This window comes from Desmodus rotundus, chromosome 1 (assembly GCF_022682495.2).
Source record: "Desmodus rotundus isolate HL8 chromosome 1, HLdesRot8A.1, whole genome shotgun sequence".
Lineage (NCBI taxonomy): Eukaryota > Metazoa > Chordata > Mammalia > Chiroptera > Phyllostomidae > Desmodus > Desmodus rotundus.
The window spans coordinates 170506023-170650201 of record NC_071387.1 but is presented as its reverse complement, the minus strand read 5'-3'; the positions used below and the strand labels follow the sequence as shown (position 1 = coordinate 170650201).

At 41.0% G+C, this 144179-nt stretch overlaps 1 protein-coding gene across 4 annotated transcripts; it reads left to right on the top strand.

Annotated features, from left to right (window-relative positions):
* The first annotated feature begins 58749 nt into the window (after positions 1-58749).
* PIK3R1 (phosphoinositide-3-kinase regulatory subunit 1) lies at positions 58750-141860 on the top strand. 4 transcript variants are annotated; one of them, XM_024578447.4, is made up of 16 exons: positions 58750-58973; positions 68162-68875; positions 113546-113638; positions 114052-114126; positions 119432-119563; positions 120573-120774; positions 120961-121040; positions 133671-133773; positions 134519-134617; positions 134720-134900; positions 135156-135281; positions 136049-136191; positions 136384-136560; positions 136659-136727; positions 137396-137566; positions 138695-141860. In XM_024578447.4, the coding sequence occupies exons 2-16, from the start codon at positions 68542-68544 to the stop codon at positions 138882-138884; spliced, it is 2175 nt and encodes a 724-aa protein (XP_024434215.1). In that variant the 5' UTR covers positions 58750-58973; positions 68162-68541; the 3' UTR covers positions 138885-141860. The 4 variants fall into 4 exon arrangements, with proteins under 4 accessions (XP_024434215.1, XP_024434216.1, XP_045042299.1 ...); XM_024578448.4 differs by lacking the exon at positions 58750-58973 and adding an exon at positions 59539-59899; XM_045186364.3 differs by lacking the exons at positions 58750-58973; positions 68162-68875; positions 113546-113638; ... (2 more) ...; positions 120573-120774; positions 120961-121040 and adding an exon at positions 129609-130059.
* The last annotated feature ends 2319 nt before the right edge of the window (positions 141861-144179 follow it).

Genomic DNA, 144179 nt, shown 5'->3' with positions numbered 1-144179 from the left:
AACAAGAGTCTTATTACAAAGGATTTACAGAAGAAGCTGGATCAAAACTGATATATGAAGGGCAGAGACACGAAAAGTACTGGGTCCCCTCCCACCGGTGGCGGCTGAGATTCTGGAGATTCTCAGTGGCAAAGGTTCCCCCTGAGGTGTGAGGGGTCCAACCCCACCACAGGCTCCCCAGCCTGGAGTACCAGAGCTAGGAAAATGTGCCCATGTAACATCTGGCTGTGAAAATCAGTGGGGATTCCGTCCTCCAGGGAGAGACAAAGTCTGCTGGAGACACAGGTAACCTCTAAAATGACCAATGCACAACATTTCATTTATAGCCACTCACCCAGGGCTCCAGCGGAGGGAGGGTGGAGCAGACTAGAGTCATGTGAGGAGTTACTAGGATTTGCGATCCTGAGAGTAGAGCTAAAGGGACAACCAACAGGATTCCTGTGCTATGTCACTTTCACACGGCAGACGCCATCTTTCTGGGGTGGAGCATTCCCCTCCTTAGGGCATCAGCTTGGTGGAATACAACAGCCCCACCCTCCATAGTTCCTGTTGCCTCACCCTGTAGAACTCATGCCCTGTGAAGAAGGCAACTGCCCAGACCTAAGTGTAGAGGTTCAGACAGACCCAGGGGGCATCAGTGACTGAGTTGTGTGTCTCTAGGGTGGGAACCATTCCTCCCACCATCCCATGAGCCTATCCATGGCCTCCTCCTCACAGGAGATCCACTAGCCCAGTGGTGTCAAACTCATTTTCACCTGGATCCACATCAGCCTCGCAGTTGCCTTCAAAGGCCAAATGTAATTTTAGGACTGTATATATGTAACTACTCCTTAACTAGGAGCAAGGAGCTCTATATTTAGTCCTTTGAAGGCAACCAGGAGGTTGATGTGGTTCCAGGTGAAAATGAGTTTGACACCTCTGCACTAGCCCCTCCCACTGGGCTCTAGCGACACTACACTCCCATCTCCTGGTGGCCCCACCCTGCTGAGCATTGGCTCTCTAGGAGATCCAGGCAGAATTCAGGACAGACTGTGTTGTGTGGCTCTGGGATGGGTGCTACTCCCCCCACTTTCCCCTAAACCTGACCTGTGCCTCCCCTTCATGGGTGATCAACTACCCCCAACCCCTTAACTTCTGGCAGCCCCACCCTGCTGAACTCAGGAGGTCCCAGCAGAATCTAGGGCAGACTGAGTTGTGTGGCTCTAGAATAGGGGCCATTTTTTCCTTACACACCTGACTGGTATACAGCCCTCCCTTCACATGGCCAAATCTTGGTCTGTTTGGGAGTAATAAACTCTGCTAGCTTCACCCTGATGACTCCCTGAAACCCTGCCCCATCACAAAGACCTGAGGGCACGTGGTAGGTGCCAGCCAAACTTGGTATATCCTGGGACCTTTTCTGAGTGACCACAGACCCAGACTTGCACTGAATCTGAACCAGTATCAATCTGGTGGACACCACTCACCCTTACCTGGTGACTCACTGAGAACCTACCTTAGGCAACTCAAATACCACCAAAGGCTCTTTCAGTGACTAAGCCTAAAAGGTGGAACATGAGGTGCCTTGGGCCTTTTGCTGACCTGCCTCCAGGCTTGGTGCTGGTGGAAGCCAGCCTTGGTGTGCAGTTTGGTCCTTCCCACACACACCCAGGCCCAGCAGAGGCAGCCATAAACTGTGGATCACTTTCTAGCAACAAACAGGTTGCCTGCGGACAGTCACAGGCAGCATCTGATGTTGACCTACAGTAGAGTCCCTCCCAAGAAGTCCTCAGAACCAACATACCCAGTTGCTAACTTCAGACAACATCCGAGTGGGATCCAATTAGCTTCATAAGTGACATATCCAAAGAAAGATCTCAGCAGGCACCAGAACCTGCTGAGGTGAATTCTGCTTTGCGTGGTCAGCACCTGCATAGCAGCTTGTACACTGTGGTTGGGGTTGATAGTCAGCCAGCCTGAGGCTTGACCCCAAACACAAATGGGCCAATAGCAATCAGGACTCAATTACAACAGGTGTGCTCACGAAACCCACACAAGGGACATTCCTGAAGAACCCAGCTGAAGTGATCGAGGAGACATGCCACAGGGTCCCACAGGACACCTACAACATAAGGTCACCCTACCAAGACTGGGAGACATAGCAGATCTACCTAATAGATAGAAATAAACACAAAGAGACAGCCAAATCTACGAGACAAGGAAACACGCCCCAAATGAAAAGATAGGAGAAATCTCCAGGAAAAGAACTAAATGAAATGGAGGTTAGCAATTTACTAGATATGGAGTTCAAAAAAATGGTTCTAAGGGTGTTCAAGGAATTTAGTGAGAACTTCAACAGCATGAGAAAAGGACATATCAATAGAAACTATAAAAAAGAACAAGTCAGAAATAGAATATCTGAAATGAAGAAAGTACTAGAAGGAATCAACAGTAGGTTAGATAAAGCATAGGACTGAATCACCAATTTGGAAGATAAGGTAGCAGAAAATACCCAGTCAGAGCAGCAAAAAGAAAAAAGAATTTTAAAAAATTAATATAGTTTAAGGGACCTTTAGGACAACATTAAGTGTAACAACATCCACATCATAACAGTACCAGAAAGTGAGAGGAGAGAGAATAAGGGACTGAGAAACTATTTGAAGAAATAACAACTGAAAACTTCCCTAACCCAATGAAGGAAAAGGACACACAAGTCCAGAAAGCTCAGAGAATCCCAAACAAAATGAATCAAATGAGGCTCACATAATTAAAATGGCAAACATTAAAGACAAAGAGGGAATCTCTTTGTCAGCTGATTTCTAAACAGAAATGTGTCAGGCCATAAGGGATGGCATGCGATATTTAAGGTGATGAATAACCAAGACCTACAACCAAGACTACTTTATACTGCAAGGCTATAATTTAAAATTGAAGAAGAAATAAAGAGTTTCCCAAAGAAGAACAAGCTAAAGGAGTTTATTACCACCAAACCAGCATTACAAGAAATGTTAACAGCTCTTCTTTGAGAAGAAAAACAATGGGGAAAAGGCAGAAAACTATACTTGAACAACAATAAAATTCAACAGTATTTAATAAAAAATAAAAATAAAAAGATACAAACATCAAAAAAATTAAATATAGGGATAAGTACTCAAAACTCATCATTTTTATAATAATTTTACTAAAATTTACTCAACTGTGCTCTGGAAGTTATTTACATCTCTTGTATCTGTGTGGTAAAAACAGGTATATATGATGGTGTTTTGTGTTCAGTAACATTGTGGTGGTAGTTTGTAAAGCAATGTGATCGGGATATTTTCACCAAAGACATTAGCAGTCTATGAATCAGGAGTGTGTGTTTTTTGTTTTGGGTTTTTTTTGTGTGTGATTGTGTAGAGTTAGGAAAGTGCTAAAGAAAATGTTAATAAGGCAGATTAAATTTAAAATTGTAAAAAAAAAAAAGAAGAAGAAGAAGAAAAAGGGGGAAAAAAAAGAGGACCATAGTTATAAAGAATAAAATGGCATCCTGACTGGTGTGGCTCAGTGAGTGGAACAGCATCTGGAACACACTGAAACGTCTCAAGTTCTACCCAGCTCAGGGCAAGTGCCTGGGTTGTGGGCCAGTCCCCAACAGGGGGTGTGGGAGAGGCAATGGACAGATGTTTCTTTCCCTCTCTTTTTCCATCCCTTCCCCTCTCTCTAAAAAGTTAAAAAAAAAAATTCAAGAATAAAATAGCAATAAATAGATACCTATTAATAATGAGTTAAAAAGTAAATGGTGTCAATGCACCTATCAAGAGACATAGGGCAGCTGAATGAATAAGAAAACAAGACCCCTATATATACCGTCTATAAGAGACCCACCACAGAACAAAAGATACCCAGACTTTAAAAGTAAAAAAATGGACAATGCAAATGTAAATGAACAAAAAGGTGGGGTAGCAATACTTATATTGCACAAAGTAGATGTTAAAATAAAGGGTAATGAAAGACAAAAAAGGACACTATATATGATAAAGGGATCGATCCAACAAGAGGATATAATCCTTGTAAATATTTATGCACCTAAATATATAAAGAAAATCTTGATGAGCATGACAGACACAAAGGCAGAGCTTGATACTAATACATTCATTATAGGAGATTCCCACCCCCCGAGACCCCAGCCCTTGCCATCGTTTTCCCGCAACCGACACTGGGTTCAAGAATCACAGCCTCCGCAGCTTTGGATGGAACAGTATAATTACCAAGGCTCCAGAGCCCCAGAAACCCTCCCCCGTAGGAGCCAAGACCCTCTGAGGATCCTCGCAGGGAAGTTGGGCAGGCCCTACTCCGTCCTGTAGCCAAGATATTGGTCCCCTCCCCCAGCCAGGTATACTCACGATGGCACGGTAGTAGCAGCCCACCGCTTTGAGTTCCTCGCAGCCCAGGAAAAGCTGATTGCCTTCCTTCTTGAGCTCCTCTGGCTCTTGCTCGTCTCCCAGGCCTCTGTCCACAGCACTAAGCACAGCGCTGCCCTCCTACTTCTTAACCCTCAGGGCGCCACTCCCAGACTTCACACCCTGCCTGCACTGCACTCCTAGCCCAAGCCTGCTTGCTGAGCCGAGATCTGTTCGCCAGGTCCAGCCATTCGCCTCAGGAACAAGTGGCCACGTGGAGCAAAGTAAACAGGTTGCAGGACTGGCAGGAAGAACTAGCGGAATGGATGGGCGGGCCGTGCTTGCACTCTGCTCTGCGGGGCAGGGCTTACTGATGTGGGCTGGGGCAATCAAGCAGGGAATTTTAAGCGCCATTTGACTTTAATGAATGGATTTTCAAGATAGGAAATAGCAGTCTTGTATGACACACTAGATCCGATGGATTTCAACACAAAGCAGCAGAATAGACCTTCTTTTTAAGTGCACATGGAACATTTTCTATTATAGACCACATGTTAGAAGACAAAACAGGTCTCAATAAATTTAAGACTAAAATCGTATCAAATGTCTTCTCTTACCATAATGGTTGACCATAATGGTAAGAAACCAGAACAATCACAAGAAAAAGAAAAAGAAAAACACAAACACATGGAGGCCAAATAACATGTTACTAAACAATAAATGGGTTAACAAAGAGATCAAGGAAGAAATCAAAAGATACCTTGAAACAAGTACAAATGAAAACACAACAACCCCAAATCTATGGGACACAGTGAAGCAGTCCTAAGAGGGAAATTCATAGCATCACAGGCCTACCTCCAAAACAAAACAAAAAAATCTTAAATAAACAAACTAACTCTACACTTAAAGGAACTGGAAAAAAAACAACAAAGCCCAAAGTGAATAGAAGAAAGAAAATAACAAAGATGAGAGCAGAAATAAATGACATAGAGTCTAAGGAAACAATCCAAAAGATAAGTGAAACCAAGAGCTGGTTCTTTGCAAAGATAAATAAGATCGACAAACCAGACTCATCAGGAAAAAAAGAGAGCTGACCCAAATAAATAAAATCAAAATTAGAACAGGAGAAGTAACAACTAGCACCACAGAAATACAAAGGATTGTAAGAAAATATTGCAAACAATTATATGCCAACAAATTAGACAATGTGGAAGAAATAAATAAATTTCCAGAAACATATAATTTTCCAAGACAATCAGGACAAATCAGAATATTTGAATAGAGTAATTACAACTAATGAAATTGAAGCAAAAATCAAAAAACTCCCAACAAACCAAAGTCCTAGACTGGATGGCTCCACAGATGAATTTTACCGACCATTCAAATTAAAACTAACACCTCCCCTTCTCAAACTATCTCAAAAAATTCAAGAGGCCAGAAGACTCACAAGCTCATTTTAGGAGGCCAGCATTATCCTAATTCCATAACCAGATAAAGACACTACAAAGAAAGAAAATTATAGGCTAGTAACCCTGATGACCATACATCCTAAAACCCTCAACAAAATATTAGCAAACTGGATAGAGCAATATATCGAAAACATCATAAACCATGATCAAGTGGGATTTATTCCTGGGATGCAAGGTTGGCACAATACACACAACTCAATAAACGTGGTACACCACATAAACAAAATGAAGGATAAAAATCACATGATCAAAGCAATAGATGTACAAAAAAGCATTTGATAATATTAGCACCTATTTATCTTAAAAACCCTCAGCAAAGTCAAGATAGAGGGACTATATCTAAACATAAAGAAGGCCACAAATGACAATCCCACAGCCAACCTCATGCTCAACAGGCAAAAACTAAAAGTGCTTCCCAAAAGATCAGGAATAAGGCAGGGAGGCCCACTTTTACCACTTTTAGTCAACACAGTACTGGAAATCCTAACCACAGCAATCAGACTAGAAGAAGAGATAAAAGGCATTCAAACTGGAAAAGGAAGAAGTAAAACTGTCATTATTTGCAGATGACATGATACTCTGTATAGAGAACCCTAAAGATTCCACTGAAAAAACTACTAGAACTGATAAATGAATTCACTAAAGTAGCAGGAAGCAAAAATAACCCAGAAATCAGTTGCATTTTTATACCCCAATAATGAACTACCAGAAAGAGAAACTAAGAAAATCCCATTTACAATTGCATCAAAAAAATAAAATAAATAGGAATAAATTTAAGTGAACCAAGGATGTAAAAGACCTGTACTTGGAAAATTATTAGACACCGAAGAAACTGAAGAAGATATAAATAATTGGAAGCATATACTGTGTTAATGGATAGGAAAAACTTAATATCATTAAATGTGCATACTACCCAAAACAATCTATAGGTTCAATGCAATTCCTATGAAGATACCAATGGCATATTTCAGAGAACTAGGACAAATATTCCAAAAATGTATATGGAACCGCAAAAGACCCCAAATAGCCACAGCAATTGCAAGAAAGAAGGACAAAGTTGGAGGAATCACACTACCTGATATCAAACTATACTACAAACTATACTACATTAATCAAAATAGCATGGTACTGACTTAAAAACAGACATATAGATCAATGAATCAGAATAGAGAGCCAGTAAATCCACGACTGTATGGGCAATTAATATTTGACAAAGAAGACAATAACGTATAATGGGATTAAGACAGACTATTCAGTAAATGGTAAAATTGGGAAAATTGCACAGATACATGCAAAAAAATGAAACTAGGCCACCTTTTAATATCACACACAAGAATAAACTCAAAAAAGGATTAAAGACTGAAATGTAAGACTTGAAACCAGAAAAATCCTAGAAGAAAACATAGTAAGTCTCAATCATTTCCTGTAGCAATACTTATTCTGATATATCTCACAGGGCAAGGGAAACAAAAGAAAAAATAAGCAAATGGGAATACATCACACTAAAAATTTTTTGCACAGCAAAAGAAACCATCAACAAAATGAAAAGACAACCCACTGAATGGGAGAACATATTCACCAATGATATATCTGATAAGGGGCTAATGGCCAAAATATATTAAGAACTTACACAACTCAACACGAAAAAAATCAAATAATCCAATTTAATAATGGGCAGAGGACCTGAATAGACACTTCTCCAAAGAGGATATGCATATGGACAGGTGACTTATGAAAGGATGCTCAAGTTCACTAATCATCAGAGAAATGCATATTAAAACCTCAGTGAGATATCACCTCACACCTGTCAGAATGGCTATTATCAGTAAATCAACAAGAAAGTGTTGACGATGATGTGGAGAAAAGGGAACCCACGTGCACTGTTGGTGGGAATGCAGACTGGTGCAGCCACTGTGAAAAAAACAGTATGGAGTTTCCTCAAAAAATTAAAAATGAAACTGCCTGATAACCCAGCAATTTTACTTTGGGGAATATATTCCAAGATCCCCAAATCACTAATTTGAAAGAATATACACATCCTTATGTTCACTGCAGCATTATAATAGTCAAGATTTGGAAATGCTCATAAGTGGATGAGTAGATTCAAAATCTGTGGTACATTTACACAATGGAATACTACTTGGTTGTCAAAAAAGAAGGAAATCTTACCTTTTGTAACAGCATGGATGGACCTGGAGAGTATTATGTTAAATGAAATAAGCCAGTCAGAGAAAGGCAAATACCATATGATTTAACTTATATGTGGAATCCAATGAACAAAATAAACAAACAAAATAGAAATAGACTCTTAAATACAGAAAACAAACTGTCAGCTGTACCAAACCAATTTCAAATAGACTAAAAATTTGAATGAAAGAAATGATATCATAACAGCAATAGATGAAAATACAACTGAACAGTGCTATAATCTTGACATGGGAAAGGACATCAAGTATGACACAAATAAAGAAGCTATGAAGAAGTTAATTAGCTACATAAAAATTAAAACCTTCAAAATTTCCCTCAATGTAAATAACAACAAAAATTACACACATACACACAGAAAAAATAATCTACAAGGTTGGGCATCCTAATGTAAAGAGTACTTTGTTTTTGTGGTAGTATTATACAGGTGATTATAATTTTCTTTTTTTCTTATTTATCAGGATTTGGGGCAAATTAACATGTATTACTTAGTAATAAACTTATTTTAGATTACATTAAAAATAATGTATGATATGTTGTAACAGTGAAGGCTCCCTATTGAATCACTATTTTCCAGTAAAACATAGACTAAATATGTTTACTCAGGCAAAGAAAATGTTTTCCTGGCAGGTAGTTTATCCAAGTGGTCCTATTCCTAGACTTGCTTTTCCTCACCATGAAAAGGGCTGAAACTTGAATCCTTCATTGCGCTTACATACGTGGAGTTGATGTTCGCCAAACACTGTTCACAATGACATTTGAGACAGGTTCTATTGATGAACATGAAATTGGAAGCTTGACATAAGCAGCTTCCAACAGAATGCTATTGTAGAGTGTGTAGGCGTTCTAATTGATTCATTCTTTCACTCTCAGGTTAAGTTTCTCTAATTCCTGCTTTAGAGAAGAGGGCAAGGAGATATTTTTAGCTAGAAAATTCAGAGAAGAAGCAGTTATGGTTCCTGTACTTCAAAAATTCAACATTTTTAATGTTCAGAAGTTGTAAGAAATATAGTCTACAACAGAAAAGCACACTGTGATAAAGTGCTAGTAAGGGCTGCAAAAAGTACGTGAAGGTATTACATTAATAGTAGTAATAGTGACATTTATTGAGTGCCTACTGTATACCAAGCACTGTGCTGTACATTTACAGGGGTGTCCAAACTTTTGGCATCTCTGGGACACACTGGAAGAACAAGAGTTGTCCTGGGCCACACATTAAATACACAAACACTAATGAAAACTGATGACCAAAAAAAAAAAGATTTTAAGTAAATTGACAATTTGTGTTGGTCTGCATTCATAGCGGTCTCCATTCATAGCGATCCTGGGCTGCATGCAGCCCACGGGTGGCGGGTCAGACACCCCTGCTAGCCAGAAACAACTTCTTTAAAACCAACTTCTTTATTGATTACTTTTCAAAAAGATAATTCTATAAAAGTTAGTTGTTTTTAAACTTCTTTATCCTGAAGTTCAGGATAACACGTTATCCTGAAAATTATTGCTGTGGAGTACAGACATAAATAATAATTAATAAAAATCCTAATACCCATTACAGTTTTCCTAAGGAAGTTTTGGAATATAAATGAAGGTCTTTAAATTATTTTATTTTCCACAGTGAAAAGCTAGCATTTATAGTAGGGTCAGACAGTTAGATTTCCACAAGAGACTGGGAGGTGACAGTGACAATGATGATGATAGGTAATACTTAATGAGCCCCTACTATATGTCAAACACTATTTTCTGTGCTTTATGTGTATGAATTAATTTAAATCTACCCAACAACTCTTTGAGGAGTTGCAAGTGTTCTCTGTTTTAAGCATAAAGAAACTTAAAAACTTCTCCAAGATCACATAGCTAATGAGTAAGATGCTGATAATTAAACCCAAATGGCCTGATTCTAGAGCTTTTACACAATATGCTGTGCCTTGGGGCCTGGCCTTTCTACAGCAGATCCCTTTGGGGTGAAATGGGTTATGAGATCAACTTATCAGACTATAGAAATTGGTCTGCATCCTTTTTCTAGCACATCAAAATGAAAAACTGAAGTTATTTGGACAAAATCAGCCCCACACTCTGATATGAAATTAAACAAAAATGGGGGCAAGGGGTGCCTTAGTTACTGAGCTCGCTGACTTGGGATTTTATCCTCTACTGGAGGACACCACAGTCCCTTGGACACCAGCTTCCTCTGTGATTATAAAGGACCAGATTTTTACTTTGCGTCATTGCTCTTCCCCAAGAAAGCCATTTTGTCTTTTATTTAAATCAGTGAGGCATGGACTGGAATTACAGCATTGTAAAATGTAGAATATACATATTATTATATACAGTAGAAGTATGAATTTCTGCTCCATACCCCACCGTGGTATCTCCAGAAACACAGTTGAGTTCATGTAACATACAAATTTTGCAAGTTAGAACTGGATTCAAATGCCGCTTCCCCCCGCAACTTATTAGCTCTGGACCTTGGGAAAGTAACGTAGCCTCCCTAAGCCTCAGTTTTCTCATCTTCAAGATGGAGGTAACACATACGTACTTTATAGAGTACTTAAGAGGACTAAATGAGATACCGTGTCTGGTACAGTGACTGGTGCATAGTAAGCCACCCCATAAACATTCCTTGTGATTGTTTTCATCACTGCCTTCAGAATCCTCATAATCAGCCAGTGCCAGCTCTTGTTGTCATCATTCTTGAGCATTAAAAGTGACTTTCAATGTGGCTATCATCCTTGCCTTTAATTTTTAACTATAGACGATGGGATGTAGAGAGGCAAAACAAAGTATCCAGTTAGGCTATTGAATTTTCCATCTAAAACATCTTATAAATTTGAACCAACAGGAAGGAAGGACAAGACAAGATGATAATGAGGAAAGCCCACCCCACAGAGCATCCGTGTGGCCAAAGCTCTTGCAATAAATGCAAAGCACATAAGACGGAATGTCCCCTTATGTCACAGCTGAAAACTGTAACATAAATATTTTTGTCAGTTGGCTTAACTCTACAGATGTTTTTGAGGATTTGTTATTGAAACAGCCAATCCACTCCTGAATTAAAAAAAAAATTGGCAGTATTTAAAGTGTCAACTAATTAGATCCAAATTGCAGATGAACATTTTGAAATGTATGCATCGCCCATTGAATACTGAGTGAATTTATTATAAATAGAATTCCAATTGCTGTGAAAGAAGGACATGCAATGGCATGGAAGTAAACTAATTTGTGAGCTTTTATTAAACACCTTATTAAGATCTCCCCTCACAAAGGACCTTATACAATGGGTTAAAATAATGGGTATTCCAACAGTGTGCTAAAGGAAGGCACTCTGCATGGGAATCAGAAAAAAACACCCCAAGCTTTGTCATCATGAACTAATCCCACTTTTACCACTAACTATGGAAGGTAGAAAAGTCCATCCTTTTTGTGTAAATGAAGCCCCTACCCTGTGGGCCTAATTTCCCCTGCAAACTTCAAAAACTGAATTGGAACAACCTGCCATGATGCCACCCATTCTCATCTGCAGGACCCACAACTCCCTAAGAGCTCAGTGGGCAACATCACACATTCGTGCTGCTGCCTACTCTGGATGATGGGTAGACAGGGGTCTTGATTTAGCCTTTCTGCCTTTGGATGAGATATAGTCTCAGTAACCCATTTGCCAAAGTCAATCATGATATGTATTACAGATGACAGAATTCTAAACTGGTGATTCATAAAAATAAAACAATTCAAGCAACCAAGTGGGAAAATCCGTCTGCATGTTATGTAAAGATAAACATTCTAGCTTTTGAACCATCCAGTGAGGACCTACCTGTTCTGTTAGGTAGTGAGTGCCCATCACTTTGGTATAGATTGGTAGGTGTATTAGTTTCCTTAGGCTGCTGTAACACCAACTGGGTGGCTTAAAACAACAGAACCTCATTGTCTCATAGTTCTTGAGGTTGGAAATCAAGGTGTCAATGGGCCTTTGAAGGCTCTGGGGAAAAATCATTCCTTGCCTCTTTCCAGTCTCTGGTGGTTGCCAGAAATTCTTAGTGCTTCTTGGCTTGTAGCTACATCACTCCAGTCTCTGCTTCTGTCTTCATTTGAACTTCTCTCTTCCTTCTGTGTGTCTTTCCAAACCTCTCTCCTCTTATAAGGACACCAGTCATTGGGTATGGGGCCCACCCTAAGCCAGTATGACCTCATCTTAACTTGATTACATCTACAAAGACCCTATTTCCAACTAAGGTCACACTCACCAAGTACAGAGGGTTAGGACTTTAATCCAGGCTTAGGGAGGTGGGGAGAGCACAAGTTCAACCCAAAAGAGTAGGTATGACGAGTTGACTGAAAGGATGATTCTACCCAATGAGATTCTAGGAGTTTATAATTACTTTCTACCAAAATTATTCATTAGTTGGCCCAACAATCATTAACTAGCTCCCTTAGTTACTAAACAGATATAGTAAATACTACTCTATTTGGGGTGTTTTTTTTAAATTGTGATGTTTTGTTAATTCTTTAACTCTCCTATTTTAAGAGTGATTGGGGAAACTAAGGATGTTGCCTGGAGTCAGAGCAAAAGTTGTTAATTTCTGTGTCTTTTTAATTCACATTCAGGCTTACGGGCTTCCCATTTGCTATGTATTCAGAAATACAGATGCAGATATATATTACTAGACTTATATGTTAAACATGAGATAAAATAAACTTTTAAAAATTTATTAGAGTTTTAATGATACACCAGAACACAAACCTTAGCCTCTTATTTGCCTGTAGAAAATGACAGACTGGTCTCACTGGTAAATCAAGAAATAGCCTTATGGCTTTAAACCTACTCTCCTATGCTGATCGTTATTAATATTGATGGGAAATGTGGTGTTTGGGATTCTTACTCTAAAGTGATTTACCTTCACTGTTTTGTTTTGATAGGCAGTTTTTATATAAACCTAGTATTCTCCAGGGTTTCTCAGCCTCAAAGCTACTGACATTTTTTGCTGGGTAATTCCTTTTGGGGGGACTGTCCTGTGCATTGTAAGATATTGAGCACCCTCCCTGGCCTCTGCCCACTTAACGCCAATAACACCTCTGCCCCTCCACCCCTGCCCACACAGTGGGACAGCCCACAATGTTTAGAGACATTTCAAGTGTCCCTGGAGGGGATGGTTGTCAATATTACTCCAAGAAGAGAATCATTGCTTTGCCAATTTTACTTAATGACATTCTTAGTCGTTGCTCTCCAATTTGTCTCCTCAATCTACCCAAATCCATGACTCAATTTAAGACTGAGCCATAGAAATATCAGTTAAGGTTTAATTCTCATACTTTTGGGTCCCATCACCCATTACCACTCTTAAAAATTATTGAGAACCTCAAAGCACTTTTGTTTATGTTGGGTATAATTTATCAATGTTTACTTCAAGAGAAAAATTGATATTTATGTATTTATTTAAAAGCAACAATAATAAACTCATCACGTGTCTATATAAATAGTATATTTTATGAAAATTTACTACATTTTTCCAAAAAATTTAGTGAGAGGAATAGCACTGTTACAAATATCTTTAATACTCAGCTTAACTGAACACAGTTGGATATGATATCTACTTCTTTCATCCTTTTGATATGTGTTATTTTGGTTGAAGTATATAAAGAAAATTCTCAGAGGTGTAAAGTTGGGAAGTGGAGGGCTACTTTAATATTCTTTCAAGTAGTTATGGATACTTTTCTTTAATACTTCCCCAAACTCACCAGCTAGTAATTTCTTAAAGGTTATTTTCTCACATTAAAATTATTTTGTCTACCTTTCACTTAAACTGGATCTTTTACCTCTGCATTGGTCATTTGTAAAATATCGGTTCACTGAATTATGTGGTTCTTCAAAATTTTGACACATTTATTATCAATTGTATTGTTTTAACACAAAAAATTACAATCATTAACACCACCACCAATCTCACAGGCTACATCTTTAAGTATAAGGATGTTGTCAAGTTCACAGTGATAAATATGAGTTTTCCAAAGTTCTAATCTTTCTTGAAAGCTTGAATTTTATTATTGGTAACAAATACTGCCAGTTGCTTTTGTTGAAGTGACAGACTCACTTTATTAATTCTTGAAAAAATGTCTGACAAATGTTCAAGTATGAATAACTAATTTTCAGTCATTTTTTTCAAATAAATATGTTCTGTGAAAAATGGCTTTTTGCTTGCAGACAATACAACTCACTCAATGTGTGCTTCTCAAGACCACCATCCTTCTTCAGCAATATTTTATGTGCACTTCCCATTGTGCATCCTTCTTGCAGAAATATTTTATGTGCACTTCCCATTTAGCCACACCGAATATTTTTAAAGTGTACTTAATAGTTCAGACTTAATACAATTAACCATTTTTATACTTTATCGAAGAAATTCTCAAGTGAAGAATACAATGTCTGCTATCGTAGTTTGGTGTCACTGTCTTGGTCTGCACTAAAGCACCAGCATGAATTACAGCATTGCTGCAAATATCCAGATAGTGTAAAAACAAATATTTTAGAATTATAAATTTATTTTGACTGTGGACACCCCCAGAGGTCCTCAAACCAACTTTGAGAACTGATGGTCTGTGAAGATCATTCTGTGCTATACTTGATTGGAATAATGTAGAAAATATCTTCTGGTAGGCATACACAATGGTAGATACACTTCTTCAAACTAGAACTTTGTAGATGCCAAGAGCTACATGGCATTCTAGGAACATGCCTTCCCCTACCACCAAAATTTGGAGAAAATATGGTGTTCTTCTTGACAAGAGTCTCAGAAGTTAGAAATGTTTCTGAAACATTTTAGTTTCTCTTTATGGAGTTGACATTCGTGAATTTACCTATATCTATTTTGAAATTATTTCCACATTTAGCCTTAGATCCTCTTGAAGTAATAAGTTTCAAAAATTTTTGTGTCATAACTGGTTTCCGATTCTTTTTTACTTAAAGAGTTGTTTCCAGTTCCAAGGAATTTGGTAAAGAAGGACGCATTCACTCAGTTTCCAACAATGCTTTGCTAAAATTAGGCAGTCAATAAATATTTGTTGACTATGAAATTTAATTTACTTAACCTTTATAATATTGATATTTTTATGGTCAGATGATATGACATTCAACCTTCATCCATCTGGACAGGAAAGGGCTAATTTTTAAGACTCCTGGAATGTGTGAAGGCAAAATTAAGGCTCTATATTGAAACAATCAGGCAATAGAATAATTCTGTTGCTCAAAGGTAACTGGTTCTTGGTTTCCCCAAAGAACCAGATGGGCCTTGTGTATAGAGGGATCTACCATTTGACAAGCCCCGCCCTATGAATACAGGACAAAAAGGAATAAGGTATCCAACAGAAGAAAGAGGCAATACAAATTTCTAGGATGTTATTGATTAAAGTCCTGTGATAACAACTCTTAGTAAGACAGATTTGGACAAGAAGATGGAATATTCTAGGGGAAATGTCTCCAAGGGGGAAAAACTGAGAGCATGGAAATTACCCATTGAATTTGACTGTGTTCAGGGAATTCCAGAGACCTGAATGGACTGTTTGGGTATAAATTGTTGATAGGCAAGTAGAAAACTATTCAAATATAAGAGAGAAAGTTAGCTCCTGGAAAATTTAAAAGCGATACAAGAAAAAAAGTGTGTTCACAGTGTGCCACATGGTTCAGCTGAGACTAATGTGCACATGGTCATAATAATGTAAACACTGTACATTGATTTAGTCAACAATTGGGAAGGATTTATGTTGGGACAATAAAGATGTGAAAGTGTTTGTGCTAGAGTCTTCAGGTGGTAGTTATTGTATAAAAGAGCCAAATTCATGTCTAAATCAAGAATTAGCATTATAGGTATGTTACTTCAAAAAATGGAAGTTAAAACCAAGAGAAAGAGCCTTTTAAAAAGTCAAAAGTAATTCTTCTAGGTAGTGCAACTTAGGAATGGGCAGGGTTAAAAGAAAGTAACTATTATTTTTTATTATAAGCCTCAAATCATCAATTTATTACCTCAATTTATATTGACAAAAATAAAAAAATGAAAGTAAGTCAAAGACGTCTGACCACATAACAAGACTTTTGCCTAAGAGTCTCGGGCAAACGATATTGTAAATATTTTCCAAGTAGAGACAGCTAGCAGCCACGTGCCTGACTTACCTTGACCTTCTCCCATCAAAATGTATCTGTATTGTGTCCTAGTGCCTCAAAATTCTGACTTTGTATACTTAATTGAATTGAAAATTTGTTCTAACTTCGCTTTCCATCCAGCTGTACCTGCTCTATCCCACGTAAACAATTCCCTCCAGACAGATCTACTTCTTATCACTTGATTGCGTAATTCCATCAAGGTTAAAATATCTCCTTCCCCAAGTCTTTGTCCATCAAACTTTCAGTAATTATTCACATTTTAATTCCTTATGGTATCTACTCTTGATCACTTCAGTAAAAAGTGCTTTGCTCCTCTCATATACTATCTGATTTTAACTTTTAACTTTTTTTTGCAAAATCTACCTCAGGCACAAAAAGTATACATTTTGTTTCTATATGACTTAGAACAAAATAAGTACCCAATAAGTCACCCCTGTTTAAGAAATAGAACATTATGCTCTATGATTGCATCTCCCCACCACCACCCCACAGAGGAAACTGCTATCTCTATTACCAGGTTATTCATTTTCTTGGTTTTCTTTATGGTTTTGTTATTATTAGATGTATTCCCACACAATGTCTTAATTTTTTTTTGCTTTGAACTTTATGGAAATGAAATCCTACTTTATGTGTATTTCTTTTATTTTCTTCTTTTGCTCAGCATTTTTGAGATTTAGTTTCATTGTTGCATGTAGCATGTAGTTTATTCTGTCATCAATGTATAGTATTCATTTTTTATTGTTATTTTATTTTTTTACAGTACAGATATTTTTTATTTAATCTTTATTGTATTTTTCCCCTTACAATTTTGACCCCTTATGTCCTCATCCTCCCAGCATTCATCACACTGTAGTCCATGTCCATGAGTCCTTTACTATATAGCATTCTATTGTCTGAATATACTACAAATTACCTATAGTTTCTGTTGTTCATTGACATAATATGTTATTGTCAATATTTTTCTTTTTACATATTTATTTTTTAATTATATTTTATTGATTATGCTATTACAATTGTTTCATTTTTCCCCTTTGCCCCACTCCAGCTAGCACCCCCCACTGTCTCAGGCAATCCCCACGCCATTGTTCATGTCCATGGGTCATGTGTATAGGTTCTTTGGCTACTCCATTCCCATACTGTATTTTGCATCCCCATGGCTATTCTGTAACTACATATTTGTCCTTCTTAATGATTCTGAATTCTGATGCACACTCAAGGTCAAGAACCACAGATCTAATATGAAAATGGATTTGGCAGTTTCTCCTTGTAGTTCTGTTCATATTTAGTTTATATATTTGGAAGCCACAGTATTGAAATACATGAATTAGAGCTGCTATATCTTCCTGATGAATTGAAACATTTGAAAAAAAGAGTAATTCACTTTATTTCTGGTAATGCTTTCAGCCTTAAAGTCTGTTTTATCTCAGAATAGTTTTACTTTGATTTTTTTTTTGCTAATTATTGTCTAGTTTTCCATCCTTTGACTTTTAATCTGTTTTTTAAAGATTTCATTTATTTATTTTTAGAGAGAGGGGAAGGAAGGGAGAAGAGAGGGAGAGAAACATTGATCTGTGAGAGAAACATCAATTGGTTGCCTCTCGCATATGCCCCAATCTGCAACTGGCCCACAACCTAGGCATGTGCCCTGACCAGGAATCAAACGTGCAGCCTTTTGCTTTGTGACATGATGCTCAACTAGCTGAGTCACACCGGTCAGGGTGACTATTAATCTTTAGGTTTTAGTTGAATATGAACCTTGTAAACTAGCATATTACATTTTTAAAAATTCAATCTGATAGCTTATAATTGAGTTTATTCCACCTTCATTGATTACTGGTTTATTGTAATACATTTCTACCATCTTATTTTTACATTCTATTTGCTCTAATTTTTCCATTTTGTTTTGATTTTGCTCTTTTTGCTTTTTTGGGTTGTTTGAGATTTATTTTTTTCCCTTGGTCCATTTTTTCTATGCTTGTTTTGTACTTTCAGTGTTTTTCCTAGAAATAATTTTCATATGCATGTTTAATTTTTAAAAGTCTAAGTTTAATTAGCATTTCTGCTCTGAATAGAAAGTGTATGATGTTTTAATGTGAAATGGCACTCCTCCTGCTCTATCTTAATTGAGGATTTTAATTTATTTTTAACTCCATAAATTGGACATTGTTGTTTTATTCCATTTTTCATGTTTAGATATCAACACATTACTATTTTGATGATTGTTAATTTTCCTTGTAATTCAAGTCTTCTGAGATCATTTTCTTTGTTTTTATGAAACATCTCATGTAGGAGGGAGTTTTTTAGTGACGATCTGGTTGTGGCAAATTTTCTGTTTTTGTATGAAAAGTTCTCTTTTTCATCTTATTTTTAAGTGATAGTTTTACTGGATAAACAATTCTATCATGACAGTTATTTCATCTTCAGCAGTTTAAAAATAGTATTCAAATGTCTTCTTGTTTCATGTTGCTGTTGAGAAGTCAGCTGTCTAATTGTTCTTTTGCAGTAAACCTGCCTTTCTCTCAAACTGATATTCTTTGTTTTAGTTCTGCAGTTTCTCTACAGTGTGTCTCAACGAAGGTTTCTATTTAACTGGCCTGGGATGTGTTGAGATGCCTGAATCTAAGAACTGGTGTTTTTATAGAGAAAGCACTACAATTTTCATGTAACTTGAAATCTGTTAAATTTTTCTGTCATCTTTTCTGTCAGTCTGATTACATTGGATCATCTCACCCCATGCTCAATATCTTTAGACTTCACTTTTATATTTCCATTCTTTTTCAAATCCTTCTAGTTTTCTTTAATTTTATGTCTGGTAATTCCAACATCTCTCATGTCTGTGGTTCTGTTTCTATAGTTTATTGTTATGCTGACTCTTACTCATGCTGGCCTGTTTCTCCATGTTCCTGTCACTGGGGAGGGGGGAGGGGCAGGAGTTAGGGAATATGACGGCTGATGTTCTTTGGAACTTGACACATAGGAATTCATTTGAAGCCTGGGTTTAAAGAGGATTTGTGTTTGTTTCTGCCAGGCATCTGGGGACAATACCAATTTGAGATCTCTTAAACACTGTATAGATACTGACAATTGTGTCCTTAAATCCATATGGTTAGAAATTCTGGAAGGAGACATTTAAAAATACTTTCATCTTTATTTTTATTTGTATTTCACTACATTAGTTTATAGTGTCTTTTACTGCAAGCCATATTATATCCTTTTGGAGAATATTTTAAAATTACGACTATAAAATGAAAGGAATACATTGAAGAACATCTAAAGGCTAGTTAATTATAACCCTGGATTATTTTTAAATGAAACTTTGCTAGGATCTCAGGCAATACAATCCAATGTGTTTTGCTTTTAAAGTAGGTTTCAGCGGCTTGCCTAAGGCAGTGATAGCAGAATGAATTGATTTTAAAGAGTGCTTAGGAAGGCTCAAAATGTGAATGAAAAAAACATGGAAGAAGTTCCAAGTCAATGTTACATATTCACACAGAAGTTAAAATTCAGAAACTTAGAAAAATCCGTCCTGGGTTTGGTTCCCAGTGTGAATGGGCAGGATGGAGTAGCATGGGCTTTGTGTAAAATAAAAAAATAAAGCTCCAACATCTAAGAGAAAATCTATAAGTATAGAACAATGTGTACAGAATGCTGCCTTTCATGTAAATAAGCGGGGAAAGACATGCGTTTGCTTGCATGTGCATATAATACCTATGGAAGGATACCCAGGAAACCAAAAATGTTGGTTGCCTCTGGAGATGGGAACTGGATGGTAGGAAACAGAGGTGATAGAGATTTTTACATGTGTATCATTTTGAACCTGTTGAGTTTTGAGTCATGAATGTATATTAAAATAAGTAGACATATGGATAGACAGAGATTGATATATATATAAAGATAGGTAAAAAGAAAAGTCAGTGAGTAAATGAATGACAGAGTGAGTGAATATATCCCCTAACTAGATGTGTCACTTACTGGGTGTTGTCTAACTCCTATGTGCCTTCACATCCCCATCTGTAAAATGGGGATAGTGGCACCAACCTCATTGGGTTATTATGAAAATTCAGTGAGATACAAAAAGTAGTTAGAGCAAAGTTTGCCACATAGTAAGAATATAAAACATGTTAGCTATCATGATTTTTATTACCATAAACCTTGTGACCTTGTTACTGAGCTATAGCTATAGGATTCTCTCTCCATTGTTAAATGGGCTTTGTGTTCATCTCTACTTGAACCTAGAAGTAGGTTCTCCTATTTGTCTCTGTGAGACACTGCCCCACTGACTTGATATTTGTTGATTTTAGGAAATTTTGTTAATATTTTAGGTGTCAAAATGATGTTGCATTCCTTTTTAAGGAGTTGGTGTTTTTATACTAAAGTATTCGTGGATAAAATTATCTGAGATTTTCTCCAAAATGATAGAGGGAGCAATGGGTGAGGACGTGGGTAAAACGAAAGTGGCCATGAATTGATGATGGCCATATGGGTCCATGGGGCTCATCAGACTATTCTTTACTCTTTTGTATATGTTTAAATTCTTTCCTAATAAAGAGGTGTGTTGTTGTTTTTTAAGAGACTTATCATTAACTGAGAAAATACACCACGCAGTAGCCCGCATGCAGAATGACGCGGGAAAGGGCTGCTGGCAGCCAGCTGTAGAGCTAGTGGTTGGGGCTATAGTTATTGTAGTGTCCGATTTATTTTTATCAGCTCAGTTAAGTGGTCAGGAACAAAAGCCTACAGCAAGGGAATGGATTAACTGGTACTTGTAGGGAAAACTATCACTTTTTCTTTTCTTTTTTTTTTTTTGAGTTCTCTTGATGAAGATCTTGGCTTTCTGATATTTGGGGGCACACCAACCAACCCTCCCAGCCCCATTGCAGAAGTGTGCAGGTTCTGACATTTAACGTTTACAGGTCTTAGCCAAAACTAGACCCTGAAATACAGTCGATAGGATTCTCTCTCCATTGTTAAATGTCAGTAGCCATCTTACACTCATTTTGAGCTTCAGTTCTGAGCTCCAGTTAAACAGTACCAACATGGAAGGTATCTTTTATTTATGCAAATATACCTTTACGATCAAATACCTTATTTTCAGTCGTTTAACCATGAACTGAAAGTGAATTTCAGTTACTAACATGTGGCCAGTCTTAACTAGGACAGCCATTAGCATTAGAGGAGTGGGGATTTGGAAATGCTAACTTCAAAAAAAGTATCCCCCTTTACTTATTTTTACCCCTTTCCACCTCGGTTCCCATGGAAATGGGGTCAGAGGCTATGGGGAGCTCAAAGAGAGCAAGCAGCTGAGAATGAGAATTCTCAGAGATTTCAGCTGAAAGCTACAAACTCCTTTACAAAGACCAGCTGAGTCTTTTGGCCCCTACTGTCTCTGGTTTTTAACACTGATAAGTAAGGTGGCTTTTTTTCCTACATGGAAGAGGAAGGGATGATATTAGTAAAAAAGCATTTTTGCATTTGTACTTCTACTATGCAATAAATCCAGTATAGAGGTATTCCCTAAGAAATTATTTTAAACTTAAAATTTTTAAATGAGACTGTACATTTGTAATTAAGAAATTATCACTAGTTCAATCTCTGTCCTTTCACATTATGACATTACTGGATATTTGAATAAAAACGTGAACTTATTTATTGCATCCTATCAGTTATAATGATTCTGTGTGAAATGTTACCATAGCACAATTCAAAAATCACTTGAATAAAAATTAAAAATCTCAAGATTATGAACAGTCAGTATCAGTTAACAAAATGTTTTATGAATTGAAGTATAACTTACTTTACTCCTAATTTTCCTGAACTGTTAACCCTATTTCATATATTTTCCACTTTGAGTGTTCAGTTTACTTTCTTACAAACCCTTTGAAAACATCTGAGAAGGCTGGATACTCAACTATGCCAAAAATTTTAAGTTATTTTTATGTATTATACATTATTATTTTCTCTATTAGCAGCTGAGTAATTATTGAAACAATATAAAATGTAAATTTAGGTTCAAAAAAGCCATTGAAGGTTCTTATTAAATTTGGAGCTAAAAATGCCTGTGTTTTATGTGATTCTTTTTGTTGTTGTTGTTCTTTTTCTCTTCATACCACACATCTTTGTGGTTCAAAGTTTATAATCTCAGTATTAGTTCCAATTACTTTTGCAAAATTTCATCAGTACTCTTACATAAAACACTTAGTTATTACTTTTAATCATCAATCACACAACTGCTCTGAATTTTCCAGAATTTAGTTTCAGTAAACATCAGAACTACAGCACGTCTCTCAGGGGCTTTAATAGTTTATTTGGTTCCCCCCCACCTGCACCCCCACCCCTCTCTGCTAATTTTGTGTTCAGCAGCCTAACCATGTTGCCTTTATTCCTTAACATTTCCTTGTCTCTTGGCCCTTGTCTCTTGCATGTCTGAGCGCTCTGTGCTGAGCACTCTCTCTGCCCTGGGTTGAGCCCTTCTTCCGCTCTCCTTTGCTCTCAGAGGGAACCAGAACATCATGTTCTGAAGCTGCCCCAGCACACATGCTTCATGAGGCTGCCAAATTTGCAGCTGACCAATTGGCCTCCTTTAGAGGGCTTGAATTTATAAAATTTACAACCCTTTATTTCCACCACCCCTTCACCCCCTCCCCCTAAAAAGAGTGTGCCAAATGTACTGGTAAACCAAGGGTCTTTGGTTTTGTTATAACGAAGTGGGCAGTCCTTTCTTTTCCCTTCATTGGCCCTCAGCCTTGCCATTCCCTCCTGAATAGCAGTTGATATGTTGAGGACATCTGATAGTGGCTGCCTCTTTAGTAATAACTAATATTCAAAGAAATGTACTAATGAAATGATACGCTCATCAATTTCTGGAACTCTGTACTTCCAAAGTACTTCCTTTCCAAAAAGCAATCCAGGCTAATTTGTCTTCTTCCAAATTAGGAAGACAGAGTTGGGTTCTGCTTTTTTTCGGTGACATGAGGTCAGGCAGGTCGTTTGTATTTAGATATTTTGAACACTCCTTATTGACATTAGAATCTTGTCAGCTTTTTTTAATAGATTCAAGACCAAGCATGAAAGGGTGAGGATTTAATGGAGTAAAGAAAAGCTATAGGAATTGGTTCCTCATGATTTTAGTGATTTACTACATTTTTTCTTCTGCCTGCTCCTTCAGGAAAAGGTGCTCTCTCAGGATAGATACAGGTTTTTACCAGGCCTGAAGCTTATGAAATATGGAGCTCTCTTTATGAAGGCAACTAGGAAATTAGGTTCAAGAGTGTATATCTATTTCCAGTGGAAAATAAAAAGAAAGCATAACAAATTGCAGGTCTTAAAAAGCACCCAGAAAACTACCATTATCATCATTAGTATTAATTAACAATTATTATTACTGTTACAACTTAACTGCTTGCCCCATCTATATAATACATTTTTCCCTACTTCTTTGACTTTATACTGTTCAACCCTTCTTCACATGATAAAGTTTTTATAATACCATTTTCTGTAGAAAGAATAGGAAGATAATTTTGTCTTCTGGTATAGTACATAGAAACATGCTTTTTTATTATTGATGGCTTAGGAAAGGTTCTTTCAGCTTCAGAACTTGTTGGTTATGCCACAGCTGAAACAACTTCTTGTTCTAGGGGTGCCTTCTATCCAAGGAAAAGCCCTCAGTGCCCCAGACATACAGTGGCACTGGAAAGGGTTCTGGCTGGCTGTTTGGCCATTGCCTCCGGGCTGGCCCAGCGCAGCCAAGTCCAGCAGCCTATTAGTGGTCTTGAGCAGGGGGAGAGGAATAGCAGATCACAAGGCGCTCACAGTAGAGCCTTAGTGGAGGGGCCTGTAAGCAGGGAGTGGAGTGACATCTCATTCAACTTTCTCCTCGGTGCCAAAGTTGGGCTCTACATACTCAGGGAGACCCCCCCCCATTGCTGCAGGGTATCAAGGGGAGGGGGGCAGCAAAAATGGAGGAGATACTGGCAAACAACTGACATCACCCACAGACCCAGGATGGAGGGTCACACCCTGGTGGGGGCAGCATTCCATACATCCAAATGAACTCCAAATCTGTGAGGAAGATACACAGAACCTTAGAAGGGGCGCATGAAGTTAAGCAGCCATGAACCTCCAGATTCATTAGCTTTACGGAGAAACTACCTCGGCACTTTGTGTTGTCACAGACCGGACATTCGCGGAATTGAATGGAGCTGAACTTGCTGGCTAAAGTGACTCCTGCTTAATATATTTAAAGTTGTAGGCTCCACAGGCAGGTTCATGGCTGTATTCGTATCACTTAAAAAAGAACCTAGCACATGCTCCGAGCTCAGTAATTATTTGCTAAGTGAATGAGAAGTCTCCTTCTCTGAATATTTTTTTGTTTGTAGAGGGGAACAAAATTAGTTACAAATGTCTTTTATTTTCCCTGGGTTAAAAAATGCCGGCCAACTGGAAGCTGCTGGATATTGCTCACTTTTAATGTCTCCAACCACCCTTGAAAAACTCGTTCTTACATCATCCAAGCTCCTCCCTGCCCCCACAAAAAAATTGGGGGCAGCCTTTAAAACATAGTTTAAACATTATGTCATTTTCTTTTCACTTTGAGTGCATGCTCTATTGTTGCCCAGATAGTCAAATGTCAAGCCTTTTAGGCTGGGAGTCTTCCAGTTATCTTATAATGCCTGAGCTTTTTCAGAGTCAAAAATCTGTTTATCATTTTTTTAAACATGTAGGCCAAGATATTGGGAGATTATTCTGAAAATATGAACATGTTTTCTTCTTGCTTCTTGAGGATTCTGAGATGCTCCTCCTGAGCTGTGGGGAGAAAATAATGCAGCCAGTGTGTTCCATGTGTGGATTTGCATTGCGGCCTTTTCCTTTCCTGTGCCTGAAAGCCACACTGTGGCCGTCTCATTACACAGATAATGAGTAAGGATGGAAAGAACACATGGAACTCACAGATTACATAGAATCTCATGGCTAGGAGTAATATAGTGTATTCTACCTGTTTATTAGGGAATCAACTGATGCTCAGAGAGATTCAATGAATTGCCCAAAGTTATAATCACAAGTGGCATTCATCAGAATTTCTGGAATATGGGCAGCATAATAAAGCTATTCCTCAAAATAAGTTTTGGAACTTTTCCTACCTCTAATTTTCATTTCCCCGTCAGTTTTTATCTCTAACCATGATAACCGTGATTAACTATGCCTGTGCCGGTAATCTTTGAAAACTCAGCACTTGATGGTAAGACATTGAGAGACGGGGAGAATCTGAGATGTTCCCTTGGAGGAACCTGTCGGTGACGGGGCGCTGAGTCCCGAGTGGGCTTTTGAAGAACACTTGCCGAAATAAAGTGAGTGCGTGGCATCTTTGTCTCTGATTTCCTAAGCAGCGCTGCAAACTGCAGCGCTTCCAATTAATACATTAATTTATTCAACAAACACTTATTAGACTACTGCTCCAAGTCTGCCACTTTGCTCAGAGGGGACTATATTGATCATAAGAACATGAGTCCTGCCTTTCAGGAGATCACAGTTCAGTGGAGAAGACAGATGCAAAATGTATTAGTTTCTGTTGCTGGGCAACAAATCGCAAATTTACAGCCATTTATTAGCTCATTTATTAGTTCTGTAGGTGAGATACCTGGGTGTAGCACAAGTGCATTCTCTGCTAAGGCCTCCCAGGGTTAAAATGAAGGTGTCAGGTGGGCAGCATTCTTCTCTGGAGCTGGGATCCTACCCTAAGCTCCTGTGCTTGTGACAGAATTTAATGCCTGGATGATATAGGACTGAAGTTCTTTGCTGGCTGTCAGCCAGGAGCTGTTCTCAAATCCTAGAAGTGGACTGTATCACTTACCGTGTGGCCCCTCCACCTCCAAGCATGCAACGGGTTATCTCCTTTGCATCAAATCATTCTCACATGTCAAGTCTCTTTTGAAAAGCCTCATCCCTTTTCAAAGGTGACCTGACCAGGTTGGTCAGACCCGTCCAGGGTAATCTTACTATTTTAAGGTCAACTTCTTTGACAGCTTAATCTCATCTGTAAATCCCTTTTGCCACATATACTGTTATATAGTCATAGTAATAACATGTCCTCACATTTATAAATCCTGCTCACATGCAATGAGAGGGAATTATACAAGGGGATCATTGGAGGTCACCTTAGAATTCTGCCTACTGCATGTAACAAAAAGTTACATCTGCCAGAGTAAATGACAGATCGAAGATAGCTACACATTGCTATGACAACTCACAGAAGAGAACAAGTAACTCTGCCTAGTGGAATGTAGAGAGTTAGAGAAAAAGAAGAGGTCAAGTTTGAGCTGATTGGGAAAAATGGGGTAGGTGGGTACAATAGACAGAGAAAGGACAGGCTCTTATACAAGTGTCTGTTTTATTTCATCCTTGAGTTCATGGAGAATGGCACCTCTTGGGGACTCCCTCCCCTTACCACCAACATACCTACCCTCATTATTAATTCATAGGTAATGTTTAAGAAATATTTTTGTTGAATTGAATATCTACCTAATTTATGAGCATCATATTATATAATGTTGAACTTCTTACCTACCTTATTCTTACCTATCAGAGATTTTAAAAATATAAAATTTAAAGTCATTTATTAGACAACTAAAGAAATTTGCTATTGAATGATATCTACAAATTACTAATTTTTAAGTGTGATGATGGTATTGTGGATTTTTAACTCTTTGTGTCTTAGAAATACATACAGACATTTATAAGTACAGTGATATGATGTCTTGAAAAACAAAAATAGTAAAATTTTATTTTGGAAGAGCTTTTGAGATCTTTGGAGGTAATCACGCACAAAGGCACAAACGTACACAAATATACAGTTGACTTTTGGTCACAGACTTCTGTTAGTTTCTTCCACTTTTTTTCTCTTATTCTACCCTTTATTATGAGGGATGTTCTCAGGGACATACTAATTAAAGAGATGTTGGTTTTAAGCAAGCTAATCTGACTTGGTTTAATTCAAGAGAACAAAGAAGGAAATTAATGAAGGATTCTGGTTGTCAAATTGCAGTAGCTAATCTCCAAAGATGGCCCACGTAAACTACCCCTCCTAGTATGCGTGACCTCATGTAGGTCCACATTGAATCCCGGCTGGCCCTGTGACTCTTCTTTTGTTGTTGTTTCTTCTTTTCTAGCTTCATGGAGATATAACAGATGTATAACATTGTCTAAGCTGAAGGTGTAAAACATACTTATTTGACATATGTATAATATTGCAAGATCATTACCACAGTGTGTTTAGTCAACATTAGTCACCTGACATACAACTACGTTCTCTCCTGATAAAAAAAACTTTTCAGATTTACTCTCCTAACAGTATTCAAATATGCAAAACAATATTGTTAAAAAGTCACTATGCTACACAATACACTCCCCAGAAGTCATTTATGTTTTAACTGGAAGTTTATATGTTTTGACCACTTTTACTTAATGCCCCAACTCACTATTTTTTAAGTATATTTTATTGATTATGCTATTACAGTTGTCCCATTTTTTCTCCCCTTTATCCCCCTCTGCCTGGCACCCCAATTCCCTCCAGCATCCCCCATGCTTAGTTCATGTCCAGGGGTCGTACACATAATTTCTTTGACTTCTCCATTTCCTATACCATTCTCAACCTCCCTCTGTCTATTTTGTACATACCAATTCTGCTTCTTATTCCCTGTACCTTTTCCCTCATTCCCCCTGTTCACCTCCCCCTCCTGATGATAACCCTCCAAGTGATCTCCATTTCTGTGATTCTGTTCCTGTTCTAGTTGGCTTAGTTTGTTTTTGTTTTCTTTTAGGTTCAGTTGTTGATAGTTGTGAGTTTGTTGTCATTTTACTGTTCATAGTTTTGATTTTCTTCTATTTCTCAGATAAGTCCCTTTAACATTTCATATAATGAGGGCTTGGTGATGATGAACTCCCTGAAGTTGACCTTATCTGGGAAGCACTTATGTGCCCTTCCATTCTAAATGAAAGCTTTGCTGGATAGAGTAATCTTGGATGTAGGTCCTTGCCTTTCATGACTTGGAATACTTCTTTTCAGCCCCTTCTTGCCTGTAAGGTCTCTTTTGAGAAATCAGCTGACAGTCTTATGGGAACTCCTTTGTAGGTAACTGTGTCCTTTCCTCTTGCTGCTTCTCTCTTTATCTTTAATCTTGGATACCTTAATGATGATGTGCCTTGGTGTGTTCCTCTTTGGGTCCAACTTCTTTGGGACTCTCTGGGCTTCCTGGACTTCCTGGAGGACTATTTCCTTCACCAGACTGGGGAATTTTTCCTTCATTATTTTTTCAAATAAGTTTTCAATGTCTTGCTGTTGTTCTTCTGGCACCCCTATAATTCGGATATTGGAATGTTCAAAGTTGTCCCAGAGGTTCCTAAGCTTGTCTTCATTTTTTTAAATTCTTCTTTCTTCATTCTGTTCCAGTTGGATGTATTTTTCTTCCTTTTGTTCCAAATCATTGATTTGAGCCCTGTTTTCCTTCCTGTCACTGTTGGTTCCCTGAATATTTTGCTTTATTTCACTTTGGGTAACCTTCACTTGTTCTTTCATTTTTTTGACCAAGCTCAACCAGTTCTGTGAGCATTTTGATTACCAAGGCTTTGAATTCTCCATCAGATAGGTTGGCTATCTCCTCATCGCTTAGCTCTCTTTCTGGAGTTGTTCTCTGTCCTTTCACTTGTGCCATATTTCTTTGTCTTGGCGCACCTGTTCAGTTGTAAGCGGGCAGGGCCTTAGGTATTCACCAGGGTGGGGCAACCCTCTTTGCTGCATTGTGGCACTGTCTGTGGGGGAGGGGTCAGAGAGGGAACAATGCAGCGTGCTTGCTCAGCTCTAGCCCCACTTTCCAACGAACTCTCGTGTGAGACTGGGTGTTTCTCCCACTGTGGCAAACCCTCTATAGTCCACAGTCAGCCCTGAGTCTCAGTTTCCCATTCAGTCAGCCCCACCCCCACAGTCCACCACCTTACAGCAGGTTACCTCTGTCCGCCCATCTTACTGGTTTGGTTGGTCTGGTTGACTGTTTCTTTAATTCCTTGGTTGTTGGAGTTTCATGCACTTTCATTTTCTGGCACTTCTGGTTGTTTATTGATTTTAGATTAGTTGTTATCCTCTTTTTGGTTGTTCGAGGAAGCCAAGGGTTTCTACCTACACCTTTATCTTGGTCCGAACTTCATGTCTTCATTATTGTAAATAATGCTTCAATGAACATGGGGGTACAGATATCTTTTCAAGTTGGTGTTTTCCTTTTCTTAGGATAAATACCTGGAAATGGAATTGCTGGGTCATATGTTCTGTTTTTTTAATTTTTGAGGAAACTCCATATGTTTTCCATAGTGGATGCACCAATTTACATTTCCATCAAGAGTGCATGAGGGTTCCCTTTACTCCACATCCTTACCAATACTTGTTACTTCCTGTCTTTTTGATGATAGCCATTCTAACATGTGGGAGGTGATAACCTCATTGTGGTTTTGATTTGCATTGCCCTGATGATTAGTGATGTTGAACATCTTTTCATGGACTTGCTAGCTATCTGTATGTCTTCCTTGAGGGGAGAAAAACTCTATTGAGATCCTCTGCCTATTTTTTAATTGGGTTGTTTATTTAGTTATTTATTTTGCTACTGAGTTGGATGAGTTCATTATATATTTTGGATATTAACCCCTTATCAGATATGTGATTTGAAAATATTTTCTACCACTCCATTTTCATTTTGTTGATCATTTCCTTTGCGGTACAGAAACTTTTTAGTTTGATGTTGTCATACTTGTTTATTTTTGTTTTTCCTTTTGTTATCAAATGAAAAAATTCACCAAGACCTATGTCAAGACACCTATCTTGTCTTCTAGGAGTTTAATGCTTTCAGGTCTTATAGTCAAATCTTTAAACCACTTTGAGTTGATTTTTGTATATGGTGTAAGATAGTGGTCGAGTTTCATTCTTTTCCATGCGGCTGTCCAGTTTTTCCAGCACCATTCATTTAAAGAGACTGTCCTTTCTCCATTTAATATTCTTGGCTCTTTTGTCATAAATTAATTGACCACATATGCATGAGTTTATTTCTGGGTTCTCTATTCTGTTCCATTTATCTATGTGTCTTTTTTTATGTTGATACCATACTGTTTATATTACTATAGTTTTGTAATGTGATTTGACCTCAGGAAGTGTGATGCCTTGGTTTTTTTCTTCTTTCCCAAAATAGTCTTGGCTATTCAGGGTCTTTGGTGGTTTCATACAAATTTTATGATTGTTTGTTTCAATTTCATGAAAAATGCCTTTGAAATTTTGATAGTGATTATTGATTTGGGTAGTACAGACATTTTAACAATATTAATTCTTTTAATCTATGACCATGGGATATCTTTCCATTTACTTGTATCTTCTTCAGTTTCTTTCATTAATGTCTTACAGTTTTCAATATGCAGGTTTTTCCCCTTCTTTGTTAAATTTATTCCTAGGTATTTTATTCTTTTTGATGCAATTGTAAATAGGATTGTTTTCTTAGTTTCTTTTTCTGATAGTTCATTCTTAGTTTATGGAAATGCAACTGATTTTTGTGTGTTGATTTTGCATCTTGAAACTTTGTTGAATTCATTTTTATTGGCTCTAATAGTTTTTGTTCATACCCTTAGGGTATTCTGTGCATAACTTCATGTCATCTACAAATAATGATAGTTTTACATCTTTCTTTTTTATTTGGATACCTTTTGTTTCTTTTATCTTTCTTTCTTTCTATTTTATTTATTTATTTATTTATTTATTTATTTATTTATTTATTTATTTTATTTTTTGCCTAATTGCTCTGATGAGGACTCCCAGGATTATGTTGGAAAAATGGTGAGATTGAGCACATTTGTCTTGCTTCCTGATCTTGGAGAAAAAGCTTTCAGCTTTTCAGTGTTGATTGTGATGTTAGGTGATGGCTTGGCATGGATAACCTTTACTACGTTGAGATAAGATTCCTTCTATACCCAGTCTTAATCACACATGGATGTTGAATTTTGTCAAATTATTTTTCTTTATCTATTGAGATAATCATATGACTTTTATCTTTCCCACTTGATCATGACGTATGACCTTTTACTGTCTTGTTGAATTTGGTTTGATAATATTTTGTTGAGGATTTTTGCATCTATGTTTATCAGGGATATTGGCCTATGATTTTTTTTCTTCTGGTGTTCTTGTCTGGTGTTGGTATACAGGTAATGCTGGACTTGTAGAATAAATTTGGAAGTGTTTCCTCCTCTTCTACTTTTTCTTTCTTTCTTTTTTTTAAATATATTTTATTGATTATGCTATTACAGTTGTTCCATTTCCCCCCTCTATTTCCCTCCACCCTGCACACCACCCCTCTCACACCCACATTCCCCTCCTTTAGCTCATGTCCATGGGTCATACATAAAAGTTCTTTAGCTTCTACATTTCCTATACTATTCTTACCCTCCCCCTGTCTATCTTCTACCTACCATTTATGCTACTTATTCACTGTACCTTTTCCCCCTTCATCCCCCTCTCACTCCCCCGCTGATAACCCTCCACATGATCTCCATTTCTGTGGTTCTGTTCCTGTTCTAGTTGTTTGCTTAGTTTGTTTTCGTTTGTGTTTTTAGGTTCAGTTGTTAATAACTGTGAGTTTGTCGTCATTTTACTGTTCATATTTTTTATCTTCTTTTTCTTAGATAAGTCCCTTGAACATTTCATATAATAAGGGCTTGGTGATGATGAACTTCTTTAACTTGATCTTATCTGGGAAGCACTTTATCTGCCCTTCCATTCTAAATGATAGCTTTGCTGGATAGAGCAATCTTAGATGTAGGTCCTTGCCTTTCATGACTTCCAATACTTCTTTCCAGCACCTTCTTGCCTGTAAGGTCTCTTTTGAAAAATTAGCTGATAGTCTTATGGGAACTCCTTTGTAGGTAACTGTCTTCTTTTCTCTTGATGCTTTTAAGATTCTCTCCTTATCTTTAATCCTGGCTAATGTAATTATGATGTGCCTTCGTGTGTTCCTCCTTGGGTCCAACTTCTTTGGGACGCTTTGAGCTTCCTGGACTTCCTGGAAGACTATTTCCTTTGCTAGATTAGGGAAGTTCTCTTTCATTATTTTTTCAAATAAGTTTTCAATTTGTTGCTCTTCCTCTTCTCCTTCTGGTACCCCTATGATTCAGATGTTAGAACATTTAAAGATGTCCTGGAGGTTCCTAAGCCTCTCCTCACTTTTTTGAATTCGTGTTTCTTCATTCTGTTCTGGTTGAATGTTTCTTTCAGCCAAACCATTGACTTGAGTCCCGGTTTCCTTCCCATCACTGTTGGTTTCCGGTACAGTTTCCTTTATTTCACTTAGCATAGCCTTCATTTTTTCCTCTAACTTGTGACCATATTCGACCAATTCTGTGAGCATCCTGATTGCCAGTGTTTTGAACTGTGCATCTGATAGGTTGGCTATCTCTTCATCGCTTAGTTCTATCTTTTCTGGAGCTTTGATTTGTTCTTTCATTTGGGCCTTTTTTTTTTTTTTTGGTTTCGGCACACCTGGTATGTAGTAAGGGGTGAAGCCTTAAGTGTTCACCAGGGTGGGATAACCCCCATCTCTGCCTTGTGATGCTGTATGTTGGGGAGGGATCCAAGAAGGAACAATGCTGTTTTCTACGCTCTCTGCCGGCTTTCAGACACTTCCCCTGCTACCCACAATCAAATTGGGCCCTTCTGGTACACAGTCCCATGTGGGTGGGTTTGTGTATGTTCTAGGACCCTGTAGGTCTCTCCAACAAACTCTCCTGTGATGCTGGGAATTCCTCCTGCTGCTGCCTCAATCCCCACAGGTGTTTTCAGTCAGAGGGTTTGAGGCTTTATTTCCTGGCACTGGAACCCTGGGTTGCACAGTCTGTCTCACTCCCTAGTTGTCCTCCCGGTTTATCTGCATGCAATGTGGTACCGCCCTGTCTGCAATCCGCCACCTCGCCCACCCTGGTCTTCCAGCCACTGCCTTGCCTTGAGTCCTCTCAGCCTGGCTGCCCATCTCCACCCCTCCTACTGGTCTGGATGAATGTTTCTTCTTTATCTCTTTGGTTGTCGACTTCCATACAGTTTGATTTTCTGTCAGTTCTGGTTGTTTTTTGTTTTTAAATTTGTTGTTGTCCTTCTTTTGGTTGTGCGAGGAGGCACAGTGTGTCTACCTATGCCTCCATCTTGGCCGGAAGTCTCCTCTTCTACTTTTTTGAAGAGTTTGAGAAGTATTGTTGTTAGTTCTTTAAATGCTTTGGTAGAATTCACAAGTGAAACCATCTGGTCCTGAACTTTGGTTTGTTGACAAGTTTTTGTTTACTGATTCAATCTCCTTATTAGTTGTTTATCTTCTTACATTTTCTACTTATTCATGATTTGATCCTGGTAGGTTGTATGTTTCTAGGAATTTATCCATTTCTTCTAAGTCGTCCAGTTTTTTTGGTTTATAATTGTAGTTTCTTATGATCCTCTGCATTTCTGTGGTATCAGGTGTAATGTTTTCTCTTTCATCTCTGATTTTATTTGAGTCATCTCTCTTTTATTTTGGTGAATCTAATGATTTATCTATTTTGTTTCTAACCCCAAAAAACACAACTCTTAGTTTTCTTGATTTTTTTCCTATTATCTTTTTGGTCTCAATTTTATTTATTTCTACTCTGAAATGTTATTGCCTTCCTTCTAGTAACTTCAAGCTTAGTTTGTTCTTTTTCTAGTTCCTTGAAGTTTAAAGTTAGGCTGTTTATTTGAGATCTCTCTTATTTCTTAATGTAGGTGTTTATCATGAACTTCCCTCTTAGGACTGCTTTGGCTTCACCTGATAAGATTTGACATCCTTTATTTTTATTTTCATTTGTCTCAAGATATTTTTATTATTTCTATTTTGGTTTCTTCTTTGGCCCATTGTTGTTTAGTTGCATGTTTTATCTCCATATACATGTGGATTTTTCAGTTTTTCCCTTGCTCTTCTTGATTTCTAGTTTCACACTATTGTGGTCAGAAAAGATATTTGATATAATTCAATCTTTTTATATTTATTAAGAATTATTTTGCAATGTAACATATGATCTGCCCTGGAATATGTTTCATGAGTGCTTGCAAAGAATGTATATTCTGTTGTTTTTGGATAGAATATTCTGTACATGTCTGTTAAGTTAATCTAGTCTGACATGTCATTTGAGGCCAATGTTTCCTTATTGATTTTGCATCTGGATGATCTATTTATTTGACAAAAGTAAAACATTAAAGTCCCCTACGATTATTGTATTGCTGTCTATTCTCCTTTTTGGTCTGTTAATATTTGCTTTATATATTTTGGTGCTACTATGTTAGGTACATAAATATTTACAAGTATTATATTCTCTTGTTAAATTGACCCCTTTATCATTATATAATGACCTCCTTTGTCACTTGTTCCAGTCTTTGTCTTACAGTCTATTTTTTCATCTAATATAAATTAGCTTTACCAGCTTTTGGGGTTTTTTGTTTGTTTGTTTCCATTTTCATGGAATATCTTTTTTCATTACTTCTCTTTCAGTTTCTGTGTGTTCTTACATCTAAAGTGGATACCTTATAGGTAACAGAGAGATGAGTCTGTTTTATTTATTTATTTATTTATTTTTATTTAATCCATTCAGCCACTCTATTGTTTTGTTAGAGGAACTTATTTTGCATTTAAAGTAATTGCTGATAGGTATGGACTTATTGCCATTTTGGTCATTGTTTTCTAGCTGTTTTGTAATGCCTTTGTTTCTTCTTTTGCCCTCTTGTGATTTGATGATTTTTCTGTAGGTTCTTTTTTTCTGTGACTTTCTTTTTAAATTAAAGAAATGCTGCAGAAATGCTATTGTAACTGTTTGGATCCTAAACTTTAAGGAAGAATTTTCACTGAGGAGCCCTGAGACCCCATCTATTCAGTACTATCACTCAGCTACTGGAATAATCCTCGCCTGAGGCTTACACTCTATTAGACAAAACAGACTTAGCAGACATATATGCACAGTAAATTTCCTTTATTACTTAAATCCTTTTAAGTTGTGTTTTCTGTTACTTGCATCTGAATTCATCTATGTATCAGGGCCATTCTCAAAGAAGAGAGAATTGTTATGAGCCAGGTAAATACCACAAGAGGTGTCTACAAAAGGGGAAGTAACTCCCTTCTACCTGGGACAGTAGAAGGGGATATGATGTCACATGGCATCCTAGTGTCCTTACAACTCTGGTTTCTGCTTGTCACCTGTTAGCAAGGAAGAATTATAGAAAAAATAACTGGAACTAAACCTTAATGAGCACTTGAAGCGGACTCTGTGTGTTGTGGCTGCAACAAACAAATTCACATGGACTGCAGAAGTCCTGCGGGGGAAAAGGGACAGCATGGCTGCTCTCTAAGTGAGAGAGGGCCCCAACCCCTGCCTGGACAGGCTTTTATTGCTTTTCTGGGTACATTACATTGAGGATGGTCCTCATTTACTATGCACAGGTTTGCATAGTAAACCTGTTGGTGGCCTAAGTAAACTTTAGGTGATTACCTTTTACAGATAACAAAGGAAAGAATGTTGCCAATTACTTCAAAGAAAAGAAGGTTTGCAAATCAAGGGGAAAAGTGGTTGAACTGGTTACACTCCATACTTGAGAGGTTTAGCACAGATGTTAAGAAGTTACTTTAAAGATATGCAGTAAACATTTGCTGCCTCAATTCAGAGTGAGAAAGTTTTAGGAAAAAGCGAGCTTCAAAGCAGCCTAGGTACAATGCAGGCTTGATTCCCCACAGGAAAACCAATCTGTGGGCTCGGTTCCTGTGTGCCAACTAGTTCCCCGCTGGTTTTCTGAATCAGGGGCTGGGCTACCTTCACCATGCCACACAGACAGGTTCCCTATAAGCACTTACTATGTGTCAGGTGCTGGCCCTGGTTGTTCAATATCTTATGGAATTTCCACAGAAAACTCTTTAAGTAGTTACTATTACCACTGCAGATGGAGAAGCCGAGACTCAGAGAAGATAACTAACTTGGCCCATGTCATTGTTAAACACAAGCAAGTTTTCCCTCTGTTCAATGCTCCTCCTCCCTCCTCTCCTTTAACAGATCCAAAGCACCTCTCATATCATTTCTCTTATCATCACCATCAAGCATAATTAACAGTGAGGATAAGGAAAGGAAGGTAAAAAAACAACTCTGAGCATGTAAATCTCTGGAGGGAGGGGACTGGAGGGGACAAGATTTACTCTCAAACTCTATTAGTTGCACAGGCTATCAAGTCCCATGGCCCTATGTGTTCAACGTACAATCACTGAATGTTGGAGCAGTGAGAGGACCCCGTGTCATTTACTCTGATATTTCCCTTTGACATTTGATGGAAATGAAGCCAAAGAGCTGAAATGACCTGCCCTAAAGTCACACAACAAGAGGCAGTGCTTGAGCCAGAACCTGAGTGTGTGTGTTGGCTCTCCTCTCTCGTCCAGAGCACAGTGTTGTTTTAAAAATCTTAGTTTGGAAACACCTTGCCTAGGTTCAGTGGCTTGGCCCTGCCATTTATCGAGTGGGTTGGGCAAGTTATTTAATCTTTCTTGGCCTCAGTTTACTCATCTGTTAAATGGGGCATAATAACAGCACCTACATCTTGGAGATAAGTTGCATAAAACAGTGTCGGGCACAAAGTGAGTGCTCTGTGTTTCCTACATGGACCAGGCCACAGCCCACTGCCTCAATTACACTGACTTCTTCCTTGTCCTGGCCCCATCTTAAGCACTTCTCAGAAGTCTTGTTAAACTCTGGTCACATCCAGTATGAAGTACATTACAATCTATCAGTCATCTGCCTAAATAAGCTCTAGAAAAAACCTTTTGATTACTACATTGTAAAGCAAGAAAGACAATAGGATAAGAACCCTAATTTTAGTCTTACTCTTTCTAACCTTTGTTTTTCCATTTTTGCTTTCCTAACTGTTGGTGGAAGTAGAAGAGGGAAGGTTCAGTGTTCTCTTTCTACCTTCTCATGATTGAAATCTGCCATCAAGAAAGGATCTGATAAGCTCATTTAATGGTAACTTACTGATAAGTCTTTTACCTCTGCTTTTAGAGGCCTTTAGCAGTTTTACCAAAGGTTAAAACCTAAAACAAAGGATCTCTAATGATAAGGTTTTGGTATCAGTCAAGAGTGATGGTACAGGTTTGCATTTTGACTTTGTTTTGCTAGTGGTGGAGAAAGTGGAGAAGGAAAGGAGGGGAATCCCTGTCTCATTGAGGTTTCACCCTTTGGGCTGGGAGTGAGCTAACCAGGTGGGAAAGAAGTGTTGGATTTTCCCCAGGATTTCCTGAAGCAGCCAGCTAAGCTAGAAAATCAGAACTGTATCATGGAACTAAGGGGTAAAGGTAGAGGGCAGATCCACCAAGAAGCAAGGCCTTTACTGAGGACACACAAAAAAAGCATACATCATATCTAGAAGCCAAAAAAGGACAGAGTGGCTCATGAGAGACCTCAGGAGTGAGGCTGAACCCAGAGCTCACACACCTTTTTGATTTGAAGTGGCTTGTTTTGTGGGGCAGGGACAGATTCAAGGCACCAAGACATGGGTACTCCTTAATGCCCACTCTTGCTACTCTCAGGGATGATACACATTCCAAAGTGGTAGGGGCTGGGGGAAGGCATTGGTCAATGTGACCAAGAGTTGCTTCAACTCTAGAAGAACACCTCACACGGGCTGGTACATTCAGGCCAATGTACCAGCCCGTGTGAGGTTTCCTCTACACTTTCTTCTCACAGAGTTCTTTGAAGATGTGAGGAGGAATTGGATCCACAGCAACTGGAAGTCCAAGTAGAAAAGCTCCTCTACTAGAAGAGAAGACTAGGTCAAGAGCCTAGGTATAGGCATGGGAAGTGAGTGGGGCCAAGGGAGCAGAAGAAGTGTGTGCCTTCCTAATTAAGGGTCCCGAGGGTTATTAAAGGCTTTATGCAGCAAGCTCTATCTACAGACTTAACAGATACATGTTTTCACACCTGTGTGCCACTGGTTTTCAAATGCATATGGAAGCTGTAGTGTGATAATGTGATAAATATCATCCCTAATTTATAATTCTTTATGTTCTCACTGAATAGATAATGAAATTCAACTACTCTCATATGGGGACCAAAGAAAATATTTTGACTTTCAAAAGACATCCCCTTTCTTGAAAAGATTGCAAACACTGGGCCACATCATTGCCTCTCTCACTCTCACCTGGTGAGTAAAACATCAGACAAATTTCAAAAGAGGGGCATCCTCTTACCTCTTACAAAATCACAAGCACATCTCAAAACTGTCAAGCTCATCAAAATTAAGAAACTGGGAGACATTATCACAGCAAAGAGATGCCTAAGGAGACTTATGGAATTCTGGAATGGAAAAAGGACATTAGTTAAAGAAAAACAAGGTGATTTGAATAAACTATGGACTTCAGTTTATGATATATCTACATTAGTTCATTAATTATAACAAATGCTCATTATTAGATGATGATAATAGCAGAAATGAGGTGCAGGGTGTATGGGAACTCTGTACTGTCACTTAATTTTTTCTGTAAACCTCAAACTGTTCTAAACAATGGAGTCCATTTTCTTAAAATTAAAAATCAACAAGTAATTATTTAAAATAAAAACAATGACCTAGTGGCATTGAAAAAATTTGTACAGGCTCACCAAGCCCAGACGGGGGGGGGGGGGGGGGAGGGGGGGGTTCTTAAAGCATTGAGAAGGAATTCTTCTGCAATCCTGCCTAATGATTCTACCTCATCTGAATTTTCCTGTAATTCTCTGCAATAAAGAGTAGATATTGTTGTGTATATAAATTATTGACTTACTCTATACTCTGATGCCACAGCCACCTGGCATCTTGGGTTTAAAATTTACAGGCTATGAGCTATGTGTTTGCCTAAGAAAAAGTAAAAGTTGTTTCATAGTCATACCAAGATTAGATTTCTGGCTGTACTATTTATAAGCTGCATAATAACTGAACAAATTACTTAACCTTTCTGAAACTCAATTTTCTCTTTTGCTAAAGAGAAAGAGAGAGACAATAAAACCTTGTAGGTTTCAGGTGAGCAAGAAAATAAACATAAAGTACCTAATTCAGGACCTGACCCAGAAAAGTTCCCAGTAAATGATAGTTAATGACAAACAAGGTCATCAGTCCAAATCAAGAGAAGATAATGTCCTTTGGTAGTACCAAAATATAACTTAGAGCTATTCCCTTCCAATCCCCCCTCCCACTCTAATAGGTCACACTACATAAAACACAAAGGGCTCTCTGCCAAGAGCTGCGCTGGTCTGTCATCTAAGTGAGTCTTGGTCATCAAGCAAAGTCAGGGTCTTTGTTATTGTTCTCATTACCACTGGCCCAACAGAGAAAGACCAAGCCACAGGGTACATCTCTGCCTGCCAACATCCCTATTCCTGAAACAAAAATGCAATAAAAAGGGCAGTCAGTGTCTGACACTGAGCCCGGGCTTCGGAGTAGAAGGGGAGGGGCTCTTCCTTCTCCTTGTTCCTCAGCACCTGTCACTGAGCTGGGGAATGGCCCAGGCTGGGGCAATCCTGCTTCCTCCTCCTCCCCCTAGCTCCTAGGCAGCTCCAGACCTTCAGCTCCCAGCAAGGCATGGCAGCCCACTCTGGGACTAGAAAGCGCCCATTGAGGGCTTGCAGCTGCCGGCACCGCTTGCCCAAATACTAAATAAAGCCTCAACTTCAGTTCCAGTGAAGAAGTCACTACTGTGTTCTTCCTAAGCCCCAGTCACGGCTATCAAACATTCAAATCAAACTGGCAATGGTTAAACACTGCATGTGTTTACATCCCAAATCTTGAATCACAATGGGGCAGCTTGAGTTGCCAAGGCCTGGCCAGGCTTGGCTTTATCCTGGACACTGGAGTCTGTTCTCTGACCCACCGGACAGGAATAAAGTTGAGTAAATACCATATCACTCTGCTTTTGATAGATGTTTGCTCTCAGGCACTTCAATAGGATTCGTTGGGGGGCGGGGGGTTGAAGGGCACACACTTGCAGAATCAAGATGCTGTCTCACATTAGTGGGTGTTCAGAAGCTTTGAGGCTTTGTAAGCTTTCCAAGGAGAGAAAACCCAAGCTATGTAAAATAAAATATATCCAAACAAATTAAAGGATAACTGGGATCCTTTAAAAAAAATCCTTCTTTGTAGAAGAAGTGGGGAGGGGAAACAAGATGAAAGAATGGCGGCTGTGTGGTTAACGGGTTGAGTGACGGATCCCTGGGACCTTATTATACTGTTCTCTACTCTTGAGAATTTAAAAGTTGTATTCATTAGAAAAGTGCTACCATAAAAAACCACTGTGTTCTCCCTTTTTCCCAGGCTACAGTACAAAACTTAGATTTTTCTCATAAGTATCCCAGTTTATTCTGTCTTTCTAGCTTTTTCAGTTTTTTTTTTCTTTAAATAACATGCCAGGATTCTTTTTTTTCCTAGCTATAAAAAAAGTACATTATCATCATGGTAAGTGGAGAAATGCAGAAAAGAAGTATAATGGAGAGAATGTAAGTCCCATGTCTTTGAATTAGCACTTGTTAATATTTTATATATTTCCTTTCAATCTTTATACACTCATACGTGCAGAGGAAGAAAGAGAAAAAAGAAATTTGTAACATACCTAAATGGAGTCCAGTTCTATTTAGCTTCATACGATGCTCTCCACCCCATCTCTGGCCCATGCCATTAGATATTGTTAAAATGATAACCTGTGATGACTTTGAATATTTTCTTTCACCCTGTATTTCTCGGTGCCAGAAAAAGTTCAGAATAGGGCTTTACTTATACCATACATACTTTAAAAAAATAGAATAGGAACTTTACAGCTAGAGATTACAAAGAAGTGTATCTTGTACTAGGTGCGTACCACTTTCTTCAGAATACTATGAGAATGGCAGCTGGGTTCAGCATAGTATTTGGCAAGCACAAATATAGTAGTAAGATGAAGTTTTCTCACCTTCACATGTACTCCAAAAGGGAAATGAGAAGAAGGAATGAAAGTAGAGCATAAGGGTGGGGTGTGGATATGAGGAGCAAAGCCAGCAATGGGCGGCAATGACTCAGCTGACCCAGACACATGCTGAGACTTCTGCAGGCCTGGCATTAGCTGATGTGATCTCTGTCTCTTCATTAAGAACCTCAAATCAAAACTCAAAAGGATGCAGTGAAAATCACAAACATTAAGAAGAAAAGACATGTTGCATGTTAAAAGTGCAAAGGAAACAAAGGGATGGCCGACAAATCCCAAGACAGGCCGTCCAGCTTTGACTGAGTACCTGCTACACACAGGGCTGTTCAATGGATTATGGAGACGAATGAATGAGCCACAGTCCTTGGCCCTGTTGACCTCACAGTCCAATGGAGGAGACATGACGTAAACAAGCTATTTCAGTGCCACCTTGGAATTGCATGTAGAGAGGAATGAACGCAGTCCAGTGGGAGCCCAGCTCAAGAGAAACCAGGATTCGAGGCTCAGCCAGTCTCAGAAAGGAAGCACCCTTGGAGGCAAGTTTAGAAGAATGAGACCCCACAAACACAGGGGAAAAGAAGAAATAATGGGAGAATATTTCACAGTTGGATTAGCAAAGAAAAATAGCTATATTTTAAAATGTCTTTTTCTCATGGCCTTGAGACCCAAAGTTATTTGATAGACACTTGCCCTTTTTTCTGTAATAGAAATATTCCTGAACAGTTTTGCACCAGACAAACTTTGATATTTTTAAGTGTATTCCAATAAATAAATAAATAAAGAAAGAAACTTGTCATTTAAAAGAACCCTACTGTGAATTTGTTTATCTAGATAATCCCTTATTCATCTGTTTCTTTTTCTCATATGGGACTTTATGTACCACCAATAGTTAGTACAATCCTGAAAATACGTGTCTTCCCACTTGTTCCATTCATTAGTTCCAAAACCCAAAGACGTTGAGTGAGTTTTATGTTTATTTACTGACACCCCTCCCAAAGCCCACACACCTTCACTACTGTACTTATAAAGCCAGTATTAACATTTGGATGACAAAAGACAGGCAGAGGTGGCCAGGGCCAATGCAAATTTTAAAAAACTCATAGTTGATTTTAAAAATAACCATATTTACAAAGCTGATGTAGTATTTTCTCAGACTTTTTTTTTTTAAACTGGTTTGCAGCTTTCCCCAGTAGACACAGTGGCTATTAAGGTAGGTCAGGATTATCATTACAACTTTGCGAAGAGAGAAACCAAAAGGAAGAGGCCTGGTTAGCTGTTCTTGCAGGTAGGCCCTCCAGCTGTCACCTGGTAGTAAAACGGAGGTATTTTCTGCAGTGACTGGAGGCTGCATCCTCACAGAAGCTCTCAGTCCTTCGAGTCATACGGCCATCACTCTTAGGAGATGGGTCATGCCCAACTCTGACTGAATTAGAGTACTTGAATCTTGATGATGTTGAAAATATCTATGAATTTAAGATGAGGATCACGTGCCAGGCAATCCAGCTGAAGGAGGGGGAGGCAGGAGCTTACGCTTACCTTCCTGTACGTTTCCCCTGATCACCAGGCCAGAATAGGTTTCACTATGGTTAGAGTAAATAAAGGCTCAGGATGACTTTTTTTTTAAGTCAAAAAAATAAAATTCAGTTGTCCTGAAAGAGCACTGATAATGGGAAATAGGACAACTGCAGTTGTTATTTAAAGGGCCAGCTTGGTTTCATTTTTCTTAAAGTGAATTTTTGCTTTTCAGAATGTAGTGTTTCATGGATACGTTTCTAGTTTGAGGAAATTTAAACTTTTCAAGGCCATGCTTTAAAAATCTAAGACTTTTGAGAAAATTGCATGAGGCTTTTAGGTCACTTATGCCAGTGTCATCTTTCTCTCCTTGAACATGGACTGTGTACCCACTGGAAAAATGTATTGTAATAGAAATGTTTTCATGATTTTGATTCTGGATTAGTTTAAGAATAATCTGGTGAAGACATTGTTCTGGATACTACTACTGCATAACAAATTACCCCCAAACCAGCAGCTTAAAACCACCGTTTTATTTTGCTCAGTTTTGTGGGTTGGGCGTTCAGGAAGAACTCGGCCTGGGCAAGTCTCCTTTGGGCTCTCTCACGCCCTTACAGATGGTGCTGGGGCTCCCCTCAGCAAAGGCTGCACTGTGCTCTCACAGGTCCACAGTTGTGGGGGTCCCCTGGGAGCTCACAGAGGCAGTTGACAGAGCCCCTATACTAGCATGAGGGATGAGGTTAGTCAGACTTCCTGCCTGGTGGATGGCTTCCCCCACACTGAGTGTCCCAAGAGAACCAGGCCCAAGCCTTTCCAGCCTAACCTCGGGCATCACACAGCATTGCTATTGAAGGACTCAGTTACAAGTGAGTCCCTGAGATTGGCCTCCTCTTGCAAAGACATTTTAAAACTGCCATACAAGTGTTTTTGTGTTTTTCTTTTCAAAGAACAACTTAATGTATAGTATCTGTGTGTGTGTGTGTGTGTGTGTGTGTGTGTATATTATCTTAAACTAGCAATCAGGATCCTCCTTAAGACCCCACAGGTTTGAGTTTACTTTGTACTTTGAGATCCTGGCACAGGGTCCAGATTATAGCGAATGCTCCAAAATGTTTGTCAAAGTAAACAGAGGGCTGACAATCTAAGAACACTGCCATCCAAATCAAAGAGAAGGAACTTACCTCTGGTAAGTCGAAACATTTGTCATGCTGATAAAACCACTCTCTATAGAGATAACAAAAATGCTTGGGTTTTTTAAGGTAAAGGTGTCTCCGAAATCCTGGGGCCCCAACCCTCTCCTTCCTCCTGGCTGTCCTAATTCCACCCCAGTGCTGCAGCTGAGGCTGAGGAGTTGAGTGACAGAGGTAGTTTCTAGTCATCAGTTCCATTGTTGTGTCAGTCACTGCCTGGGGTTCTTCAAAAATTGCAGGGAAACTGAGTGTTTAGAGACTCATTTCAGCTGGAGTCCTCTTCCTGGTTGGACCTTCTAAGCATTCCACCTGGCAGATAAAGTCCCAGAAAGATCTCAGCAGGAGGCCGCAGGACTCCAAGCTGCTTCAGAGATGTAGGTCACAAAAACTAACTTCCTGACCCTCTCTCTCTTCACATCTTGCAATAAAACCTTAAGTTTCTACATCTGGGGCAGTACTGAGTCTGGAAGGCTTCCTGTGAGTTACAAAAAGCCTGTGAGGAAGTGGAGATGTCCCTGAACCTGTCTAAACCTGTGACTGTGACCTATCCTATTTGCAGGGTGACCACACATCTAGTGTGAGACACCACCCTGGCTGTTTTGGGTCAGGAAGGCAAAATGTCAAGCCACCTATTTTGCATCACAATAATGCAGTTTTGTCAGGAAGAATAGTGTGTTTAAAGTGGCCACCCAGTTAATTAACACAAGGAAAGTAATCACACCCTCTCCTTTGAAGTTTCTACAGCTTTTCCCTTAGCAAGAGGAGGCCCTTGCCTTCTATTAGCCTGTATCATGGCTAAATTGGAGGCTTTTTCAATTTAGTAAATTCCGTATTAATTGGGAAAAGAAAATGATAGAAACTGGTGTCTGGGACTTGTTCTTAACTAATTCTTTAGGTCAATCAATATTCCTTTAACTCATTAAATTGATGTTTGTGAAAGTGACTGACAATTGAAAGTGACTTCAAGTGAGCACTCACTATATGTTAACCCCTCTTTTGTCCCCCCACAGTGCTGTCTAGTGAGTGCGTCATGTTCACTCAAGTCCAGTGTTTCTCTAAAATCCTCCGAATCTTTGTTAGCAAGGAAAACGTCAATAACATTTGGCCTCCTGAATTGACTAAGGCAGATAAATAAATCTCCTAAGTTCCCTGTCTTAGTCAGGGTTCTCCAGAGAACCAATAGAATATATATGGAAAGAGATTTATTATAACAAATCAGCTCACATGACATGGAGCCTGACAAGTCCCAAGATCTACAGTCAACAAGCTAGAGACTCAGGAGAGTGATGGTTTAGTTCCAATCTGAGTCCACAAGCCTGAGAACCAGGAGAACCAGTGGTGTATTTCCGGTCTGAAAGCCTGTTGGCTTGAGATTTACAAAAGGCCAATGTTCAATTTGAGTCCAAAGGCAGGAAAAACACTAATTTCCCATCTCAAGGCAGTCAGACAGGAGGGTCTTGTAGGAGGAGGGTCTGCCTTTTTGTTCTCTTTAGGTCCTCGCCTGATTGGATGAGGCCCACGTACATTGGGAAGGGTAATCTGCTTTATCCATTCTACCAAATGCAAATGTTTATCTCATTCAGACGCACCCTCACAGACACACCCAGCATAATGTCTGACCAAGTGTCTGGGCACCCCATGGCCCAGTCCAGTCAATACCTGAACTATCACACTACTCTTTCAATGAGTGCTAGTCAAATTGAAATTTCAGATGAAATTTGCTTGCTTGTAAGAGAAAGACTTTCTGATTAGAAGGGATATTTTACCAAGGATGTGACATGTGTCCAATTATCTGAGCCTCCAGGTGTTACCTTGTGCTCAGAACACTTGGTTTCAGGGCATGTGAATAATCGGGACGCCCTCTTATCCCTGTCCCTGGGAATGCATTTGCAGTGATAATGCGGGGCTGGAGTTCTTTGCTGCCTGGTTTCCTCTGTGGCCATCCCAGGAAGACACGCTGGTGCAAGCCCCCCTCTTCACTCCAGAAAGTGACGGACTTGCCCTTGGAGATGTGACAGGGCATGGAGGTTACAGCACAGCTTCCCAGACATTCTCAGGCAGTGACGACATTGTAGTGCACACAGTTAGAGGGGTCGCCATGTGCACATTAGGATCTATCTAAAATTTAGAAACCATAAAAGGGCTGCACTTTGCTCTCATTCAGAAGCCAGGAGCCTGTTCGCATTTCATGGTAAGAGCTTGGCTTGCTCAGAGGAGACCACATGCCACTGTGGTTAAGAGCGCGCAACTACCAGTGCTCCGGCTGCAGTTCTACCAACACAGAAGCAAAAGTGGGAAACTTGTAGGGTTCTTAGAATAGGAATAAAGCATTAAAAGAGTGGCTGAAGAAGGCTTATGCCAGCCAGAATTCATTATATTTGTACACTATGCTAAAGAGATTATGCCCGTACAATCTCACGTAGCAGCTGTGGAATAGGTACTGTTATCATCCCCGGGCTACAGTCAGGAAACTGAAGCATAGAGAACATAAGTCACTTATCCTAAGGTCACAGAGCAAGTAAGTAGCAAGCTCCCTGGCAAGATTTGAAATTAGGGAGTCTAGCTCCACGCCTAACTAGATAGCTCTTCCTTGGTGAGTCCTATCTCTGCCACCCAAACAAAGCCACAGTCCGCCCCAGTGATTCACAGGGCTGCTGCCTTGCACGGCCAAGTCCCATGGGGCTTACTGGGCAAAGGTTCTCTTTTTCTGCTTTCGGGTCATGCCGCTCAAGCCACAGGTGGCAGTCTGTGGGGAAGAAATGGAAGAGCAGACCTGCTGTGGTCAGAGACCTCTCCCCCAGATCTTCACCTAGCCTGAGCCTTTTTACGCCTGACTCCCCCATCCTACAACCTACCGTCAATCACATGCCTCTTAAAAATAAGCACTGTCCATTCCAATCAAGACTTGGGTTCCCTTTCAAGTTTTCTTTCTTTTATAACAAGAATCATGGGCCTAAATTTTCATTTGCACAGCCAGTAAATATCACCCGTCTTCTCTCTTGGGTCTCATCACAGGTAAGGAGGGCCTTGTCTTCCTGATGTAGGCTGAGGCTGCAGATGTCCTGCCCAGCAGAGCAATCAGGGGCCCTGTCCACACAGAGCGTATAGTCTAGTGGGAAGACAAACATTCAAAAAGTCGTACATAAATGTAAAGCTATCCTGTGACAAGTGCTACAAAGGGAGCAGAGTTCAACGAGCCCAGAATGGACATTTGACCTACTCGGGGAGTTCAGGGGAGCCTTCCCTAAGGAGGAGGTCCACAGTGCAGATCTGGAGACGGAGAGCGCGTCACAGGAAGAGCCTGCTCAGAGCCCTGTACCCAGGCAGGAAGGAGTGTGGCGTCTTTGAGGAACCGAGAGAAGCCCAGCGTGGCTGGAGAACAGAAGATGGGGATGTGGTCGATGATGAGGGAAGAGGCAGAAGCAGGGACAAGAACTGTGTACAGCCCATGTTAAAGATTTTTGGCCTGTCTACCTACAGTGGTTCTTCAATTCTGGCTGCTCACCAGAATCACCTGCGGAACATTTGAAAAAGGCTGTTAGGAGGATCTCACTCCAGAAGAATTAAATTCTCATTTCTGGAAATGAGACCCAAACATAGTTTGGTTTTGTTTTTAAGCTTCCAGGTGATTTTATTGTGAAACCAGGGGTGAGAATCATTGCCCTACACCAACGGGAAACCCTAAATGTTTCAAAGAGAATATGTGTGCTGTGTGTGTTTAGGGGTAAATGGATGCCATATTCAGATTTACATTTCAAAAAGCATCCTTTGGAGTTAGGAATGAAGAGGTTTCAGAAAGGAGAACAATTAATTGGCTGCTGAAGGATGCAAGGATAGATGGAGTAGCAGCCATGGAGATGAAAGTAGAGGATAAATGTGAGGGATTTCTTGGGGGTGAAACCGCTGGGACTGGTGGGAGGATGAAATGATACGGACTAACTCAGCACAGGGGGAAAAAAGCATGGTTACCAGGACTCTGCTTACACAACAGTCTGGATAATTGTGCTATTTGTTGCAATAAGGACAAAGATTAGAGACAGATATGGTTCGAGTGGGGGTGAGGCTTTAATCTGGACATGCGTAGTATGCTTTTGTTTCATCATGTGCTTTACTTCTCTTTTCTCTAGAGCATCTATATGTCCCTCACCAAACCTTGCTATTAATTATACATTAAAACAAACAACAACAATAACTACAAATGATTGAGCACTTGCTACGTTCAAGACCTTGGCCTAATTAATCTGTCTTTGAATATAACTTTTAGAAGCTTACTGATGAGTAAATAAAGTTTCCTCTTACATACCCATGTTTTCCTAGGAAAATTGTTACTGTTTCATCTTTTCCATAACTTTATTTATGTTGTATATTTCTTAAGACATTTAGTGCCAAGGGAGAGAAATCTCACTCCAATAAGCGTAGACAGAAAAAGAGTACTTTATTGTAAAGATAGAAAGGTATCTCATGGAATACGAAGACAAATCTGCTGCTAGGTTCCAGGAAAAACTAAAATCACCAACTCGTGACTTCATAGTCTCTCTCCTAAGAACTTCCTCTCTACACATCTGCTTTGTTCTTTCCACTCTCCTCACAAACCGCCTTCCATCACTTTTCTTGTCAAGATAAAAGAAAACACGGCAATTCGTGATTCCGAGGTGTAAGTCTTACAGTTCCAGCATCAGGGAGGTTACCCTGCCTCAGCACTCTTTGGCTCACCTGAACCAGGTGTCCTTCCGTGGACCAACCACCTGTGGCCAGGCAGTAAGAGCTGAGCAAAAGGTTATGATCCCTCCATATTGATACCTATACCCCACAGAACGGTAGCTAAAATGGGTGCTTCTGTGACAGTCCACCAGGATTGCTCTGGGACTGGGGTTGCAAGTCTTGGGAAAGCAAGGACTGGGCAAATTGTGCAAGTTTGCGATTACATTTCAACTGAGTAAATCACTATCAGATCTTACTGAAAACAATTCCAAGAAGGCTGAGGATTTTACAAAATATTTCATTTCTCTGGACTGGTGTTATTATGGCATCTGAAGTTTTCAAAATTTCTAAAATTTCCTTTTAGACAGTGATGGATGCAAATAGATACGCACTTGTCTGTGACTTGGACTACGGGGTTTTGAATTGATTTGACAACGCACTGCACCAGTTCTGAAATGCTCCTGACTCAAGACGTCATTTGCATTTGTGTAGGGAAAATTATATAACAGTGTCTAGCTCTTTTGATTCTCACTAGTATTTGATTAACACTAAGACTTCCCAAAGCCCTGAAAGAAGTAGCAGAGGTTGAGATCTCAGTTACATTTGGGGAAATATGTACTTTGTTCCCTTAGACATAAAGGCCATGGTGGATGACAAGTCATGAAGAAGCTGGTTTTGACAGTGTATTCTTTTGAAACTCTAAGATAAAAGGAGGGCTTTTCAAATTACTGGTGATGAAAATGATCATAAATACAGATCTCTTTGAACTTTCTTATGAAAATACTGAGAAATATAATCAGGTCAGTATTTCCAATCTGACTTCCCAGGGTGTGGCCTACTTTGCAGACTCTATACCTCATGTGTTCGTGACCTTTGGAATTTCTCTCAAGGAATTTACAATCCAGGTATGATTAAACAAATGCATGGTTAATAATGTTTATAAAATAATCTATTCTTGAGTGTCCAGTCAAAAATCTACAGTGGTTTAAAGAGAAGTGAGGGGCTGGGAGTCCAAGCAGGCTCAAGGGGCCTGGCCAGGCTGGCCTTTGACAAAGCTGCAAAGTAGGTGCAGTGGGTCTTGGGGGCCCTTGTACCCTTGTTAGCACAGACTGTGTTTGCTCCCTGTTGGCCTCTCTTTACTTCCCTTCACCTCTCTTTTCCATCTGCTGGATAGTACCTATAATTTGTTCCAGTCTTGCTCTCAACTCATTTCAACTAATCCTTGCTAAGTTGCTAATTGAAAATGGAGGTGCTAATCGCAAACACAGCAGAACTATGGGCTTAGGGCAGGGGTGTCAAACTCATTTTCACTGGGGGCCACATCAGCCTTGCAGTTGCCTTCAAAGGGCCGAATGTAATTTTTGGACTGTATAAACGTAACCATCCTTTAACTAGGGACAGGAACTTGGCACTGCCGCCGGGTAGAAACAAGGTGCCGGGTGGGATAAATCAAGGTGGAGGGCCGGATTCAACCTGCAGGCTGTGTGTTTGCCACCTGTGCTCTAGGGATTTGGATTCTAGACTTGGCTCTGCTGTTATGACAGGATAATCTAGGGGTAATTTTTCATGTCCCCAGACCTCAGTTTCCTCATCTTTAAAATTACTAGAGGGCCATACAGTCCCTGTTGTGACTACAAACCGGGCTGTGGTAGCATGAAAGCAGCCACAGACAAGAGTGATTTACAAAAGCAGGTGGCGGGCCAGGGTGGGCTTGCAGGGAATCGTTTCCAGACACCCTGGTTTAGAATGTGTTGCGTGGAACCAAATTGCCTGGGTTCAAAGCTGAGCTCTACCAGCTACCTAACCTCTTTGTACCACAGTTTTCTTATCTGTAAAATAGGAGAAACTATACTCTGCCTACCTCACGGGGTGGCTGGGACTAAGTGAATTCACGTGTGGAAAGCAGGGGGCTCATTGCTTGAATCAGAGTAAGTGCTATTAACTTCTGTTACTCTCCCGCTCTCACCTTCCTTTTGTGGTTTTGCACACTGTTTTTCTGTTGATGAGCTTGGCCCAACAACCTCTTCTGCAGAGAGAGGAATACTAGAGCAAGAGCCTGCCTGATGAAGAAACACCTCCCCCTGTAAGGTGAACTTTCTACTTGTGAGCAATCTTAGATACATTCAGAGCTTCGCTCTAGAGCAAAAGCTCATTTACTCTCACTGCCTCAAACTAGTAATAGCCCTAACGTTCATTTGTATGGCATTATTTTGAATCTCAACACAGTCATGTAGCCTTCTGGGAGGTAGCCTGTTGGTAAGCCAAGAAGTTTCTGAACTGCTTTCCCAGAAAGAATGAAAGAGGAAAAGCCTAGCAAAGCCACCTCACCTTAGGAAGAAAGCTAGGCTTTCAGTATTACCGAGGTGTTGGTGAGGGAAGGTTCCCTCTATGAGGGGACTATTAGGATACAGCTTTAGTGGGGTCCAACGTGGACTGTGGAAGAGAGATGGTGACAGTGGACTGGGGGTGTGACAACCTTCGTGGTCAGGCAAATGGCTTGGGCAGATATGTATCTTTTTTCCTCTTCGAATTCAGTGACTAAAAATTATAGCAAGAACTGCCAACTCCTTTGCCACGGGATTGTATGGTGGAATATTTTACAGCATTTCAGGTTTAAAGAAGTTTTGTCTTAGATTGCATCATCAGCCTGCAGAGTTCCTCCTGTTTTTCACGTGGCACGGTGCCTATATTATGTACCAGATTATTAATCTTTTACAAGGGTATTGCTAACAGACCTGTAATCATGTATAAGAGTCATAAATCTTTTCTTTAATAAGTCAACGGTGCCTGTTATATTTGGCAAGTATTTGCCAGGCACTAGCTAAACCGGAATGATAGCAGTGAGGCCACAGGCTAGAATAGGGAGCCCCTGTCCAGATTTAGGAGATTTGGGTTCTTGTTATGATTCTGTCACTAATTAGTTGTGTGACCTGAGCATCAACTAACTTTGTAACATGAGCACAGTTACCTAACATCTTTGGGACTCAGTTTCCTTACTGGAGAGTTACTTACTGAAAAACTGGAGAGTTAAACTCTGCACCTGAGGCACTTGCCAACTCTAGTTCAAGATTCCCCAAAGAGAGAGATGAGGTGATCCCAGAGGTCTGAGATTCTGTGTTGATCAGCCCACAGACCTTTGGGCCCTTTCAAAGTTTCTCCTCGATGTATAGTGGTGGGAGATCAGTTAATAATCAATGGTTAGACTGCAAGTTGCCCAGAAGTGGCTCATTATTATTGGTACAAAATGAACAGCACCTTAACCCGAAGGCAGGCATCACTGAGCAGTGAGGCGGCGTGTGCTGCAGTCCTAGAGTCAGAAGGCCCAAGTGGAGATTTGGTTCTGCTGCTTACCACCTCTGCCACCCAGGCCAGATCACACAGCCTTACCGAGTCCACCACTTCCTCTGTACGAGGACAATCCTGATACGTGTTCTGCCTACCACCCAGGGCGGGCACATTAAATAAGACAATTCATATAAGAGCCCTCTTTAAACATTAACTCTCAGTACAAAAGCCATCATAAGCACAGCTTCCTTCTTAGAACAGAAAACATAAGATATGCTTTTCCAACATAGTAGTGGTTAAAGAAACTGATAACCTACCAAACACCGTAAATGAATAGCAGCCATGAGTTCCAAATGCGTTTTATCCAGAACTGGAGAAAGGAAATCCTTGTGAACATTGTGATACAGCCGCCCAACAAGGGTTTTGAGTGTTAAAATGAAAGAAAGATTCTAACCAATTTTAGAAAATGTGTTACTGTCACAACACAGCCTCACCTGATCTAAAGTGTTGTCTTTGCGCGCACAGCTTGCCAAGACCCGGAGAAAAGGCTGTGTGATAGGGGCGCGATTGGAGAGGCTGATGGTAATGTGTTCCTTTATTCTGCAAAGCTGGCTGAGTACTTGGGGCTAGGTTCTGTCAGAAGCACTGACAGTTCTGGATCCCCTCCAGTGGCGGGGACAAAGGCTGGTGTTTCTTTTGAAAAATTCTTTCTGAGCAGCGAGATTGTCCAACACAGTTTCCTTGATAAAGGGCTCATTATCTGTCGGTGTGACTTTGCCCTTAATTTTTATGCTGGCAGTGCCAACACGGGCATATTTGAGCCAATCCTTTTACCCAGACAGCTGTAACAGCACCCTAACAATTGGGCCAGTGCGCCAAGCTTGGGTGAGGTTTATAATCCACTACCAGCGATTTCCAATTAGTTGAATCAGTAACAAATTAGAATTTATTGGTTTGCTTTTCATTGTATTTACAGTTTTTGTCATGTTTCAAATGCAAGCTCATATTCAAATTTTTAAAAAATAATAGAATGTTTCAGAACTGCTTCTTTAGTTCAAATGACACATGCTCGTGCACCTACGATCTGTGGCTGCTTTGTTGGAGTAAAGTGGCTTCAGAACTTTGGGGACAGGTGACCCTCCAAGAAGGAAATCAATATAGCAACAACACATGATGAGGCTTTGTAAGAGAGAGAATCTGTAAGCAGTGATGGAAAAAAGTCTTGTATGACTCCATCTAAACAAGGTAAGTTTTAGTTTCTAAGGCAGGATGGGAATGCGATGCTAGCTCAAGAAGCCGAAAGCTAACTAAGCGTACTGTAAAACCTTTTTATTCAAAGTGAGGTAGTCTCGTGGAGCCCACAAAAGGAGATGTTATGGAGTAAGTGTGATTCCACGTTTATCAGACAGTACGAGGGAGAAAGTTCCTGAGATGCAGGATATAAGCAATCTGCTCGCAAGGGAGATGTGCACTTCACTAAGGTTTTCCAAAACCAGAATGAAATATCCCTCAAGCCGTACCATCATTTACTCTGAACGTTTCCAGGGATCATCCATGTTGTAGTATGTATCATAACTCATTCCTCCACAAGCCCGAATAATATTCCATTGTGTGTATATGCCACAGTTTGTTTATTCATCCGTGATGAACACTTGGGTTGTTTCCAGCTTGTGGTTATTGTGAAGAATGCTGCTATGAACGTTGGCACAGAAGTATCTATTTAAGTCCCTTCTCATTGTGATTTTAATTTGCATTTCCCTAATAATTAAATATGTTGAGCTTCTATACATGAGCTTATTTGCCATGCATATATCTTCTTTAGTAAAGTGTTCAAATCTTTTGTACATTTTTAAAAAACTATATTGTTTGCTTTTTATTATTTTGTTGTGAGATTTTGTTAGATATATATTTTGCAACTGTTTTCTGTGGCTTTTTATTTTCATAACTGTCTTTTTAAAAATAATTTTTATATTTTAATTACAGTTGACATACAATAGTGTATTAATTCCAAGTATATAAGATAGTTATTAGACACTTATATAACTTAAAAAGTGATCAACCTGATAAATCTATTAACTATCTGGTACCATAATTAGATATTACAATATTATTGACTATATTCCTTGTGCTATATTTTGCATTCCCATGACTATTTTTAATATTTATTTATTTTTATTGTTTATGCAATTACTGTTATTCCCATTTTTCGCCCTTCCCGACCTCCATGCAGCCCCTCCCTCTTCCCTCCCTAAGCAAACATGATAGTGTCTTTTGAGGAACAAAACTTTTCAATTTTGATGAAGTCCAATTTGTTGATTTTTTTTTTACAGTTCATGATTTTATGTGCTAATATTTAAGAAATATTCTCCAAACCTATGTTTTCTTTTAGAAGTTTTACAGCTTCAGCTCTTAACTGTATGTCTATGATCCATTTCCAGTCAATTTTTTATGTGGTGGGATGTCAGCATCAAGATTCATTTTTCCTTGCATGAGGCTTTCCCATTGCCCCCTGCCTGGTGGTATTTTAGTGCCACTTGTAGACTGGCAGTGTGGGTGGCCCAGTTGCTCTGTCCCCAAATCTACCTCTGCCCCACTCAGACCCTCCTGCTTCAACAGTCACACATATAAGAATTCTGAGTTGAGTTTTCCTTAACCCTCCAGACCTTTCTCCCTGACTGAGTACCTACTATGCACCAGGGAGTCTACTAGCTGCTGGAGTTATTCAACCATAAAAAGTGGCCCTTGCATTAAAGAAGATAACTATACAAATATTTGTTTCTATGTTTTATATTTTATCAACTCAGCTATTACTGCATTGCAACTTTAAGTCTGGCTTCTTGATTACGAAGAATTTTGAGAGCAGATACCAAGTAAAGTAAAATTTAACTGAAACTGTCACTACGGTGGTTCATTTACCTCCATTTCACACTGGTTGACTTATTTAGTCTTACTCCCCAAGCATGAGGACTCAAGAGCTCCAAAAGATAAGGATGCCCAGAGCAGAGATTATGATCAGAGAAGCAGTTTGTGCAAGTACAGAAGCAACAAAATGCTAAGCAGTATTCCAGGCAATAATTTTTTTCATGTTTCTTTTAATATGTGTTTAATGGTCAGCTCACAAAAGTAGATTTTAAGCTAAGCAATACAAATATTGATTTGTCCCCCCTCCCAAACACTGCAGCTATCAGGGCAGGGAGGGAAAAATAAAAACATCGGGGAAAATTCTGTAGTGTTTTGCCCCAGGGTTGCTAGCACTGGTATTTCACCTGTCACCAACTCCCAGTCATTGAATGCCTGCAATGTTTGGTGCTGCAGTGAACAGAAGATTCAAAATACATGGCCTGTAGATCAGCAGTTTGACACTCCAACTTGTCAGTTCTCTTCTTGGCCAAATATACATATATATTTAGGCTCACTTAATTTTATGATGTACAGCATCATAAAACCATAAAATGGTGGTTATCACACTTATGTGGCCTAATCCAGGTTTCAAAAATTTTTGAGTTAATTGTCAGCATTTAATAATTGAGAAGTTGCCCATTCAAATCTGGATTTATTTCCAACTTCTCTCTGAAAATTGACAGGTCTGGCAAATCTGGGCTCGCATCCCTGTGTGGCAACAATCGCTAAACTCCGGTACCAGCTGCTTCCTGTAAGACCAGCCACTTGGGCTCCACTCTCTCCCTAGCTGACTTTTCTGATGTCACCTTTCCTACTTGGTACCTCCAAGGCAGTGGTCCTTTCAAACGTGGCTTCTCATTGGAATCACCTGAGGAACCTTAAAAGGCACTGATGCCTATGTCACACCCCCAGAGGATTTGATATAATCTATCGAGGGGTGCAGGCCAGGCAATGGGATTTTTTGTAAGCTCCCCAGGCAATTCCAAATGTGTAGCCACAAGTGAGGAGGACCCCTGTCTAAGACAGAGCATCTCAAGGTTTAATTTGCACATCAATCACATGGGGATCTTGTTAAAATTCAGATTATGATTTAGTAGGTCTGAAATAGGGCCTGGGATTTGGATTATCTAACCAGCTCCTAGATGGTGCCAATGATGCTGGTCTATGGTCGTCTCTTTGAGAAGTAAGGCCCTATGGCATTTGTGTTTATTTTACCTGTTTTTTTGAAATCCTAAAGTATATTTTCAATCTCAAGTCTAATGGAAGCATATTCTAGCGCTCACATAACTGAGGCAGCCAGAGTGATAGTGGCAAAAGAGAGTTCCCTACTGGTCCTCTTTGGAGAGGACACTTCTCACGTGCACTGGCCACTGACAGCCTTTCAAGGTGCCAGGGAGATGGGGGGAGAAGACCTTGACTCCCTTAAGTCTGACTTCCGAAACACCTTCACTGTCACCAGTGGTATGTGATAATCTCCCTTTGGTAAATTGTATATCCTCTGACATTTTGAGCTCCTTGGTGGTGGCACCATCTGTCAGGCAACAGTTTGGTCGTTCCCGATTGAACTGTGGTGTTTGTGCACTTATTTGAGTGTTTTATTACAGTCATCTTCTGTCTGAGTTCCCAGATGCCATGGGCCTAGAGCAATGGTTCTCAAACCCTGGCATGCACCAGACCATTTGGAAGGCTTATTTGAACAGATTGCTAGGCTCCACCCCCAGTATTTCTGATTCAGTGAGGACAGAGAATTTGCATTTCCAACAAATTCCCAAGAGATAAGGACCTGGCTGGCCCAAAGACCTACGAGCATTCTTGGCCTCACCACATGTCTTCTTACAACACTTCTGTTTTAGGAGTCCAGAGAAGATTTTATTAAAGAAAAGGTTGTTCTTTTTTAAAACTTTGAAGACTGCTGTTTTGTTGCCTTTGTTTTATTATTTCATAGGACTCAATGGTAAATGAAAATAAATAAAAATATTAATATTAGTAACATGGGGACAGGTACCAATTTAATACAGATGACACAGACTGAAATTACTCACTTTATGAAAAAAAAGAGGTCTATTGTCCTTCCATAGACACTCTTTGGACTTATGCTATGTGTTCCAATATGTTGGAAAAACATTTTTAAAGAAAAACATACACTGGAAATAAGTCACTAAAAACCATCTAAAAAAGAAGCTCAATTTAGGCTTTCGTGCTATTTTTAGGTCGAGGGGAAGAGAACCCCAATAGTAGCAGGACCTAAGTCCCTTTCTAGGGGCTGGTCATCTACAGCAGGAGATTGCTAGTAAGGTTTCTTCAGACCCAAGTCCAAAGGAAATACAGTAAACATCACAGCAGTTACATCCCAGCCTACTGCATTGGGTTAGAGCAATTCAACCAGCAGGGTGAGGCACCGCATTTTATTTTCCAAGCTCAGACAAACAATATATGAGGCCCTTCATTCTACATAGTAGGTGGGAAGGATGTAGCTTGGTAAACTTCGTATTTACAATACATTTAGACAGTGGATTCTGAAACATGTTGGTAGCTATCTGCTTCTGCATCGCCACTTCAAGAGACATACTGGAATAATAGAGATGCTATGCCTGAATAACCCAAAGTAGAACTTTTCCGTTAGAATGTGAGTCACGTTTAAAAATGATTATTTTCTAAGGACAGTCAATAAATTTCAGAATGTTCTTTCTTCTGCTTCCAGCGTCCACTGGAATAAACCACCAAACTCAAAGTTTGACAAAAGCCTGGTCAAACTTGGTTTAAGTGCTTGGTTAAAAAAAAAAAAAGTAATATTCTCGCAAGAAAATTGGGAAAGAGCTATAAAAAGGGCATTGGGGCAAGCAGGCTGGGCGAGAGCAGATCTCAAAACTGCAGAAGGAGGAATCTGGGAAGAGCTTTTGAAAAAGCGACTCTTACATGTTTTAATGGAAAAGAGCGGAACATAAGGTGCTGGCATCCCATCTTTCTTGTCACTGGGAAGTCTGAACCAACATCAGGGTTTTGGGGGGTCAACTTAAGTAATGATTATTAGTTGAAGAATCTGTCTTTGAAAGCTAACAGATTTGTGGGACAATATAATTCACGTGAGCTTCCTCAGCTGACCTTGTGCACAAACAACTAGAGGGCTGCAGTCTGCCTGAGCGACCTACATTTGCTTCCTCATCTCAGGACTGGGCGGGATCAGCCAGCGTGCGCCCTCATAAAACTCTCCTCGCCGACCCGCCTGGCTCCCGGTGGTGGCGGTGCCAAGCTCTTGGATTTCGCGGCAGGCTGCGGGCACTCGTCCTTCTAGTTCACCCTTTCACCCCTCCTTCACCCCCAGGAGCCACGCGGAGTGGCGTGGTTTTTCCACTCACTCCAGAGGCTGTGCTGGCGAGGCTGGGAATTGCAGGGCCTCCAAGCTTTGGCGAGCTCCTGGATCTGAGTCCTCCTCCCAGCCACTGTGCTGGGGGGCTGCAGGCTTGAAAGAGGCTGGGGTTTGTTTCAAGACGCTAGGATTAGAGACACAGCCTCTAAGTCTGAACTTGTTCTCGACCTACTCCAACGACCTACTCCAACCCCGCTGTCTCTGGTCTGGGAGACGCCCAGCAGCCGACCCAGCTCCACCACTGGCGAGCAGCAGCCTAGTGGCCCAGGTGGACTCAAACCCAGAGGGCTCACAGCGGAGATAACGCGCGTCCCAGAGGCCAGGGCATCCCTGCGGCCTGAGCGGAAGGAGAGTGGGGCCAGGGCATCCCCGCGGCAGGAGCGGAAGGCGAGCGGGGCCACTGGCTAGCTGGGCGACAGGAAGGGTCCGCAGGGGCGGAGCTCCGCCTCCTGGCTGATGGGTTGGGAGACGGGCTCCGAGAGTGGCAGCCCCGGCGAGGGCGCGGCGCCAGCGGAGAGGGGCGGAGACGCGGGCGCTGGTTGGCGTGGGCTCGGGGGCGGGGCGCACGGGGCTGGACTGAAGGCGGGGACAGAGCTGGGCCTCGGAGCTGCGAGCTGGCGGAGAGGAGTCTAGAGCAGCTGGAGCGGAGTTGGAGGAAGCGGTGGCTGCAGCGCGGGCGAGCACGTTAGAGACGGCGGTTCGGATCGGGAACGCCGGTGGGTCGGAGGCCGGTCAGAGGCACGTCGGAGCCGTGTGTGCAGGGGGCCGCCACTGCAGCCCCGGCCAGGGAGAGGAAGGAAGCCGGCCAGCAGGGGAGGTAGGCGGTGGCAGTGGGTCCGGGTGTGTGTGCTCGGAAGGGGGAGGCTGTGCGTGCCTGCGCGGCTGTCGCCTCTCTCTTCCTGTCACCAGCAGCGGCTTCTTCAGCGGAGCTGAGCGGGAGGAAAGCAGTCGGCCGCCTGTCCTCCTCGCAGCCGGCATCTCCAGCCTGCCCCGGCCCGGTTCGTGGCCAACGTTCTGGCTCCTGTTTGCCGGTCCTTTTGAGCTGGCTCTGCACGTTGCCGGGCGCAACCGTCCCTGGAGTTGCAGGAAACCTCCGGCTTTGCCCCACCATACAGTCCCAGCACATTTCTGAGGTTCCTCACTGTCGCCTTTATGCAGTACTCCAGGGCCCTTCACCAGAGGAGAGCTCCTTGACCGCTGCCTTTGCGTTAGCGGGAGGGAGCGTTGCCTTCTTCCGCTCCCTCGAGCTGCAACCTGGGTCACTACTTCGGCCCTTCCCCCGGCAGTCGGGGCGGCGGTGGTCCCCGGAGCTCACAACCAGCCACCCCCACCTCCCCGAAGTTTGCCTCCCTCCTCTTCCGGGGTGGAGGAAGTGCGCCTTGGGGCGGCTGATCGCTGGGGCCCCAACTCGGCGTCTAGTGCCGGCCGGGCCTGGGCAGGTTGTTGGGAGACACGTTTAATGGGGTCTTGGAACAGCCGGAAATCCAGCTTTTTGTGACGCGGGGCGAGACTGGAGGGACTTGCTCAGCAACATGGAGCCGGTTAGGGAGAGCAAGAGAGCGTGCAAGCCCGAGCTAAAATATCGTGGGGAACAGTCTGGAAACCACAGCTCTAACACTCACTTCCTAAGGGCAGAAACTGCCCAGCAGATCACCAGACAAAGAGAACAGAAAAGCTCAGGCCAACCACTCCAGTCCAGAAATGTACTTTGGTAATCAGAATTCGAGCATGAAATGTGAAGATGTGAGTAGAATGGCTGTTACATGTTGAATGCAGAATGTGCGTGAACTGGATCGGGGGACATTCTTATGCTTCTCTGGGCGCTGTTAATATCGAAAAGGTCTCACTTTCACCGTGAATCCTGGTGGAGCTGCAGTGCGCCTGGCACCTGAGTATGAGTTTACTCTTTTGGTTGGGGAGGTTTAGGACTTTAGAAGCCATACGATTTTTTTTTCTTTCCTTTTCCTCTTTGTCAGTACGAAGTACGAATGGATAAAGCAGTTCCGGGTTTTGAATGCAGCATGAGATTGTCATTTCAGTGTGTCATTTCAAGTTTAAGTTGTTAGGCGGGACATTCACAAAGCTTATTGACTCAGGCTTAAGGTGCAATTGTATTTTAATATTTCATTACCTTGTTTTACGTTTTGGCAACTTTTAAGACAGGGAGGTATTAGCTAGGAAAGGTTGGCGTAGGTAAACAGGTTCATTTTTGAGGCAGGCTATCAGAGTAATACATCTTCAAGGTGTAAAATCATTGGGACTTTGGTGATTTTTGCACAGAAGCCTACAAACATCTTTTATCATTGAAAAGAAAAGAAAAAGCACTCCCTACCCCCAGCTATAATTTTTTTTGACAGATTGCAGTGTTCTTGAAATAATCAGTTTAAAAGCAGAAGATGATGGGTGTTTTAGGAACAAAAGTTGCTTAAACTTTGGGAAGCAAATATTTTGATCACTACGAAGAACATACCCTAAGAGTGATTTTGAGGGGAGGTCCTTTTGAAGTTTGGGAAGGTGTGTTTGGTTCAGAATCAAGGTTCAAACTGGGAAGGCCCGCGGAAGATGCGCCTGCCTTGCAGAAGTTGGGTCATGCCAGTGCTGGCTGCCTCTGCCTTTATATGCCAGTTGCTGGTAAGTAGCAAAGAGTCCTACTTTTTCTGTTGAAGTGTATAGGTTTTCATGGTTGGAAGAAAGTTTTATGTATCTGATACTGGTTTTCAACGTGTTATATGCATGTGCTTTTTTAAACTTTCATCTTGATTTGGGGCCTCTTCTTGCCAGTTGCATAACAGAACTCTTCAATATACACACTGTTATCTGCTGTTTTATCTACTTTTGTAAAATGATGATATCACTGTGTCTTTTCACATCTGTGATGATGACAGCCAGTGTGAAAAAAAATTTCACTTCCCATTGATTTATTGTCTACCTTTAGCTACGTCTTGAAATTGAAATTTATTAACATCAGGAAATCCCCACAGCATAAGGTTGGTTTGGGGAAACAGAAGTGATACAGTAAATTATAGGTAATAGATATTTTGGTTATTGACAGTGGTGAAGGGAGTATGCCTTTAACTGCTGGGATCATCTATTGGACAGCTGATTTTAGAAGAGTTTTGTGTCTCAATTGCAAACCTACTGCACTTACCCAAATTTTGTGTTGTTAAAAGTGTTGGCTAAACCTCTAATTAAATTTTTCCATGAATGCCATGTAACTTTTAGGTTAGTATGTTGGTTGACATTTTTTTCCTTAGGCAGTTTATGGGAGTATTCTAAAAAGCCATATTCTGTAAGATTGTTCATTGAAATAGGAACAATTCTAGGTCAGCTTTTATTGTGCTTGCATCTTGTAATTTGCAAAATGTGTTTTATTGAATAAAGAGATGGTGCACGAACAAATTGAAGAAATATTTTATGGCTAGGTAGACTGTAGAAAACTGAGATAATGTTTGCATTTGGGGTTTTTGCTTTTAATTCTCACATCTGAGGCATTGACAATGCAGAGAAAATGGGAAGTGCTTTTTTCAGTATACTGTACATTTCAGAGAGGCTCCTCCTTTCCTGGAGGGCACAGGGATTTGCAGTGAGGGCAAGGGAATGGAGCGTCTCAGTGAAAGCCCTAAGAAGGTGAGAAAGTTACTTATTAATAGAAGGAAGGGATTACCAATTAGTTTTTACCTTAGAAGGTATAATATAAATTATGTAACATTTTTAAGCCAAAAACTTAGCTTGTAATTAGTTTTTAAAATATTTATATTATTTACTGCCTTTTTAACTCCCATCTCCTTCACCTATAACCCCCTAATGTGATTACTTGCCACATTTCTGCCAATGCTCTTATTGGAAAAACTTGCCAAAAAGTGTGGCAATTAAAAGCCATTTCACGTACGTTATGCCAGATGAGCTGAAAAATAGACTGTGTAATCACCCATAAACTTGTCTGTTTGGCTTTTTTTTTTTAATGGTAGAATGAGTGTAGTATAGATTTTGCTTTAAAAAAATCCTACTATAAAAACATCTTTGGAGATTTTCTTTTATTTTCCCAGCTTTGTTTTTCTTAAAGTAAATCAAATACATACCTACAGTCACCTGTAGTCAAAATAGTTTTCAGGTTAACAAACCCCTCCTCCTCCCCCTATTATTTAAGTCACAGGAATCTGGCCAAAATGTAAGGAGACTCCACCAGTGGGTGGAGTACTTTATAAAGCCAGGTGCTTGGGCCATTGTGCCTTGCCCTTTGCCCCCTCACTGGACCCCCAGTGGTCCAGACTCAGGGCTCAGCCCCCAGAGGTGGAGCTGTAACATGAGGACTCTGCTGTCTTCCGTCCCTGGAGGATTGCATTAGTGCCTTCATCTTTTCTCTTCCAGACAGCCAGAGAGCGCCCCCAAACCCTGTTGGAGCCCAGTGTTGTCCACTAACTCCACCCACTACCTGATACACACTCCCACACCCCCTTGCTGCCTCCTGAGTCTTCTCTGCTCTGACCTCTGCAGAAACACCCTCTGCCTCAGGCAGGAGATGACTAGGTGGGCAAAGTCTGCAGGCAGCCTCTATCTATCTGTGTCTATCTGTTTGCTCTGAGGAGTTAAGAGTATACAGCAGAGAGTTTTATTGTGGCTAGCTTCAGGATTCCTGAACAGTTTGCAGCATTTAGAGGCAACCCAAAAGAAAATTCCTGGCAAATGTTCCTGTTTTTAAATAGGAATTGTGTAAATGGCAGTGCCATTCAGTACTACTACTAATAGTAGTAGCAATAGTAATAATACCATAGCTGCAATTTACTAGTTATGTAACTTCAGGCAAATTAACTTCCCTGCTTGTTTTCTCATCTGTGAAATGGGGACAATAATTGTACCTATGGTGTCTGTAAGGATTAAATGAGTTGATAGGCACAAAACTTGTAAGTACTAAGCCTGGCTCATGGTAAGCACTGTGTCAGTTTGAATTAGTAAGCTCTGTCAAGCGTGGAGCTCAGTGCTTTATATATGTGATTTAATTTAATCTTCATAATAACCCTATGAGCTATAGGCTTGCTTTTTTTGTGTCTACCTCACAGATGCTAAAATTGTGCCACACAGAGGTTTAAGTAACTTGCCCAAATTTGAAAATCTAGGCACTCATGGGGACAGCTGCTGAGTCTGAAGCTTAGTGCTTTGTTTTTTAACAAGAGGAGGGACTCAGATTGTGTACTTCAGTCCTCTCGTTCCATGGCGCCTCCTCCGGGCCTCTTTTCAGTGATCATGCAGAGAGCCGGAATGGTCAGCCTGATGGCCATTCCCGGGTGGTATGATGTTTCTCAGGCCCGGGGAGCTGCAGTCTGAGTGCCTGCATCCGCCTTTCTTCTTGCCTCCAGGTGATGACCTCTGAGCCTAAGAGCCGCCTCCAGGGTCTCAGTCTCTGCTCCTCCTGCAGGCCACAGTGCCAGATCATCACTTTGCTTTCTGGACAGTCTTGCCTCCTTATCCTTCCTCGTTGTTTCACCTGGCTTTGTCCTGGGCCCCTCCCCTAACCCCCACCCCCAAAAGGGCTTGCAGGCGGGAGTCCTGACCTGGACACCCTGCCTCCCCACAGTACAAACTCAGCCCTGAGCGTGGCGGCTGGCGGCACATTCTGGTTGGTTTGAAAATCAGTGGAGGTATTTGATGACTGTGACTTAAGGATTAATCTGATCCCATCTTTCAAACTTTGTTTTAGTTAAGATAAAATTCCTATGTCATAAAATTTATCCAGAATGCTTCATTTTAAGTTGAAATTCATTATGTTTACTTGGAAATTTTGACTTTCATTCAGTTCGATTTTTATGATTTTTAGGACATATCTGAAAAGTGAAAAGATTTTTAAATGATGATTTTTGTTTTTTAAAGACTGTGTGAACTTAGGCTCTGGCTGATGTGTCTCAGTGGACTGAGTGCTGGCCTGTGAACCAGAGGGTCGCTGGTTTGATTCCCAGTCAGGGCACATTTCTGGGTGGTGGGCCAGGTCCCCAGTAGGGGGCGCACGAGGCAACCACACATTGATGTTTCCCTTTCCCCGCCTTTCCCCCTCCTCTAAAAATAAATAAATAAAATCTTTAAAAAAAAAAAGAAAAAAGACTGAACTTAGGTAGAGAGCTTGCTCTGGACTCAGAGCTAGCACACTGAGGAGGGAGAGATGGGATGCAGGGAGGTGAGGCTGAGGGCTCAGGAACCCCTCCACAGCCTTTGCATCTGGATTGCAGACCCATTTTGTGCTGAGACCCGGTGCCAAATTGCTAATTTTATCACAGGATAGAATCATATGATCAGGATATAGTCTTGATTTATTTAAAGTGATTTAAAAATATCCTTTATTCCTGCCTCTCACCAAGTTTGCTACATCCTTGTCCTTTGTAAAAGGGTAATAAATAAGTAAACAAAATCAAAGGACTTTTCAATGAATGTTGTTTAGTTCTTTGCCAAAATGCCTGTAGGTTATAGGGTTAAATTGAAATTTTACTTTCAAGCAGTTATACATTAAGAAGTCGTGGTTACTTCTTGCTAGGCATCAGAAACAACACTGATTTTGAGAAACAGAATGAAAATTGCTTAGTATCTTAGCAGAGAGAGGAAATATACTTCCGATTAACAATATTGCGGGTAGTCTTTAAAAGAATTGAAAGACTGGAGCAAAATCATTCCCTTAAAGGAAAGTTTGAACTGTTCATATGATATTATATAAGAGTAAGTTAATTTGTTATTCGTAAGATTATTATATACCTTTTGTTATAGCAACATACATATGCATCAGCTTGGAGACTAGATATCATAACATCACCTTGCTTATTTGAAAACATTAACTTCTGGATGATGGATATTGTCCACATATAAAAAACCTTTATTTTGTGAATAATTATGCTAGTGCTGGGTGGAGACAGTTCATTGGACAGCTGTGTGTAGCCAAGGAGGCTGGAGGTGAAATCTTGTGGATCTGGGCAACACAGACCCTGCTCTTGGGACTGTGGATTGGTACTTCACTTATCCCCCTAAGGAGAGACTGAGTTTTTAGAAATTATGCAGCAAGGAGCCTGGGATCGCCACAGAGGGCACAGATGCCGACAGGGATACAGGTGGCAGAAGCTGAAGCTCACAGAGCAGAGATGGGCAGGATTCCAGAAGTGGGCAGCCTTCCAGAAGTGATGTGCTTGTATTCTTTTATTCACTAGTTTGTGGACTTCTCTGGCAAGGATGCATCTTAATGAAGTCTCTTTGGAAGGAAATTTGCATGGTCCTAGGTGCTGGGTCTTGGACTTGACTGAACTGCTGCTGAGTTATGGCTTCTTTTTATGCAGGTGTGTTTGTGAAAGAGCCACACACAAGCAGTAAGGCTGCTGTCACAGAGAGTAAAAAACAGACGTCAGAGTGTGCGGGCAAGGAACCTGCACTGTTGACCCCATGGATGTGTCTGGACTCTCCTTGGGCATCGAAGCGGTTGAGTTTGGGCAGTAGATTCCAGTGGTGGTAAAAGTGGTGGCTCTGGGGCCACACTTCCTGGATCTGAATCCTGGTTCCATCTGTCAATTGCTCAGTGTTATCATGGCCAAGATACTAAATTCTTTGCACCTCAGTTCCTCCCATGTAAAGTAAAAACTATTGATAGTACCTGCCTCGTGATTATCTTACCTCGTGATTGCTGTTGAATGTGTTAATTGTATTGTGTTGAATGTGTTAATATACATAGGCTCCCAACAAATATTAGATGGTGACTGAAGAGCGCCCCAGTATCAGCTGGTGACCATGACAACAACGACAATCATTCAAATGGGCCTGGAGGTCAGGGGAAAGTGTGCAGTGTGTAGTAGGATAGCAGTGCCTGCCTCTTAGCCAAGAACACGGTGTACCTCGCCCTAGGACACGATCCAGTCGTCGCCCGAGTGACTAGTCAGCTCTCCCTCTTCTCTTACGACATTGCTCTCCAACCACTTAATGGGCACTGAATCCTGGCTGATCTTGAATTGTTTTGATTGGTCTCCCTGGCCTTGATGGTGGCATTCCAGAAGACAGGAATGGTGTGTTCGGCCTTTAGTCCTAGAGTCACAGGAGATCTGAGGTTCTTTTATCAGATGAGGGCCCAGAGTTCCGTACAGGATTTATCTTACACAGCCTGGTAGGCTTCTTTTTGCAAATGGTGAGGGAAGGGGAATTTGTAGAGACATTCGGGAGGGTCTCTGGCACATATGGCAGAGATTGCTACTCTTAGAGTCTGGCCTCATTAAAGCCAGAAAGTTCCTCAGGGTTATTTTTGTTTTCACGCAAATTTAGCCTCAGGCCGACATAAGCACAGTTTTCAGGTTTGTATTATTTTCACCAGACATGGAGCCTTTCTTACTACAGTGTCCCCTGGTGAGGAACATGGGTAGCTACATAAGTATGTGGTGAGTAGGGGCTTGGTGATTGCTGAAATTCTGTTAAGAATCTCACCAAACCGGCCCACTGGGTTGTTGAAATAGAGGAAGTCATAGGCAGCAGTTGGAGGAAAGATCTACCAGCCTCCTGGTTGAGGATTTCTTTTTTCTTCCTCCAAAAAGACATACACTGCCTGGAAAAGCTAACAAAAATTTCAAGGCAGATTTGGAGGAATTGCATTATTCTTAGGCATATTGCCTGGTTTCCAGGCATTTATGGATATGTAAATGTTAATATTCTTTAGAGCTCTGTGTCTCATTTGTACAGAGTACATTTGTACTAAAAATGAGATTTGCTAAGTCTACATTTTTGTGTGAATTTATGCAGTGAATATTTAATTTGATTCTGGTTCTAGCAAAAAGAGAGACTGTCTTCAAACATAATACAGTTTATTTTTTTCATCCAGTCTACTGGTTGCTTTAACTTTTTTTGTCTGACAACTGAAATACAAAGTAGAATACTAACCCAAATGAATATTCTTGCTACACAAAGATTTCCAGTGTTTGTTTTCTTCTTTTAATATGTAACTCTCCTAAGAGTGTTATTATATTACAGCTAAGAGGCTTTAGCCATGTAAAGTTGAATACTCTACACTTCTGAATGCCAACTTAACAATTACTCTGTGATTAGATTTTGCTTCTTCAGATGCCTACACTGAAGAGTGCCTATAATATTAAACTTCTAAAGTGTTCAGGCTGTAAAACTTATACAAGCTCTCTTTGATACAGCACACTGAAATTGTGTGGCTATTGATTTTATTGCTTTATTATTCAGCCAGCTTAACTGAAACCTTTAGGGTGCTTTGACTCTTTATATAAAGATAACAGTGAAAAGTGAATGGAGTGCAAAGTGTGTATGTGTGCACACTTTTGCATTGGCAGCCCAACGTGGACTTACTAACCACTAACTTAGAGAATCTTTGACTGATTCCTCTGTCTCCACTGAGTTAAAAAAAGAGAAAAAAAAAACTTTCATTTCCCATTTCTCCCTCCACTAAGCTATCTTCATAGAGTAATCTGCAGCAACCGTCTCTACTTCCTCTTCAGTTCCTTAACTCCTTAAGTTCTAGTTACTCTCGATACTAATAGACTGAAGCCTGCTTTCTCAAAAGTCAGTGAGGCTCCCTCTTTGCCTCTAGACGGTTTGGGCTCCCTGTTCTCGCTCTTTCCCAGATATGATATTTGCTTAGTCACATCTGTATCTAAGGTCATGCCACACTGTCTCCATTCTGTCTCAGGTTCCTGCTGTTAGATGTCGTCTCTCCCTCCTTTGAACTCCGGGGCATTTAGTCTCTGTTGTTTTCTGGCATTTACCTAATGTTATTGTATACCATTTCCTTGTGTACCAGTCTTATCTCTGAGACACGGTCACACGCCAGCACTATTTCCACCCCTGCCTAGTACTCTTAGAAGGCAGGGACCGTCTCACTAATCTTTGTTGTCGATATCGTGTCAAGCAATAGCACACTGGCCCGTGTACAACTGCCAAACTGATTAAGTCCTTGTTGAATGGAAGTAGAAATTCAAATTCACACAGATGGCAAAGTGTGATATTCATTCATAAGTCTTGTTTTCCCTTTGCTAGGTGAAGCTCGCGTGTCGAGTGCAACAGGAAAATCAGACGACAGATGGACAGTGTGACGAGAGTGTCAGAAAGGATTGGGCCTCGCCGTGGCAGTGAGCCTGCAGTCCAAGTGTTGATGAGTTGCTGAAAAGGAAGCCGGTGGGAGAACTGTGGCCTGCAGAGGAAGCGGAGCCCTGTCTTCAGTCGCACCATTGATGGAGGACAGATGGACAGCCGATGGCCAATCACCTCTCTTAAACCTTTGGAGAGTTGTCCTTTGTCCTCTGCTGGACACATACTAGGAATCTTAGCACACTCTCTGAGTTCGCGTCCCATAGAAACGTAAACTAGCCTGCAGTGTGTAACCGGACTCACTGTCGCATGGTCACAGGTTTGCAAGCATGAGTGCCGAGGCGTATCAGTACAGAGCACTGTACGACTATAAAAAGGAACGAGAAGAAGACATTGACTTACACTTGGGTGATATCTTGACGGTGAATAAGGGGTCTTTAGTAGCTCTCGGATTCAGTGATGGACAGGAAGCCAGGCCAGAAGAAATTGGCTGGTTAAATGGCTACAATGAAACCACAGGGGAGAGAGGAGACTTTCCAGGAACTTACGTCGAATACATTGGAAGGAAAAAAATCTCACCGCCCACCCCAAAGCCCCGGCCACCTCGACCCCTTCCTGTTGCACCAGGTTCTTCAAAAACTGAAGCAGAAAGTGAGCAGCAAGGTCAGTATTGATGAGTGATTGCTTAATGGGTCGCACTGAAACGCTCTGGGCAGAAGTCATTTTGACAACTTTACCTGAACTTCTACATGGTGCCTAAAAGCTTGACCAGTCATGACGCAACTAGAAATTGTATTCGTGGGGTGAGGGTTTAGTTGTAGGGAGATGGTATCTGAGAACCTGTTTAGTGGGTGTCTTTACACACTGCTTTCTGTAGTTGTCATTGAATTAAGTACTTACTGCTTTCTTATTCTTGTAAATAGTATTATATGTTTAAATAATCATTTTTAGGAAAATAGAGGGTAAGTCTAATATAAGTATATTTAACATTAATGTGATTGGTATGGAAAAATGTAGAGAGTAATAAAATGACCACAGAACTCAGGGGAGGAGAAACCATTGTTTTTATAACCTGGTGTCCGCCCCTTGGTTACCTCTCCAGGAACACAGTGCCTGCAGCTGAAACCCAATCCCGCCGTTAGTGTAGACGTAGAGGGAGTTCTCTTGCTTCGTGGGCAGTGTCATATGCAGCATCAGTGCCTATAGTGTGCCTGGCCTTCGTGAGAAAAAAGATAACTGCATACTTTTCTCAAATGGAAACCACCTTGATTCGAAAACTACTCCTTGTTGTTGGAGATGGTCCATATTTGAGATTTGTGCACAGCTGTTCATTGAAGGGTTTCTTTTTCTGTCCGATTTCACACAGAGACAAGCCTTTTACTCAGTTTTGCTGTTGTCAGCTTTGTCAATTCATTTCCCCAAGGGTAAATTTCAAGCATTTTTTGTCCTCGTGTGATTGTTTTGCCCTCAGAGACTGAGATAGGTATGGAAAGGTATGTTTAAAACAGGTGGACTCCGTGGCAGTGGTTACATGTTGACTAGAACTGACTGGGGCATCGCAGTATATTTCTGGAAGAGATTCTGATACTATTATGCTTTCTTTAATGTTGGCTTATTCTAGCAAAAATGAATGTGGTAGTGAGAATAAGAAGCAGAAAATAAGGGTAAATAGTTGCCTTTCAGTATAGAGTAATACTAGGATTGGGAATATTTTGTAAAAGTCAAAGAATTTCCTAAGGATGCCTGAAGGGAAGTACATTTCCCTCTGCCACCCGACTCAAAAGAGACAGCGGTTTCATGAACGTCCCTGGCAACAATGTCCACGTATGTTTCACTGTACAGTTCAAAAGCAAAATTTAATTTTTTTCAGGTGAGTTAAAATCTTGGTGCATACACACATTTTGTCAACCGTCGTGTTTTACATAATTTCACTTAACAAATCAAAGGTATATACATAGTTTTTTTCCCGCCAAAATACATATTTTTAATTTGACCTTTTGTTTTGTAAGTTAGAAACACGTCTTTATAAATAAGTAGGTTATTCAAAAGGAAAAATGATTTAATTTATCCCAAAATACAAAAGATTATAAAATATAAATATATCTGAATTGGATTAGAGAAGATTATTTAAAAGGTGGAAAGAGATATCGTCAATATTAGTGACAAAAAGATTTTGTAAAAATAATTTTTAAGCAAAATTGCATTTGATAACTGCTTTTGGATATATTATACAGGAATGCAAATTTTTTTAAGAAAAATGATCTTATTAGGTCTTAAACTCTTTTACAATGCTTTATTTCTCATGTAATGTGACAATTGATATTTTTAACAGCTTTTAAAATTTTTTTTAAATCACAGAAATGTAGAGTAACATGAAAATTTTTAGCAAAATTTAAGGAAGAGACCCATGATAATGTGCATTAAAGGATTAGAAGGGACATACCTGAATACAAATGAGAAATTAAGAATAATTGGGAGGTTAAAAAGACAGTGTTGGAGGTGTTGGGGGAATGTACTAAACATTAGATTTTCTAGAAATGTTAACCTTGTATTCTCATTTATGTTTTTTAAAGCAGCGTTTATTTATTTATGTTTTTAAAAATATTTTCTTTATTTTTAAAAGAGAAGGGGAAGAGAGAAAGAGGGAAATATCAATGTGTGGTTGCCTCTTGCACGCCCCCTACTGGGGACCTGACCTGCAACCCAGGCATGTGCACTGCCTCAGAATCAAACCCGTGTCCCTTTGGTTCACACGCTGGCACTCAATCCACTGAGCTACATCAGCCAGGGCGTGATCTTGTATTCTCATTTAAATATGATTCCTAGGAAATGAGAATTTGGTAGCTCCTACTAGTTACATGTCAAATTGATATGGAAAGTAGTTATAAGGAGAAATTGAGATGTTAAAACCATTGGAACTCTGATTTCTTTTGCCTAAGTGTGTATTTATTTGAAAAGCTTTTGTAGTGACAACATGTGTGAGAGCAAGAAGGGGTAGTTCTTTTCTCTTATTCTAATTGAATTCTTTAGCCCTTTTTCTCCTTTTACTCCCCCCATGTGACTTAGCCTGTTTTTCATGTTTGCCTGCCTTTATCTTATGAGGAGGTGGCCCCAGAGGTCTACCTGCAGGCCTCTCTGGTTGAGATAGTGTACCTGGACTGTTGGCACACCCCCAGAATGCGCATGGGGGAAGCAGTGCTGGGACCTGCCTGTCTGCTAATCATGTGCACCTTCTTCCCTCTGCCTGCTGCCTTCTCTGTTTTCAAAAGAAAGTCGTCATTAAACTCTGGCCAAAAGTAAATTCTGTGTGAAGGATTCCTCCTTACATAACAGAACCCACTTTTCCACTTTCCTTGTACGTTCCTGGAAATAACGCTGAGACGCGTAACTTTGGGGGAGCGGGGAGAAGGTCAGAAAAGCCCATTTCAGAATCTGATACACAACTCCTCTCAGGAAAATAGACTCATATGTTCCACCAATACATTCTGTGTTCATTTTTCTTACAAAGCCCTAGCCTATAGTTTGTATTCAATTTGTTTATTGGGTAATCTGGTATTTATTAGAATTTAAGTAATTCAGTAAACATGAGCTGCACCCCTGTTTTGTGCTATGAAGCAGGGATGCACGATGACATTAAGACTTGAGAGAGGCAGCTTGCCCTCTGCGGCCCTCGCCTCGCCACCTCTCCCACCTCAGGGCTGTGCTTTGTCCCCTCTCCTTGGACACTTCCTCCGACATCCCCTTGCCCATCCCACTCTTCCACCTTGCCCAGATTTTTCTCGTGGAGGCTGGCTCTGCTCTCCTTACTTCATGTGGCAACCTGCCCTGCTTTTGCAAAGCATTTATTATCTAAACGTTCCTTTACTTACTGTGTTGATTATGTGCTGCCTGTTCCTGTGGTAAATTGTAAGCTCCATGAGGGCAGGGGCCTCAGTGGTCATTCTACTATCCCGAGTTTCTAGAACAGTACAGTAGGTTCTCTGCAAGTGGATTAATGCTTGTTATTGAAGCTCAGCATTCAGCTATTTCAGGTCCAGGTTACTTGAAATTAGCCACATTGGCTGTCTGTCACATGCAGGCATACATACACACAAGCCTATGATAGCCCGTTCCTGCTTTTGAAACATGGTATATTTGTTATTTGCATCATTCACATCTGAGGTATCTCTGCAGTCTTAACCTTGACCATTGCCTGCTACGTATGTCTCCAAAACTGTGTTTCTACCCCATGATTAGAAGAGGTAGTTCTGTTGGTGGGAAGGTGTGTTAAGACGATGGTGCATTCTGTCCACTACTTAAGCAAAGTGAGTAAAGCATGTGTTAAGGAAGGTCAGAGTTTCCTCTGGCGCAGGTTTTTTTGCCCTCTCTCCTCTCCTTTTAACTCCTTCCCTTTGCATAGAGCTAAAATTTTGATATGAGGGCCATGTTTCATTTTTCTACAACCCAGTAAAGCTCCATTTTACCTTCTTTGGAGAGAACCTCTTGTGTGTTTTGTACAGATGAAGGGTGTTGATGGGTGTGTTTCCTTCCCCTTATGAGAAACATCCTATTGAAGACAGCACCCTGGCTCCTGCATTAGGCGGCTTAGACGCTGGCATTTATTCACATACACATAACCCCATTCAACCCTGCTTCTGTATTTCCTCTTGCACACAAAGAAGTAAGTTAAATAAAGGAGGTGGGGATGTAGGCATAGGGGAATGAAAATGTGTTTCTTCCTTTCATAAGTAAGCTGTCCTGTGGGGCTGTTTCTCAAGACAGCATTTTGAGGTCCTTTCACTAAAGTGATGCTAATGCAGAGTATTTAGACCAGTGAGATTCTGTGACCATGATAGTTTGTATAGAATATTGAAAGCTGCTAACCTCAGAGATCACTTAAGAATCTGAGTTCATTACCCTTTCCAGCCCCCACCCACACACACTCCCAGTGTACACTTCTGACTCTGACAAGAGGGTCCCAGGTCCCAGCTGGTTCCACACATAAAACATAAAGTATGCATTTGGTGTGGCTAGTTTACATTTGGATCAAAATTCTTTCTAAACAGAAAAAGAAAAAAGCATGCAATTTGCATTTGCTTTTCATGGTTTCCCCAGCCATTTTAATTTTCCATCTTTCACACCCAGCATTTGAGTGTCCCTCCATGGTGGTCGCTGCCCATCTAGAAAGCGAAACTGTCATAAGTCACATAACTTGGCAACACTAGACAGAGGTCACAGAAGATAGTGACCTGGTCCCAAATCACACATCTTTGCTGGGCCCTGTGATCAGTCATACTGTGGTCACTGTTCTTCACAGAAACAGCATCTGTGAAAGTAATTTGCTTTGCTTCACAAACCCCTGCCTTTATGAATTCTGTTTCGTTCAGAATGTGCCTTGTCATAACTTCTCTCACCTTTTCCCCTCCTTCAGTGAGGCTGTGCTCCGAAATGGAGGATTGTGTTGTTACAGCCCCGGGAATGATGGGGTAAAGCAGCCGACTGGTGCTGCTGCCTGCCCCCTGTGCACTGACCAGTCTGCCTGGTGAGAAAGCAGAGATGTTTGCAGGGTGTTTGAAAATAGGGGCCTGCAACCCCTGTCTCTAACTTATGACCAACCAGAAAAATCAATCAAAACACAATATTTTTTACCCAGGTATAAAAATTTAAGTGTTTGCCCTCTGTATTTTAGCACAAAATGAAGTGTATTTCTAGAAGATGTAACAATGTGATTGATTAAAGAGTAAGTACAATGACAGCAAACTCACAGTTATTAACAACCACACCTAAAACAAAAACAAAAGCAAACTAAGCAAACAACTAGAACAGGAACAGAACCACAGAAATGGAGATCACATGGAGGGTTATCAACAGGGGATGGGGAGGGGGAGAGAGGGGGAAGGTACAGAGAATAAGTAGCATAAATGGTAGGAAGAAAATAGACAGGGGGAGGGTAAGAATAGTATAGGAAATGTAGAAGCCAAAGAACTTATATGTATGACCCACGGACATGAACTAAAGGGGGGGAATGCGGGTGGGAGGGGGTATGCAGGGTGGAGGGGAGCGAAGGGGGGAAAATGGGACAACTGTAATAGCATAACCAATAAAATATATTAAAAAAAGAAAAAAAGTAAGTACATCTGGAGAAAACAAATGTGATCATTAGTTTTGATAAAATCAGGTGAGCCTAACCTCTTCATATGACCACAGAATATAGTCCTCATGTATTAAGTTCCATGTGATGACAGTTCTCATGAGAACCAGCTTTTCTTTTTTTTTTTACTAAATTCTTGATTTTTAAGACATTTTCCTGTTAATTTTAAATTTAGTTATTTTGTTTTCCCAGAAATGTGACAGAGACAGGAAAGTAACCCTAATGAACAATTTACACATCCAGGGTTATTCGAAAAAGAAATTAATAAGAAGAAAGGACCCTCACTTTTGCTGCTTTTCAGCAGGAAGTTTCTGCTCTGAGCTGGCTGGGCCCTTAGGAATTTGCAGGCAGACCCTAAGTAGGTAGGGAGCTCCCCTGGTATTCCCACAGGGGAGAGGAAGGCATCCCTCCCTCCTTCCTCCAGGGAGGGACTTGATTTTCTCTTCCCTGGACTTGTGGTGACAGTTAAGTTCAGGGTCACAGATAAGACACCGGTTGATGAAAACCTTTCTGCCAGGCCACCATGACCCGTATCGTTTAGAATCACAGAGCTTGTGGTACGAAAATTATATTTTCTTCCTTAAGAGAGACATATCTTTGGATGCTTTTGTTAAGGCCTCTATGTACTCTTTCCAGAATGGGTCCAGAATCCCTATCCGTACAGCCTAAACAAAGCCCTCGCCCCTCTGGTTCGAGCAGGGGCTGTGTCAGTGGAGTGAGCCTAGTTTGTTACCTGCCACCAATCTAATGTTGATCCTCGAATAAAATTGTCATAAAAGGAGAACTCTGTATGCCAGAAGTGTTTCCTTTTTAGCTTAGTTTCAATGGAGCCTTTGATAACTTTGATGTCAGTCTTTTCTGGTTTCTAGGTGAATGCATCTTTGTCTAAAGCAGGAGAAAATCTGATTAATAAGCACTTTTCCAGTAAGTCTGAGTTCAAGAAAATAAACATTCGAAATTCTGAAATTCAACAACAAATGGTGCCTTACATCTGCTAAGTAGCATCCAAAAGGGGGAGAATTTTGTACCTCTGGCAAGTAAGAATACCAAGTATATGCTGCCATTTACACATCCATGTTTTCCTTAGTGAAAGAAAACAGATGTCAGCAGTACAGCTGCCCATCCCGCACACGTGTCTTTGTTGCTAACAAATTTCCATGAGGACGAACAAAATTGGTTTGAAGACTGAAATAGGAGAAAATGACTTGGTGTGATAACTAGAAAGGAGAAGCATAATTGCATGATGGATTATATCTTAATGTTTTGAGGTCTTGATTGGGTTTATAGCATTCCATATCAAAACAGTTCTTAGGCTTTCAATGAAATTAATTTAAATAAATGAGGTCGAGGGGAACTAGGCATTGGCTTTATTTGAATTACTTGGGTACGATTTCCCTAAAATGTCAAGTTTAACAAAATATTGTTAGAATACTTTACAAATGTGTTATTCCTACTTACTGATTTATGTGAAAGACCAGGGTATTTTGTTTATACTACGATAATTTCATGCAGTGTGCCTTGTTAGAATGTTCTGATAGAATATAACTTTGCAGTTAAAACAAGCAAACAGCAGCTCTGTCTGTTTAATTATGCATGCAGCACTTTCTCCCCGGTGTTTTCACGCCACCTACAGCACGGCTGTCGTTTTCAGGAACACCTTCTCTGGGCTGTTTCTCGCTTGGAGGGGGTGTATTCATCTCCTTGCCAGTCCTCAGTTGGTAGCACATACCATGCGATGGCTCTAGATTCTTCCGTCCTGTCACAGTCTGACACAAATGGAAGTTACCGCTGTGAATTTATTATACTGATGGTAGGAGACTCTGTGTACTTTGGTGATCAAATCTGGATTCCAAGAGTGTAAAGATGAAATATAGAATGAAATATAAACCTCTATGATATATTATATAAACCTCTAATTAGTGAAATACCAACTTCTGTGATATATTATTTGAGTCAGAAATTTCACTCTGCTTTGCTTCCTGTAAATTCCTCTACCATTCTAATCCCAGTGTCCTCTAATTGTAAAATAAGTAGACACCACCTCTTCTGAGTTGTGGCTCTATTATTCTTTTACCCTATTATACCTGATCAGTAAATGTTTCTCCGTCCCTAGTCATAAGGATTGTTGGAGAAACAAAACCCAGATAATTTCAGTTCTCACCAGTAGTGTTTCCCCAGGGATGCAACCCTGAAGCCAGAAGAAGGGTCTTTCTTATCTAGAGAAACAAGCTGTGGTGATTGGGCAGACGCAGTCAGTGACCTCACTGCAAGATCCGATTGGAGATTGGTCCATGGAATTATTGCTAATAGAAGTGCCAAATTGGTACCAAGATTTTGCAAATTTACATACTGCATGATTTTAAGGTATATTTCACCAGTGTGAGAATTTATGCTCTACCTTTATTGGTGGGCCCTCAGCAGTTTCTGACATCTACATTGGTTTGAGACTCTTCGTGTCACATGTTGCAGTCCATGAGTGAATTAAAGGATATTCATGCAATGTCTTCTTTGTACTGTGCCAGTGTGGTATAACTACATTTGTTGGTATGATGTGTTCTCAGAGTTCCTAAAGATTTGTCTAGTGGGGTTTTTTTATCTGTTTGTTTTGGTTAAGTTTCCCAAGGCAGGTAGAAGGTGGTGGTTATAACATTTGTCTACTCAGGTTATAAAGTTTTGTTTACTTACACCTCTCCAAGTTTATGTGGCAGAAGAATTAAAAGTACGTAAGTATTAACTTGGGAGCGTAGGCACTAGGCAAGGCTGCATTGTGAAGCCAGTAGGGCTGTGGAATGGTCTTCGGCATCTTCCAGGCTTTACCCTGAGGGGGCAAACGGCCCTAGGCCTTCAGACCCTGCACGTGTCGCCACCGTGACAGCCAGAAAAGCCAGTTCCAACTTGTGACCGGGTTTGAAAAATGCCAATTTCAGGATTACTTAAGGTTGTTAGTAAGATAATCTATTGTGGATCGGCATTAAACACTTTATCCTATTTCTTAAAATTATTTTTAATGTTTAAGAATGTTGCTTCTTTAATGAATAAACCGTTTACTTGAAATAAACTGTGTGTCCTAACTATATAAACATAGTTGAATATTTATGTCATTATTTACAATTGCAGAGTATTTCAGATTACTGCATTAAGTCTTCCCAAGCTTTTTCCAGGTAGCAAAAAGGGAATTATTCATTTTGAAGGATATTCAAAGAGGGTAGAGTAAAATGACTTTATTGCTAGATAATACTGAATAGCTACTGAGGACCAAAGAATGAGATTTAATGAATTTGGTTAGAACATAGCAAAGTATATATTATAGTCATTGCCTCACACTTCCCCACGCACCTATTTAAATGTTGAAAATGTCTTTACCAAAATGTCCCTGAACAATTTGCAGACTTGATGTTTGCCAAGCATTCTGTTAGGGCTTTTAGATATTTTTCGTTTGCTCCTCAACCACTCTGCAAAGATGGACAAAACCAAGGGGGAGGGTGGAGAGGGGGGAGGGAGGTGGGTTCACCTGGAGTGGGGTAGAGGGATGGGGAGAAAAGGCATACAACTGTAATTGCATAACAATAAAAAAAAAAAAAAAGAAGATGTCATTATTCATAACAGTTGTCCAGGTTAAGAAAGGAGCACTCAAATGATTATGCAAATGTTTTTTAAAAAGGAGGGATTCATTCACAGGGTTCAAGAACCCTGCCACAGGCAGCAGTGTGGGTCTCGTTAAGCAGTCCTTTGTGAAGTTATCTTCACTGAGGAAACCAGATATTTTCTGCTTTGGGGGTGGTCTTTAATTATGTCTGTTTCTGGGCTTCATTGGCTGTTACATTCCCGCAACCACATAACGTATTACCTTTGCTTAACATATGACTCACAACATTATCCTATGTTTGCTAAATATATTAAAGGGTTGAGTGATATTGGCCGTGAAACTAAGAGTTTGGGTGTACGTCCGCGCTCAGCTTTTCTTGGGAAGAACTGTGCTGTGATAGATATTCCAAAGTTATGTACCACTGATAAATGATTTTCCTTCCTTTTTTTTTAAGAATTTTGATATCTGCTTCAGATGCTTCCCTGAGTTTCAAATTTTCTTATTTCTGACTCATAATTATATCATTTTGATTAAAATGGAACACAGGATAGTTATTACCTGTTTAAAAGCCAAGAAGCTGAAGGTTTCCAGCATAAAAGGTATGTGTTTTGGCCTGTGGATAGCGGCTGCTTAAAGTCCGTAAGCACAGGAAATCTCAAGTTGTGTCAGATGAATGTGAAGTCTTATACCTGAGTTCTGTCAAAGTTAGCAGTAAATGCCATTTTAAAAGACCAGCTAAATTCCTTTGAATGTCAAACTTTATTTCTCAGAAAAGTCAATCACTGCCAAGTTTATAACGTAAACATTGTATTTCTGTTACCTGAATTTCAAGGACAGGGTGGATGAGGGCAGGTACAAGGCACAGGTGAATTTTATTTCTAGATGTTTAAAGGCACAGCGTGACATTGCACAGATAGAGTCTTTCAAAGGCAAAATTTCTTGGCTGCTTTTATTTTTGCTGATGTTTTGTTTTTGTTTTGTTGTTTTCCAGCTGAAAAAGAAACTTATGTAAACATGTTCCGATTTTAAAAGGTCCCTGCCTGGTAGTCCTGACACAGCCTCTTGACACTTCTCACTAGAGTCCCTAAGAAGATAGAGAAAAGCACAGAGAGCCTAACCAGTTATAAAAACTAGAACTAGTGAGAGAAATGTCTACCGTGACCTCAACAGAGCCGGGTTCAAACAACATAGGGAGAATAAGTGTTGACCACCTAAAAACAGGTAGGCAGAGCCATCTGTCCCTCAACTCTCTTGCCCACAATTCAGCAAACCCAAGCAGCTGTCCCAGAAAGCTCTCCCCACCCTCTTTGTCTTCTCCCCCAACGGTGCCTTTTTATAAGTAAAAGTTTGTAACTCAGAAAGCCAGGCACAGCTGGGAGGGTGGGACAGGGTCTGTTACTCTTGCATCCTGAGAATTTTACTCCGAACAAGTAAATTGCTATAAGTGGACGAGAGTTGGAAAGACCTGTGTTTACTGAAGGTTTGGGTATTGTTTGCTTGAGTTCTTCATCACTCACAGCCTCAGAAAGCCAGGCGGGGGAGGCAGAAGGTTTTCTTTCAGGCTAGCAGAACCACATTGAGATGAAAACCATGCTGGGAATTGGCTGGGAACTATTCATCTCCACCTGCTGACCAACTTGAGGTCTAAAGCAAGCACCCATGTGGATCAAGAGTCCTTCAGAGATGGGGGATAAATGGTAAAGGGAAAATATTTTTTAAAAAATCCAAAACAGAGAGTAGTTCAGAGCAAACACCAGGTCTCTCACTCCGGTGATCAATAAACAGGAAAAGTAAATCCAAGCACACTGTAAATTGTTGTCTAGAAAGGAAATGGGAGAGCATATTGAAGATTTACAGGAACAGCAGATCTCCAAAAATGATCCATTACTAAAAGAGATGTGGCCCTAATAAAAAAAGGGGCAGAAAGCGGATGGATGGTTATGAGCTGCAGTGACAGCAATAGTGTGGGATTGAATAGAAATGAACCCTTAACAAGAATGCTTGTAAAGAAATTGAAAATGGCCAACTATTGCCCAATTGGGCAATAGAATAAAGAAGAACAAAAAATAAGTAAAAAAATAAATAAAATTGTCCAGTTTGAACTTGTCCAAAAAAAAAAAAAAAAAAGAAATTGAAAATGCACCAGCACATTAAAATCCATATGAGAGGCAGTCAAGTGTAGAATTAACACAGCGAAAAATAAAATTAGTGTTGTAAAGGAGAAATGCAGGTAAAAATAAGGGAGAAAATGGTAGATATATAGAAAGTTGCAACATGGGACTTAAAAGTGTTGATAAACAGGAAATCATATCAAGTGAAAAAGAACAGCATAAAAATAGGCTTGTGTGCATGTGTACAGATTTGAAAGTGTTCTCCACATTGCACAAAGTCAATGAAAGGCCACCTCTAGATGTGTTCTGGCAATTTATTTTGTAAGAATACCGTTAAAGCATCCAGTCAGAATATCTGATTAACTACCAAGGAACAAAATTCAGGCTCTCTTCTCCTTGGTAGTAGTAACTGCAAGATAGTAGATTGCTTTCAGTAGAGTTTTGAGGAGAAAAGGTGGTGACTCGAGAACTTAATGTGCAGTCACTTCCTTATATTTCACGTGGAAAGTCCATTGAGAGACATTCCCTAATGAGCAAGATCCCAGAAAGGTGTACTAAACTTCTTGTGCCATAAGGGAAGGTTTAAAAGTTGCCTTTTCATTCTTAAACTTTCTAATTAGAAAAGCATAGGTTAAAAAATAATTTATTTTGAATAACTTCCAGTAATTATCAAAAGAATAAGCTATAAGGTATGTATTTTTTCAAATACTTAGAAATACAATGTATATTGCAAAAAAGAGGCACCAGAGGAAGTGTAAAAATATTAGCAATATGGGGAGAATGCCTACTATGTGTGAACACTTAAAAATACATATATGAACATATATGTGTACATATGTATACATCCATAAATATAGAACTGGATTTTTATCTACCTGTAGTTGTATGTTCGACACATGTTAGTTCTGTGTCAGATACTGTGGTAACATTTTACTACATTAACTTGTTACTTTTCAGAAGAATTCTGTAACATTGGCCTCATTATTATACCTGTTATAAAGCTAAAGAAATTCCAGCTTAATCGAACGATGGCCCAGGCTCACTCAGCTGGTGAGGGCATCAGACTTTGTCTCCACCATCTGACTGTGGGCTCATGTCCTTCAGCAACAGTGCCGTCCTGTGAAGGGGCCCTCGGTGGTCGCATTCGTGCTGTGTGACATGGCTTTGTTCCTGGGGAACCGGTTGACCAGGAGGGCACCCCTGAGCAGGTGATCGATCCCCTGGCTTGCCGGTGACCTGTAATATAGCCTGATATTTGAAAATGAGTTAAACAACATGATTTTTCCACTCTCAGGCAATGGACCCAAGAAAAACTAAAGAGAATAAAGCAGATGTACAAATTACTCTCCCTTCTATCAAAAGAGCCTTATCAGAAGAACAACATGCTTGGAAGAAAGTAGTTTGAAGACATGTTGGGACCTACAGGGCTTAAAGAGTTCAAATATTAACCTCAAGTTGGTTCTCATTTGTCTAGTGTGTGTCTTCTCTCTCTTTCTCTCTCTCTCTCTATGTATATGCATGTTTGTATGTTTTTATGTATGTATGCATATACACACACCCAACATATGTAGAGAGAAACATTTATATAAAGCATATATAAGTATATAATAGTATTTATGTATGTTATATATTAATATATATCTTTCCATCCAGTATGTAAGGCAATGTAGGAAAGTCATTGTTGAGTTACTTACCCAACTGAACCTTTATAATTGATTTTGCTATTTCACTAAAATCAGCTTTAAAGAATGGAAAGCTAGTTCTAACTTGCTACTTTACTAGCCATCATTGTTTGTAGTTACATGTACAGTTATATTGTAACTGTCATTTGTGGTCTGATCTTTAAGGGCGACTTGAGAAACCTGGTCTGCTTTAACATTTAGAGGAAGTTTAAACATACTGGAGCATAATACTCGCAGTTGTTTAGCTTGAACCTCTGGGTCCTTGTCAGACACATCTACCCAGCTCTTCTGTGACTGGAACCATCTAACTTTGGCCCACATGAAGGAAAGGGTTCGCAAGATGCGCAAAACACTGACTTTTGTTTTCTTTGCCGGGTTCTGGAGTCCGTGCAGCAGACTCTGAGACCTCTGCCTGTCATCACTTCACCGTTTTCATTTCCATAATTGCTTTTGGTGAATTCCAACCCAGTTGTTACATCCCCTTAGTATACTGAGTAATTTATATTCTTTAACTCTAAGAGTGAAAATAGTTTGATCTTGTTTTGTTGGTGCGGAGAGGGTTAGTTTTAGTCCAGCTGTGCAACTAGTTGCCTTTCATATATTCCTCTAGGATGGAAGCATAGGGTCAGTTTCACAATGATATTTTTCTAAAATATAAAACCACTGTCCTCCCACCTCTCGGGCAACTCCCACTCAGTCCACTTGCTAGAACACATTTAAAATACAGCTGAGGCTTTTGCTTAAGAGTCTCTCGATTAACTGGCTTCCTAAGGGACCATCTTTTGCCAGTGTCAAATGCTCTGTTTAGTTCACATTTTAAAATGTTTTAAATTTTATATCCTAGCAAATGTAGTTAGTACTCTTCAGATTAAGTTGTCTCACATTAATGGAAACTTTCCAAAAGAAGGAAATCGAGAGGGTGGGGTTAGTAGTTAGAGTCATTACAGCTTCTTAAAATGAAGGGAAAAAGTCTTTTGTGTGTAGGACTTGAAAAGAAGAAACCATTACTGATTGGCTTTAGCCATTTCCCAGAAGTCCCTCTGATGGAGTTGATAGTTAATGTGTTGGGCAAAGGAGTGTAGGTTTTGATTAATTTTGTGACCGTACTCTGGACTTCTCAGTTATGGACATGTAGCTGAGTGATTACATGCATTTTTGATTTGCTAAAAGGGTTGCATTTGTAATTCCTTTATATTACAGGTTTTAGTTCATTGCCTCTGGATGCTACCTTTCTCTTTTCTTAAATATGTGTAAGGTGAAGCGATTTACCTGTGAGATGAAAATTCTGAAGTTTCTTCGGCACCCTTCATTAATATGTTGGCTGGCATGCATGGAGCCTTTGCTTTGTGCCAGGCGCCACGCTGCGGGCTCTGCCTGCATTATCTCACTTGTCCTAATTACAGGTAGAGGATTGGAGAGAAAAAGAAAACTGCCCAGAGGCGAACAGTGGTAGATGGCGTACAGCTGGGACTTGCATTCAGACAGCACCCTGTACCACTCTCAAAGTGAACGGAGCTAGGTAGATAGGAACCTAGTAGGATTAACTTTTCCAGAGGCCATGTCATGTTACAGCAATCACAGATTCAGAAAGCAAATGTTAAATAAATATTAGGAAGTAGCGGCCTATAAGTTGTAGACGTTTAAATATAGTCTCACATATCTGTCATCTTTGCCAAAACTGCAGTTCCGTTCAAACTAATCTAAAACTTAAAAGATACAGATGTTAAAAATGCTTGGCCAATATTTTATTTCTGTCAGAGATTATGAACTTGAACCATACATCAAACCAAAGACTTATCTGAGACAATTTGTGTAGACATTTGTATGAAATCATCAACTTCTTTAAACCTTTTATTGCAATACAGAGGGAAGAATATCAAAATCTGAAGTTAGAGCAAGAGCTCATTCCACTCAGGCAAAAGTATTGTGCTTTTAGAACGTTATCAGTGTTTGAACCCAGACTGGACTCCTTTATAGTAGTTGGGAAGAATGTTTTCATTGATTCAGTAAAAGTTTGATCTTCGCTGAGAGCAGCTGAGATTAGAACATGGATCAGAATCTGAACTTCCCACGTGGCCTCAGGTTGAGACTTGCTTGGGGAACATAGCAATCAAACTTTGTTTCATGTTACAGTCGTGATGTACAAAGTCAGAAGGAAAGTCCTAGGTGCTAGATGGTTGTCTTACATCATCAAGATAGATTTAATGATTTTAGTGAGCCAAGGCTCTTTTGGGGGAGCGCAGAAAGAGAGGTCTTGCCATGAATAGATTGGCCCTCATATGCTTCTCTAGTATCAAGTACTGTTTGGTCTGGCTTAACCGTAAGACAGATAATTTTTCCCTTCTTAGGAGTTAGGGTCTCCTCTGCAGCTGGGATTGGGGAAGATTATTCCTGTGAAATATTAGTTATGCTGGGTTGACCAGATGACCCAAGGATAGCCCAGAGCTGAGCTGTAGCCAGTGATTTCTCAATTTGGGAAGCCTCCTTCTTGAACTTCCTTTTGAACTTGAACCTCAGTTTCTGGGTAAGTTGGAGTGTATCTATAGGGAAAGTCCCTGGTTTGGGTTTAGTCAAGTTTGCCAGAGAAGACGGGATCTAAGTGGGAATAAAATTTGCTGACCCTGTCTCAGAGGTTACATTTTCATTTATGTTTTACATGACTCATTTTAAATTACAGTGCTCTACAGATATAGAAAAGAAGCCTTCCTCTTCCCTCCCTCCCCCAGACACCACATAATGGAAAAAGCAAGAATTTTCTGCATAAGCAAGGCTTTTTCTTTCTTTCTTTTTTTTTTTTAAACAAAAAGCCAGTCTCTGGTGGGACTTTTTTCCTGCCAGAATTCCCACTAGTCGACTGTTGCAATTTTTACAAAAGGCCACGATGAAAGAGGAAGGCCCATTCTGAGCCTTTGCCTCTGTGTTACGTGAAACATAACACGTCTGTCTGTCCTAAGTATCAGAGGAATTCTTTTTGAACCTCTCTGGTAGGCTTGTAAAACCTACTAAACTCTGTAACTATTAAAGTAATAATTTTGATTAAGAAAAGATTTGTTCTGCTGCTATGTATGACTAGACTCATAAAACTTGGAAAGGTTTTGATGTTCTGTTTCCTGTTTGTTTGTTTGTTTGTTTTCCGTCTGTCCTCTATTATGAACTCTGACCAGGTGAGGGGAATTTCCTCAGAAAGGCAGCTCTGGGAAGAACCATGTATGGAGGACATAACCTAGAACATTTCTGAAGGGAATTAAAAGAGGGTGGAGTTAAGAAGCTAAAAGTTCTGTTCCATTATAGCTGTAGCTGAAGAAACCATTTCACTCTGGGCAATTCCATAATTTGTAGCAAATATATCCACAGAAGTCACTGATGTCAGTTCATAGTGTAAGAGAGAGGTCTCCTGGGGCCCCACGAGGAATTTGTACTAATAGTTGTATCTCTCGTTCCTCCCTAAAATGTTCGCCAGAGGACAGACTTGTAAACCAGTGGTGGTAAGCGCGCACATCCCATCCTTACAGTCTTCTTTCTCCTTTAGAGGCAGTTTAGTTTGCTATCCAAAAAGAAGTGCAGTCAAGTCTAGCTCCCAGCTCAGGGCATAAAGCAAGTGCTCAATTAACTTTGGTGTCTCAGGCAGAAATAAGTTAGCTTGGGGGTCCAGATTCTCTGAGTAGTCTACCCTTGAACAGTCACATGGACCAGAGTGACAGGGAACTTATTTAATTGAAACTTCATAAAATGGTTCCTTAAGCTTCATGGACAATTGAGTAACTTCAGTTTCCTCTCTTTACTCTTGCTTATTTCCTACTTTTCTAGAATCAAGCATTAGGTATTCTGGTCTCTTACAATGAGAAGATTAAACAGCTGTAGTTTAAATTGTAGCATTAATTTAGAGTGCTCTGTGGCTGCATTAATTATATCTTTACTAAGAATACATTCCTGTGGATTTGACAGATGCAATAAGCAACAGTGTGGTTTATCCAGGGCAAACCCAAAGTCTGTTAACCACTGATCCTTGTTGATCTTTTATTTATACATAAAAAAACTTGTAAAATTGAAACAATTTGACTTGTTTTTTTTTTTCTTCTAATGAGGTAGAAGGTAAAGGAAATCAACAATGAAGCCCAGTTGTGAGTGTTTGGGATTCTGTTCTTTCATTCAGTGGGGCTTAACAGAAAGCGTGTGTTGAAAGTTTCTTACCTAAATGGGTCATAATTAAAAGAAATAAATTGGGTTTATTCTTTTAATTAGAACATTAACTCACTCACTAGTTCTTGTGAAAATTCCTAACCGTATATTTTATATCTAGTAGTAAGTTAAATTTCTGTGGTACACTGAAGAGTTTTTGCTGTAACCATCATTGTAGCTCATGCTGAATATGTTGATGTTGTGTTCACTGAATACTTGACTGGGCAGATCCATTGATTTCCCCCTTTGTTTCTTAACAATAGTTTTAAGACAATGTAAGTTTTAGAAAAATGCACTTGCTTAAACTTCTCCAATTTAATGTAGAGAGAGCTTAGCTCTAGTCTCCAATCAGTGACACTAGAGCTAAGAAATGATAGCTTTAGCCGAACATCATCTAAAATTCCGTAGCATTTTATTGCATAACACATCCCATGGGTTTCATAGACAATTTCTAAGAAATCTAAAGCAGTGTGTAGTTTTATCAACCTCCTTACATCCCTGTGGCACAAGGAATTGTTTTTGTTATCGAGGGAACAAAACAGGGGTGAAGTGACTCACAGTTAATTGCCGGATTAAATCAGGCATCCAAGTCCTCTGCTTTGGGTTGATTCTCTGAGACTCAGCTGCTACTCTCAAAAGGAAGAACTACGTTTCAGATCCAAAGAGAACACAGCAGGCAATATGTGATGGGTCTTACTAACTATCACCTGTTTTCTAATCAAAAGAACTTTCTGGTTGGAGGAAAATTTTGAACTACTTTATTTAGTACATTAGCAAATGCTTATTATAATCATGATTACTTACTACGTTGTGAATGGATGTATTTATCAGTGGTTGTACCTCTTGGAAAGTTTGGAATTCCAATAAATGTGCTTGCTTGCTTTCCTTTTTCATTTTAAGTGAGTTGAGTTTCGAATATGCTAACTTTGGACCCTAGCGAGGGCATGCGGGAGAGGTATAGGCGAATGAGCTTGTGACGGATGTGGTCACAGCACCAAAATGCAGCCATTGCGCTTCTGTTGAGCATCTCTTTTCATTGTTCTTGCTTCCGTGGCAGGCCAGGCATCTCAGGGCTTTGAACAATGCCCTTGGCCAACTGTTAGTCCTAATTACTGTGACGAATTTGTTGTGGGACCCAAAGACAGTAGCATACTTCATTCTGGTTTTCGTATCTGTAAAATGAATAAATGACGCTCTACCAAGATGAGGATTTCAGTGAGGCATCTTGACCACAACCAAGTCCCTAAAAAACTAGTTGGAGCATTAAAACCCAGGTACTTGGAGAAAACCAAATATTTGTTGGTGCCAATCAAAAATTTTAAAACCGTCTGGCACAAGCACACACACAAATTGTTTCTTAGACTTAAGTGATATGTTTAGACCTGAAGGAAATTAAAGGAATTGACATTGTTTAGCCACAGGAAATAAAGATGATGGGGTGATATTAAACATTTAAAAATTACACTAAGCAGTGTTTTTCCGAGAGTAGTAATGAACTCCTTTTCAGCTTCTCTGAGGCTGCCCGTAGAAGAAAGGAGGCTGCATCTCAGCAGGACTGCGCAGGGTAGACAGCAATGGTGGCGGCCCCGACCTGTTCTTTCTAAGACACTCACCTGGGTGTTCTCTTCAATTTCTCCGGAAGGGGCAGTGAGCTTGCCAAACCGCTCCTACTTGTTGCCTCAAACATACCTCTGGAACAATCACTGTTTCTTGAGATGGTGTTTTCATTTGCATTTGTAAGTCTTGTCCCCTGGAACATGTTGTCTAAGTCACCTGCTATATCCTTTTTACATTATGTCTTCATCACCTGTACTTTTTAGTTGAGAGCTATTCCAGAGCCTTTAATATGCCACATGGATATATTCTGTACTTAATCTATGCCTTACTTGGAGTAATAAAACTGTCCAAACCATGCTGGGCCAAAAAAAAAAAAAGAAGGCTCATTTTGCTTTTGCTTATTTAGTATGCTTCTTTTTAAGGAGATTTTCAGGTCTTCTTTGTCTATTTCAAGGCCAAAATTACAGTAACTTAATAAATTAGAGCTGTTTCACTTTTATGATAGGAGGGAGGAAAAACTACTCCTAAACTGATCTCTTGCCTAAGTAGTCTTCACAATAAAGATTGCCACCTACTGGTTAAAAGGAAGAACTAAAACTAAAAGTCATTTGCCAACCTGATCAGAACAATTATTTTGATAGTACTCTTGGTTGAGGTATTTGGAAACGTATGATTTGAATGAGGAATCTTTGTTCTGTGCTTTGAATTTCTCAGCCAATCTCATTAAATCATAGCAGATATTTAGGGAAGAAAGTGTGTGGCTCTCATACTCAGTCCCTTTTTAAAAGCATATTTTAAAATAATTTTATCTTAATGGAATATTAGGTAGACAAATGCATTTTTAAGTGGACAGATGCTGGAGGCCTGGTTTTTAAAACACTTTTTAAACTCTATTGTTAGCCTGGGCTTGCCTTCAGTCCAGGCTTTGAAATCCAGAATTCCCTGTCCCACTGAAGTGGGACGGGCTTGCTGACATGAGCCTCTCGTGAGCACTGTACCCAGAACACCAGCCTGAGCAGCCGAGTCTCCCCGCTCATGGGGACAGGGACATCCATCCTTAAAGAGCATTTGATAACTCAAAAAAATAATTCTTTGTTTTTTGCTGAAAAGTCTAAAGTGGTTACAAACTGGGGAAAAAATTTTTTAAATAATTCTTTTCCCAGTATATTTACATTATATTCCCAGATAGATACATAAATACAGTGATTAAGAATACTTGTATTTAAATATGCAACACCAGTGTAGCAGTTTTTTATTGCAATACTGTATCATCTTAAATCCACCTCTCCTCTGTGTTCCATATATCTAAACACCCTTGAAATCTTGATAAAATTGAAATTTACATAGATAGTGTTTTATCTGTGATTGTGTGTGTGTGTTGGTATGTACCCTAACAAACTTAGGAATAAAGCCACCGCTCTTTGGGTGTTTAGAATTTTAACCTTTATGTTAGGTACTTTGCAAATAACCATTTGATACCCTATGTTCGCATCACATACTTGCTTAATTAACTTGGCAGAGTTTACACTCCTCCACCCCATTTGGGAACCAAGTCCTCTAACAGCTAAATAAAGAGGTAGTACAAGGGCAACTGGGAGAACCATATGTTATTTGCTTTAATTTTTACACAGTACACCTATATATGTGTGAAAATATGTATAAACTGTTACAAAGCAACATATTGATGAATTTTAATGAGTAGGCACAATAAAAGCAAAAGCCAGACAGAAGAGTTGTTGGAGTTGAGGTCCTAATAAATCAAGGAACGTTTTCTGAGGGAGGTAAAACATTTCTATTCCGGCAGATTCCTGTGGACATCAGCAGTAGGCTTATACTCAGTGTTGCCGTATACTTTGAAATGCTGAGATAGAGAAGAGGTCACTTCGTGAACATTGGCATGGAGTTTAAGACACGAGCATTTTATGTAGGAAAGTTGAAATGCATTGTTATAATCAGTCTGTGTAATTTCCTTCTGTAAAAACCTGCCCATTTACCAGTAATGATACCTTCTTTCTCTTCTATTTTTGTCCCTTCCTTTGGGAAAAGGAATATATGCTTACTCATTATTTAAAATTCAGAGTCATTTTCCTGTTCCGGTTGGTTATGTTCCTGCCATTAGAAGAAGAATAGAATTAGGTACATGTGAGACTTTTATCCCTCTTAAATTTCTGCTTTTTCCAGTGATCCAACTTTTAGCCCTTTTTAAATTCTACTCTTTCAACCATCAAGTCTGAATAGTGGTACCTCTCCTTGGTCTTTTTGTAGCGTATTTCCATAAAAACAGATGTACAGGGTTTTTTTTTTTAATGTCACCCAGACAAATTATCTGTTCTGGCACTAGGTGGGCCTGTCACAAAGTGCAGTACTTAAAAATGCATGACTAAACCATTTAAATTCAAGTTCATTTTTAAAGAACAGTGTTTTTGGCATTTGGACTTTGTAACTGAACAACTTCTTTCTCCCAGCAACACAGGTTAAGTTCTAGGAATTTTGATACCCCAGGAACTCCTGTTACTACAAAAATTATTTAACCCCCCATAAAGCTGCATTTTAATAGGTGTTTATAGGCCTCACTTACCAAGCATTTCAAGTGTTCTTTGAATGAAACTGCTGGGGGGAAAGAGGGTTAACACATTTACTTTCTCCGTCAGGCCACCATTTGTACATTGCACACAGAAGGCAGTTGCTAGACTCTCTGGTGAGTAAGGAATGAGTGGATGAATACCTGTCTCCTGCTAGTGACCTTTAGTTGTTCCCCTGAAGAACTGGAGGCAACTCCCTACGCACCCCAGTTCACAGTCATTTATTATGTGCAAACTGTGTCAGGTACTGGGCTGGGTTCTGGGGTCACCATACTGAGTCAGGAGGCATCTTCACTGCCTTCACTGAAGCTTAGAACCTGGTGGAGGGAAGCTGAGAGCACCCATGCTGCTTCGGCTGTGTGAGCAGTGGACCTTGGAAATGGGAGGAGGCACCAACCTGCATCCTCTCTCGCGTCACTGCACTTACTTCTCTCTGAGGTCCAGGTGACTGGGGCTGCAGTGCCCCTCCCACAGTACCTCCCCCAGGGCCTAGGATCTCAGTGACAGGCCCCAGCATGCAAGGCAAGGCAAGGCAAGGCAAGGCAGTGGGAACCCATGTGATGCTCTCTGCCATTGCCAGACCTTCTCTGTGCCCTGTTCCCCCCCCCTTGTGATTCCCCCAGCTCTGTCACCACCCTGGCCTCTGATGTCATTTGTGAAAGGTGGAGGATTGCATTATTCCCATTGGTCTTGACATAGTTAGATACAGAGATTATCATGAGTGAGTTAGGTTTCCATATTTATTTACTAAAATTTGTATCACCCATAATGTTACTCAAATATGCCCATTTACAGCCATCACCAGTAAAGTTACTCTAAATAACTTGAGTGAAATAGACTTTGGTGGTCTGATGTGGGGACCACCAAACATTATAACATTTCTGGGGGAAAATGTGTTCCTAGTTTTGCGCAACCAACTTACAAATGAGCTTTGGAAACACAGTCCATATGTACGTGGGAGACTTCCTTATTGCCATCCAGCCTTCTGCAGCAGCCCTGCTCCTCACGGCCCCAGCCTTCTGTTCCGCAAGCACTGCTGCGGGGAGACTGTGAATCGACTCTCTTGGAGTTCATAAGGTTTATTGGGTGACTTCAAAACGTCCTTACCAGTGCCACTGAGCAAAGGGACACCTAATTCATGTCCTAAAAGGTCCTTTTAAGCAACCGGTGTGTGTGTTTACCTTTTTTGCATGTACTAAGATTAACCTGATGCTCCTGAGACTCCCCAAGGGAGAAGGGAAGAGAAATGATTACCTTTCTGACACAGTAACCAACTTGTAAGTACTCGAGATTCACCTTTAACACCTGTCAGCATACAGTGGGTTACTGCTATTGCTTTCAGATAAGGATCCCAATTAAACTATTCTAGGAATTTTTAAATTTTTGGTCACATTGATTCTTTAAGGTAGGTGATGCAGTGGTTCTGTTGGCTAACATCGCCTTTGTCATTATGGAAGTTAAAATTCCTGAACTCTAGATTTGATTTTAAAATATTCTAGAATTCTAGATTTACTGATGCATGCTGGAAATGTTCTCTTGCTCAAACCTTTGCAACACATCTGTGGTAGTTTTACTATGCATGAGATGACTCAGAGGTTCTTGGTTCAGAGGATGAAAGGTGAAAACTGTTTTCTCAGTTGGTTTTTCAATGTATCATTTTATGTTAAAGAGGGGGAAAAAAAAGAAAGTTTTTAAAATGAGTTTGTCTTTATGAGCCCTAATGATCCTCAAGGTTTTTACTTGTTTGGCAGAACAAAGGGGGCTGATATTCGTGAGCAGTTGACTGACATTCACAGGAAATGCGTGAAAGGGTGCTTAGGTCTGTCTCCCGGTTGGGGTTGGGGTGTGTGCAAAGTGTGGTTCCTGCAGACCGGGATTAATCAGCCACTGATTTCTGATGACCAACCCAGCTGCCAACAGTAGGGAGCTTTACTTATGGGCTAGAATTACAAATCCTATTCTTTATTTCAAATCTCCCAGCCTTTTCATTACTCCAGTTTTCAGACTTTGCAGTTTTTTAAACAGTCTTTCTATACCCACAGAGGAGAAGCCCACAGTTGGCAGCACTGTGAGAGGGAAAAGGAGCAAACTGCCTATCACCCAGGGCGAGTCTCAGCTCTCAGAGCTGTGCCGGGTCCCGCCTGCGTGGGGTTGGTGGAGCCTTGGCCCTGTGCATAATGAAGGGCTGATCTTGGAGATGTTCTGGTTGGATCATGAGTTAGGGCTTGGAAAGCACTGCCTCCGGTTCACCGGCAGGAATGAGGCAGAATTCACGACTTGGTGTTTTAAGACTTCAACGTTTGCCAAATGTTTGAGCAACCCCTCACATCTCCACATTGAACCGAGAGCTATGACTTGTTTCACAGTAAGTCCAGCAGAGATAACAAAGGTCAGCCCCTTGCATCTCTTCATCTGCTATTCAGACAAAGACCGAGACCACCCTAGACCCCTGTTGGCACGCTGTCCCAAACCCGGGATCAGCAGAATTACAGGCCCAATTTCAGGCGGACGTGAGGAGTCTGTGTCTGATGATGGGCAAGTACGTACATGTGTCTTTCATTATTTGGTTGCCTTAGGAGATGCTGTTTAAGTTGGCAGATAGAGTTATTGAAAGTAAAGCTTGTCACTAGTGAGATTACTGATTTCACAAAAAAAAAAAAAAAAAAAAAGGAAAAAAGAAAGAATCAAATGCCAAGGGAGAGAGGGAAAGGAGTGTGTAGCATTTAAGTGTAGTGAAGCCATCAAGTTAACAAGAAAAAGTAGAAAAAAATGTGGTTTTAATTTGTTGTACTGGTTTGGGATGATAATGTTTCAGTAGTAAACTGTAGTACGGAGTGTGTGTGTATCGAATCCTGGAAGTTATTTAGAAGTTTTAATTTTACTCCCCAATTTCATATTCTGATAGTAAATCAGCATTTCTCAAGGGACTTGCTGGTGATCAGAGCAAAGGTTCACAATTCCTAGGCCAGAGGCCCCCGACCTGTGTTGTAGAGGGGAGCTAGCTACCTGTAATTTCCCAAGGCCTATCTTATCCTGACCCTGGAAGCAACTTACCTGTGTGACAGCCCACTGCCATCCAGTGGCAGCTGCCTGTACCACTTTGTGGCTGTAAAATCTACCTTGTTATCTACCTTGTTCTGCCTTCTGTCCCTGAGCTTCCTCCTGCTTTGGTTGCTTTTTTGTTTGTTTTTGTTTTTCACATAACACCTGGCACAGTATTTGATGGGAAAAATGAGTGTATGTATGACTTAAGTAATGCAGGATGCATGTGAATTTATTTTTACCTGTCTTTTCTTCCTAGCAGTACTTGCCTGCATTTTTGTTTTTCTCCCCAAATTAGTGACCATATGCAGACTTTTTCCTGGAATGTTTTTGTTTCCATTAAACATTAATGGTTGGTGGTATTTGTGATTGCTACAGTTTCAATTTAAAGTGGGTCTTCACTTATATCTTTGTGTTTATGCATTGAGCTGTGGTTTCCCAGTTTCCAAGTCTGTTTCATGACACTTATCCTGCATTTCAGACAAGGATTTATGTGTCCCATAGGACTTGAACTGGACTTGGAGAAAGAGCCAGCTAGCAAATGGAATAACTCTTTCTTGTGAAAGGTTCCAGCCCTTTTAAACTAGACTCAGAGAAATAGAAAACAAATATTCTTGGGAAGAAACTGGGTTTGTTAGTACTTGGCTAGAAATTTTAGGAAAGGAAAGAACATTTCCTCTGGCCTCAGGAGCACATTCAATGTGAATTATCACTGTTTTCAGAAGAGCTAAACTTAAATTTATTTGGGGGGTCATTTATTTGACTTGAAAATAAATGGATCTAGTCCTTATAAAAGAAAAGGTTCAGAATCCTATTTTAAATAAAATGATAGTGCAGTAAGTTAGTCAAGATGTTCCCAGCATCAGCTATTAACTAAAAACAGCTGGGACTTACAGAGGTGTTTGCAAATACCTACCATGAGCTGGGGGGATTGGTGAAACGTGGTACAAGTTACTTCCAGCTGTACACATTTGCCTTCAGAGTCCTTTATGGCAAATGAAATGCGTGCTTCATATGTGTTTTGGTCTAGTCATATTCTCTCAGCACTTGACGAAGCAGGTGGAATGTTTATTTAGTCAGAAGAATGACCACAAACAATGAACTATAAACCCATCTGTATCAGTTCCAAGAAAGAGCTATTAAATGTCTTTCCTTTTAGTTTCCCATGAATCCCATTTTTTGTTTTTGTATTTTTATAACCTTTCCAGAATCTTGAGTGGTTTTTAAATGTTCGCCATTTGGTCATAAATGTGGCACGTAAATGTTATATGTAAGTCAGCTGACCAGACTTTTTTGTTTGAGCAAACTTTTGACGTTCTCTCTGTGAACTTCCTACTTTTCTCTACTGTCAGCAAATATAAAGCTACACCAGGAGAGAGCTGATCTCAGCAAAAGAATAATTGTGTATTATAAATCTAAACATACATTGTTTAGTTGTTTTGTTTTGTATGGTCAATTCCCTTTTCTTATTCTCTCCCCACTTCAATTACGACGGAAAATGGAAAGTTTGATGGAAAGATTTTGAGTGGGATTTCAGATTTGAAAAGGACCAGAGATTATTCAGTCCAATTGGAAATAAGTAAATAAATAAATGCAAAAAGGGTGAATTATGTAGTATGGGGACACTGGAATCTCTATAAAGCAGAAGTCATCGTATGGCATTTTCATCTGAAACCTCTATCCAAAAGGACATCTTTCCAAGACTTTGTTTTAGTGAAGTCTTCAATTAAAAAAATGACCCTGTGTCAGGAATTCTAAGGCTAGCGTTATGTGTGTCTCTGGGACATTGGTTGAATATGTAAGTCATTTTTACGGTGGAGCTGGCCCAAATGGACTGATAAGTGTTGAGTTAGTCACCATTTGTAACTTACTTTCTACAACTTCAATGTGGTTTAAGGGAAAACACCCTTGGAAGTGCTTAGCTATGGTTCATGCCCATAATCATGTTTCTTTTAGATCTTAAAACTTTATATAATACAGGAGAGTAGATTGCATAACTGTGCGTGTCTGTATATGTGTGTGTGTGTTTTTTTTTTTTTTAAATGAAGCAAAGGAAGCAGTATCTTAAGTCAGGGTTTCCTGAGGTTCTGGATCTTATTCCTAAATTTTCCACTGGGTGACCTCCAAATCATTCTCTTGGGTTTGTCCCCAGGTGACAGGAGTCGGGCCACATAGTGTAGTGTGTGAATGGATGTGACTGCCCGGAGGCTGTACTTGCAGGGGAGAGAACTCCTCCAAGGGAAATGAATCTGGAATGGCGTGGAACGGTAATCACTGGGCTGCTCCAGAAGCTTTTCAGAGCTTAACTTCTGAGATTTCTAAGTGGATGATGAAATTTAACAGCTTCTAATTTTCTAAAACTCACCGAAGGATAATTGTTTCAGCCCCTGATTTGCAAAGTACTCACTTTTTAGTCCTCTTGAAATTTTTGTCAGATAATGGTTTTCCCGTACCACTGGTATGGAAGGAATAGCCCACTCTCCCTGATAAAGGGAGCTTAGTGTTGTACTCGAACAAGCGGTGAATTCAGGGCTCTTCTGCGGTCTTTGGAGATATTCATCCTCCACCAGGCTGTAGGCGAATAGCATCTTTATCTGGGTCAGCCTCTGATTCAGCCTCATCATCTCCTTCAGCAGTGGTTTAAACAAATGTTGCTTGTCAGCTACTTCTTTATGACCCTTATGGACCACGCATTAATTTGAAGTCATGCTCTGTGAAATAGTCTTTGGGAGAAATGAGTTAGTGATTTTATAAAGATAATGGGGGTTGGGGAAAATACTTAAGCTCGCTTATAAACAGCTGTATCTTCCTTTTGATTTTCAGCCTCGCTCCTTCCTGGTACTGTATTCTTTTAGGACCCCACCCTGACTTGTTCCCTCTGTTGTTATATCGCAGGAGGGAATCAGAGGGAAAAAGTGAAGCACACTGTCAGTGTGAAGCAGCCACTTCCTCTCCAGTGTTGGTAACTGTTGTCATTAATCGCTCCTGTAGTAGAGAGATCATAATATGCACATTCATGAATGTTTTTGTGTTGCTTGGAACATTATTTATGCTTTGCACAATTCCCAAGAAGTAATGATTAAAGTTTAGGTCTTAGGTCTGCAAGACATTTCACATTAAAATGCTGATAACATCTTCAAAACCCACAAAGACGTGGGCTTCGCAGGCTTGGTAAATGAGTGCCTTTGTGGTGTGGTTTTACTCTTTTTTCTGAAGCACCCAGTTGCAAGTTCGGGACACTAAATTCATAGGGGTGTATTCACAGAAATCTTTAAAATGAAGTGCCTGTTTACTTAAAATAGCACATCCTTCATAGCAACTTTGATTACCCCAACTAGATGTTTTTCGGTACTTAATGAAAGCAGCCTGAACTTATTTATTAACTGATTGTCTTTCTCTACCATAACCATCCTACCCACACCCCGCCACTTTTTCCTTTAACTAGTTTTTCTTCTCTCTGTTTTTAGGTTTAAAAAAAAAGATACAAAAGGCAGTTTGTAATATTTTAAGTGCTACAGAAATTAAGGGATTATTGTTATACTTATTAATTTTACCGCTGTGGTCTGAAGCTGATTATTGTGGGAGCCCCAACAGTGAGCATGATGGGGTGTCCTACTTGGTCATCTGGTCTCAGCTTTGCAACATCCATCATTGAGTGGAGTGTTTTAATGAATGATTCATTCACAGCAAAGTACTGAAGAGTCATATATGTGCATATGTGTTTTCAGAGAAGATTATGCTCAGAATTCTACAAGTAGCAACATTTGGCTGCAGACCCTGTTAAAATCTGCCACATTCGTCTGCTATGATAACACCAGAAGCTTCATTGGTCATTTACATTTCAGTGTGACTGTTTTGAGCAGGGGACACCAGAGGGCCCACAGGGCGCTGAGCAGTCTCAGGGATTGGGAAGGGGGATTAGCAAGAAAATGAGATAATGGAAAAAGAAAGATATTGCCAAGTCGGAAAGAACATTTGGGAAAGGAAGACCGAGATGCTCAGGACAAGCCTCCTGGTTTTCAGTTTTGCCAGGCTTTTCCCTGCTTGAAGGTTCAGTGTATTCATCCTACCTGTTGGAGCGTGACGACCCACCAAGTGGGGGCAGCGATGCATTAGTACTCGTCCTGGGTACAGAGTGTCCTCCTCAGGGCCTGGCCACACCAGGGGATGGCAGGCATGCTTTGTGGTGTGTCCTCGGCCACCACCATGATGTGCCACCAGGGAGGGATGCAGGATGCTACGAGGCCCACAGTCTGAGGTGGGAGCACCTGAAGAGGTGAGAGCTGCATGCCCGAGCCAGGCCCAGCTTACCTCCACATCCTGTTATCTGCCCACTTCAGCAAGTAAAGGGATTCATAACTCAACGAAACGTGGACAGATGGCCAGTAGAAGCTGCCTCTTTGTTAGGAGGAGCTGCAAAGTTTCCTCTACCCACAAATTTCTCCCCTCCTGTTTACCACAGAACCTGCTAAAATGTAAATGTAACCGTGGGGGAAAAAACCTTGTTAACAAAGGGTGGGCCTTTAGTAATTTAACCTTCATCTGTTTATGCTTTTGGCTTGCTGTCTGTCGAAGAACCCCCCGAAGGGAGTAATATAGCTGACATTCAGTTCAGGCTGGGAAAAAGGGCATACTACACTATGGAGCTAATATGTTCTGCGCATGCTTTTTCTTGTGTCCTGCAAAATGGCCTTCTCCTTCCTTTGTTAAGACAACTTTTTCAGAACAGATTGATTAACATTTTCAAGCACTTGTATGTGGCATGTGTTATCTGGGGTTTTATGTGTGTTTGCTAGGATGGGTTTTGTTTTTCCTAACACCACACCATCTTTTTATTGGTCATCAATCATGTCTGAATTATTCATATGCTATCCTCAAGTACTGGCTAAGGGAAGGGCTATTACTTACGGGCGTTAAAACCTCAGTGATGCATTAGTTCAGGCTGTATGTTCAATATTGTTAGCAGAAATACATAACACAATTGTTAACTCTTTTCCAGCAACAAGTTCAATTCATAAAATTTTTTCCTAGAGCATTTGGAAGCATCTTAGAAATGATAACCCAATCCATATAACTTACATCTAAGGAGACTGAGGTCCAGAAAGATTCGACTTAGAGGAGTCCAGCCAGTGTCCATCAGAAAAAAACTTCCATGTGTCCCAGTGCAGGGGACAGTGATTAATGCCCTTGCTCTAGGTCCCTGATCTGGAGGCTTCCACCAAGTGCAGAAGAAGCAGACATGTCATTTGAACCCAGGCCAGACAAATTCTAAAGTGATTGTTCTTTCATTTACATTAAGTAAATTACTTAAGGTCTCTTAGTTTGGAATCTCCCATGAGTCATAGTCCAGCATTAAGTTTCATCTTCAAATTTGTCCTCTTTGACCAAGAGTTTTTGAACATGTTGGGAGAAATGGACCACTTTATAAATGAGTATCAATAGATAGATACTCATTGATCACACCTTCTGTGTCTTGGTACCATGAGTTTGGGACAGATTCTACAAGTGACCTCCCAACATTTACTACATTCTTGAGCCTCTTTCTTGAAACGTTCGTTTACATCTGGAATTAATCTTTTCCAGCGTTTAGTGGAGGCAGAATGGACACAGTTCCACAGACTACACACTTCCTCCCAAGAGTCAGTTTCCTGGGTATGGGCATAAAGCAGCACGTGACACCAAGGTTTGACCTGCATTACCAAGCCCGCAAACCATTAAAATTGACACCTCCAAAGTCTTGTGGACTCGATAAACCCTCTATGTCAACTATCTCATAAGGTAGGCTGTTCCCAACCCCTCCTTAGAAGTTCTGGCGCAGTGACCCCCACCGCCTTCCGACTCCAAGCCCTTGCCCCAGAATGAGCCCAGAGGTGTGAGGAGCTCGCTCGCTGACACTCTGTTCTTTTCTTACTGCCTTTGCTGAATAAAAATGTTTGATTCAGGACCTTTTAGCGATTTACAATGTTATCATATAATCTGAATTGGGAACTGCTTGACACTTCTAGTTTCTGACACCCATAAAACACTTTAACATTTGGAGAAAACAATAGCTGCTTGACTTTTTAAGAGTTTTTCTTCTGGGCCCAAAGTGGAAGCAGATATTCGAGCTGTGAAACTGATGTTTTTTGTCGCGGAAGTGTCAGTTAGGAGATGTGCTTAAGCTTCATGCTCCATGCACTCGGAAAGAGCAAAGGTTTGGGACAGAGAGCAAGCAGCCCAGGCACCTGCTGCAAGGCAGACGGCGGCGTGGGCAGCACAAGCTGTCCCTCAAGTTGCTCCACCCTCGTCCACAGCCCCACCTCGTGCTGCCTTTTTAGCAGGAGTTTGAAACCCAGGATGCACTTAATATTGTTATCAACACAGTTGAGAAAGAGTTTCCAAGTTTATAAGAGTGGATTTATTAAGTTGATTCTTCTGGAAGGAGGGATTTGTTAGAGACTTTGAATTTGAAGATACTGAGCTATAAAGATATGGGCCCTTGAACCATCTTACCAGGAAGAAAGACAGCTCTCTAAGGCATCTGCCTCTGCCTCCAACACTAAGTACACGTTTCTGCCTCCACCCCTTTTATTTTAAGTTCTGTTCATTTATTTTGTAGGCAATTCAGACATGTTAATGATCACTAATTTTGTAAATGAAATTATTGCAGCTCACGCTGTCACGATGTGAACCTCATCAGCAGACTTTAGATTTTCTGACCTAATAGCTAGACGGTGGCAGGCTTTCCCTGATAATGGGACCTTATGTCAGCTGCAGTCAACAGAATGTCTCTAGCAGGAGGCACACAAACACATTTAATACTCATTTTAAGGGTAGCCAGTCGCAGACAGAGAGCCATCAGATGAAACACTTTTACTAATCACGGCATTTCTGAAGCATCAACTTACATGTCCTCACCCCATGCTGGGCATTGTGACAGACACCAGGATACCTGCTTCCTGGGATTCTGAGTGTATAACGAGCACTGCTGGTGCCCCAGCTCCCTCCCCATCCACAGGACTAAATGCCTCTGCAGCAGCGTAAAGCCGTCACTGCTCATTGTACTGTGAGAGTAAAGAACACAGGACTCTTATTTGACCCTCTCGGGATAGAAGGAATATGGTTCTTCTTTGTATATCTTTTTAGTTTTGCTTTCAAAGCGAACTCATTCTGCAGAGAACCATACTCACACTGAGAAAAATGGAAGGCTGGGTGTGTCTGCTGGAACCGTGCTGCCCAGGACAGGACCCAGCAGCCGACCTGCCACTGTGGCATCAAGCTGTTGGAACGTGGCCAGTTCACACTGAGATGAGCTATGAGTGTAGAACAAAAGAATGTGAAATATCTCATTAATAACTTTTATATTGATTATACAGGTATGAGCACAAGTAGGTTTGCAGTTGTGACTGTGCAAAACTGAGCTTATTCTGTATTATTTATTGTATTACAACTAAAACCTACTTTTGCCCACCCCTGTATGCCGAAATGATAATATTTTGGATATGTAGGATTGAATAAAAGATTTAACCTGTTTATTTTTACTGGTATTATGGCTACTAGAAAATGTTAAAATTACATATATGGCTTATTATTGGAACCCATCATTACAGAGTACTGAAAGCCATTTTTTCTCTGAATTTCTGGTATAAATTCTACTTAGTGCTGACTTGTATGTTCTGTTGGATTTCGTTCTTTTTTTAATCTAATTCATTTCCTTTTTTAATTTATTGGGGTGACATTGGTTAATAAAATTATGTAGCTTTCAAGGCCACATCATCTGGGTTTCTTTTTATGTATACCTGTGTCCTTTCTTCCAAAGTGATGAATGGGTCAGAGAGAGGCAGGACCATGCAGATGGCTGGCCTCTTACTGTGATTTTCAGGGTGGGAAGTTCTGCTCTCATTTAGTGGGCGTAGATCAGATATGCTTAACATCCTGTAGAATGTCATAGAATTCTAAAAATACAATATGTAAGGAAATGGGCCAATCAAGGAGTGGCTACTCTTGAGCTCTCTACTTTCCAGGTCTGTTCTTTAACTAGAGAACTCTAATCTTTTTCTAACTCTGTTGTCTGGCTCTTGGCAGCCCCAGTTTCCAGAGGAACTCCCTGGGCTGTACCAAGAAATGGTGCAGTCTCTGCAGTGTGGTGGGATGATGACACTCAATTAGCACATCAGGATTCCTTGGAAGGAAGATGCCTCTATGTCTTCTAAACCAGATAATCTCTGTCACTTAAATCTTGGCCCTGACTGGTCCAGCTGTGTGAGCCTGGACAAGTCACTTAACCTTTCTGAGCCTCAGTGTTCCCCTCTGCAAAGTGGGGATGACAATAGAACCTTCCTCCTAATGAGGTCATTTCAGACAGACGTGGGCTGTGGTATCTGCTCCGCCAGACATCAGTCAAGTGACCTTGGGTAGTCACCTAACCTCTCGGTCTCCCCCACACACCCAGTGGGACTGATGCCCTTCACAAGGCCGTTGTTACCATGACTCAAGGAAAAGCCCGAAGTGACTAGAGCAGCATCTGGGCCAGTGACCACTTTCCTCCCCTCATCAGCCTGACTTGCATGGTTCTCTCAGTCACATGATCTTCACCCCTCCACCCAAATCATGTTAAGTAGAAGCCGAGTTCAAGTCATGGCCTCTGATTTGTAGTAGTCTTGACTTTGGAATACATTTAAGAACATGTGGTGAGTTAGTTGTCTTCTATTAGATCCACATACAGAAGTTGAAGAAATGTTTTAGTCCTTTTGAATTTGTTCATTCTGACAGACTGAAAATTTGTACCACACTTAAATACTACGTCAAAGAAGCTTTCCCTCCCTCCGTTAGAAATTATAGGTTAAAGTAGCCCAATGAAATAATAAAATTTTGCCATTTTTAATTTATTTAATGCAATTCATTTAATTTATCCTCCCCTGCCCCTGATATTTGAAGTAATTTTTTGCTTGGTACCAACTCCAGTCATCTCCCAGGTGCCTTCCTATGGTTTTTGCCATATTTGCAACAATTTAGTGCCTAAAGAGAAAAGGTTAATTTGGGAGTGATACGTTGATGATCAGTTGCTCTTGCAAGCCCCCAAACAGGGACCTGGCTTGCAACCCAGGCATGTGCCCTGACTGGGAATCGAACCCACGACCTTTTCAGTTTGCAGGCCAGCCATAATCCACTGAACTACAGCAGCCAGGTCTCTTTTAGAACATTTCAGCTAACCCTTACCACTTCACTGACACAGATGTGAAGGCCCAGAGATATTAAATGTTTTCCCCAAAGGTCCCCTGCCCGTCATTGACAGGTCTAGAACTCATGCCCTTACTTGTTGTCTAATTTCTTTTCCTATTACTGCACAGTGGCTTTTCACCTGTTTTTCCATACACTGTAGTAACAATCATGCATAGGTAAGGAGCATTTTTTATACAGACGTCACAAAAAGGATGCAGTGTATTATGAACCCCATTCTACTTTCTCCAATAGACTAACATTAAAAGCCCCCCCCCCTACCCCACAAGTATCTTATGGACTAAAATGAATCTGCGCCTTCAAAAGAATAATGCAAAAAATGGCCAACAGAGGGAAACCTAATACTGCTTTTTGGATTAATTTGCTTAACTTCTAGCTCCTTTTTAAAAATTACCCAAGCTCCTATTGAAGCCAGCAAAAAGCATCTGTTGTTTTATTTATAGCCACAATTTCTAAGAAGCATATTCTATAGCAGATGAAAAAGAAGTTGACAGCTCATAATTCACAGCGTTCCTGAAGCCTAATCTGATAGAACAAAATGTACAAAACTCCCTCCCGTGGTTCAGGCCCTATCACTTCCCTTTCAACCGAAGAGCAAGTGGCGCAATGGAGAAGAGGAGCAGAGGTGGTCACGGCTGTTAAGACAGAGGCGACTCTGAGATGAGCGTGCGGAGGGGAACACCCTGCGGTGATCAGTGATTGCTTTCACCTCTGGGCCGCCCCGCAGCCGGAGCCACCAGGTCCTTTTCCATTAACAACATCACAGGTGTTTTCATTATAGGAAGCTAGCATTTTCCTTACCGGTCCCACTTTTCACCGGGAAGTTGTAGTCGTGTGCCCTCTACAAATTGTTACCAACATATTTTCTCGCCAGAAACTCAAGTGTTGATTAAAATGACTGATTGAGTAGTTTCATATCTAATTCCAGCTTCATTTTTGACTTCGCTCCTTTTCTTTCACCAGTTAGCTCTAGTTTGACACAGCCACCTTTTCCCTGCTGGCTCTCAAGCAATTATAAAAACACACCCAATTTTCAGCTATCACTTTCTATATTTTTTAGCTTATTTCTGAGACTCTCTGGGAATATGGGCAGTCTTCTTTCTGTAATCAATATATATTTTTTATTTTGCTTTTGTTCTATCTGTGGGGTCTGCTATCAGGTTTTTTTTTTTTTTCCGAAGGGTAGTTTGGTCTGACAAATAAGTCTCTGTAGCATATGCTTTATTTTCCAACGCTTGTTTGAGAATTTAATGTGATCCGATGGCTGCCCAGATCGACCCATCTAAAATTGTTATCCTTAAAAAGAAAATCAGAACCAGAATAAGTCCATGAGTTTCTTTAGCCGAGAGGTGAATGGTTTCTTGTTCATTTCACTGACAATCATAGTATATATTGCAAGGTATGAAAACTTATTAGCCAACCAGAATTAATCACATTTGTCCGAGGTACTGCAAGTATATTGCCTCATTAAAAAAATAACCTCTGATTCCTCACATAGTTGTTTAGAGTTATGCTTACTATTATCTCAAAAAATTGTACCCTTGATTATATATGGATAGCTTAGTTTTTATCAGTGATTTTCAAAAAATGTTTTCATTGAAAGATTCTAAGAACTATATCTTATTTTCTTATGTAATTTTTATATATTAGCTGTTAGAGAATTTTCTATTCAATATATGTTTCCTGGCTTCTTGTCCTTTTTGTCTTTATTTTTTTTCTCCTCAATCCCACGTAGAATTTTTTTTTCCTCTTCTCTCCCTCTCTAATCATGAACGCTTTAACTTCCTTCATGTACTTATTAAGCATACCCTAGTAACATTTCATTTTGGACTCCTTTGAAATATAGGTTACAAAATATATGTATTTGTAAATCATTTGCTGGGCCCTTTCTCCACCCAATGATTAACCAGAATGGCCCATTTGTACCTTGCTGAAAGTGATAAGTTAGCCAGCTATATTTAGCTGAATAAAACCCATTACATCCTTGGGGAAGAATGTGCTTAGTTTAGCCTTATGAGAAAATATTTAATAAATGCTGCCCTGAAAATATTTAGCCTGGCTGAGGAGGCTGGCGAGGATTCAATCCTGATAGGGCAGAGGTGATGGCGAGAATATGGCCCACCAGTCCGGGCTCAAGGGGAACACACACACATCTCATCACTAAAGTTGTAATTGTGTGTATCTCCTATTGCCAAGTGCTCTTCCATCCATATCCTGCAAAGACTTTTCACCCTCTGCCCAGCTTTATAACTACCAGAGTGTTGCCATGTGGTGTGTCTGCTTAAGGAGGCAGCCGAGATTCAGAGTGGCCATGGCTGGCTTTGAAGTTGATCAGTTCTTTAAAGTCCTACCTTACCACTTACTGCCGGCATGACTGTGGCCAAACTTTTCTTAGTCTCAGTTTGCTCATCTGTAAAATGGGCACAATTGCAGTACCTCCAAGGTTGTAACAGTTAACTGAGACAAAGTGCTGAGCACAGTTGTCAGTGCTAAGTGTCGAGTACATGAGAACTACCAGTAGTGGTAGTAGTACTAGTAATTACTTAGATCAGCCTTTCTAATATTTCCTATTGCTCTCCCTGCCGCTGCCCTCCACCCCCGCCCAGCTACCTCCCCACCAAAATTTAAACAGCTGAGTCCTCTTGAATGTGGTGGGAGGTGGGAAGCGCTCTGGTGTGGGCATCAGGAGAACTGGGTGCTAGTCTTTGGCTTGATTGGGAACTAGGCAAGTTGTGGCCACATGATCCCTTTCCACACGTGGGTACAGAGATGCACAGAGTGGCAGAGCCTCCACCGCTAATTAGGTATCATATCAGATCTAATTAGATTTTATAGCTAGACCCTCTGCATCAGTCAGCATCATCTGCCCGACACACATGCAAGACTACGGGGATCTGGTATAAGACCAGTCCATAAAGCCCAGGACGTTTAGGCAGCAAGTGTGAAGTATGCAGATTAATAGTTAGGGTTCTGTCTCCCACCGAGATCTAGATTTTCTCTCTGTGATCAATGGACTCATTCTAAATCCTTGCCACTGAAGTGTGGTCTGAGGACCAGCAACATGGGCGTCACCTGGGAGCTTGTTGGAAGTGCAAACCCTAAACCGCACCCTGACCTGCTGAAGCAGGTTATTACTGTGCACATTGAGTTTAGGAAGTACTACCTACCCTTGGGAATACTCTGGTGAACAGAAGATGTTTACTAAATACCTGTAGAATTAGTATTTGACATTGATTTTTTTCTAGACTAAAGGTTTCTTTCCTCTCTTTGGGTGTAGTGTATCGATGTATTAGGCAGCTTGGGCTGCCACAGTGAAATCCTACAGGCTGGGTGGCTTAAACAGCAGAAATTTATTTCTCACAGTTCAGGTGGCTGGAAGTCCGGGGCCAGGCTGTTTGGGTTCTAGTGGGGGGTGCTCTTCCCTGGCTTGAAGACAGGGGTCTTCTCTCTGTGTTCTGACATAGCAAAGAGAGGAAAAGGAAGCTCTCTGGCATCTTTTCTTATAAGGGCACTAATCCTATAATAATGACCCCACCCTCATGAACTCATCTCAACTTCATTACTTCCCAAAGTTCTGATTTCCTCACATTATCACATTGGAGTTTGAGATTTCAACATATGGAGTGTGTGTGTGGGGGGGGGGGGGGGGGGAGGGGTCCAATTCAGTCCATAGCAGTTGATTTCTGTAACGTACTTTGAAATGTGTCAAAAAAAAAAAAAGAGAGAGAGAGAGAGATTGATGGATAAATATGTGATAAAACAGAGTAAATGTTACTTTTGGCCTCTAGGATGAGGATGTAAGGGCATCCACGGTACAGTTCTTTCAACTTTTTGGTAGTATATTTAAAAACATCAGAGAGAAAACCCTGCTCTTTCTGTAGTTATTAGAATGGAACTAGTGGCTCTTTTCTCTGATTTCTATCCAGGCTTTCTTCAAACTGCCTGTTCCGTCTAGCTGGACAGATTTTTCCACCTTGGCAGTCCACCCTCCCTTTGCACTTTTTCCGTGGTCAGCCAACGTCCTGCTTCCGCGCAGTTAGTGAGCTCCCAACCTAGATCAAAATACTTCTTTCTGGTCTCCAGTTTCCCCAGGAATGCCTTTCTATCCAGTTCCTCTGCCCTCTCCCAATCGAAGGAGGACCCTTTCATTCTTCAGAGATTGGGCTTCTCAAGTTACATTGGAAGACCCTGTTTAATTACTTGTAAGCATTTCTAAACAGTGTATTTTACACATTTGACTGTGAAATCTATTGTCAGATATAAATGGGAGAGAAGTGAGCGCCTCCAGAGGTTCACCCTGAGCCTTGAGGGAGATAGCAAGGCTCGCCTGGAGCCCCCATCTCCCTCTAGTTATTAAAGGGGTTCCCACTGCTCTCTCCTTAATGGTGTTAATTATCTGCATTGCAGAATGTTTTATCACGAGGGAGAATTGTGTGAATTGTACCGACTTGCTAATATGGTGGAATGAAACGGCGTAGCTTTATTTACACGTGGGATGAAGCATCCAACAACCCGTGTGTCATGTAACACCCTCATCATAGTGACCCATAGTGTCATAGTGACCCTTCAAATCAGGGAGACTGAGCAGGAGTCTCTCAAACTCCTTGTAGGGGTCTTTCCTTGAATGGGACCTACATGTAGACCCTGTTGGGGGGAAAGAGATCCAAGCTGAATTTAGGGTCACTGCCTATGAGCTTTGTTACCTTGACCAAATGACTTAATTTCTCTGTCTCAGTTTCCTCGCCTTGAAATTGGGGATAATAAAGACTAGATACCTTTGAACTGCTATGGATAATACGTGAAAGCATGTCTGTAAAATACTATTGGGGTGTGGCTCCTAATTGAGGTTCAGTAGTACTCATTTATTCAACAAATGGTCCAGCACCCATTGTGTGTGTCACGTGACTTTTCCTTCTTTCTTTCCCTTTGGGGGCCTCATAGTCACACTTCCTGTGGAATCTTTCTAAGCCAACAGACCAAAAGACCAACTTCCCTTATAAATCTTTAGCCTCCTGGATCCCGCAGACTCAACTATGAATTACTTTCGTGCTGGGGAGAGAGGGGAGTCCCTTTCTTCTCCATGTACCTCTTGTCCAGCATTTTAATTTCCTGTGCACTATAAATGGTAATCTTTTCATCAAACTCCAATTTAGGTGATACAAATCACAATTAATTAGGCTCGCCCATCAAAGATTAACTGTAATCTTGCATTTCAGTTGTCTCCTAACTCTGAGGCTTCAGCTGAGGCCATCAGAAGCAAGGCTGTAACCTTGGTTTAATGAGATTTTTGCCTGCTGTTTGTTCTCTACACTAGTCTGTTATCTAGAAATAAAACTAAAAGGGCAGAGGATCTCAGATCCCCTTTATTTGTTTTTAAGCTGTGGAGCAGAAGAGATAAGTGGGAGAAGATAAAGATATTGAAGACTAATTAGTTTAGGGCATCTGAAAAGATTTACCAACTTGTTTTAATCTGTTGGCAGCCCCTTTTAATTCCTTTTGACTAGTTATTGCTGGAAATAATGTAGTAATGGCTGAGGATTTATTTTACATCTACTCTTTTTATCTGCCCTTCCCAAAAAAAGCTTGTTTCCACCAAGTTCAGTATCATTTCAACTTCATTTTTTTTTATATTGGAAAAACTGAAGTATAATAACTTAAATAGATTAGCATGATAGTATTCATAGGGAAGAGTGCAATATATTGAAAATAATGTGATATTTTAAATATACGTCTGAAAAAATATTGAATGTGTTTATGTATAGAATGAAAATCAAAATGCAGATTCTACCCTCTTATATGCTTCCATTTTGCCATCTTTAAAAAGTGTCAGGTCCTGGTTGGGTGACTTGGTTCGAGCATTGTCCTGTACAGGTTCAATTCCCAGCCAGGGCACAAAACTGGGTTGCAGGTTCGATCCCCGGTCGAGGCACATACGGGAGGCAACCAGTTGATGTTTCTCATATTGATGTTTCTGTCTTTCTCTCCCCCTTTCTCTCTCTCTAAAATCAATAAACATATCATTGGGTGAGGATTAAGAAGAATCGTTAAAAAATAAATTTTAATCTTTAAAATAAAGTATTGAGAATTCTCTCTTAATAATAGTTTCTGGTCTTAAAGTGTCTTTGCAGTTGAGTATTTTAAAAATCCATTAACAATAATAATGAAAAAGAATATGTGAATAATTCTAAATTAACCATAGATACCCATTTGTTTGTGCTTTCTACATACTGGGCACTATGCCTACCATGTTGATTTATATTTTTGATTGAAGCAATGTTACAATAATAATTATTCCCATTTTACAGATGAAGAAACTGGGGTTCAAGTTAATTAACATGCCCAAGATTACATTCAGTAAGTGACAAAACCACAAGCAAAACCCAGGTCTCTCTGGCCTTAACCCTGTGCTTTCAATAATTTCTCTACTGCTGTTAGTTAAAACAAGTGTGCTCCAAAATTAAGGAACCCATAATTGGTTTTTTGCTTTGCTTAATTTTTTTTAGCTGTAGTATCTTAACATTTGTTATGACTTTGCTCTTAGAGCTTAAGAAGTTTAAATATTCAAGGTATTAACCATTATATGCATATAAATGTGCTTATAAGGTTTAATAAAAGTAATTCTTGCCCACCAGAATATACATTTTTTATTTGAAATAATGAGAGAGATTGTTTCAGACAGAAATCAAGTTTGGATTCAGCAACAGTGATTAGACAAACATCTTGATTTAATACTGATCCACACTTTGCATATTCACTTTCTTTTCTGTGTATTTGTATTAGATTTTGAAAGCTAAGTGGCAGTTTTTCATACACTTCCAAGTTGCTTCCATCAGTAATGAAATACTTGGCTTGAGCAGTCTCTGGAGTCCCAGAATTTCGGCTTAAACTTTCCATTCGTCCCTGCCAGGCACTAAGTCTAAAATATCTTTTTTTATACAGAACGCCTCCAAAAGGTGTGGCTGTGTGCTGGTTTCATCTTGCACTTTGTAGCGGTGTTGGCACCACTTTGTGCGAGGAATGCCACTGTCTCCCACACACCGCCAGTGCCCAGGGGCTGTTCAGGCCTGTCCACGTTAGTGGTTTGGGAAGGGCCTGAGATTGGAGAGAAGGCTCTCTTCTGTTCAGTGTGATTGGTTGTCACCAGGGCAAAGAGGGGAAAATAGAACGAGTGGAAAACACAGAATCTGATGTGTCATGAAAAATTCTTTCTATAACCTGGGGCACATAGTTAAATGTTGGAGGCTAATTCCTCTTTTCTAAGGAAACAATGCGTCTTGGCTTCACTGCTTTTAGACCCTTCTGCTGTTCTTTTTTGTCTTCTTTCTCCTTAAGTAATATTGATTTCTTCTGATGAAAAAATGATTCAGCCAAGTGAAAAACTGGTACTGGATTATAGTATAGAAATCTGCACTCACCAGATTCTTAAGAGTGGACTTGGTTCTCCAGACTTACACACCAGCTACCACAGGATTCACAACTAAAATGCATTCCTCATTAAGGTACAAAAAATCTGTCTGGAAGATGAAATCTAATGAGAATTTATATGCAAACTTTGTGAGGATCATACAAATCTCTATATGTGATCCATATACTTTGTATATATATTTTTTAGTTCCATTATGTTTTGATTTATTGAACTGTGTGATGTGGGGCTTTATCATGAACTTTTTGAAGAACAACTTGCCAAATTTGGTAATTCCTGGCAATTGTCATTTCCTGTTGCAATTTCTTAGAATGAGATCTCATGGAAAAGTAAATATTGACCTTGCGTATTTAGTGTAATTAAAGGAATAGTTGATTTTAGGATTGTTGAAATAATTAATATTGGGCTTTAGAATACTTCTTTAGACTTTTGGTGTTAATTGATCCTGTTGCCTGAAATAAAAGATGTGAACTTCAAAGGTTTCTGGGTATAGCTGCTGCTTTCCCTATGTTTAAATATTTTAAAGGGGAAATGGATTGAGTCACAGAATAGGAAATCCTTACATTGTTATTTTTAAAAATCGCCTCTCCTTGTAAAATTTACCTTTTACAACTCCCATTGCAAAACCTTGATCAGCTGTGATGATTCATACATTTAGGTGATAAAGCTTTTTTTCAATATTAAAAATGGAGTGGGAAATTCAGTGTTTTCAAAAGGAGTACCTGTACTTCCTACTGCAGACATCCAGGTTCGTCCTTTTTGAGGTGTTCTGGTGTGCGCTCTGAGAAAAGTTCCAGATACCTGATGGCTGTCACCGTGCTTAAACCTCACGTGACACTTGTCTGAGTGAAACAAATGATACTTTGTAACTTCAGGATACTGAAAGGAAACTACCATTCCCCCACACACACAAGGAATCATTGAAAGCACTAAGGAAAGAAGGTATTGCCTTTTTCCCCTTCAGACTGCAGTGAGGAAGTACAATACAAAGGTAGAAACACTTTCATGTGTAGTATTTGCCAGCCCAGTAATACAACAGCTGTTGGGTGTATATTCCAATTGCAGTCAGGTGAAATCTTTAATTATCACTTAATTTAACTTTCATATTTGCCTGCAGAAATGATTGTTTTGATAAGATTCTGGAAGGAGATAAACCTTTATTAAGTAATTCCATTTTCAGTTGCCAACTTCAGGGATTTGTTTTTTAATTTAAAAAGCTTAATGCTTGTATAATGTATGACAGAAGAGAAAATGGAACTGGGCTAGTTGATTGGATGAATGTTGGATGGATGTGTGGGTTCATGTATTTACAATTTAATCTTTAACTTTCTGCATCTTGGCATGGGCTCAGCCCTGTAAGTTTGAGAGGGCTAAGAAAAGACACTAGAGTGAGTCCTAATTAATAACATTTCTGTACATCGTCTCTTTACCTTTATGCTTTCCTTCTGTTGCATGTGCTGATAGGATGATATTTCACCCTGTTCAGTGGAGAAGGCATTTACGGGGGAGGATATTTTTGTGAGCTGATACTCTTTGAAGGCAAGGGGAAGTAGTTTATAGTTAGAGGAAATGAAATGGTGTGCTGTTTCATTTTATAGTATTTTTTCTTTAATTTTTGCAATGTTTTCCATTAAAAAGTCTATATGAAACTTGCAGGACATTTGTATTTTAAGTGCTTTTCAGATATACTCCCATTTTAACATTTAGAGATTTGGGGGTGTCATTGCAGGATTTTTTTCAGGCAGTCGCCCACATGAACTTGCTTATCATAACAGCACATCCTAAAACCTATTACCAACCCCAAACAGATTACTAACTCCATTCCTGGATATTCCAGTTCCAGAGGTTTGTGGTGGTACTTTGATTTCCTAGCAAATTCTCCAGGTGGTCCATGGGCTCAGGCAGACAAAGAAAACACAAGAAAGCTCAAGTTCTCACTCAACTCTCTGCATAGTGAGCATCTGGAAAGTCAGTGGCGTATCCGATCTGCCTTTACGAAGTCCAAAATGTGTTCGGTGATATAACACAGCGTCACCCAGGAAACTGCCTGGTAGGTAGCCCAGGGTTCAGATGTCAGTCAGCCCTCTGTCCAGATGCCCTGCCCTCAGGGATGGCTCTCTGGTGAGGTCTCTAAGCACAAAGCCAACTGCGGCATCTTCCGTCCCTATTGACAGAATTTGCCCTTGCTCAGGCTTCCGGACTGTGCTTTCCAATACTGCGGTCACTTGGCACAGGCGACCATTTCATTTCAAATGAATGAAAATTAAAAATTCCGTTTCTCAGTCCCAGTACCTACGTTTCAAGTGCTCAGTAGCCACATACACTTTATTGACGAGCACAGCTGTTAGAACATTTCCATCATCACATAAAGTTCTGCTAGATGGTGCTGCTCTGCCATTTTGCTCCGTGATTTACCTTTTCGTCTTTTATCCCAGGTAGTGGTTGTGGCGAGTAGAGAGCTGGCGAGATCACGTGTTGTCTATCACAGGACGTAGTGCCGTCTAAAAGGGTCTTTCAGGGTTTGCAAAAATGGTATCAGGTCATTGATTCTCGAGGTCAAAATTTAATAACGTAATTTTACTTTTGTACCATAAATCTGTTGTTGTCCTGGGCGGAGTAGTACTATTAGAAAGATGGCCCTCATAAAAAATTTGCTAATTAACATGATATATGGCTTATAATAATCACACACCTAAAATCTCACTGAAACAAAATCGCAAATATTTAGTTTTTCTTAGATTATATAAACTATTTCTAGATAGGAGTACACAGTGATGAACGTAAATGTCTAAAAAGTTATTAATTGATGCACATGTAGTTATTTTCATAAACCCTATCATTTTACCTATACTTTGCAGTTTCAGAAATTTGAGGTGAATATATTTAGCTCCCTCTTCTGGTTTATTATGAGAAAAAAGCTTTTATTTAAAATGGTTTCATTTTTTTGGAGTAAGAATACAGTTATCAATGTAATGTTCAAAGACATTTGTGTCATTCAATAAGATTTTTTCTTTTGTATCATTTTAATTACTAAAACATGTAAACAGAACATGGAAAATGGGTTTCTGAAAGCATCACATTTCAAAAGATATTTACTGACCAAAATAATGTAAGCAAATAAAGGCTTCAACAGCAGGCACACGGGGACTTCACCTGAGGGTCAGGTGGCCCGTGGTCATGTGCACTGGCTTCTAGATCTGATACTGGCCCACCCCCGGCATTTGTGGGGCTTGGGACAAGAGTGCAAAAGGAGCCCCACATACCCTGTGTCTGAATATGTTAATGTTATAAGTCATGTTAACAAACTGTTCGATAAAATCTGTTCTATTCTCCTGCCTGGACAGTTATTTCTTCATAATGAGCAGGAGGCCGGACTTGAATTTAGATTTCTTAGGCTCCAAGTTCTTCCCCAGAGCGTGGCTTTTCAGTGGCCTTACACATCCAAATTTGTTCCATCCTGAGCTCGTCAGGCTGAAGGGCACCCCAGCAGGGAGGTCTGCCTTGGGGAGGGTGGACCTGGGGAAGAGGCCCTGAGAAGCCATCAGGGCAAGGAATTTTGGGATTCTGGGTAAGTATTCTGAGAGTGTCCTAGGAGAGAAAGCCATGTCTCCTTGGCCCCCAAACTCCTGACACTGTGGGAAGAGGCCCAGAGAGGAGCCTTCTACAGGGCAGGGCCAGGCACAGGGCTGTCTCTTACTGGGGCCTGAGTTTGCTACTGTCAGATAGAACTCCCTTATTTTGCATTTACATTTTTTTCATTGTTGTTTGATGCATTTGATGGCCCCAAGTTAAACATAATCATTGGATTTTGTTTATTTGCAGCTTTGGTCCTTCCGGATCTTGCAGAACAGTTTGCCCCTCCTGACATTGCTCCACCTCTTCTTATCAAACTAGTAGAAGCCATTGAAAAGAAAGGTAATCCAACGGGTAGAGGGAATGAGCAAACTTGTTCATGGGTGCTAAAATTTATGTTTGTCTTTTGGGAATTCATTAAATACCTGTGCTAGACACACAGCGATTTGTGCTGTGTACTGGGGACATAATCTTGGTCTGATTTCCAATTCCATATTAACGTGTAGTTCCTGTATGGGAACTGTTAAGTTCTCCATAATTTAAGAAATATAATCAACTGGTTCCTTAGTGGCCAGAAGATTTTGCCAAAATTATTGACATGCCAGATAAGATTAATAGTAGGAGTTGACTTCCAAGAATATTTGGTACACATCTAGAATAGATACTGGATGGAAACTGGAATGTCTTTCTGGCAACCGGCTCACAGGTTCTCCAGAGAGCTGTGTTTTGCATACTCGCTCTGTTTTGTGTCCTAGGTCTGGAATGTTCAACTCTATACAGAACACAGAGCTCCAGCAACCCAGCAGAATTACGACAGCTTCTTGATTGTGGTGAGTGTCCTGGAACTACAGATACAAATGACAAAGACAGTTCTTACCTTTCTGTGTCAGGAAAAGCACAAAATACTTGAACTTAAAACCATGCAATGTTCTGAGTTTGAAGGGAGCCCAGAAATCAGGCGTAGTTCCCTCTGCCTTATTGTGGTAGTAGTGCAGACCTTTAATGTCTGTCTCCTGTGTTGGGGTGTGTGTGCATGCCTGCCTGTAGGCATGTTGGTTGTCGTCACAGCCAGGAGCCTCTGAGTCCTGCTGGAGTTGCAGGGGAGAGAAACAGCCTCTTGGGATTTCTCTGGCTCTGTTTATCTACCGTCTTTCTCTGACCCTGTAGTTGGCTACATCCAATTCATCTGGATCAGTTTAAAAAATATTTTTAAGTCTGTGTCATTTAACAAATGTCTCTTTTGACCTCTTCCCTTTCTCTCTCTTTTTCCTTTTCTTTTCCCTTTCCTTTCATTCTGTCTTGCTTTCTTCCTTCCTTTGTTGTTTGCTTGCCTTTTCATGCCGTATTTACATTAGCATCACGATATTGTTATGTTCTGTGGTGTACTGGTAAACCAGCTCTGAGGGAGGAGAAAAAGCCCTGGTTTGTTGCCTTTGCCCATTTCCATGGTGTAAGTATCCTCACCATGATCAGTTTCAGCTCTCATGGTATCACTGAACTCCAACTGGGGCAGCATTGGGTGCAGTTCCAGCGGCCCTTGTGAGTAGGTGCAACCCAGCTCCTGCACACCATGGGTTAAATGACATCAGTTTATTCAGCCAAGTGGTGATTTTCTTATTTGGCCTTCCTCTCTTTTGCCATCAGAATAAAACTGTACAAATGTGAGTAAATTCACTGGCCATCGTTCTGGCAAGTCATCTTTTTTTTTATCAGCTTCTAGAATCTCTCAAATCCTTCATTCCCTTCCAATGGTTTTCATTTTAGAAAAGTAATTTTATGCCTCACACTATTTTAACTGATGTATGTTTGAGTGAAAAAGAGTGAAACCCACTTTTGGAAGAAGCTCTTTGAGACATGTGTGCAAAGAATGTCTACCTGGTAGTTAACAAATGAAAATTTGAAGTATGAGGCAGCTTAAAAATGAGGCAGCTTATGAAAATATTTAGAAAACATGTTTCTGGGGGAAAAAAGGAGATTAGATCTTTATCAGTGAATAGTTTCACTTGAAATGCTCCACCCGAATGTTTGAAGCTTAAAACCAAATTTTTTTAACTTTTTTTTTTTCCTTTGTACATGGAAATCAGTTTACCCTTGTATGGGATATATCCTCTCTGCTGCTGCGTCTCCTCCTGTCTTACCCACAGAGTAGATCATCAGAAGTCAACTGGCATAAAATGCCAGGTGAAAGACGTGTTTTTCTTTTTTCTTAACAGCTTTACTAGGGTGTTAAGGAAACACTGAATTTTGTTTTTAGCCAATTGAAATAGTGATGCTTGTTTTGGTCAGAAAATCGGTCAAGTTGAACATGTCACAGGAAATGTTCAGACATCAGAGACCGATGAAACAGAGGTTATTTGAGAAATAGTGGTTGAGTTTTTAAATGTGACCAAACACAAATGATGCAGTGTAGCTTAAAAAAAATCTTTACACCACTTTGTGAGATGAAATAAATAACCAAATTCACGTCAACAATATATTTTGACAGACAGATTTCCTTCTCCATTGGAGATCAAAACACATACACAGAACACTGGTCTCATTTGGATTCTGTATGATATACTACGAAAGTAAATTTTGTGGCAAAAAAAAAAAAAGGAGTAAACATTATCTAAATATAGGAGTTGATCCACCAGAGCTCTTTGCAGCTTGAGGCTTTTTCAATTCATAAAAATATTGTAGTGTCCTGGAAGAAGCTCACAGATGAGTCACTTACACTAAACAGAATGAAGGAACATGCCCTTTTAACCAGCCCTGTGGATTACCGGTGTCTGGAGAGGACAGGCAGGAAGACAGCGGCCCTCTGACTGCCACCTATCAGGTCTTTCACTTCCTGCTCGCTTTACCCTTGTGCGGTAGGTATGCATTACTACCGATGGCGAAGCTCTCACTTGCAGCCGAATTGTTCTGGCTCCAAAAGTCCTTATGCTTTCCCCCCTCTATCTTGTCCTAAAATGAATTATTTCTTTCTTTTCTCATTTGAATATTAATGGTTTGAATTTTTTTCCTGACTATTTTGGTTTTCCTTAACCTGAATCAGGCTTTATCTTTAAAAGTTTTCATAAAGAAAAAAATACATTAACGAGGCTTACTGGGACGGTCATGGCACAATGTACACAGAAACAAATCCTTTTGTTGTGCGTCTGAAACCAGTGCGGTATTGTATGTCAGTTATATTTCGGTGTTTAAAAATCAGGCCTTTCCAACCTCAACACTTGACATTTTAGGACGGATAATTCTGTGTTGTGGGGGGCTGTCGTATGCAAGATAGGTGGTTAGCAGCATCCCTGGCCTCTACCCTCTAGATGCCATTGTCCCCCCGGTTGTGACCAAAAATGTCTCCAGACATTGCCAGCAAAACCGAGAACTACTAACACAGCTAGAGTTCAGCTGAGGAGAGGACACCATTCCAGCCGGAGGAAGGATGAAACGCTGGAGAGTTTACTGGTTACCTGTCATGAGTAGACTCAGTGTGAAGTTGGGGAGGAGAGGATGTAAACTCCCCCGACCTAGACCTAAAGAGTGTACAGCTCTCACCTAGCTAGGTTCAAAAGTCATGCATTGCTCTTGGAAGAGGTTTAATGCAAAAAAGGAGACATAGGACAGAAATCAGGAACTCTAAGAAGCTTTAGAAGTTACATTAAAAAAATAATAGAACGTACTATGTCACAAACTCTAGCAGAATTTGACATAAGGTGAGCTTCTGCAAAGACTTGCCAGGGACTTGAAATAAGGCTATTTCATTCAAAGACTATAAAGGGTCTTTGGGATGCACCTCGTGCATAATGTTAATACACCAAAGCCCTACTCTAAGGACTTTTTATAGTTCAGTCCACAAACATTGAACAGGCACATTCTAAGTGCTGGGCTGGGCCCTGGGGGGAGCCAGGGGAACAGGTAAGAGCTGCAGTCGGTGCCCTTGAGGTGCTGTCCATGTGGTAGGGGGACACATCATTAGCATACTTTCCACAAGTGTCATGGCAGAGATACAACTCCTCAGCACTGCTCTTGCGCAGAGAACATAGCAGAAACCCTGCTTCATGGAGGGATACGTGGAATATTTATTGTCTCAGTGTTTATACCACATCACCCATTGGTGTATCACATTTTAAAGGATGACAAATTAAGCAATATTAATTTGATAGCAAAGAGACATGGTAAATGAAGTGTACAGGGCGAAGTATGAGGGGTGGGCAGCAGCGTCCCCACCAGCCAGTGGCTGTGGAATGTTCCGGTAGTGATGCACACACAGTTTTGCCTGACAGTCCACTGTGAGTAGCTGCGTTACTTCCGAGGTGGCTCCTTTACACACAGATCTAGTATCACCTTTCCCGGACTTGTTAGAGATGCGATGTCTCTCATCAGTCCTCCGTAGGACATTTAAGTGATTTAACCCTTTGACTCTCTCCCTGTCAAGTTTAATAATTCTTTCAGTCAAAGTAACCTATCCACATTTTCTGTGAGATGAACTGCTCTGAGCTCTATGGTGTTGTGTGGTTATCTTTTATAAAAGCTGCCTAGTTAGTTGGGCGAGTTTGGATTATGATAAGTACGTGTCCAAGGAACTTTTGCAGCTTCAGGCTCATCCTAGCATGATTTATAATATCACACTTGGTTCTCGGTATCCAGAATACCACCTTCTCCTACTCATGCTCTAACGCCCTGGAGTAAACTTTGATTCTTTCTCATTCTCTCCTAGGTCCCAACCTCTTCCACTCAGTCACTACATTATGTTAGTTCTTGCTAATGTCTCACACATTTCTAGCTGTATCAGAATTCAAATTAGCAAAAGTGTTATCTTCACTTCCAACAGCTCTGCTTTTCAACTTATTTTTAACACCACAATTCATAATGCCTTGTTTAAAAATGTAGCATTTGGCCCATCAGCTCACCTTTTCTCCATTGAGTCTCCAGATAATTTTCAAGTGACCCTTCGTGTCACTAGGGTGCACCCATCAGCAGCAGCCGAACGCCTCTTGTTTCTCGATGGCCATGCCTGCCCCCAGTTTCCCTTCCTTCTGCTGGGCCTGTGTCTCTTCTATCTCAAGCCCTCACAGACAGACTTTGACCCACATCACCCCATTACCGAATGACCTGATCCCTTTTCCAGCTGAAGGCTTTGTTGGACAGATATGCTTATCTTCTCATTCGTCTGAGATAGTTAGAGTCCACTGGTTAGATTAGTAACACCTAATCATAAGGCCCTGTCAGAATTAGGGAGAAATGTTCTAAAGATGCTCAAGTTATTTTCATGGATATTCTTGAGATTGCTAAAATTCTATCATATCTTACTGCCTACTCAGTCTCTCTGTCAGGTTAAATTTATATTAATTCTGAAATAAAGTATTTAGCAACTCAAAATTCTCAGAATTCTGTGGATTTCCATTTCACATTTTCTTGTTGAGGTTTTAGGAAGCATTTACTATATGATTAGCCAACCCTAGGCAGAACCCCTCTCAGTGGGGCAAAACCACCCTCCAAAGGGTATTTGGAAACGTTTTTGGGGATTACGTTAGTCTGCTAGGGCTGCTATAACAAAATTGCACAGACTGAGTGGCTTAAAAAAAATAGCATCCTATTTTTTCACAGTTCTTCTGGCTAGAAGTCCCAGATCAAGGCAGGTTTAGCTTCTTCTGAGACCTTTCTCCTTGGCTTACAGATGGCTGCCTTCTTGCTGTGTCCTCACATGGCATCTCCTCTGTGTGTGCACCCCTGGTGTCCTTTTGTGTGTCTAAATTTCCTCGTTTCTTAGAAGGACACCAGTCAGGTTGGGTCAGGGCCCACCGTAGTGGCCTCCTGTTAACAAAGCCCTCTTAAGACCCTGCCTCCAAATATAGTCGCATTCTGAGGTACTGGGAGTGGGGGCTTCAACATAGGGATTGTGGGGCACCAAGTCTGGGAATATGCTCCTGGCATCATGGACAAGGGCCATCCTGCTAAATGCTTACTGCGTTGGGGACAGGCCCATACAAAGAAAAATTGTTCTGTTCGAAATGCAAGGAGCAGCCCCTGTGAGAAACTCATACTGGTCCTCATTGCTTCCTTACATGTGTCATATTGAAGTCAGACATTCAGAAAATTGGCCCAACCAATGTATAAAATGTCTGAAGTAATTTTTTAAAAATGTTTCTATCATAGATGCTGCCTCCATGGACGTGGAAACAGTTGATGTTCAAGTTTTAGCAGACGCCTTCAAACGCTATCTCTTGGACCTGCCGAATCCTGTCATTCCAGTAGCGGTTTACAATGAGATGATTTCTTTAGCCCAAGGTTTGTTTTCTCTTCTGAGAGCCTCACTGAACATACACTGAGATGTGGATGTGTTTGTAACTTCTGCATATGAAGAGATAGTTTCTAGAAAATATTAAGAATCTTTCCTCTCACCACAGCCTACCCTTGACCCCTCCCCCACCACCCTGCCCCCTACTCCCATCAGTTCAACTTCCCTCCATTAGCATCCAATAGAACAGGGGACCCCAACCTCCCTCTTCCCCCATCCATAGCATGACCACCTGAGCTCTCACCCCCCTCCCGGGCCTGAGCTCCGCCTCCTGTCTTCCCCTCCCCAACCTTGGTCCGTGGAAAAATTGTCTTCCACGAAACCAGTCCCTGATGCCACAAATGTTGGGGACCGCTGCAGTAGAACACTCAGATTCTCATTTGCTCAGGAAGACTGTCCACATGTTGAAATGGCTAATTGTTAACCTTCATCAGCATTAACAAAACTCATTATGTCAGTGATGGCCGCAGTGTCCCAAGTGGCATCCTGTCCGAAGTGGCATCCGTGGGTTCAGGGGATGGGGACTAAAACCCAGTGTCTGGGATGTTCTTATCACCTTCAAGTGGCCATTACAGAAGTGTTGAGAGAAAAGGACTCTGTTTTAGGAGCTAATGCTCAGTTGAAGTGCTCTGGGGACAGGAAATTGTGGTTTGTAACCTTCAAAGTTAAAACCTGTGATACTTATCTGATGTTCCTCCCGCTCAGCCAATCACACTTGCAGCTGCTCCATAGAGGGCAGATTTCTACCAGAACACTCTGAACCTCTTGTGTTTTTTTTTACACCAAGAGCTTCTTACATTTCCATTTGACTTGAGATTTCTACTTTCTCACAATGCCTTTTCTAATGAGAAGAACAAATGGGCTGTCTGCTTCTCCCAATGACTTTGTTTTGAATGACTCCTTTTTCTATAGCTAGAAGAACAGAAATTTTCTAGGTGTTTATTCAGTGATACTTAGATACAATCTCTTATTATGTTTTCTCATTTTTTTAACTTGTAGAAGTTCAAAGCTCTGAAGAATATATCCAGCTGTTGAAGAAGCTCATTAGGTCACCTAACATACCTCATCAGTATTGGCTTACGCTTCAGTATTTGCTAAAACATTTCTTCAAGCTCTCCCAAAGCTCCAGCAAAAACCTTCTGACTGCAAGAGTGCTCTCTGAACTTTTCAGCCCTCTGCTTTTCAGATTCCCAGCAGCCAGGTAAGTGAGAGAAGAGAAACGCGTACTTTTGGGGGGTGAGGGTGGTCCTGGGCTGACTGGCTGTTACACTTACTCTGAAGATACCAGTTCCCCATGCATGTGCATGTTAACCCTGGGATGCATGTAAATGAAAATGAGCTTGTTGTTTAGGGAAAACATTTCTAATAGAACTCTTTTTTTTTATAGCTCTGAGAATACTGAACACCTCATAAAAGTTGTAGAAATCTTAATCTCAACGGAATGGAACGAGCGACAGCCTGCACCAGGTAATGAGGCCCTTTGAACATTCCAGATTCTCATTGCTTGGTTTTGAGAGCCTGAAAAATGGTGGCTTTAGGTTTCATCTGCAATAGCCTGAGTGTCTTGTAGAATTGAGATCCACAATGACATGGGTTCTCGTGATGAAAGAAAAAACAGCTGCATGGTAGTGTGTATGTTAAATGTCATCCATATTTCCACGTCTGCAGATTCTAAAGGGTCCTGGTTTTAGGTGATGCTTGTTGGGAGAGCTCTCTGTCACCTTTCATGCTTCTCGTCGTGCATAAATTATGGAGCTCATTTTAGTTGTTGACATTTTTGTTTGTCTTTCTAATATTTAGAAAGTAGGGGATTTATAATTACTATGTAATTTAAAGTATTTGGGAATGTGTTTCTTGGAAGCAGGTCTGCTGAGAAATGGCTGTCAAAGTAAACATTTTCAATAATGCAAGCAGTATGGAACCAGGGTGCTCGCTGCAGCAAGTCAGAGCAAGCCAGGCACTTCTTTGAAAGCAGGCTGGCAATCAGTTAGCCATTTAACAAAGCAGGAAATGCAGACCGTGTCAGCAGTGGGCTTAATTTAAACTGATGTGCTTTTCTTCGACTGTGGAAAGTCTAAACAACCTAACTTTGCTATATATACTGGTTAAAAGCAGGTCATTTAGAATAGTGATTAAGGTCCTGTAAGTGAAGTTTCAGGACCAGTAAAAGGTGTTGCTTGTAATTTTAATTTATGCCTGGAATTTAAATAAAACCTCAAAGGAGGCTTCTGTGAGCTACCACATTTATCTGTGTGAGCAGGCATGCGGACCCAGGTGTCAGTGCCACGCAGTGGAGACTGGAGCTGTGCTCTCTCAGGTGTTCCGTGGCAAGGGTTGGTGGTTTGCTTTTGGAAGGTGCAGACTAAGAGAGGCGAGGGCCTGTGCTGAAAACCCTCCTGCAGGGTTGGGTTAAAAGGAGGCAGGTATTGGGCAGATCTTCTGTGGACAAACCCAAGATATGGTCTGCAGCAGTAAGAGGGGGGCAGCAGAACCGTATGGAAGGCACGCGTGGTTATGTTCCAAATCACAGCAAGCAGGATGTCCCATAGGTAGACCCCGACTTGTAGGTAAACTGCATCAGAGATGGTTGTCCACAGGGACGGCCTGGGGCTGAAGTCAGGGTGTGGCCCAAAGATTTCATCTCCTGTGAGCACTTGGGTCATTGTTCATGGGTCCTGGAGCTGTGTGGATGTGCAGAGGCCACCTTTGGGCTCAGTAGGAAAGACTGCAGTCGTGTTAACAGGACCCTGTGGTAAGGGGTTGGGGCGGGTGTGGAGCGTGGTGCTTTAGGCATTCATTGATGGCCTTCCCTAAACTAATCACATGGGTGGGGAGGGAGAGGGCTAACAAGAACCAAGCAGATCTCTGGGCCAAAGGCTGGGCTACGATCTTTCACTTCCCCCTGACTGGTGTGGCAGTCTGTCTCAGGCCGTAGGGAGAGTGGGGCCCTACTGGCAGGGAAGGGCTAGGCTGTGGTCCTGGCCTTAGTGTCTCCCCCTCTGAAGAGAGAAGACATGGAAGCTAAATGCCAGCCAGGGTATGACAGATACACCCACAAATGAACGTATCACATGGAGATTTGAGAATTTCCCCTACAAAGGGTGTAGTAGGATCCAGTAGTGGAGATTAATGAGTCTCACTGGTGTAAACTGGTTAAACGTCTTTATCAGTTTCTGCCTAATTCTGCCACAGAAAAGATTCATCTGCAACCGTTTTCATAATGCACACTTAAAACTGTGTGATATGTCATGGACCCTGCCCACATTCTTGTATAAGAAATTGGTGTGCCAATTGCAAAGGCAGATTAGTTTCATCAGCTCTGTTGAGGAATGATAAATAAAGCCTTGAACGTTTGCTAGACCATCCCAGAATTCATTCAGCCTCATCAGAAAAACGAGTGCAAGTCATTTTAAACTCTGGTCTGAGCCATTTTGTTACAGAAGAGACCTGGGGGTGGTGGTGAACGATATACTATTACCGAAAGGACACCCCTTTTCTCTCTGGGGGTCCCCCCCACCTACTAGGTTTGCCTTGCCTGCCACCAGGGAGAGACATCTGCAGAGATTGGTGAAAAGGAAAGGAATTATTTATTTAAAAGTACACAGACTTAGAGTAATGACTTAATGTCTTCATTAGAATACTAAAGTCCTTTACAATACCCACAGACGCACAGTCCTTTCTTCTCCCTGTGCCCAGTCTGGGGTACCGTATATCAGGAAAAGAAGTAGAAGTCTGTGGTTCAGGCTCCCGGCACCATCAGCTGTGTCGCTGCCACAATCTCCAGTTAATCCAAAGCCATGGGGCACCTTCTCACAGCCCACCAGTAAGAGTCCTTTCACCCTTTTTCTTCCCAGCAAAGTATCTCCTGCTGCCTAACCCAAGTGGCAAAAAGGAGCAACCCAAAGCCACGTGGCCCTAACTCTTGCCCAAGCCCCGGGGTCCCCACTCTGCCAAAGCCGCGTGGTCCTCTCTCGGGTATGGCTGCCGGGCCTGGGTTTAAACCCCAGCACCAGTCTTCCTCTGCAGCCCCATTTCCGACTCCTCCTACAATCAGTTACACCTGCCAGCATTCCCATATTCTTCCAGCTTTACTGGGCTACCATAGTAAGTCTGGGCAGGTGTGTCCCCAGGGCATGGAGCCAGTCATCTCCAAGCTCTCATGCAGGCGCAGGCACTGTAACCAGGGGGAGTTGCCTCCCAGTTACAGTACATCTTGGGTGGAAGTCATTTCCTTCCCCCGGCTCAAAGCATGGCCATAGCTACTTAATATATCCATGAAACCAGTTAAAGGTTATAGATATGTTAAATGACCATGCCAGAGGTTAGCTGCACAGCTGTTGCTATACAAAACAGCTCTGAATGGCCCTGCTCCATGTGTTCCATCCCCCAAGCTCAGACCTGTGGGGGTGAGGACATCCTATATGTATTTTTCTAATATTTCCTGGACATTTTGAGTTCTGGACCCCATTACAAATCCCTATTTGGGGCCCCCCTCTTGGCTGCACCCTGTTACAATTTTCTCCTCTGTGTGATATCTCTTAGCTGTTCTGGAAATTATATAGGCCCTTTGGAATTAAACGGATACTTCAGTGTCTCGCACTTGTGAAAATATACTGCCCCTTCCAGGAGAACCGCCTCGTCCCGAACACCTTAGTTTGCAGGCGTGGCTCCAGTGCAGATGATTGGCAGGAGGCCCTGGGCTAGAGAAATGATTTCTTAGGCCTGGTGGGAATGTGACATTTTCATAGAGTCCTCCATCACTGCCCCCGCATGTGCTGGTACCAGAGGGCTTTGGAAGCACAACACCGGCATCTCCCTAACTGGTCACAAATCATTCACTTGCAATAACTTTATTATTATGAATAGAAATGAATGATATTTGTCGGGGGGTAGCAAGACTGTTACGGGACAGAGAGACGTGTGTGCGAGTTTTTACCAGGTAGCATTTGAAGGGATAGACAACACCGATGATGACTGAGGATGGGTCATCATCGGTGATGACCCATAATGGGTCAGCTTGGAGAGGACCCATTAGCACATGGTGCCTAATTAAATACTAGATGGAAGGCCATGTACTGCAAGTACAAAACAAATTTTAGGGATGTGACTGGGGCTCTTTTAGGGTAATTGAGTAGACAGAAAAAGCTCATGGAAAAAAAATAAGACTTGAAATGGGCTTTGAATAATAGGTACAATTTGAATAGAGGAAGAAGAAATAGGTTTTCAGTCCAAGGAGTTTCAAAGATTTATTCAAGATAAATTGCAAAGTACAAAAATAATGGCTTGAAATTTTTATCAGATTCTAAACAGCAGGAAATATTTTCAGTGACAGTATCATAAAAAGCATCACACCAGACTTGAGAGCCGTGTCCAGTGCGTCACGTGCACCTGAAGAAGGTAAAACTGGCGGAGGCTAACTAAGCGTTTCACCTGGTGTCATCCAGCGCAGGTGTGCTGGGGCCGGGCCTGTGGAAGGGCTCCTGGCTGCTGCCTCATCTGGGGTTTTGGAACCTTTGTGAGCAACAAACAGGGCTGATTTTAGTGTCCAGTCCCCAGTCCCCAAGTCTCCAGCAAGTCGTGAACTAAGAATATGTGAAATTTGCCCTCCTGGGTCACATACAGTAAAGAGCCACATGCAGTTTTTATGACTTTTGGGAGAAGACTCCAAATCACTCCCTCTGTCGGTTAATGCCGCGGAAAGAACCTTGTGAGTCAAATAGAACTGGGTTTGAATTTCAACTCTTCCTCCTTGCTTGCCAAGTTTGTTATCAAGTAACTCAACCTTTCCAAACTGTTTTCCGGTCTGTGAAATTGGAATAATGCCTCTGTCCTGGGGTTGTTGTGAGAACTGAATGAGGTGCTAGGTACTGAAGCTCATGAGCTGATAGTGTGTCTCTCCTGTCTGCTGCGTCAATTCCAGTTTTTTAAGACCCTGCCAGAGCTTGCCGCACCCTGCAGCTCGACTCCACTGCTCCTGGGGAGTGCTGTCTGAATCCTGTCCGACCATTCTCCCCTCTGACCCCACATGCCCGGCCAGCAGAGACAAGCAGCCTGCAGGGGCTTTAATGCATATGTGAGAAAGATAGTCACTGGGCAGGTGCTACCTCTTGGGGGCATGCTTAGAGGCAGGAAGGTGCCCTTGTATGATGCCCTTTCCTCTCCGTGTGGTGTGGTGCATGGAGGGGCCTGGGTTTTAGTACCCGCTCCTCCTGCCACTTTGCCCAGCTGCATTTACCCAGTGCATAGAGTGTGCATCTGTACACAGCACCCCCAGACAGTGCCATCCACTTTGTCTGTGGCCAAGTGGGTCCTCCCTCTGCTTGTGGTGCGGGCTGCCGACCTGTCAAGTGTTTTTCTGCCCTGAAGCCCCATGTCCCCTTATCCTGAACTGTTCTCATCTGCTCAGCCGCATTTCTCACGGAGAGGGGCCACTTCTCCTTTTGAGCTCTTCCTAGCATAGAACAGGGCAGAGAATGATAATCGTCCAAATGAATTGTTTTTAAATACATGATAAATGTCTCAACTTTCAAAGAACTTTGACATGCCGAGTCATTGAATACATCCAGCAAACCTGCAAAGCAAGGATCATCCCCTTATGGAGGGAAAGTAAGGTTTGAGGGGTTAAGCACAGAGTAAGTGCTTTTCCCTTTGCTACTAAAAGTCTTAAACATATTTACCGTCGAAGAGCAGGTTTTCTTGAATCATTGTGTTATGTCTACCCTATAATACTTAGATAGCTAAGGTAGATTGCTGTAGTGCAGCTAAGGTAAAAACAGGACTGTTTAACATGGGGTGCCTTTGAATAGAACCCATTATAAGTGTATTTACGTATTTCAGATTTCACGGATACATTCAGAAATATTAATGTACCATAATTGAAGTCTGATATTGCACCCTCAAGCCCAGAGTGGAAAATAAATGGCGCTTTCTCCCCCCCTGCCCTCCTACACCTGTCAGAGTTAATTTTTAACCACTGGCACATTGCAAAACATTCATCCTAAAGAGCCTGATTCATAAATCTTGTTTTAAATTCTCTGAGCTTGCTTTTCAACCAGGACTAAAGCAAGCACTAAGGTAGAGGGAAATGATTTTCAAAGAGTTTTACTCTTCTCTGATTTATTTTTTATTGAGTTTAAAATGTGGTCTGACATTAGAGGGTTGTTTCAAAGGTGAGAAATGAAACTTTGAAAAAAAATGCATGCATACATTTAGATGGGGAGGAATAAGGAGAGGCGAGCCATAAAGGGTTAGGCATTGAAAAATAGGAAGTTTTATTTGTGCTTCGAAAAAGAGACATATTTCAAGGTGCATATATTGGCAGAGTGTAGCTCAGTTTTACTTCCGTTTTCGCAGTGCAGCCCTCTCTTTCAAGGGACAGTGTCTGAGAAGAAAATGACAGGGCACGCCTTTTCAGATATTTTGTAGGAAGTGTCATTTTTGTGCATGTGTAAACCTGAGTTTATTTAGAAAGGCAAATGGACACTGTTCTTAGTGCGGGGTCATTAAGAGAGCTGGATGTGGAGCGATGAATTTGCATCCTCCGGAAAAGCCCTTCTTCTGTCTTAAGTTAGAGGTATAAAGGGAGGCATTCATTCACTTAACCCTTAAATGGTGGTTTGGGTTCATTTATTTTTTTTTCACACAGATTTTTTTTAAAGTAGTCTTTTATTCAGAAATGATAGCCCACAAAACTGTGTAAGAAGTGCAGGGTGAAAGGTGACCGTGAGACATTCACTATCTGGTGGTGATTTGCACATAGGGACACAGTGTTCAGTGTGTAACTTCCAAACATATTTTATTGATTAAGGGACCTGCTAAGAAGTGAAATATGACCTATTTTTGCCTCTGAAGTGAGTTTTACCAGGCTTAGGGGAAAGGAAAAGTAGTAACACATACTGTCTTAAAGAATTCGGAAGGCTAAAGTTAGTTTTCAATTATGTGTGTAAGTTTTCCAGTGCAGCTGAGTCTTTGGGTCTCAGATAAATACTGAAATTTACACACACGTTTTCTTTCAAGAGCATAGCAGCCGCATGAAAAAATACTTCCTAAGTTGTATGACATCTGTGCATTTGATTTATTAGTTATTTGTTACTGATGCCTACAGGTTAAGTGACAATTGAACAATTATGTTTATTTTGTGTGAAATTTTGGGCATAGTGTGAGATGAATGAAATACACAGAAGCTTACCTGTTCCCCCCCACACCACCACCACCAAGTCAGAGGTCACTGACTCTGTTCTACCAGCAGAGGGCTCCCTTTTTAAGCTAATAAAGAGGATGTGTCCTGCAGATCACTTTTCCAAGACTAAAATTGAATGGGAAAAGACTCAGCTCACGCTTTCAGTAATATAATAGAACCTCTATGGTAGATGATTGTACATATTGTGAGAAATTGGAAGCAAAGTTTACAAATCTGTTTTAAGACTTTCTCTCTGATAGGAGAGAGTATACTACTTTCCAGTGGATACTTTTCCTCTGAAACAGAAAATATACTGTTGGACTAGAGAGCGTTTTAATCATAGAAGGTTTTGACTTGAGTCATCCTGTGCATCCAGATAGGTATGCTTCAGACACTGATGTACCCAAGGTTTCTAGCTTTAGAAAGACTATTTTTTAAATAGACCAAGATTATGCTGCTTAGGATGCAAGGGTATTCTCTGAACTAATCCTACGTCCCTGTAATCAGCCAGCAGGAGCTGGAAGATTCAGTCGTACACTGGTCCCCACCCCACCCCACCCCCGTGGTAACGCAGTTTTTCATGTGACATCAATGACACCAAAAGAAAGTTGGGGAAGTCACTTTCACTGTGAGTTTAGGAGCACTTCCCAGATGTGCAGGTGATCCCGAAGCTGGCCCCTGACTGGGCAGACTTTGTATCAGCACCTTGCTCTTTCTTTATCACTGCTTACGACCACTGGGTCACCTTTCCTTACAGAATCTGAGACAGAACCCATATTTCTTCAAAGAGAATTAGAGGGTAGCTTTTTAAAAGTTTAAATTAGCTAAAAATAGAAAGCAAAAAGTCAGTTTTGCTGTAGGTGTGAAATTTTTGGCATGTGGCTTAAAAGAAATTAGCTTCAGTTTCACTTGTTAATTTTTACTTTCTCTGGCAGAGGGAAGTGAAGAGCAGGGCTGGTGGAGGGGGGGGGGAGAAAAAGGATTTTAGAACCGAGTGTCAGAAGGCTGGGTCCTGGTCCTAGTGCTTGAATCCTGTGCAAACTACTGTGCCTCTCGGAGTTGGCATTGCATGCCTCTGTAGCATGAGGGGATCGCTTGAAGTCACCTCCAAGTTACTCTCTGGTTTTAAAGGCAGTGCTTCTGTGATTTTACATTGGGTTTTGGTTCTTGGAATAATAGTAAAGCTGCTGCAAGTGAAAATTTTCTCAGGTGGAATTTTAATTATTTCAATAGTAGGCAACTAAGTCTGGTTCACTGCGCCTTTCTCAAATGGAGGACAAAAATCCTCCAGAAAGGCATTCCATATGCCATGCTGCTGGCCCTCCCATCCTTTGCTCCAGGTGGCGGTCACAGGAACCGAAGGCAGACGCCCCCTTTTAATTATTACAAAGTCCCAGGGCTGTTTAAGCCGGAGTTGAAACTGACTTTACAAAAATAGCTGCAGAGAGGGTTTTTTTCTTTCTCAGTGTTCACGTGGCGGTGGAGTACAGTATCCATGCAGAGTTAGAATAATCTTCCCTAGGACTGTTAAATATTTTTTAAACCTGTTCCCTGCCCAGTTGCTGCATAGGGCTTTCCTGTTACACCTGCGGGCTGCCTGTGTTAGTGTGTGGGAGGAGGTGGACTCCAGCAAGGCATGGTGTTCTGGGCCATTCCAAGAGGTTCAGGCCTTTACAAGCAAGGCTTTGATTCTATTTTTTGCTGAACTAGCTCAGCCACTTCCTGTGTTTGGCTGCGCATAGTGCCTCGCTTCACTGTGGCCACTTGAGCCCTGCGAGCCAGCGAGCGCGCTGCCACAGCCAGTTAGACTATTTTAGGTCCCCGCACAATGGCCTTCTCATTTCCTCGGCGAAAATGAGCGAGTTGGGCTGGCATTGGCCACTTGTTAGCAGATGACAACTTTGACTTTGACTTGGGCTCCCCTCCCCTCCCCGAAATCCCTAGCTCAGCAAATATTTGAACCTGCCCAAGTTAATCATGAAGCCGCGATCTTTATCTAAGAGAGCCGTGCAAGCTCCTGGGCCTTTTCCCTCCCCAGTACTGTACCCACATCCAGCGGCTTTCTCCGTGGGGAGCCGGCGGTGAGGGCGCAGCTGCAGTGCTGAGGGCGCTGCTTGGGCTCTGCGCTCGTCCTGTCTGTCCCGGGGGTCCTGTGCGTTCTCGGGGGCGCGAGCACCGCCTGCTGGAGCCAAGGGGGGAGACGTGGGGGCTGATCCCGGTTGCTGGAAGAATAGCTTCTTGGATTTTTTTTTTCATTGTCGGATACCGGCATTCAAAGAGAAACCGTTGAAATGCATAACCTGCAAAGTAAGTTGCTTTTAATTTGTGCACTTCTCTGCTCTTTCGCTGTTGCACTAGGGGGTTTTTTTTGGGGGGGGGGGTGCACTTCTATGAAAGGTTCTTGCGTGCATGTGTCTCTGTGTGTGTGTTGGGGGGGTTGTAAGCACTCCCTTGGGAGGGCAGATTAGGGGAGATACTCCCCCTTTCCTGGAGGGGCACAGTGTGAGGAACAGATGAGGCTTAGGTTGGAAATGGGGAAGGAGGTAATTACAAAGTGCTTGGCTGGAAGTTGGTGCCGGGCCAGGCCTGGGAGAGACGTGGAAAATCACCTGTCTCCCTGCCCTCCTCCCTGGGTGGCTGTGCCACATGGGCTCCAGCAGCAGGACTGGTTTGCACCAGGTGCTCCCCGGGGTGTGGGGTGTCCCTCTGGGGGACGCTCCACACCAGCCCAGAAGCTTGTCTCCCCTTCTTTGGGGCGTGGGGGGCATCAATATTTTTATTAAGGGGGAGATTTTTTTCTGAATCTTATCTAAAGGCACCCCCCACCACCACTTTTCCCATTTTTATTTAAATTTGGGTTTAGGTTTACTTAAACCCTTAGGCAAATAGAAAAGTGAATGGGAGAGGGTGGGAGGGTATAGGCTAAGTCAGTCTTCCTGGTCAATGGGACAGTGAATTAAACTGGAGAGGGGATTTGAGCGGACAGTGCTCAAAACGGGCCTGCCTTTGCTCTGCTATTTTATATATTTTATGATTCCAAATTTGTTGGAAAGTCTAAGAGTAAATGTTTAGGGCTTCTGTGCTCTTTAAATAATCACACTAATATGGATGTAGATCACAAAGCCCACTTTAGTTCTTTAAGTTAGCCACATTTACGGGGGGGGGGCTTTTCTCCTCTCCCCCCCCCATCATAATGTGAGGGGAGAGCGTCTCACAAGGGGGTGCACAGTAGGCTCCTGTAAGAGCAGCGGGATTAATCATAATGCAGAACAGCTTAAAGAACAAAGATTAATAACTAGGTTTATAGGGGAATTGATTTCTTTATGTTAAATACTGCCAAGAAGGAATAGTAATATTTGTTGTCAGTGTGAGGCATTTGAGATAGAGGGGATAAAAGCCCCCCCCCCCCAGTGATTACATCACTCCTCCCTTGAGCAGTGTTAGCACAGCAAATCCAAGGATGGGCTCATCGGTGAGAAATACTTTGCCAAGATAACTCTGCATTCTGATACGTATGGTCTCTGTCCTTTTGGAAGACACAGCTTACCGTGACCAGTCTTATTAGACAGTAGCATTAAAATTCTCATTAATAATGTTGACAGTTACGTTGATTATATCTGCCAACAGACCTCTTCAGTCCTGTTGAGAGTTTTCCGTTTTAGTTCCTAAAGTCTGGTTCTGACTTTGCAGGGTTTGGTAGAGGAGGAGATTTCTCCTTGTGTTTCCTTTTCATTGTGCTTCCTAATGTGGTACATTTGTGACAGTGTTTGAGTTCTGAGTTTTCAGTGAATTATGTAGGACTGAAACACCCAGAGTCCTTTCTGGTTTTAATATATAGGGGAGGTATTTCAGGATTGTAAAATATGCCATTTTGATGCATTTGTAAGATTTTTAAACCAAGGAATGATCAGGCTATCTAAAAACCCGGATGCACCAGGGGGAAAAAGCTACGTGCTGCAGCGTATCAGCTTTTGTCAACCTGCCAACGGCGGAGCCGGAGCGGCCCGTGCTGCTCGCAGCAATAAAAAAGGAATTAGGAAGCTCACTGCTGGGGAGAACAGTCAAAGTAAACCCCTTTTGGAAACGAGGAGCATGTATACATTGCAGTTCTATTAAGTGTAGGGTCCGAGTGAGGCTGGGGTTGTGCTCAGGCTGCTACAGGAGAGGAGCGATGAAGCAGGAGTGGTCTGGTGACATTTTTCCGACTTGATTGGCTGGGGTGTGTGATGTAATAGGTTACAGTGCAGCCCCTTATAGGTTTTAAAATGAATTCCAAGACACCATTACAAAGAAAGCCGGACTCTTTTCTTATAACTGAGCACAGCCAAGGAAGCTCTCGCACAAATGTACAACACTGTCTGGACGATGGAAGACCTGGACTTAGAATATGCTAAGACAGATATAAATTGTGGCACAGACTTGATGTTTTATATAGAAATGGATCCACCAGGTAATACTGCAGTGTTCTTGTGGAAAGCTAGTTAATTTTGTGGCATTTTATTTTATTTTTGACAGCTACTGTAACAGAGCCTCTTTAGATTTCTATTTTTATTAACTTGCTCTAATTTAATACGAATTAGTTGGATCATAGCTTGAAAACTAAACCAGCTGACTGCCTGAGGAAGCCAGCAGGTCAGGCTGTATGTGGTAAATGCTTATTCTTACTTGGATGGGTATGAATGGAATGCCAGTTTTCGCTGGTGTCTTCTGTTAAGATTTTTTGCTCTCTGGGTTATATTGTCGTGTATCGTTCCTTTAATTAAAATTATGCCTCCTTTGTGCTGCTCTTCTCTGCTGACAGCGGATGAGAACAGTGGTGTACTTTTGCAGTGATAGCCCTTGGTACTTTAGAAAGCCTATAAAATGTAGCAGTGATTGCAACTCAGTTCTAGGCGACCTGAAACTATTCTAAATCAAATGGTGAGGCTTTGCCTGCTCTCTCTCATGTGAAGATACTGTAATGAGAAAAGAAGTTGGCTCTCCCTTCCTCAGTCCTAGTCTTTATAAAATATTCTTGATAGACTCCTGAAGTAATTTTTACATAAATTAAAATAGTAACCGTGCTTTAAAACTTATGACTTAGAATTTAGCTAAAAATCCTAGACTTATTTTGCTTTCTAAATTACTTCATCCCTCTGTTAGCCCTCCTCCCAATTAAGGAAATTTTAGGAACACTGTAGTCTTTCATTTGTCACCAATTGGTATCTGAATACTGATTTGACATTGAGGAAGAGGAATATGGTTTTTAATCAGTCGGCATATAGAGCACAGTTTATTCAGTAGAATATTAACAGGAACACTAACGAGGTATAGGTCACAGATGAGTTTCTTAAAATGGCTTTTGGCAGCATAGTGCCTGAAATACTAAGATCAGAGAAACCTAATTCTCCTCTTAAGACATATTGCCGTAGATGAGCTGCTTTACCACAACAGCATTTGTGGAGGGCAGAGACCGAGTTTGTCTCTTACAATTAAATAAGAAGAGGAAATTAAAGCCAACCCACGTGATTCCTCCTGCTCATCTGCTCGTGGTTTCCTACATTAGGTGGACTTGACCAGGCACGAAACTTTAATATGACTAGAACCTGGAAGTAGCAAAGGGCATGACTCCTGATTTACTCTGAAATCCATGCACGTGGCCAGCCCAGTTTATGTGTTAGTCTCCCAAACTGTTCTCTTTTTCAGTTTCTTTCCTCTTTGAGCCATACTGTGAAAGGTGTCTGACGTTTTGGGTTTTTTGTTGGTTTGGTTTTTGTTTTTTTTTTTTTGAAAAAAGTATCATGTTTCATAGAATGCTGAATGATTGCTGTATTCCACAGTTACTCTTCGTTTATCTAAAAGAAATGTAGGTCTGCTTTAAAATGTTTAATTTTTAGTTTGGGGTTGCAAACAACTTTTTCTTTCTCCTTAATCTACAGCACTGCCTCCTAAACCACCAAAACCCACTACTGTGGCCAACAACGGTATGAATAACAATATGTCCTTACAAGATGCCGAGTGGTACTGGGGAGATATCTCTAGGTAAGCCCACAGGAACGCTTAGTTTTCGCCAGAGACAGAGAGGGGTAGATTAAGGGAAAGAAAAGCACCAGCTTGCTAAGTTGCATTTTTAGGATGTCATCCAACATAAGCATGAAGCATAGTTGGTTCTCTTCCAAAGGCGATCAGAGAAGGCCCTGAGCCACTGGGGAACTGTAGGTGCTGGGTGCCACTAGAAATTACTGTGAATACCCGAGAAGTCCAGTCATTGACCGAGTCGTCAGGGAAGCACCAGGATGAACCGAGGCTGCTTAAAGGCAGTGGGGAGACCCACTCCACAGCAGGCGAGAATCTAAGAATTACAATTATTGTTACCCTACACATAATAAAATAAAGTGCCATTTTTATTCTTAGCTTTTTAAAAGGAGGAGGGGGAGGAAACCCCTTTGGGATCATGGCTTGCTTTGCTGATATTTTAGTGTGTTTGGTTAAAAAATAAATTAAAACTTTAGGTTTAAAAAACAAAAACAACTCCCATGCACTTGTTTATAAATGAGATGTAACTTGTAACTTTTTTATATAAACATAGAATAAATTGTTAAGCTTTAAAAATGTAATTAATAAATGTAAATCTATGGGGTCAGGGAATATAGAGACTTTCTCTGTACTTTCTGGTCAGTTTTGCTGTGAGCCTAAAATTGCTCTAAAAATTAAGTCTATTAAAAAAATGCACCTAGAATCACTGCCCCCTCAAGGTGAGCATGGTCTTGTGTTCTCTTCACCTCAGGGAAGAAGTGAATGAGAAACTTCGAGACACAGCTGACGGGACCTTTCTGGTACGAGACGCGTCCACTAAAATGCATGGTGATTATACTCTTACACTAAGGTGAGCCAGAGTGGGGGTGAAATGGGGGTGGCTCAGGTTGCCATTCAAGCATATTTCTTTAAAGGAAATCATAATGCCATTATACTTATGATGTGTTTACAGGAAAGGAGGAAATAACAAATTAATCAAAATATTTCACCGAGATGGGAAATATGGCTTCTCTGACCCATTAACCTTCAACTCTGTGGTTGAATTAATAAACCACTACCGGAATGAATCTCTAGCTCAGTACAATCCCAAGCTGGATGTGAAATTACTTTATCCAGTATCCAAATACCAACAGGTAATCAAATACTCGTGTTGTTATGTCATTTAAATAAGATACTATCAATGCTTAGAAACATGTTGAAGCAAATGAATTACATGTCATGAAATTTGAAAAGCTTTGTACTCGTAATCACAAATTACATTTGGATACAGTAGCTGAATACAATACTTCAAGGATTTTTCCATGTTAGATATCTTGTTAAACAGTTCTTAATTGATTAAATACCTTATCAACTGAATTTCTTTTCCTTATGCTCTCTAATCCTTCTAGGATCAAGTTGTCAAAGAAGATAATATCGAAGCTGTAGGGAAAAAATTACATGAATATAACACTCAATTTCAAGAAAAAAGTCGGGAATATGATAGATTATATGAGGATTATACCCGTACTTCCCAGGTGAGTTTTCTGCGACAATCAGATTAAAATTTTAGAAGTCTTAGTTATTTAAATGTAACACATATTATAGTCAGCTTCAAAAAAAAAGAGTAAAGAAGGGAGAGTTTTTGTAAATAAAGTAAGGGGAGAGATCATTTGTGAATCATTGTTGATTATTCTGGTAATTTATTCATTGTGTATTGAAACCTTGTAAATGAAGCCTGATGTATCAGAATAATAAATTAAGCTCACAAAATAAATGAAGAGGTTGCTGAGTTTTAAGTTGATTTGAGATCATTCTTGATTGAACAATTCTTTTTAGATTGGGAGCTAATAATAATTGGAAGTTCCACAGAATTGTCTGATCTTAGAAATAGACATTTAACCATTATGTACTCTGCCATAAAAAACAAGGGTGGCACTTACTGTTTTGTTTTCCTGGAGAGGTAATCTTCTCTGGGCCGTCCTGTGTCTGGGACCGGCAGGGGGAGCAGCCGGCCACGTGGATGCCGTCAACTGCTAATGAGGTGGGACGGCTTTAACAAAGATAAAAACTTTGGAAACGGTCAAGCAATCATCTTCTGTGGACTGCAATAATTCCCAAAGGAAATGTGTGTGCTTTTTTGTAACAGTATTTTAGTGGGTTTATGAATTCGAGTCCCACCTTGCTAACAAAGTACTTACATTCTAGATAATTATACAGATCCCATGTCCTGGGAGTGTCTCGCAATAAGAAATTACCTGTTCTACTGAAGGTGTGACATGGTCTTGCTAAAATTGTGTTGCAGGAAATCCAAATGAAAAGAACAGCTATTGAAGCATTTAATGAAACCATAAAAATATTTGAAGAACAATGCCAGACCCAGGAGCGCTACAGCAAAGAGTACATAGAAAAGTTTAAACGTGAAGGCAATGAGAAAGAAATACAAAGGTTGGTCAACCATGCGTATTCCCTTTGTCCTTGTGCTAGAGACAACCAGAATCTTCTAGAACTGCCTAAAAAGGATCTCGCTTTCGCTGCTTTGCATGATTAAAAAGCAGCGGGAAGAGATTGCATTCTTTACCTGAGGGAAACCTTCATGATGAACTTTGGTAATTACAGATGCATTTGTCTTGCCTGTAGGATTATGCATAATTATGAAAAGTTAAAGTCTCGAATCAGTGAAATTGTGGACAGCAGAAGACGACTGGAGGAAGACTTGAAGAAGCAGGCAGCTGAGTATCGGGAGATTGACAAACGCATGAACAGCATTAAACCCGACCTCATCCAACTGAGAAAGACGAGAGACCAATACTTGATGTACGTCGTTGGGGACGCAACCCGTCAGGGAATGCTTGGGAATGGCAAAGATTAAGGACACGTTCTGAATGCGTTTTCCTTTTGAAACTCTTTTTCAGGTGGTTGACTCAGAAAGGTGTTCGGCAGAAGAAGCTGAACGAGTGGTTGGGCAATGAAAACACTGAAGAGTAAGTCCTTACCACAGATGGGAGGCAGCACAGGATTTTCTTCATTTTTAGGAAAACGCATGACTTGCTTTATTTAGAGAGCAAGTGAGGAATTTTACTGAGTTTGGAACATCTTGTAGGAGGAAATGTGTAAACTCAGTCTCATTATCCAGAATTTTTTAAAGGAAAAGTTTAGGGAGGGCAGATAGAGATTTATGTTTTTCCCATAATGCTGTTCTGTGTCCATAAGGATGTCCCTAAATATCTAAAAAATCCCAACATATGTTTGGAACAACAATAATAATAATAAAAAAAGGACACAGGCTTAGTATATGTTTGAAGCTTAAGTCCATGTTTTGTTTGAATTATTTGAACACTGGCAAGCCTCCTCCTCCATCAATTTCCTGATCTAAACTGGACAGACAGGATTATTTAGTACCTTCCCAGGTACCTGAGCTTAGCTGCTGACTTGCTGCTGCTGACTCTTTGTCCAAAGAGGTTACTTGGAAGGCGCAACTGGATGAGAGAAAAACTCAGGCCAGAGAGCCTCTGGTTGGGTCAGACCTGTGATGGGTGGTCTGGCGCTCTTGTAGGAGGGGCAGAAACAAGGTGAAGTGGTGGGAGGAACAGTGGGGCAGGCTGGTGCTTCCCGTGCACTTCACTTAGCAACCTGCTCTCCTGCTCCTCAGCCAATATTCGCTGGTGGAAGATGATGAGGATTTGCCCCACCACGACGAGAAGACATGGAATGTCGGGAGCAGCAACCGAAACAAAGCTGAGAACCTGCTGCGAGGGAAGCGAGACGGCACTTTTCTTGTCCGGGAAAGCAGTAAACAGGGCTGCTACGCCTGCTCTGTGGTGTACGTATCTCCAGCAAACTGCTGGTCCCATTAACAGCTCCTGAAGAGGTGTTTTGTTCAGCCAGCGGAGGGGGCAAGGATTTGGAAAAGTTCTAACCCGAAGGGATCTTACAGTACAACGATATAGAAGGGGAAATAAAACAGGCATAATACTTTACAGTCTGTCTGTTAAGAGAGTCTAGTAGGAATAATACTTTACAGTCTGTCTGTCAAGAGAGTCTAGTAGGAAGAAACCTGCTTTTTCGTTGCAACTACTTTTAAGTCTTTTTTTCCATCTTTAAAATGGGAATGGCAATACTGGCTCTTTACTTTTGCCTCCCAAGGCTAGTAGAGTTAGAACCTGAGGGAACTCACATAAGAGCACCACGCCCAGGGAAACAATGAGCAAAAAGAACCCCGGTCACTATCCTTGAGATAATTACACCCAAGAGAAGACATTTTTGTCATTGGGCACGTTTTCTTGTTGTTTATTAGTAGTCTGATGAGTACTTGGGGTGAAAAGTGAGTTTTGGATCACTAACAGCACTTCAGAGGGAGAGTGCCCCCTAGGAGGCGAGGCTCTTAAAAGTGCTTTGTGGTCCAGGTGCTCCCTCCCTGGAAGCAGCGAAACAGCCCTATAGGAAAGGAGGAGTAACAAGAACTTAGAGGGAGGACCAGGGCACAGAGCAGAGAGGAAAGGCCAGGGTGGAGCGGCATGCAGACGCTTTAAGGCCAGCCTTAGAGAAGGGATCGTGTTAATCCCCAGGAGCACTACAACTCTGCTCGCTCTGCAGCGCTGATGCTGAGGGTTGGCAGCTGCCACTTGCTACGTGCTTACTGCATTCCTGGCATTCTATCAAGCACATCATCTCATTTCTCAGAGCTGCCCTGTGACACATACATTACTATCATCTTCCCTCTCAGCCATTTTTAAAGATGAAAATACAGTGGCTCAGTGAGGCTGGGTTACCTACCCAAGTCCCTCAGCCAGTAAGGGACAGAGGAGTCTAACAGTTAACCTAGCCCTGCTCCCCACGCGGAGACTGGCCTGCATCAAGTGTACTGTTGGGTGACGATGACTTTGCTAAAAGCACCTGTGGTGTGCCTGTCTGTCAAGGGCCAAACGTGTTTGCTCTCTCTCCTCCCCAGGGTGGACGGCGAGGTGAAGCACTGCGTCATCAACAAAACGGCGACCGGCTATGGCTTTGCCGAGCCCTACAACCTGTACGGCTCCCTGAAAGAACTGGTGCTCCATTACCAACACACCTCCCTGGTGCAGCACAACGACTCCCTCAACGTCACACTAGCCTACCCCGTGTATGCGCAGCAGAGGCGATGAGGTGCGGGCCCTGCGACCCTCCTCCTGAAGTTCAGCCACCCTGAGGCCTCCGGAAAGCACAGGGCTCCTCTCCAGCCTGCCCTGCGAATTGAGCTGCGGAAACCAAGCCCTCTGTCTCCGAATGGGACTCGAGCTTTCGACAAAAGCAGCAGGGGAAGACGTGCAGCCTAGCACTGTGCGATGGCCAGACGCTTCTCATCTGGAGTGCTTGTCCTTCCTTCCTTTCCTTTTTTAAAAGATTTTTGGTTTAATTTAAAGCCACCACAACACACAACACAAAGAGAAAAAGAAATGCAAAAATCTCTGCGTGCAGGGACAAAGAGGCCTTTACCCATGGTGCTCGTTAATGCTTTCTGAAGCTTTACCAGCTCGAAGTTGGGACCTTGTACACCAGAGGATGGATGGGGCTGAAGAGCCCTGGCCTGGGAGCGCTCGGTCCAGCCTGGTGTGGCCTGGTGTTGCTGTGCACGGTGGACCCAGGCACTTCGCACTGTGGATTATTTCATTTTCTAACAGATGAACAGTGTGTAGCAGAAAGGCACTTCGGCTCACAAGGGACACTTCGGGAGAACGTCGGCTCAGGTCCGTTCAGAGGAAATTCTGTGGTAGCGAAGTGCCAAAAGGCGTTTTGTTTAAACTTTTCAACAAAAAACAAAACCCACCCACAGAAAAATGGAACTTAGAAAAGAGGACTTAAAATGACATTTTCAGTATATAAAATATGTACATAATGATGACTGACTATCAAATAGATGGATTTGTATCAATACCAAATAGCTTCTGTTTTGTTGTGCTGAAGGCTAAATTCACAGTGCTATGCAATTCTTAATTTTCATTAAGTCGTTCTCTCAGTTTTCAATGTACCTTCAGAATAAGCTTCCCCTACCCCACTTTTTGTTGCTTGAAAATACTGTTGTCCCTGGTTTTTGTGTTAATATTCATTTTGTTATTCTTTTACTTTTTTTTTAAAGAAGAAATGTACAGGATGCCAGTTTAAAAAAAGGCTTCAGAATTAAAACTATGAAATATTTTACAGTTTTTCTTGTACAGAGTACTTGGCTGTTAGCCCAAGGTTAAAAAGTTCATAACAGATTTTTTTTTTTTGGACTAAATGTTTTTGTTGGGCAGTGCCTGATAAGCTTCAAAGCTGCTTTATTCAATAAAAAAAGAGAAAGATATATGAATATGACAAAGTATCGCTGAGTTCAACAATGTTGTTTCAAGACTCTTAAAATACGGTACCTGGCAAGTGTGTTTCATAAAGAATTGTGAACTTCTTGAATCTAGGGAGGGAATGTAGCTACGGGATGTACAGGGGGGGTGGGGGGGGTGGAATGCACTTTCTCTTTCTCATGTTTGGAGAAAAAGTACCTAACTGCAAAGTGAAGTTACTTATACTTCAGTTTTTCCCACTTGATCTGCTAGTTATTATCAGTTATGACAATTACAAACCTACTAGGACTCTAACAGTGTAGCTGGTCAGATATTTCAGTTCTTAGGAAGGAAGGAAGGCTCCCAGAACAGCGGATCTACCTTTGTTTGGATCGCTGATTTCAAGGTGTAATTGCTACATTTAGATAATGTGTCTCTCTTTAACTTTAGACTACCATTACAACCAACATTCATTTTGGAAAAAGCATGACCTGAAAAAAGATTTTTATCTGGCTATTTGTTATTTTCCTAGCTTCCCATTCATGTTAGATCATAAAGCAAGTAGACGTGATCGATCGTTAACTGTTTCTGCTCTGGGCCGTGTGGAGCTTGTGAAAGTCATGGCCATTTCAGGAGTCACAGCAACAGTCCTTCTCACTCATCCGAGTGAGTGTAGGAGGTGTGCTTCACCGTGGGGAAGGGGAGGGGCTGCTGGCGTCATCGCTGGGGTTTAGGGCAGGCGTGGGGGGAGGTCTCCCTGATTCACATGTGCAAAAAAGCCTTTCTGCTCAGTGGAAGTTGTGTATGTAGTGGGAGGAATACAGGAGAATTGTAATTGTGGTCACTATGCTGGTAGATTACAATGGAATCTTACAATTTCAGATTTTCTTTCTCAACATTAGATTCACTCACACTTACTTCTCTTTCCTTCAAATATTGGGGTTGAGGGGCTTTTTTTTCCTTAATGTTCCTTTTGAAATTCTTTTGAAAGACTCTGTCTAGCAGCGGACTAGTCAATTGTAGAATGTATTTTTTTTTTCTCTTTACACAAAGCTATTTATATCAAGAGTAATAGTCTTGCAGCAGACGGTCAGCCCTCAAACTTGACTGTGGATCTGACATCGCCCTCTCTCCTGTAGACAGTTGAGGATTTTCCTGGTTGGAGTCTGTGCATGTCTGATTTCAAACCATCCTTCCACACCACACGGGAGTCTTAACAATTAGGTAATATTAGTTTATAAACTAGGGTGGGTTTTTTTGTTTTTTTTGGTAGCACATCCATGTATGCTATTAAGTATAAATATTTTTCATTTAATTTCTAAAATAGTAGATCTAACATGGAATATTTCATTAATAGTTACATTTCATAAAGAGTTTTGTTAGTGTTTTTGCTTCGACATTTTGCCAGATGACACGGTATCAGGCATCTGCCTTATCTTTGCATCTCACGAGCACAAACAATAGATTTTCTTTGAACTGCAAAGGCAGGACTCCTAACTCCCTGTCAGAGAGTCGCACCACACCCGAGATGTCACACCTCTGCCGGGTGCCTTGAGTGCATGTAGCGTGCCCACCACCCATGTCCTTCTAGACGTGTGACCAGCAGAGCTCCCTGGGTCCCTTCGGACAGTCATCTCCAACGAACACTCTCCATGGCTCACCGGTCTGAACAGACACAGCAGAGGCATGCGGATACGCGCTGCCGTCCATGCATTGACTTTCCCCGCCCAATATAGAGCACCTCCTAAAAGGGAAAGCCAGGGGCCGAGCTGCAGAGGGACTGTGACAGGGCTGTGGAGGTGGGAGCATTAGGACCCGATATTACACGGGGGAAAAACCATAACCACAGGAAAAGGTAAAAAGCATGGATTTGCAACATCTGACAACTTCGCGGCCCTTGATATGTGTATATATGTATATGTGCATGGACTGTGTTTCCAGTACACCTTTCAGCCAAAATAGATCCACGGTCGTCGAGTTCAAGTGCATAACAAGCAAATGTCTAGCACAGTTCTTGTATATGTGTATGGGTTGTTTCTTTCCTGTGAATTTGCTGCGTTTTGTCTTATAAAGGTGAAAATTGTTTGCAAGTGAAGTGAGAAGTTCATAATTCTTTGGCTCTTTTTTTTCCTGTTTTTAAAAGTTACTCCTTTTGAGAAGCTAGTCCAGATGACTCGCTTGCCTTGGAAATCCTTGTTTTCAGTGTGTCGAGTCAAAATGTGTTTATGTGAGCTGTCACTGTAGGGAACCAATGGCTTTGTCACATAGCTGGTGTGAGCTAGTAATGTGTTTGGGAAGTCCTACTGATGTTCCTTACTGGGAGAAAATTCTGCTGGTTTTAACAACTGTGCTTTTGCTATGCATGGTATCCAGGTCAGCTGGGAAGCAGACCCTGAAATACGAGTTCAGGATCACTTAGGAAAGGGGCAGTTTAAAGCACAATGCCTCACACAGGACAAAGTTCCAAAATGCCAAATTCTTATTTTTTAAAAAATCTAGTTATGTAAAATACTAGTATGAGTGGGGAGGGAACAGAATTGGGTTCATTGGAAACACTATCCAACTTAACATTAAACTTGTCACCATGAGATAGCATTAGCTACCCAGGATGCTGCTATTAAAAAAGGAAAAACTCATTTATATGTGTGTATTTTTTAAAGCTACAATCTGTTCAATGTTTTTACAAATCTGTTTATATGACATTGTTAAAATAAAGTTGGTCTTTTGACGAGAGGGAGGATGTGATGGTCAGTGGTAATTTTGCCTTCACAAGGCAACGGGGGTGGGGGGCGGGGGAGCGTGCCTCCTTGACAATTGGTTCAAGCTATAGATTTAATGGAGCTACGTCTTGTTGTTTTAAGTTGCTTTAATGCATTGTATTAGGTCTTCAAACAGAATAAAGGTTGTTTTGAAACTTAAGTGATGGTTTGAAATTTCAATTATCGCCTAAGAAATATTTCTGAGACCACTCTCTCGCTCTTTTGATTATCGAACTTTGCTGTTTCTGTGGTCTCCCACGACCCCCTTTCATTCTGTTATCTCACTTTTGTAACGTGAGAAGGGCATTAAGAGGGGTCACATGAGTGATGGCTCAGTGTTGTTTACATAATTACAGCCTGTGCTTAATGATGAAACACCTCGAGGTGATGTCACTTCAAGGCATGTTCTTGCTGTAAGAAAACCTAGGACTGCCCACTGTCCCTCAGTCCCTCTCCTCCACCGCCCCCTCCAAACCAACAGGGTCTCTCTCTACAAGCTGCGGTTGCTTAAGGAGTTGGTTTGTCTCCGTCAGGGACAGCGCGAGGCTTTGAGCAGCAAGCAGAGTGTGACGTGGGGCTGTAGATGAGGAGCTAAGCACCCTCCAGATTCAGGCTTCCCATTGTAGCACCTAGTTAATCTGAAATAACGTTCCCATCTTGTTTTTCTTGCTGAGCAAATTTATGGCAATGCCACTTGGCATGCAGGCAGTGCCTACTTTACATGTAGGCACAGTGAGAGCCCTAGACAGGAAGACATGGCCAGTCGCAGAGATGAGGGGGCACAGAGAGAACTGCAGTAGTGGCAGCAAGGCATCTCTGTGTGTGGCGGTAACTCGGAGATTCACTTCTCGGTTTTCTCCTACTCTGCGCTGTCCCACAGAGAACTGTATTCTCAGGGTCTTGCCCTCTGACTTCTAGGTAGTCGGTCTCCCGTGTGGCCCCAGCTCCTCAGACACACCCTCTCTCTTTGAGGTCTCAGCAGTAGTCCTTTGCCTTTGCTCTCAGTGGAAGCCTCTGGCTTCTGAGCTCTGGCAACACTGCCTCCTCCTGTTTTCACTGTAGCCTCGGGGGTGCTGGGTGGGTGGCAGCTTTCTGTCCTTGCTGAACCTCTGGTTTTCCTCATTACCCCCTGTTGGTTTCTGAGCCTTTCAGTCATCTGAGTAACTATTTCTCTTTATTCAAATCTATAAGAACTAAACGTCATTTCTTTTTTTTCCCTGACTGGTCTCTGATTGATATACCAAGTAATTTTTCTCCATTAAACACTTCATATGCAGTATGTGATATAATCCTTCCACAACTGAGTTAGAAGATAATACCCACCCCCCACTACCTTCCACAGATGAGAAAACTGAAATTGAGATGTTAAATGATTTAAGATCAT

Coding starts and splice junctions, on each gene's coding strand:
- PIK3R1 (XM_024578447.4), top strand. CDS start 68,542: ATGAGTGCCGAGGCGTATCAGTACAGAGCACTGTACGACTATAAAAAG. Junction 113,639..114,051: donor AGAAGCCATTGAAAAGAAAG/GTAATCCAACGG, acceptor TTTGTGTCCTAG/GTCTGGAATGTTCAACTCTA. Junction 120,775..120,960: donor TTCAGATTCCCAGCAGCCAG/GTAAGTGAGAGA, acceptor TTTTTTTTATAG/CTCTGAGAATACTGAACACC.